General features: G+C 37.3%; 1 protein-coding gene across 2 annotated transcripts; it reads left to right on the top strand.

Moving 5' to 3' along the window:
* The first annotated feature begins 44,334 nt into the window (after positions 1 to 44,334).
* Positions 44,335 to 136,172, top strand: TBC1D32 (TBC1 domain family member 32). Of its 2 annotated transcripts, XM_076333497.1 has the most exons (34): positions 44,335 to 44,402; positions 46,749 to 46,903; positions 50,484 to 50,645; positions 53,486 to 53,663; positions 54,931 to 55,002; positions 56,177 to 56,302; positions 57,164 to 57,242; positions 57,388 to 57,488; positions 57,575 to 57,636; positions 58,143 to 58,287; positions 59,020 to 59,079; positions 60,536 to 60,635; positions 60,908 to 61,045; positions 62,452 to 62,544; positions 62,798 to 62,940; positions 66,750 to 66,877; positions 68,019 to 68,220; positions 71,777 to 71,856; positions 74,844 to 74,982; positions 75,624 to 75,711; positions 77,245 to 77,363; positions 77,989 to 78,105; positions 81,602 to 81,690; positions 93,907 to 94,029; positions 95,279 to 95,387; positions 96,236 to 96,329; positions 106,054 to 106,179; positions 115,860 to 115,943; positions 126,072 to 126,141; positions 126,959 to 127,074; positions 128,048 to 128,202; positions 129,929 to 130,069; positions 131,940 to 132,128; positions 135,445 to 136,172. In XM_076333497.1, the coding sequence occupies exons 2-34, from the start codon at positions 46,749 to 46,751 to the stop codon at positions 135,562 to 135,564; spliced, it is 3,903 nt and encodes a 1,300-aa protein (XP_076189612.1). In that variant the 5' UTR covers positions 44,335 to 44,402; the 3' UTR covers positions 135,565 to 136,172. The 2 variants fall into 2 exon arrangements, with proteins under 2 accessions (XP_076189612.1, XP_076189613.1); XM_076333498.1 differs by lacking the exons at positions 44,335 to 44,402; positions 46,749 to 46,903; positions 50,484 to 50,645; positions 53,486 to 53,663; positions 54,931 to 55,002 and adding an exon at positions 55,080 to 55,095.
* The last annotated feature ends 8,007 nt before the right edge of the window (positions 136,173 to 144,179 follow it).

Genomic DNA, 144,179 nt, shown 5'->3' with positions numbered 1-144,179 from the left:
TCGCTAGGAAAGCACTAGTGAATGTTTCATTTGGAAGGCTCTTCAGTCCTTTGACCATTACAAAATTTCCCATTGATACCAGTGGGATTCATGGTCTACGCCCAGTTAAGGATGTCTGTGATTTATGGAGCTCTTAAGACAAATAGCATGTCTTCACTTGTTTTCAATTTGTTTGCAAAATTCACTTCCTAGTACTCCCATGCACACCACTGTCCTCGTCCTGTGTAATTTGGGAGAGGAGTCCATGGACCAAGTAAACTGAGCTGCATATACAGTAAACTGAGATGAACATACACATGCAATACAGATATTCTTGGGTGCCTTTCAAGGCAGCTGTGCAGTCACCCACATTCCTGGATGGCACGTAAGTTTCGGCATGTTTTCACCGATATCCCTTCTCATACATTTGGCTTTAAAGACAGACTTGTGAATAATGCGTGGCCCTGTTTCATGCCCTATTGAGGTAAAGCTTCTCAGAATGTCCAAGGAACAATAATGCGGTATTTCTTGATTACCTAAGCACATAAATGTGCAGACTAATGATTTTTTTTTTAAAGCAGACAGTGGTTTTTGCTTGTTTAAGGAATTTACATCACGGAGAAATAGAACACAGCTTTGAAGTTGCTGGCCACAGCCTTTGCACGTTCTGGAAGCTCCTGTGCCCAGCACTGTTGGGCCTGCAAAACACAGCCTCCCGCCCCCGAGTTTCAAAGGGTCATCGCTTGTTCAAAGCAAAGGCAACTGTCATCCCTCAAGGCGGTAGCTGTTGCCACTTGGGTGGCACAGCACATAGCATATAAGAGAATATTTTCTGATAATCATAAGGATAGTAATAATAAAAAGTAGGATAACCACAAGACTGTCTCTTAGTGAGCACACTTGCCGTTCCTTGTTGAAACTGGTCTCTCAGATTCATTTGCTACGGGGCTATTAAAGCTAGATATTCCCCAGGGGAAAAGGAGGCTTAGCCAGTGCAAGATAGAGTCTGCTCTTACTGATCTGCCTGGAAAAGAAAAAAGCTCCTATTTTGAAAGAGACCCTGCTGGAAACACATCAAGGCTGAAGCACCTCAGATGAAAATGTGGAGAAGTTCTCAGTAACAGATGCCACCAGATCAGAGCCCAGCCTAGAAATGGTCACTATTTTCTGGAAATATTTTACACTGTTGCACAGTCATCTGTCTAAACTCTCAGAGTGCTTTATAAATATTAACATAGAACAACTTACGTTATATTAACGTCTTTTACAGAGATGGAAAGTTTGTCATGGAGAATATCAGCAGCTTTTCTGAGTCATAGACAGCTCATGGCACAATCAGGATTAGGAGCAAAATTTCTTAATGTCTGGCTCTGTCCTTTAAGCCAAAAATTATTCTGTCCTATTCTCTAGTTGCCTTGTGAAGTATCAGCTAGCAGTGAAAACAGCTAAATGGGTGTTTCTTTTTAAAATTTATGTGGATCGCAGAGAAGGAAAATACAGTGTTCGAAGTTCGGGGTGATTGTCTCCTTTCTGTTCTTTGTGCTGGTCGATGCCTGCCACTTCATACCACTAAGATCTCACCACAGCTTCTTCATGGTGATACTTGGCTTGCTCACTTTCCCATGCTATGTTTAGAAATACCAATTTGTTCCTGGTTCGCTAATGGTCAGAAAGGGAGAAGGGTAATATGTGGAGGCTCAGATGCTCTTCAGCTGTGCCAAGGAACTTCTAAAGCTCATTACAGACAGCTTAAACACCAGAAAAGTTGGTCTTAAAAAGGACTTATCCCAACATTGTAACTGATTCCGATCAATATCTCCTCAGAGCAAGCTGCCCCTCTAGAAAGACAGTAGAAAACCATTCAAACAAAGAATGAAGTATGAGTTCACAGATCCTTATGAATTTGGCTCCACCTTCTGTACACAGTGAAAATAAACATGAATTATATTGGATCTTGAATGTCAATTAAACTTTTTGTTTATTTTATTTTGCATTTCACTTTCAAAAATCCTGCACTGAGATGGTCTCATAGTATTTTGTGAGCTTTTATTTCTCTGTATTGGTGGTGAGGTTTTCCAGTAATTTGGTTGGGAGTTTTTTAAAACAAATATGGCCATTTCAGGTTTTCAAACTGTAGAGTAACATAGTGTGAAAGTAAAGCAGTCTTTGAATTTCTTCAGGACGTCCTGCAATGACCTAATACATTAGCACTGAAATAAAAGAAAATTTCAGAATGTGTATTGACACCGTCTGCTCCTTACTCTCATGGGTAATCTCACTGGATCCAATAAATCTGCACACATTAAGTACTACACAGGAATGTAAATAAAGGCTATACAACCAAACTCCAAAATAGAAACCTACAGAAATAAAAGAAAACCAGAGTAGGTAACTCCTCCAAATGCCTACCCAGCCGAAGATACTTTTGCACCTTTCTTGATGAAAAACATTTTCCTTATTACCAAACAGAAAATCAGGTGTGCAATAATCATTGTGCTTTGGATGTTTAGAAAAAATGAGTGGTTTTGACATAAATTCTAATACTTTTTATTCAGGCTTTACAAACAGCAACTGCCTTTCTGTGGTGGTGGTCTTTGAAATCTTGTAGAGATTGATGAGTTTTCCACATATGGCTGAACTGAGGGACAGAAAGTTTGGCTACTTTGGCCGTGTCAGAAAAGCAAAGGGGAAATGGGTGAGCTCCCTTCCCCTCAAGAAATCTCAGCTTTTCCATCCTGTCCTAAGAATATCCTCAGGTTTTATTTCATTTTGATTTTTGATCTTCTCATTTAAATCATTATAGAGTTTCACTCGGCATTTGAATGAATTTAGTAATGGGAGGCACTGTGTTTTAGTCACGGATCAATATTTTTATGTTTAGTTAGCAATATCATTGGTTACAGTGAATTAAATTGAGCTGCTTCAACACTTAAATAAGCGTTGAAGTCTAACCAAAAGTACTTCTTATCCAGAAGATCAAAATGAACATTTTATTTATGTTGGTCTACAAATTGCTTAATATTCAGAAATAAGTCCCTTTTTTCTACCATTTTTTACATAAAAACAGAACTAGAAGCAATTATTTACAGGCTCTTATTTATTATTCCATACATTTGAATAAGATTTGTTAATCACATTATTCATTTATTTTTTTTTATTCATCACAAGATTAGAGAATGCTTGTGGGCAGCCTTCTCCTGTAGATGCAATAATTCTTAGATTGACTAGTTCATTCACATTTAGCTGAGTGACTGTTCACTCACCTGCAGACAGCCTATGCTGGTCATTTTAAAGTCTTCTCCCCACACCACTGCCATGGAAACACAGAGGATCGGCTGTCCTCTCACTTTATGTTTTTTGGGCTGCAGACAAGAGAAATTTAATGTCGCCTAAGAGAATGGGACTGACATCATACACTATTTCAGAAGATTTCTGAAAGACAGAGGCAGGGTGCGTGAGATGTTCCTGGCTGAAAGGCAGAGGCATGCTCACTGGGTTTCTTGATAGCATCACAGGGGTGTTTGAGGACATGAACATTTCAAGGCTTCCCTCTCATTTTCCCTACACCACTCTGTTTTCATTTGCTGTACAGCTGCATATATGTTGGCCAGAACCATTTGAGGAGCATAATTGCCTCTTTCTTTTGGCATTCTGCAGGATTAACTGTGTTGTAGACATGAAAGGGTCTGCAAAGAACTGAACATCAAGAAATTTTACATAAAAGCAAGTAAAAATTATTAATAGGGTTGACTGCTGGTAGAAACACAAATTTATTAAAAATATACTACTAATTAAGGGGTTCCCATAAGAACAGCTTTGGGAAAACAACTGGAAAATTAATCTACTGGAATTAGCAGTTTCTGTTATAAGATTTTCCCAGAATGGGATCTCCCAGTATAATCCATGAGTCTTTTTCCCAGGCAATAAAGAACATCAACTCCAGTAGTCTGCTTTGAATTTAAATGTATGTACATTCATTTATTTAATTTCTCAGAAATTTTAAAATTAACTAAAAAAAGAAAAGTAGTCAAGTTACGCAGCGTATCAGTAATTTAATGACATGTACAAATGAGGCATAAAGAACATAAAAATCCCTGACTCCACAGTTCAGGCTGGGAACTGCTTGTTAGCTATTGCTAGCACTGTTCAGTAAACATGAATGGCGCATAAGGGAAAACATCACATAAGAGACAACAATATCTTCCAGCTATTAAACTACTTGTATTAAACTATTTAATAGAAACTACTTTATATCAAAAGCATTCTAAGACCATACAAAATAAAATCAGTACAATAAAGTGAGAAAAAATAGTTGTAATGTATTAAGCATTAAACCAAGGGTTAACTTTTACATGTCAACTTTGAATAATAAAACCTAGCAGCTTTACAACTTTCTGAGGCTGCATTCAAAAGAAACAACTTCCGATTACCTGCCCTTAAAACTAACACTGGCATATTATCCATAACCATAGTTCTTGTAAACTTAGAATCATCGAATCATAGAACCATTTAGGTTGGAAAAGACCCTTAAGATCATTGAGTCCAACCGTTAACCTAGCACTGCCAGGTCCACCTCTAAACCATGTCCCTAGGCGCCATATCTACACGTCTTCTAAATATCTCCAGGGATTGGGACTCCACCACTTCCCTGATTACACTTCACTTGATTACAATAAAAACCAAAATGGGTACCAATAATCTCAGACTATTCCATATTTACAGAATACTTTCAGAAGATAGGAATGTAAGAATTAATTCAGTGTTCTCACAGTCAATCAAGGTTATATCTTGCAAATTATTCTGTCTAAAATCTAAGTAAAAATCTGTAGGCAAAGCCAGTAAGATGTTATCTCCTATGAAAAACAAGTGTCCTTATATGAAAGCTTTTTAAGGATGATTTAGTGTAAGCATTGCGGATGAGAATGAATATGGAATTTAGGTCCTAATACAGACAGGTGGAACTGAGGCACACAAGTCCTAATTTCTGGCCCAGCAGCCTTCCCCCAGTGACTACCAAGCTCTGGAAAAGCATGAACCCCTGCAAAGCTCAGGCAGCACCCGCGGTGCTCAGCATGCTCAGAACCACCCCACGTTGTGCTGCCCAGAGCCCACCTCCCATCCTTGCTCTGGCCAGAAACCCCAAGAAACCAGAGGTACCCCCATTGCCCTCCCTACAGAGGCTCTGTTTTGCCATGTATTTTCAGAAGCAGCCCAGGACGGGCTGCCACGTGGGGCTTCCCACGCCACGCACTTCTTCCCAGCTGAAGCCACTTGCGATTCTGCTCCTGCCGCTGCTGAGGCTTTTGCTAATTGTTCAGTGATCAGAACACTTGCCCCCGAAGTGGTAAACTTGCTTGCAAGCCCTGCTGGGACTGTAAGCTTCAAAATGGTATCTTTAGCTTTCCAAGCCACTGCTTTAATTAGCAGGACAGAGGACAACTGAAGGAAAACGGATGCATCTTTTATTCCTGTAGAGAAAGATGTGTTATTTTGCTAAAAGAATTGGAAACTTCATTAACCTGAGAAAAAAATTAAGAAAAAAAAAAAAAAGTGAGAATATTTACAGAATACTAACAGGCTTCTGTTTGAACGAGCGCTTGAGCCCTATACTGTGTAGCTAAACCTCCCCATTTTATTCTGGTTTTCTTTGACCATGCCCAGAAACTCCAGGAGCAGAATGACATCTCTCCCGGGGCAACCTGATCTCCCTCCTTCATGCAGAGAATGACAAGCCAAAGAAACTCTGTCTAATGACTGAGAGATTGTATTGTATTACTGCTGATAGCAGTTTAATGCCACACAGAGAAACAATCCCCCTGGAAGAAACAAGAATCTGGCTTCTCTTCACCCCGCCAAGTGCTCAAACCACTAAGGCAGAAAGTGAGGTTTTTACCGTGCGAGTGTCCTTTTTTCCCATTGTTTTCATTAAGTTGCAATTTCAGGAAGTAAAGATGACATATATATATATATAATCTTTGATACATATTTATATCTCTTTGAGATATGTATATATACACATATTGACGCTCTATGTCAGGAATTGTGTCATCAATACAATATTCATATCCCAACAATTTGCCAATGTAGTTTTATGATCCTGTGAAAATATTGATCTTTTTCAATTTTGTATTTTTGGAACATTAAAAAAAAAAAAGAGGTGTGAAACAGTAAGTTTGGAAGAGAAAAGTTGACTGCCAGTCCTTCTGTTCATACAGAATAACATGCACATTTTCCAAGCAGTAAGCAAGAACTTGTAAGCAAGAACTGTCTTTCTTCATATACTGAATTATCAGAAGTTCATTGTCTCCACTCAATGAAAATTAAAAATATTAAATTAATACTACTTCAAAAATGAAATTTGAGGAAATTTGTATCATCAGTGTAGTATATTTTCTTTGAAGTTTCAGTAACTGCAAGATACAAGGTAGAAATCCAAAGATTTCCACAACACGCTATGTGAGAAAGCTGCTTTTACATTCTTGGAAACTTAGAATCCAGAACACTGATAACTTGCTTTTCTTAACATCTTCTTCAAAAATACTCTTAAAGACGGGGTAAATATTCATAACATGGTGTGGAAGAAAGTATATTTATTTCTGACGATCTCAGATGGGCACAGCACAAGCTGATACAATCTACATGAGCCTGAGAACTCCTTTTGCCACCCATTGCACACTAGTTTATGGAAATTGTGAGTGATTACTACGTTTATCGCTGTTTGTACTCCTCTGGGTAAATTCCTTCTCTGAAACCTGGAAAGTAGTCGCAGGTAAGAAGCCAGTTAAGCTGATAAGTGTAGAAGAAACTGCTGAAAATATTTACTGATAAAGGAAGATCATGCTGATTAGCCAAATGAGCCAGAAAATAAGGGCTAACCTTAGGTACAGGAAAGGGAAACACACACTATAAACTGCAAGTAAAATGCTAAAACGGAAGTAAAATCTCTTTGGATTACTTCATGAAATGATCCACAGATCATTTTACAAATTCATGTAGAGTCAAGTGATACCGATGCACCGGCACAACTTTTTTTTCTTTCCATGGCACATAAATAGATCTTCGTTACTTATTCATCTTTTGTTCCCTGCCCTCAATACCATTTGATTTCAAGAAGGAATTCTACATCAAGAACACATAGGGTCTCTACCGGCCTTTGAAATGGAAATGTGTAAGTCTCAGTGTGAAATTGTAAAAGTCCTTGATATGCAACCTCCTTGACCCGCAGACTACGTCTGAAAGGTGCTGGCATATGTGTTGGAAGCCCTGGTGCTATATACCATCATAAACCATCTCACTTCTACCACTGGTCTCTGCTGTAACAATTCACCATGAGTTTTTAAAAGTGTTTTGCTCTGATGGTGGATACATGTAGATTTAACGTAGGACAGGCAACTGGGAATTGAGTATATATTGCATATAATTATGCTGAATATTCATGAAATCTAGGGAAACACATTTAAGGCAAAACTATGCACTTAAAAATGTGTGAAACTTCTTTTGGCTCCCTTGCAAACTCGCCAGTGCAGGACTGGTAGGCAAAAGCATATTGCTGCTTTTATTCTACAAATTGTCCTGAGGAAGGTTTATTCCCATATACCTACGATTGGTTGCCAGTGTTTTCAACTTAGGGGTGAAAACAAAGGCAATGAAAGAATGAACAAAAAATATAACAACATTGCTTGTCTTATTCTTGAAGATACTAAAAATATTCAGGAAAGGATAACAATAAGCTTTGCGGATCAAATCCGTAAAAGGATCCTAACGCTGCAGTGCTAATCAATGTGGCCACACTGATGATCATGACAAAACCAACCTATTCAAACTCCTGTTCCAGCTTACAAAGATGCTTTCCTTACACAGACTCCGCAGACTGAGGCACCAAGCAGCTCCATGCTCTCAAGACCAGCACGCTCCTACGCAGTCACAGCAGGAAGCAACTAAGGGACTTCTCAGAAAATTAGGGGCCTCCAGACATGGCAATTGCTGACTTGGAGCTTCCAGGCTATTACAGCAGTACAGAAAGACCTAGAACATAATTCAGCACCAGAAGCGTTGTGTGTCTTTCTTTAAGCCAAAATCTTTATCTTAATTCTAAATATTATCCTGAAATGTAATCTTTCTTTATGTCACTGTTAATTACTGGTTTACTACAAGCTCACATTTCTGTGCAGTTCTGCAAACCAAGGTTGCAGATAGATATTAGACACAATTTTCCGATCGTGCCAAGAAGAATAACTACTACTGGGCAAAATGCCCGATGGATTGTTTGACATTCCAATCCTAACCAGGGTTTGAGGTTTTGGTGGCTAGGAAAAAGTGTCATCTGCAAACACGGCAAATTAATCTGGAGGACACTGAAGGACAGAACATATGAATCTCCATATTGTCCTTATTCAGATCTGCACCACATCTAAATATAAAAGAAGCTCTGTACTCAGAAAAAAAAAAATACGTAAGAGCACAGTAAAATGTTCCAAAAATAGATCCTTTTCATTTTAAAAAGTTTTATGGGTGGCTATATTATCATTCTAAATAACTTAAAGCTTGCGGAAGATAAGATAATTTTGATTTTATTCGAGGCTAAGGTTTCACAAGAAAAGCTTTGCCAGAAGACAGGCGTTTGGAAAGGCGGGCAGCCGGGGGCGGCAGGAGGTCCGCGCTTCAGCCGGCTCCCGCTAGGGGGGGATGTGAGACAAAGGAGAGCTCCGCTCAGCGCGGCGCCGGTGCCTGCACCGCTGCAAGGAGGCTTGCCGAGCGATGGGTGAAAGGGGGTCGGATTTAGGGGGGGAAGGGGGGAGGCAGGACACCCGCGAGCGGAAGGAGGATGCAGAGCGGTGGCAGCAGTGCCCGCGGCCCTGCACCCGCTGCGGCTGCAGCAGTGGATCCCCTGTACGGGAACCCGCTTGCTGTCGGAAAGGCGCTCCGCAGCCTTTCTGTTTCATTGATTCCTTATGCCTCCGTCAGCCTATACATAATGCTCATGTATACACGCACAAACACAAACAAGCACTTTTTATAATACCTATTAAAAACGATATACGTTTTTGTGGATCTACCCCCCCCCAAAAAAAAAAAAAAAAAAAAAAAAAGAGGTTCATGAATGCAAGAATTAACTATAAATGTTAAAAAATGTCACCTGGACATCAAGAGTTTTGGTTCATTATGGCCATTCTTCTCTTATTCAGGACTGAATAGCTGAAAATTTGAAACTAGTGAGTTTTGAAGGGTTTCCACCTGAAACAGTAATGATTCTTGAAATATATTTCAAGATCTTTTCTATCATGGTCTATAATATATACTTGCCATAACATTTTCAGACTTTGACAAACTGTTCAACAATTTCGGTTTGGTTTTAGTTTTCCAGTGAAAGCCAAGATAAGTTGCAGGAGTGTTTGCTTCACTATCTATCAGCTTGGAACATCTACAAAATCAATCCGCTTTCACCAAAGGCAAGTACATCTCAGAAGGTCAGTCCTTATTTTTCCTCTTGTACCAGGATTTCTGCATGACATATGAAATACAAAATTTACATAGTGTAGTGGTTTGGCTAGGACGCCAGAGTTTTCAAGGTCTATTAGTACAACTAATTAATTGTCATTATTTGTCTTCTGGGTTCTTTACTATCATTCATACTACTCTATTAAAATGTTCTGCCTCTTCTGGGAGCAATATGTTGTATCCTTTTGTCGATGAACCTAAACACAGACATTTTTCATTAAAGGTGTCAGTCAGCTGTATATGAAATGAGTGGTTACTTATGATTGATTTGGTCAACTCCTTCTGGGCAATATGACAGAGCAGTTGTCTTAACAATTTAAATTTCAGAGAATGTATGTAAAGCCTTAATATTTTTGTCTGGATATTGTGTTTACCTGCAGTAAAACCAGGGACTTAGATCACTTGAGATCTAATTATCTCTAGAAGCATTGAAATTCCTTTACAATAAGGTAATAGAAAAAGTATCAATTAATAATGATACCTAAGGACATCCTGCCACTTGATGTCACTTCCAGAAAAGGCACTGTATGTGTTTGGGGCATAAAAAAAATACCGTGTAAGGTAAATAACCATAGGTAACGTGGAATCACTGGCAGATGCAAGTAGCAGGAATTCAAACCCTTTCTTATTACTATTTATAATATAATCAAATCACAGGCACCTCTCCACTTGTACTGTAGATACAAGTTAATGTTAAAGGAAACAAATTAGCAAAAAGTCAGTCATGCAATGTTGACGGCAATAGCCATACTAAATAGTATGTCTAAATAAATTAGACATTTTCCATCTTTACATGATATTTCCAGGCACAGTTTGATGATTACAAATGTACTCATTGTTCAAAATTATCCATTTAAATGTTTATGTTAATGTATTTCAGGGATGCCTCAGGAATGCTCCTGATACTCATCTTCCAACATGAGTTATTTGTAGGCTAGAGTTTGTGCTGCTATTTTTTCTACTGCTTGATTGATTTAATCTTAAATCCACAAGAGACCTTCCAGAAAATCATGTGTACTCCTCTAGTTCACCCCTAATAAAAAGACATTTACAAAAACACATTCATTTGATTCTAATATTTGATTTTCAGCAAAAATCCCTTATAAGGCTTATCCTGTATGACTGTCCTTAAGAAAGCGTAGAATACAGTGGACGTGTTGTAGCCAAATCTTGAGTTATTTGGCTCAGTACAAAGCTATAAGGATAAAAAAAAAGCATAATAGGTACAGTACTTAGGAGGTCAAAATAATCTAATCTCCTCTCTTGGCCATAAGCTTTATGACTCCATTGATGATAATGACGCAGATACAAATTTTAATTAAAAAGCACACTTTCACAGAATTTCTCCTGCAGAAAGTTTTTGTGTCTATGACAAATCTTCCGATGCTGGCTGCATCTGAATTACATACAGACAAATCAAGACAGTAGGCAGAACAGTATAATTTACAATCCAAGCCAGTAATACATATTGAAACAAAGGATAATGGCAAAGTTTGGGATTTTCCTGTTTGCCTGATTATTTGGTTTTCTGCAGGGAACAATTGAAAATAGGAGGCAGACTGCTAAAGATGCACTCAAATGAAGGAAAATATTTTTCCAACTATCAGGGAATTGAAACGAAAAACTCATTGCTTTTGTTCTCAGTCTTTGTATGGCCTGAGTTGTTTATAACTAACTTGGACAAAAGCCCTTGAAAAGCAGCAATTCTGAAATGGCAAAGCCATAGATGAGAGGACCTAATGAAAGCTATTTTCAGCTCTAAATCTTCTGATTTGGTATTTCAACAATTGAGGTCTACTCCTTCATTGTAGTGGAGAGAGCTGAAATATAGTCATAGGAAAATCAGAGATGTCTGCTTCTTGTGACTTCTCTGAAGGCTGTGGAGATTAATCTCCATGAAGTGAACAGTATAAAGAGATGTTGCCAAAGTCATGAGTGATTTTTAAACATCAAATCAAAGAAGATGAAACAATCTGAAAAAGAAATGTATCACATAGAGATGAAAACCTCTTATTGAAAGCCATGCACTGCATGATGGATGTGCACAAACTTATTCAAAGCACACTTTGCCATGGCAATTTCTAGTAAACTATTACCTCTTTAGAAAAGATGCTGTGATATTTTAGAATTTCCAGTAGCTGGAAAGACCCGTCAACACAGAATTGCACTTAATTGTGGTGCCTCCTACAGAAGCGTGAGAGATTTTCATGGAAGAAAAATGCATGTAGGTCTGCACGAAATATTAATGATACAAAACAGACAGTGATATGATTAATGCTTCAATATGGATTATACTTCTGTAAATGTAATCTGATTTGTTCTTGAAACAACCATATTGAGGTATTTGTTTCATTGTGATCATCATACTGACTTAGATTTTCAGTTTGGGTTTTTTTGTTTGTCTTTTTACTTTGTTCTCTATTTGGTTTCATAATGAGCAGTGTTCCCTGCTCAGTATTAAGAACTTTGCTGGATTAACATAGTTCTCAAAATCAGATGGAGTATCCAAACAACTCGGACTTTGAATCATGGCTCAGTGTGGAGCAGCAGATAAACGTAGGAAACGGGAATTATCTCAGCTGTAAGGACTTACTTTGAAAGATAATTCCTAAAAGTATCTTGTTAAGGTAAGATTTAGTGGTTGGCTATAACCAGTAAGAAGCGTAGCTCCATTATGAATTTTATGCAAAGTCATGGAGTGCGCATATGCAGTGCCATGCCATTAATGGTTTGGGTAGATCTTGCTCTTGCTCATTTGGTTGCCTTTTTTCCCCAGCTTTTGGAAACTATTCTCTTTTTGTCAAGCAGGGTTATATTCTACACGTACCACCTTTGGCAACATATGGAAGGAAGATATAGCTAGAAAAGTGATCGGATTAAATGACAGATTCAAGTTTTTTTAACATAAAATTTCCGTGGAACCAATTGTATCTACTGTATCTGGGACAGATAGCCTGCCTTAAAACTCACAACTAGAAAAATCAGAATAATTAGTATCTATTATCTACAATAAAAAGTAAGCAGGTGCAAACTTTCATCTGGAGGTGAAAAGAGAACAAGAAAGCCATTTGGGGATTGTAATAACTAAACAGGGAAGGACATTTCAAGTCTGCAGAGACCCTATCGGTCTCAGTGCCTTCTTCCAAAGCTGAAGGTCCACCAGTCTTCCAGTTATCCCCTGATCTGATTTCTCCTGTAGATTAGCCCTTCCCATGCTCCAGATTGTTACCCAATAATTGCTTCCAAGGCTGTGCTTTTGCATAGGTGAATGCACTAATGTGATCTGCCAAACGATCAACAAGTCTGTATCTTATTCCCATATCTTAGTACCAACAGTTTAAAATGAAAACTTTTTAACTTTTTCAGAGCAATCGTAAGTAAAACTCCGTTTTCATGAAGACAGGGATTTTCCTTGCAGTGATTCTCTATGTGATTCTAGGAGCTGGTTGCCTTACTCCCAACTTTTCCTCCAGTTGTAAACACAAATAGAGACATATGAATTCCTCTCAGATGGTTTTCAAAATAACTCAGCTATTGAAGGATTAACCTTCAATTTCTGTTCCTTAGTGTTCTTCCCTCCAAAGTATAATTTGCCAAAAGGTAAGACTGTCGAATTTTCTTTCTACCTTGAATTGGGGCATGAGAAAACAGCTGGCTTACACGTGCTTCACTTCGGAGTTTAATTACTACAATTCTCAAGATTGCTATATATTTGAATTTGCTGAATTACGAAATAATGCTGCAGGGTAATGCAGTTGTTCATGGTCTGCCCGTTTAAAAACGTGACGGCAATTTTATCAACGTTTTTAATAGAAATTCACATGGAGACCCCAGTAGCCACCTATTAATCTGAACAATTTCTGTCATACTGAGGCAAGGATATTGATGGCTATGTATTTGTCAGAATGCAGAACAAATAATATGAAACCATTTTAATAAAAGGCAGTTTCCCCTTCAGCAGGGTTTTAGTTGAAGTTTACTTCCATTATTTATTTGAATCATTTAATAATCTGTTGCAGTCCAATTAAAAAGACAGGTTGGACTGAAGCCATATTTGGAAGAACAGGGCATATCACTTTCTCCTGCTGTCAAAATTCTGTTTAATTAGCACTGAAATTTGCAGCACCTACCTTGCCACCTAAATTACTGTAGCCAGTGAAAATGCAATGTTTCCATGCCTGTTAAATGTTCAAAATAATCAGAAAGAAGCAAGTTGTGCCTTAGCTTAGAGTTTTCAGATTCTCCTACATACCTAGCTGAATGCACTCACAAAGAAAATCTTTACTGGTATCAAAGAAGATCACAGACCTGGCAATACATTCAGATTTGTTCCAAGGCAATGAAGCTATTCAATAATTAAGGTGAGTTGAATCCATTACTATCTTGTTCTGAAAGAGAATCTGTTATTTTAATGTTCAGTGCGTTCAGTAGACCCAGGCTGGGGGGTGTGTGTGTATACCTAAGAAAAAGCAAGAGGAAGAATCGCTAACTACAGAAACATTAAGGCCCATATGTTCCCAACAGCTGCACAAGCTGGAAAATTGTCAGAAGCTGGGCAATATCAGTCCAACAACGTCACATGCCTGAGCGCGCAGGGTGCATGGTTTTAATGTCGCAGTCAAATTGCTGCATATGCTGCTGTCTCAGTAATAGTTGTGGAGACATAGCCTACTCCACATGTACACTTCATCTTCTAGATGATTTTAGTGAAATGAACAGCATCTCTCTGCCCAGGAACTCCTACTGAGTTTCAGTGGGACAACTTCCAGGACAAGAGACTGCTCTGCTGAGGAAGGTTGGCAGACTTTGGTATGGAGAATTAATCAGGAGCAAAAAGGTGAGAAAAACTGAGGGATAAGATAATCTTACTTTACAAAGAATGGTTTGTCTTTTCAATTACTTGTCATCACCAGGAGTTAGAATTTCCATCTGGGCACCAGGAATTTTAGTAAGGGGGAACTGCATTGAAGCAATTTGCCACCCGAGCACTACGGTCTCATATCGGAGACACCCATCTCCTTGTCTGATCCTTCTAGCCACCACTAACTCTCCCTGATGACCCTACCTCTTCTGGGGTGGCAGCTGCAGGGCATGGGTTTATTCTTACCGAATACCTCTTGTGGCCCACCCATGACACAGCTGAGGGACCTCAGTGGAAGCAGTATGGTGCCCAGTTTTCAAGCACCAGTCACTCGTTGGTTCACAGTAACAGTCAAATTTATGTAAGTACAACATGGAACAAAATCAGTACTTAATTTGTTGCTAGAATATTATCAGATTGTTTCCACTGACACATCCTAAAGCTCTTGCCCAGGTTTGTCCTTGAGAGGATTCAACTAAGTTCTGTGTTTCCACCATGAAACTCCCACCATTTTGATGTGCATTGAACCAGAGTTCTTCCTAGAGCTGGGTAAAGAGTTCTTCAAGGTGAGTCGAACTGTGCAGCTTTGAAATATGTTTTTGTATTAGGAACCTGACAAGTATCACATTTCTACCTTGTGCATTCATTCTTTGAAATATAACTACAGTCAGCTTCTAATATGCCAAACATCTATGCCTCTTTTTCCTGTCATCTATGAAGGAGTATTTTCTTGATACAGAAAACTAGCTGTCTTTTTTTTGTTTGTTTTTGGCTTCCCTGGAAAACAAAACCCATGGATTCTAATTTGGGTGATAACATCACTTCAGAATGATGAATTGTCACTTTACCTGGGAAAATTCAAAATTGCTAAGAATAACACACTCCAATAGAGACGTAACTTAGAGGAAAAACTTCTGTGACAGCAGGTTTTTTTCTGTGCTAGAAAGCACGTTAAATAAGACACAGCTAAGGCTAAATTGATCCTCCCACAAGAAATCATAAGCTCTTGCATTTTATTTAAAACTTAAAGAAAAGGAGTTGATTGTCTTTAATTTTCATTTGTTTAACTTCTGTGTTCACAGCTCTGATCCCACACTGTAATTCATTTCTGCATGAAGTGCCTCAAAGTTAAGGGGGACGAGCGTATAAGTGAAAAGCAAATAGACTGAACTAACGTGTTAGATTTAAATGACAGGTACTGCTTCATACACAGGATGTAGGAGCCTAAACAGGAATTAAGTAGATGTTAAGGATAAAATTTAGTTGCATGAATTGCAGGTGGTGAAACTCCCTATATTTACACGTGGCTAGTGCCATTTGATGCACTTAGGATATTCAGTACGTATCCATGGGACTGGGAGAAAATCATAGAAATATAGGAGGTGCCCAGCTCTCTGGCAAGACTTTCTTTTAAGTTCACCTTAAGTTAGTTCATCTTAAACCCACCTGCAATTTAAGCTCACCTGAAAGAAACACAAATGGGTTGATTCAGTGGACTAAAGCGGGCACCTAGTGCCATTTGAGATGCCCCAGGGCATTTGAAACACGCGCATGTTTTTGGCAGATGTGACACAGGACAAACAGGATGCCTATACTGTTCTGGAGCAGCTGGATACCACATACTGTGCCCGAGGGCATCTCAAATGACACTAAATGCCATTTTTAGACAACTGAATTTGCCATTTACTGCCCCCCCAAAACTTTCAAAACCATTAGCCACAGTAACGTATTGTAATATAGCAAAAGAAGGCCACACTTAGCCAAGGAATCTTCATGTGAATTGCTCCAGAATAAAAACTGGATTTTGTTAACAGATGGATTATTTTCCCATTGTTATCTTAACATTGTTCCAAAGCATGTTCAGTACATCTGCAGGGTACTTTACAGTCCTCATTGCCAATGACAACTCACAAATACCAAGCAAGATGGTTTTGCATTGCCCGATTCTGCACAGCAGTGTGTTTCACGTAGCCAACAGATTAACACTTGCCCATACTCCATCACTAAGAGCCCAGGTAGGACTGGAAACAATTTTATGAGATTCCTTTGAGTTCACTAAACAGAATGTTTTCATTAATTGTTAATTGTACTTTTATTCTCAGCACTGATGATGTGGAAATTAATGACCCAGATGTAGACAGAGCTGAAGCAAAGGCTAGTGATTGCTGCAAGAGCCTCTGAGCACTTGCACACTTCTGTCACAGACAGGCTGTCAGGGAAAAGGGCTGAGCAGTTATATACGAAAAGAGGTCTAGCAGAAAAGCTATTTAACATGCAGTCTGTGAATACATGTCTTAACATGGACCGCACCCTAGGTAATTCAGTTTGTCTTTTCTTTTGGCTCCTGGTTATGTGATTCATACTTATGGAGATTTTGAAAGTTTATTTCAGCCAGATTCTCCCGTCAGTTAAAATATAAATGAAAGATGACTTCTAATGGACTAATTTACCAGTGTAAAATAAGCAAAAACAAGGAAAGAAATCAAATAATTTTAGATTGCATACATGCCTTCTATCCATTTACCAGTGTGCCACTAATCCCTTCTGAATCTGTTTTGTTTATTCTTCTAGTTAGCAGCTTCTCAATTAAAGAATGTAATTTTGCCTTGTTATTCTTGGACCCCTAGAATCATCTAAAAGAACTGACTTCAGTATTTGATAAACTAGCTGGTTTATACTCCACTTCCACTGAGCAGTTTTCATTAATGTAACTACTTTAAACAAATTAAGGGTTCTGCCTTTATCAGGTCTGAGATTTACAGTTCTAAATGACTTCAGATTTACCTAGCAGGATACTTAATAGTAATACAAGGAGGATGCAAATCAGTGAGTTTACAGAGTTCAAACAGGTAAATTAAAGAACCTTGAAGGTTGAGAAAGTCATGGCAAAATATTAAACTGAAAAAGCTCAGTACAGGCGGTGTGACCCTTTTGAAGAGAGCTGCTAAGTGTATGCAAACATTTAAAGGGTCAAATATCTGCTATGGAGAAAGCTGTTTTATAGCAGTGCCAAGCTGAAAAGCACAGGACAAAGCCTGTGAGAGTATGGGGACAAAGCATTCCTCATAGAAGAGATCCAGCTATGGTAAAAGAAAAAAAAAATCAGAAGATATTATAATCTGATTTTCTTTAGGAAACACAGCAAAACCTTAAACAGTAGAGACTTTCTGCTCCATCTAAGAACCACCCTGCTTTGTACTGAGAAACATTAATCCCGCCAACCCCCAACCTGAATTGCAGGAATCTGGGAAAAAAAAAAATCATCAGCAAACCAAAGTATTAGAATCTCAAAAGTTAAAAATCACACAGCCCAAGCAAAGACCTACACTGAAAAAGAAAAATGCCAAAAAAAAAAAAAAAAGAAAATGCCAGGGACTCTCTGAATTCCTTTAGGAACTTCTTTGTTGTTATTGTTTAGCATGAAAGATGATCAGATATTATGATAATGAATTGGAGTATAAAACTATATTGGGAGTTATTTTCAAGATAGGAGCAGTGAGACTGGGTAAACAAAATGTAACTCTGATTACCTGGACTGTCCCAAAGGTTATTGTTTCTGCCACATCAAAAAGAAAACAAAACAAGACAAGCATGCACTAGAAAAGCCTCCTGGAATATCTTGTAGGAGAAAAATTCTTGACAGACATGAAGACAGAGGATATGACCTTAAAGGCCATTTTTCAAAGGGCTTTCAGCTTTGGCTGTAAATTGAGTACGCTGCCTGCAGGCACAAACAGGATCTATGCTTGCAGATAAGATTCTGCAATGTTCTCAGATCACTGCTGGGTCAGTCACTTACTTGCATGCAGTAGATCTGCAAGAGGCCATTAAGGACTCCTGTAAAGTTGGTATGACAGGTCATTTCCTTCTCTAATTCAAGTGTTTCTGTGACAGCATATGCTAATCTATGAACAGTTTATAGCATAAACATATTCAGGAATGTTCCACGCTCTACATCCAGCAAGACGCACTTCCCATCAGCAAGTGCAGATGGCACGAAGCAATGAGTTTACTCCATCAGTAGGCTCACAGCTTTGCACTACCAGGAAAATTATGCCATTATTTATTTATAATGCCAACTTTAATTTCACTGTGGCCCTGTCTTCAACTTACCTCTTTCTTTGTAGCTCCCCCAAACCTTTTTCTCTTTTTCTCCTGGTCTTTCATTCTGGTCTTTCTCTCTCTTTCTGCCCTCCTACTCCAGCTGAAAGCATCTGTTCCGAGTCTGCAAGAGGCTGCAGGTTTTACTGTGCTTTCTGGCATCCCTAAACTGTGGCTTTACTTTCAAAAATAGTTAAACTGGAAGAATGCAAACTGTTTATTCAGCTTCCTTAAATAGAATTTTCAACTTCCAATTTCCTGCTGTTATGGACAAGCACCACAGGATATACTGGCACACTCACAGAACAGATGCCATTAGTTGGAGAGGAAGGGTGTACAAACAGAAGTTGGAGTGTTTTATTCGCAAAGCATGTTTTTTCTTGTGATGCTGCAATGACTCTTTTTATTAGTTAGTTTCGGAAGGCTTCTCTCATCACCCAGAGCTGATGCCAGTATTAGTGAGAAACAGGACTGCAAGTAGGTAGCCTGGGATTTTCAGCAGTGGTTGTCGGCGATGTGTGCGAAGGAGACACTCGGGGAGCTGCAGGGCATGGATACACAGTGCTTCTTAAAAAGCAGGCCCCAACGAAGTTTCCTGAAAAATGCTTAAGCACCCCAAAAATCAACTATCTTTTTGGAAAACCCTGGTCTTAGCATTTTATTGTCCTCACAGTGTGTCACTCTGAAGGAGCACTCGGAGGGGAGCTCTGAAGGACTGTTCCCCTTCTGCTGCTAGCGGAACCTTCTCCCATACACAGCCTCACTGAAGTTAGTTAAGTCACTTATAAGGTGATCAAAATAAACAGGAGAACTACAGTATGGCTTGTTGCATTAAAGAAGCCACCGCTATCGTGTTAAATAACCAATATCAAGTGGTGTTTTATTTCAAGCCCTCAGTTTCCTCCAGCAACTACTGCAAAATCCACGTGGCAGAAATGACCTCGCCATTCAAGCACAAGCCCAGCCTCCCAGCCTTTCCTCTGTCCTCGATGCAACCACCTCTGTCCTGTCACTCAGGCCATAGACTTTGCTTTCTTTGTATCCAGTCTTGCCATTAAAATGTATTGAGACATCACTGTGTAGCTATAATTCATTTTTTGTTCTCCCTGCCCTCCAAAGACATTCTCAGGGCGCAGTGAGGGCTGGCTGTTCCCTAAGGGTTCCAATTGCACTGAACAATGCCAAAAACTCAGAATTCAGAGGAAATCTTAGCTAGAAGCAACATGCAAAAATGAGGTAAGTGTAGAAAAAACCATCAAGAAGCTGTGTTGGAGAAGACCAACCTGTAACTGCAGTGTCTGTATAGCTTTTTCTTAATTAGCAAAGAAAAAGTATTTTCTCACCTTTCATTTTATTATATGTATCTGTAATACGCTAGTGGTTTTTAAAAGTGAACACACAACCTCATCAATTTTTCATGCTTCCCATTTGTTTGTATCATTACAATGGAAGTTGTACTATGGGACAGAAAAACAGCCTCAGCGGACAGAGGAGAGGATGCTACGACTTTTTACTAAATCCACTACACAGACACAGCGCACATAGCAAGGTGCTGTGTAAGGCATCGGCATGATACCTTAACGTACCTTAGCACCCACAGCAGTATGCAGCACTGGCCAAGCCCTGTCCTCCTTGGTGGGAGAAGTGGGAGCTTTATGGCCAGCTCACGTGTTCTCTGATCTGGCAGAGGTTCATACAGCTCACTGCATCCTGTACGGCCGCCTGCTTGTTTTCTTCAAGGGACCATGGTTTTCTGTTCTTCAAACCAGTCAGGCGCAAGCTGAATGTTTCACGTCAGGGAAGGTTATGCTATTATACATTAATGGTGCAAGCATTATTTCTGATACACACAATGGAAAATTAAAATGTTTGCAGTACACTTGCCTAGTGTGTGACTAGGAATATGGGGCAGTATGGTGCCGTGATGAAAGAAAAACATAAAGTAATGGAAACACCTATTTCTTCCTAAGTATTTCTGCCACCATCACATCATTACACCACTAGATAGAGCAGCTGCTGTTGCTCTTGCTGGTACTCTCCTACTCAGTACATGCATAGTCAGCGTGGGTCTAATGACTACTGTTTGCGCCCAGATCAGCGGCCACAGGTATTGGCATCAATACAGCTGACTGTATGATGTTTGCTGTACTGTGCACATTGTTAGGCAGAGCTCATCATTACCAGGGGAGAAACCCTCCAGCCCTGCCGGGTAGGCAGGGATCCTGCCCCAGGTTCCTGGGACCAGGTTTCCATTGCAGGTACCTTGCGTCTAGAGAACACAGTCAGGATTTAGATTGTGAATGGCTTCATTTCTGTGAATAACCTTCTTTATCCTCTGGGTGAATAATAAAGTTTAGCAGCTTAAGATAGACTCACATTGCTGACTCTTCGGGTGTTTCCCCACAGAAAAAAAAAAAAAAAAAAACCAAGGAAGGGAAGCCGCTGCGCTCAGAGCTGTCTGCTGCACTGAACTGCAGCTCAGCTGCCACCGCAGCACCATCTCCCCAGGCCCATCAGACTTGCTAAGTGCTATCTGCAGGTCTGCTCAGGAGCACTGAGAGGGGAAGCTTTTATTACTAGCTGGTCCCGCTGAAAATAACTGAAGATTTGCAGCCTAGAAAAAAAATGTAGGAATATGAATGAAATTAAGTCTGTCTTGTCTAGTAATCATTTAGTAATTTTTAAGAATAAGAATTTCTCTCAGGATTACCCTCCACTATCCCCCCAAAATCTTAATCAAATATTCATTAGCTAAATAACTGGTTTAGATTTACTGTTTTGTCCTGAAGGTCTAGGCAAATTTAGGCTTTGTTGGTTTTCATTTTTTTTTTCCGCCCACTACTTTGTACAGCCTGATTCAGTTCATATGGAGACAATAATACCACCATCTTCAAAATATATTAAATAACTGTTAATTTGCCACACAGTAAGTTATATTTTCATGTAAAATTAGTTTCATTTTCCTTATTGTTAGTAAAGCCATTTAAAGCATCCTCCAGTAACATAGTGAAAGCAGGTCTACAGAGTGACTCCTCCCATAACACGTTATCTATTGTCACGCATGCGAAGAGGAAAAAAAAAATGCAGTGAAGCAAAATCCCTGTTCAGAGTACACCTATGATTCAACAAGCAGGGTATCACTTTTACAAAGCATGCCCATCCATCATTCTTTATATGACTGTAAAGAATTAATAAACTTTTTTTTTTCAATGCAGTTTCAGCTTTTGAAAAAAAGAGTTAGTCAGTGAGGCACCTTGCCACCACACTGCAACCCTCTTGCTGTTCGGTGCCTGCAGACACATCTGTCTGGCTGATTTCATGCTTCTCTCTTCTCCCTCACTTCAAGCAGACCACCAGACCACAACCACAGGCACAGTGGGGAAATGTTCCTCTAATGTGGTTTCTGAAATTTGGCTCAGTTTTTCTTCACTTGGCAAAGACTTACTCATTTCCATGCTCTGAGCCAATCCTGTTCCCAGTCAATGATATCTGTGTGAATGCATTTGAGTGCTGAATTTGGCTTTTTATGTTCAGCTGGTTTCACAATGACTTTTTCTGACTCAGCGCTCATTCTGGCAAATAAATTCAATTTTTAGTAAGTAGAGTTGCCACTTAGCAGGTTTTTCATTTGTAAATAGATCTATTCCTACTTCACTTTGATTTTTTTCTTCTTTTTTTCTTAAACTAAAAAAATCAAAACCTCATTTCTAGGAAGTGTTCAGAGTCCACACTAGATTAAATTTTTCAGGTGTTACTTTTTCAGCCTTAATGGACCTCAATGATGTCTGGTGCCTCCTGTAAGTAGTTTAAAAGTTACTTATACGATAAAATAGGCTCTCAAAAGCAAAAACCTAGCATCATCTCTAAACATATCCTTTCCAGAATGCAGACATTGCCAGTTGTACAAAGGCTATACCATAAAAATGCGTGGGAGGTCCCCGGTCCAGCCCCGCTGCAGCGGGCTCAGCGCTGAGGTCAGACCGGGCTGCTCTGGTAATGTTAAACAGAACGGGTCCCAAGGCAGACCCCTGTGGTACTCCACTGTCACGAGCCTCCAGATAAGCACGATCTATTAATCACGGTCCTTTCAGCCCAACCATCCAACTACTTTTTAAACAACTAGTTGTCCACCCATCCACACTGTAATGTCCCAACTTAGCTACAAGAATATTGTAGGAGGCACTGTTGAAAGCCTTGCTAAAGTCAAGGTAAATGACATGCACTGCTCTCCCCTGGTCCACAAAACTTGTAATTTTAACATAGAAGTCAATCAGGTTGGTCAGGCATGAGTATTCCCTGGAAAATCCACGCTGGCTGTTACCAATCACTTCCTTCTCTTTCACATGCCCAGAAATGTCTTTCAAGAGGACTTGCTCCACGGTTTTCCCAGGGATCAGAGTGTCCCGGAGACTACTCTGTTGGTGGAAACTGTTCCAACTTCCATGTAAAATAAATTGTATTGCATTTCCTTCTATGCTACTAGATGGATTTGAAATCTTCAAAGTGGATACAACATTTGGTTAATCACTCAACTTCTTTTTAAGCTGGTGTCTTCAGGAATCCCATTCATTAAATTCCACTCCTTTCATGAGATCTTTTGTCCATTGCTTGACAGTGGAATTTAAGGCTTGGGCTATAAAATCCCACCAAAGCTGTTGAAATCTGTGAATATAGCCAAGGGAAGCTTTTTTTCCCAGAAGACAAGTGGTGACCATAATTCATTCATTTGAATTCATTATCAAAACAATGCCTTTAGTTTCACCCATTATTAGAATTGTACATATAAATTTATTTGCATACTTTTAACTGTCTATGTTAAAGAAACCTGAGTTACGGTTTGAAGTGTTAAACACAAAAAAGTTAGGAAATACTACCTTTAACATTGCTTTGTGTATTAAACCTGTGTTTGGGGTATACGCCCAATCCTAGTACACATGAGTGCCTACTGAGATGTCTGAAAGCTGGTTTTGCTGGAAAAGTTCACTTGACATTTCCAAATTTCAACTCGGAAATTTTTTTTTTTTTTTAAGCATAAGGCTTCTCGCTTGCTCCTGTTATTTTTATGCTGTGATTGTAAACTGTGACAGGGACTGTCTTTCTGTTCTGTGTTTAGACAGCACCTGGGGCAATGCAGCCCTGGTGAATGACTGAGGCTCCTAGCAATAGTGAAGGGGAAGGATATGTAACAGATAAACATAGCTGCTAAGTTTTGAGACACTTCTAGATTATGTGTCACTGCCCAAACTGATTTTGCCATCACTTTGTTTTCTTCCTTCCCTTCTCCATACCTATATAGCTTCATGTGATGTAATTACCTAGTCTGCCCATACACGGGCCTGGGAGACAGTTAATAAGAACTTGGATTTTCTTCTCTCCTCCTCCCCCTCTATATCATACTACAGGGAAATAGATGGATTTTGGGGGTGTTCTGCAGCAGATTTGGAGACAGATCTCACTCCACTGTTTTAACAGTATTTTGGCATCACACATGGATTGCATTAGAAAGAAAACTGTTTTCTGCTTTGGTTTCTGAATCAGCCCAGCCACAGACCTTCATGGTTTGTGAATATTTCAGTTTGCTGTCATAGTTTTTTTCTTGTGGTGCATGGGTGAAAGAAGGGAAATGGCAATATGAAGCATTTACATCCCAGCAGAAGTCCGCCAGAATTTAACAGAACTAAGAAATATTTCATTAACTGTAAGTGCTCCTTATTCTCCTCAAAATCCTCCTGCAAATAATATGAAAAGAAAAATATCTTATAGAAAAAGCTGCAAGAATGTTCATAATGGAAGTGTTAAAAAGCCAAGATATACCATCCCCACTTCCCTGGGTCTCCTTCTAGTGATAAGGGTAGGCAGCATCCTAATACTTCGTAGTTAGGAAGATTTAGTTAAGTTTCAATATAGTAAAAGGAGAGTAACTCTTAAATACATTTCTGAAGGCTGCAACTGTGCCATTAGCCAACTCAAATAAGGATGTGCTTCAGCAATATTCAACATCGCATTCCTTAAAGAACAGCCTTTACTTGGCTTAAATTACAACAGGAATTTGATAAAAGATAATTTATGAGCCAACAGGTTAAATTCAATGCCTGGAATAATCTTATTGAATCAAATTAAATGGTGTGGTCTCCAAAGGTGCATTTGCTCAACAACTTTTGAAACAAAACAGACAAAACTGCAAAAGATGCTGTTTTATAGCATTTTATTTAAAATCAATAGTGACTTCTATGAACACAAATAATCTCTGGATCACCAAGTAAGAAGTACGATCAGCAAACAACTCTGCAGAAAATATTTATTTTTTAGCTCCAGACAATAACTTCTTATTTTCCATTCAGTTCACATCTCCATCCCTCCATTTTTCCCCCCATGTAATCTGTTCATCATTCTTCAAGAATATGGTTTTAAACAGGACACAGACAAAAAAATCCTGCATATCCCTTTACCTTCTGCCTATGGTAAACCACCTGGTCTGATCATTCAGGTTGTTTAGCTTTTGAATATCTCCCGGCTTTCATAGCCTTGAAACAATTTTTATCATCTCCCTTGCATATTTCAGTAGTGTCTCCTTTTCTCCCTTATAAAAACTGCTGCAGGCCACTACACACATATTGTCAGAACATTTGGACTCCAAGGAAGATGGTAATTTAGCTTCCCAGTTTTAAAGCCTTATATTTAGTAGGGACCTTTTCTCCAAATGTTGGTTCTCAGAGCCATATCCAAACCCAAGGCTACTACTGAAAAGATATCCAGCAGGGATCTTGATGAGCAGATTAAACAAACAAAACTCCTCACTAAAATAGTAAGAGACTGCTAAGTAGGCTCCTTACTCTCAAATGAATTTCATAAATGAAGTTGCCCTAAATTAAGGAAGGCAAATTGCTGATGAGGAAAAGAAAGAAGGAACCTTCCTCCACCTACATCAGGCAAGATCTAGCACTTCATGTTCTACCCACTATTCTTAAGCTATCGCAGAAAGCTTGGGGACACCGCAAGAAGATATATCAAAGAAAAATCGGAGATGTCAATTGCTAAAAAATTTTAAACCAGTAATAGGGTAGAGTGACAGAGAACGATTTTAGGGAATCTGTTCTTACCCTGATAATCTGATGATCTATGAATAACCTGGTGATCAATGGTTTTTACTCAGGCTGGCAGCCTGTCACAAATGGGGTCCCCCAGGGATCAATACCGGGTCTCACGCTGTTCAACACACCATAAATGGGATTGAAAATACCTTCACCAAGTTTGCTGATGACACTAAACTGGGTGGTGAGGTGGACATGTCAGAAGGGCAAGCCATCTTACAGAGAGACCTGGACAGGCTGGAAGAGCGGGCAAGCAAGAACTGTATGGAGTTTAACAAAGACAAGTGCAAGGTCCTGCACGTGGGACAACATAACCAAAGAGTCCAGTATAAGCTAGGATCTGTGTGGCTGGGGAGCAGCCTTGCTGAAAGGGACCTGGGGGTCCTGGTGGACAACAAGCTGGACCTGAGTCAGCAGTGTGTTGCTGTAACAACAAAGGCAAATTGGATCCTGGGCTGCATCCACAAGGACATTATTAGCAGAGATAGGATGTGATCATCCCACTCTACTCAGCACTTGTCAGGCCACACCTGGAGTATTGTGTCCAGTTTTGGTCCCCACAATTCAAAAAGGACACGCACAGACTAGAGAGGGTCCAAAGGAGGGCCATGAAGATGATTCAAGGGCTGGAGAACCTGCCCTATGAGGAAAGACTGAAGGAGTTACGTCTTTTCTCCCTGGAGAAGAGAAGGCTCAGGGGGGACCTCATCACAGTTTTCCAGTACTTAAAGAGTGGCTACAAAGAGGATGGAGGCTCTCTTTTCACAAGAAGCCACATGGAGAGGACAAGGGGCAACGGGTACAAGTTGTACTGGGAGAGGTTTCATCTTGGTATAAGAAAGAAATTACCCACCACTGGAGGTTTTCAAGACATGACTGGAGAGGGTGCTAGATAATCTCATCTAGGCTCCCTTTTCCATAAAAGGTTGGACCAGATGATCTTTTGAGATCTTTTCCAACTTGGGCTGTTCTATTATTCTATGATCCAAACTACACTAAGGTTTTTGCCAACATTTGGACATGCATTTTTGATTAAGAAAATATCTACACAATCTTGTTATTAACACACAGCATCCTCCAGAAAGCATCACATTAGCAGCTTCTCCTCATGAGAAGAAGAAAAGAGGCCAAATTCATCCCCAGACAAACTTAGGTGGAAATGGTGGGCCAAGTGTTCTCCTTTCTGTTAGGCTCCATAGTGTTGCCTTCTTACCCAGTGTAAGGCAACAATGGCAGAGGTTGTTTGGTGTCATTTCTCAACTTCCAATGATAGGTCTCAGCATGTCTTAAAAAAAGACAGGTGGGTTTGTTTGTTTGTTTGTTTGAAAATGTAAGACCTGCAGGAATCCCATCCAAGCCTGAAACTGAGAAGCAGATGGGACAGTTCACCATTTGCTTGCCTGAACGAGATAACATCAGAGATCTCTCCAAAATGTTTATCATCTCCTTTGTCTCATCCTCTTTACAATTCTCTTGGAATCTAAATCAGATATGATAAATTATTTGAGGATTTGGTTTTGACAGGAATGATTGTGTCTTCTGTCCTGGCTCCAATTCATAGTCAGCACTGAACAAACGGCTTATCTGCCGCACATGACCATTCTTTGACTGTGTGACTTCTGGCTGTCTAAAATAGCAAAATTATCATTGTTGCAGCCACCCCTTTTCTCCTTGATGAAGGATCATGCTGATTTTTTTTCTAAACTAAATAACTTTGAACATATAAGTTGGCAGAGATACAGAAGAAGAAAAATTCCACAGTTGAGAAATCGTAATAAAATGAGAGGAAAGGATTATAAATATCAACCAATAAAACATAATTTGTGGGTCAACTTGCATAGATTTTGTACTATCTTCATTTGACATAACTTTAAAGCACAGATCCAGCACATGACACACAAGTATTTAAAACCATACGAGATTCTAGTTATTAGGAAGAAATAAAAGACCCTAGAGGATATTCTGATTTAGTCTTAAAGGCTGGAAAAATTGCAAAATTGCATCTCGAGGTCAGAAGTAACTGGCAAAAAACATTTACAGAGGAAAGATCTTGTTGTGAAAGTTACGCCAAGAACTCGTGTGCATAGTTAGGAGATACATGCCAAGCAGAAAATTAGGAGCTCCAAGCTTTGCAAAGTAATTTCTTCAATAGTTCATTAAAAACATTAATGTAAGATGCTCACCTTGTTGCACCGATTTACCGGTCAAATGTTGAAATTTGAATGGGACAACTTGGCTAATAGGTTGAAAGTTTTAAAATTAATTTCAATAAGCACAAAAACATTGCTAAATGAAGAAGAGGTTCAGTGAAGTGTAACAGAAATGGTCAGAAGGCTGGGACTAATTATAAGCTACAATTAAAAGTGCTAAATACATCAAACTTAGCAAAGGGTTGACTGAGGGGTAATGTAACATTAGTCACAGATACTTTTTTAAAAATGTTAACCTCAATATCATAAGGATAAAGTAATGCTGGAAAAATTTGGCTAAATATCAGTAAAAAAGTAAGAATGAGTGTTTTCCTTTATTTTTCATCAAGAAAACCAGAAGTTGTATAGCCTGGGAATATTTGGTACATGAGGCATCATTGTAAAAGTGCAGATGGATTGTATGAATCAGCTGGCCAATGCCTTTATGGAAAAAAAAAAAGCGGGTGGGTGGGTGAAAATGGAGCAAAAACTCCTAATATTACCATCACTGAAAAGGTAATTACACTTCAAATAGCTCAAGACATGAGTCAAGAAAGAGCTCCTCACTGTTGCTGTAGTTACCACTGACTCTAACAGCAAGCAAGTGTTCTGGGGAATTAGGGTGAGCCATGGCATTCCTCTGACTTGCTGGATAAGGTTGCTACAGAAGGAAATTCTGACCAACACAACCCATTCTGTGGTCTCACGGCCATTATCCAAACCTCCCCGAAATCATCGGGAGTCTTTTCACTGACTTAAATAGACTCTGACGTTCTCTCATAATGAAATGAACTTATGGCTAGCATTCAAAGTTCAGGAAAGCTCAGAGGACAAGGTCCTGACCTTTCTATGCCTAACAAGGGGAAAAAAAATAAAAAATAGTAAGGGAGGAGGCCAGGCAGGCCTTGTAAAGAAGAATAGCAACTTTGGGGCTTTCTCCCCTGAGGCACGTCTAAGGTAATCATACATGCTGGGGCTCTGCTCCAAACCTATAGGGAAGGGAAGAGGGATCGTAGGAAGCTGAGTCAAGGAAGAGGGAGAAAGAAGAGCCCGGCACAGCAGACGGGAATGAAGACCGCAGCTGGCAGCTCTTCCACAGAGCTCTGATAAGAGCTACAAGGATTTAAGATCCACCAAGTACCTTATGAATCTCTCCCACTTTCCTATTTCCATTACAAATTCAAGCAAAACTGAAAGCAAAAAAGCAGAGGAGGCAAAGAAGAAAGGCTTTGCTTTGGTGGGAAGAGGAAGGAAGTAGGCCAATTATGAGGGGAAAAAAAAATGCAAATCACAGACATATAAAATGCAGTGTCTTGTATTCTGCTACTACAGTAGCATATACAATAATACTGTGAACTTCAAGGCTGTTAGGAACCCAAAGCTTCTCTGAACTACATAGAGACTGGAAAGGTTGGGAAATGTATATGACATAATAAATGAGGGGGAAGAAAAATACGTTCTCATGTTTTATCTTTTTCAGTAGATAATGACATTTGGTTCTTTTTCTCATCCAAGCACGGAAAGCAGTAACCAGTAGGTATCAAGGAGAGATGTATCCCTGAATCTGACGTAATACTGAATCAGAACATGGAGAATGAGAAATGGTGTGGTGGCAAGTGCTGTGCCGCTTGCAGTCAAAAAGAGGACAGCCCTCTCCCTCCCTTTGTTGCTATCTCAGGTCACACACACTCAGCAGCACACAATCAACCACCCAGGAGGGTCCCACCTCACACTGGCTGCTTTATTTGTCCCCAACACATGCCACCGACTTCAAGTGGTGGAAATGAAAATTTGGAGCACGTCACACACATTCTTTCCTCTTATTCAGTTTTAGGGATTTTAGTGGCGTTCCTTGTCATGGGGCTTGTGCCTCACAGAGGTGGAGATACAAGCCTGCAACAGATTCTGCCACTGAAAAATCGCATATGACACGCCACAGGCCCTCAAACATATTGTACTATTGAAGGCACAGAGCAACCACAGACTACAAGCATTTCCAGTTAGTTCAGTAAAATTTATTCTTCCTCTTCAGTGGGATACAGAGGTTTAAGTTAAATTTCTTTTCCCCAGATGTATCTATCTACCTACTTGCCTGTTATATTAGATGAGAGACAAAGGTAAACAGAGGGACAGCTTCCATTCCTAAACCAAGCAAAATGAATCAAATGGAAAGTGGAAAGCAAAAAGTGACCTGAGTTATTAATGAAGACCAATTTTGTTAATTTGATGAAATCAGGAAATACTGTTATAATTATGACTAGCTATTCTACACAGCCATAGGTATACCTGTATATATTGATAAGTTAACACTGAAGAGAAGGTTTTTGCTCAGAAAAAACTTTCTGGTTAAAGTGAAGGATCCATAGTCAGAACAGATGATTAAATATGGGCATGGAATAAATGGTCCTGTTTTACTCGGGAGATTCCACCTGCATGGATGAAGCAGAATGGGTGGCCTTAGAAAGGGATTATGAGAAGAGATTGGAAGAAACAGAACATCCATGTCAGAAAACTGGTGACCTCCATAATAATAATAAGCTTCCACTAACAAAGTTCTAACCTAAGACTGCACAGAGAGCGCCTTAAAATTTGTCTTCCTGGGAGGTGGTGAGCCTTGGCAGTCACAGGCCAACTCTGTAACTACTGCTGAGGGGACAGTCCCTCACCCGGGCATGTGCCATGTTCCATGTGGCAGGTGCTGCTCAGGGCTTTCACCAGCAGTAACTTCAGTGGAAGGGTTTTACCTCCCTCCCCCTGCCAGCCAGTCCAAGCACAAATATTTATTCAAATGGGATAAACAGCAGAAACAATTTTTGGAAGAAATAGAAATTCAGTTTACTAGGACTGTTGAAACACAGTGCCAGACATTTAGAAGTATAATCAAGCCACTTAAGTCCAGCCATAACATTTAGATTCTATTTAATCCTAATGTATTTTTGTAACTGATTTTTGATGAATCAGCCTTTTAAAAATCTTTACGTAAACTGTTCTTTGGATTTATATGCAAATACTACCCTTCGTAAACCTAAATGTTGGCATATATTCCTACCACAGTTTACAAGTAACCCAACTATTTACCTTTCAGATTATTCCTAGATCTTTTGATGGTAAATAGCATCCAAAGAAAGGAAAGTGCTACCTTTTGGTACATCACTAAAATAAACAGGTTGGGGACCACAAAAGTCCCTCTGCTAACATGCTGGCAAGAAGGCTAATCTGAACAAGATGGGTTAGCTCGATTTTGTTCAGATTATTTGCTTAGCATACGGAAGAAGAACAGTTTGGGAAGTTACCTGTATTATAAGTGAGCTACTTCAAAGACTGCTAGAGTGTGTCAAAAGTCCTTTCACCTTTTGATGATCCTAGTTGACCAAAATGGTACACTTGACTGGAACGTAAGTGAGATACCTGAATAGCACCAAATTCAAAACAAGCAACAAAGCAATCTTGTAAAGACCTGCTAAGCTTCCCTACCAGGTCAAGTACATTCAGGAAGACGTAAGACTGGGAAGGGGACTGTGGACATCCTTCTGCTTATGAAAGAAGGATTTCCTATTCTCTTCTGCGAAAAGGGAAAGAACCTTTCATCTTCTTATTTGCCACGTGTTGCTCCTACAGTAATGGATGCTTCTTAAACTCTGGTCATATTAAAAGGCTTGCTTCTACCTACTCTCATGGAAGTTTCCACACTTACATAATTTTTCTTGCACTACAGATATCTTCATCCCTGTCCAGTAGCCTGGAGTGCTCAAAAAGTCAGTAAGACTACAGAAAACAAAAGTCATGGTCTGAGTCAACAGTGAGCAATGAGATAAAGATTGGGCATAGCTATAGCCTTACATACTGTAAAGAGCCCAGAGATGGCCAGTTAGAGCAAAAAGTCCCTAACCTCACCTTTTAAGAGGAACAGAGATTCAAACTTCAGCTTGCGTCACCTCAGACTTCTAAGAGATCTTCCCACACCCTATATTGCAGGTGACAGTCAAAGCTATCATTTCACTGAAATGTCTGTAATATTCATACTGCATTTTGGTGCAGTCTATAATTAAGTGCTCATATGGAGGCTGTCAGGTCCACTCAACTTCATTTATGTATTTCTTATTGTAAAGATTCACAAAACACTCCGAGTAAAACTTTCTGCTTAACACACCGAAACATACAAAACCCCTCCAACACCACACTGCTACATTATACACAGTATATATACAGCCCTAACATCAACTCACACCATTTTCAGTTAGTACATCCTATACAAAAACTCTCAAACAATGCATTTGAAATGCAAACATACAGGATAAGACATAAATAGTGTGGCCAGTAGGAGTAGGGAAGTGATTGTGCCCCTGGACTCGGCCCTGGTGAGGCCGCACCTCGAATACTGTGTTCAGTTTTGGGCCCCTCACTACAAGAAGGACGTTGAGGTGCTGGAGCGTGTCCAGAGAAGGGCAACGAGGCTGGTGAGGGGTCTGGAGAACAAGTCTTATGAAGAGCGGCTGAGGGAACTGGGGTTGTTCAGCCTGGAAAAAAGGAGGCTGAGGGGAGACCTCATCGCTCTCTACAACTACCTGCAAGGAGGTTGTAGCGAGGTGGGTGTTGGTCTTTTCTCCGAAGTAACTAGCGATAGGACGAGAGGAAATGGCCTCAAGTTGCGGCAGGGGAGGTTTAGATTGGATGTAAGGAAAAATGTCTTTACTGAAAGAGTGGTGAAACATTGGAACAGGCTGCCCAGGGAAGTGGTGGAGTCCCCATCCCTGGAGGTATTTAAAAGACGTGTAGATGAGGCGCTTAGGGACATGGTTTAGTGGGCATGGTGGTGTTGGGTTGACGGTTGGACTCGATGATCTTAGAGGTCTTTTCCAACCTCAATGATTCTATGATTCTATGATTCTATAATGAAATCATATACTATATACCTATATAGTATAATATAACATAAAGACAAAGCACTATTTTCTCTTTCTCATCAGCAAATTAAGTCTTGTTTAAATAGGCACTAAAACTATTTAGGATTTAAGGAGTCAGACATTTTAAAGAGTTAAGACAAAGCTCTATACAATCCTAAAAAAGGTAGCAAATGTAACAAGGTTTACCTGGGGAGACTTTTAGCCCATTTCCACATATGTTCTTTAAAACTACTTTGTCCCTTGGTGGTGCAGAAGCAAATTAGCAATATGGGAAAAGTACTAGGGAAAACAGAAGGTGTACATTAATTTCACACCTAATTATTAATTAATTTGCTCAGGCTCTGCTGGAATAATCAGCACTTGAACAGCTTCACTTGTTCCCAATGAGCTGCTGCAGCATCTCTGTTTAAAATTCCAGGGGGTCACAGCTGCTGCAGGCTGAATAGCAATGATTGCAGTGAGCCTGAGCCTGAGCCTGAGCCTGAGCCTGAGCCTGAGCCTGAGCCTGAGCCTGAGCCTGAGCCTGAGCCTGAGCCTGAGCCTGAGCCTGAGCCTGAGCCTGAGCCTGAGCCTGAGCCTCCTTCATGGGACCTGCACCACATGCTTTTAAGAGTACCAAGTATGAGTAGGTCACTAATGCTAAGGTAGATAGACATGATTTCTTTCTGATAGTTGAGTTACGCTAGCATAAAACTGAAGAAAAGGAAGATTCAAGTGAAGTAGCTCCATTGATCTTGTATTGCTGTAAGACTATTAAGACAAAGCTAGTGTTATTGACATTGGAAAAATTATCCAGGACAAATTAATTAGAGCACTTTGGTGGTTTGGTGCTCTGATACGAGCAATGTGTAGTGTTGGGAGATGACAGGTTCTGCTAAGTTATTAAATAACGCACAAATCATCGTTGACAGACAGATAATGTGAAAGGCTGGCTGAAATTTTCCTACATGCTGCCTCTCTTCCAGATAACACTTCTAAAATACAGCATATATAAGCACTTCCTTGTACATTTGATCTAGATTGCCTTTCACTCCCTTCTGTACCCCATGTAGGTTGTAATTTGCTACAACATCTGTCTGATAAAAAGCCTTTCACTTATACAAAATAAGTGACAATGTGAAAAAGAGCGTTATGCTTATATAAAGATATGACACATCTTCTACATCCTATCTATCCTTATTATGTTATCCTAGGTATCAGAAATTGGTATAAGAACTGTCATTGACCTAGAGAGAATTGAGTAGAGGAAGAGGCACATGTGAAACAAGAAAAACATTTAGGACAAGATTCAGAAGGAACTCTGGTATAAACAGGACTTGGTAAACTTTATACCCCAAACTGAAAATTAGGATGCAGCCTCCTGTTTGGCTCTGAAGATCCCAAATGCCTGCACACCTCTTTCCGCTTCAGTCTCACAGTGCTCACTGACGCTATCTAGCTCAGCCCTAGAAACTGGGAATTCAATACAGACCCGCTCCTAGGAGAGTTTTATAACTGGTGAGGAGTAGGCTAGGCTGAGCAGGACTTTCCTCTTCTCCTGCTGAGGATTTGCAAAGGAGGTCAGGATCTGCCAAAGAGGGAGAGAAAGCCAACGAGGGGGAGCTTGGCTCTGCAGAGCCACTAGGACACTTGGGTAGGAGTGAGATGATGGGACTGTCTCTACTGTCAGGACTGATCATGCATTTTATATTAAACAGTTACTGGACTTGAGAGTAATAAAAGGAAAAGTACTGACACCCCCACAACGCTACAGTCAAGCTCCATCCCTGTATGCGCTTTTCAGCTACAGGAATTTAGCACTGCTTTGGGAAACCTCCTTCCCCTCCCTGCGGTGCTCACATTACGGACTGCTGATAGGGATTTTGCTGAGAGAGGAAGGTTTGGGGTCCCTCAGGCTGGAGGATGCCTAATATGCAGATCTACCACTGCTCATCTCTCCTCAGACAGAGCTAGAGCACACTCTGAAAAGACACTAGGAGCCTTGCCTAGCTTATTCAAGCAGTCTTGATGGGCTCTTACTCTCAGGAGAGAATATGGACTCTGGATACCAAAAGTAGAGAGTGGCACGTACCTGCAGCCCTGAATAAGTCACCTAAGCTCCAGAGCACGTTTTGAGGGACAGTCCCTCATTTTTATATTTTCTACCTCCATCTTCCTTGTTCAGTATGTTGGGGGAAGGCAGAAAAATGAGTAAGAATGAGCTGAGGGCCTTGGGACACTGAACCTTCCCATGCACTGCCTAAAAAATGCTATTTCAATGGTCCCTTTTGGATATCAGCTCCCATTCTGGAATCAAGTCCACAAAATGAGAGCCCTGCAGTATATTTCTGTAAGTAATTACAGTCATCTGCAGAGGACAGCTCATCTCAGTAAGCTTAGCTAAGAATTTCAGTCTCTGATGGATAGGAATTGGAGCGTCCTGGTTAAAATGCAAAAAATTCTACATATTGGTGAATAAGAGAAAGAATAAATGGTTCAGTTCTGCAAAGTGAGATTCTTGGCATCCATTGCCTCCAGAAACAACTGAGAATGTGCAATAACTCTCAGGACTGATCTTCAAGTAACCTCTGAGGCAAAGCATTACAAACATGAGCTAATTTTAAAAATCAGGTGTAAAAACCATAAAATTCTAGCAGAGCTTATTTACTGTTTTATACCAAGATCTATGTTTGTATAAAATTTCATGAAAATTGCACCTAATTTACCATGGGTTATTTCTTGAATAACAAGTAGGAAGAAAGAGAATAATAATTTTGCTATATTTTTATATTATTTTCATCACAGTAGGTAACCTACCTGTAATAAAAAAAATGCAGCAACTCTGTTTTGTAATGCTATGTTTATTGCATTGAGTTATATGCAATATAATACACATCAATACCATATGGTCCATAAGCAGTAAAATAAAGAGTATGAAACACAATGGCATTACACTTATTTAGTGCTATAAACACTATAAAGCATCAGAGTAGCTAGCAAAATTATGCTGAAAACTAAGCAGGAATGTATTTTTAAAGTTTTTTGAGAACTTTGCCAAGAACTACTCAGCTGTGAGTATATCCTCCTTAAAACTGGGACTGAATCCTCCACTGGTGTAATTTAACATAGATCCATCAGCATAAATCAAGTTAATCAACACACACCCGCTTAGAGTCTACATCCACATGGATTCTTCCCTTCAGCTATCGCATTATTCTCCAGTGCAAGGCCAGAAACCCGAGTTAAGCAGAGAGCGCCAAAAGGGAAACAGACTTTAAAATAGTAATTAACACATTATTAGCATACTTTGCATTGCTACAGGAGTGCTCCAAGGATTCCAAGCAGAATAATCAGTCTTCAATCAAGTCGTTACAAGTTCACAAAACCCATCTTCCAGATGAGATATTCATTATGTGAAAGCACTGAAGATTACACGCCCGACCCCCATCACTAGCTGACTTCTCCCACCCCAGAATCACAGCCCTTTTCCCCCTCAGCAGCACTGACTTGTACACCTCAGGTCTGGTGCAGTAAACAAGCCCGCTCACAAGTCTGGAAAAAAAGTACCTCCTGAATCAAGGGACCCGAGTCCCACCTTGTGGATTTAAATAAACTGCTGACCCAGGAGAACAGGGAGTCGGTGTATGTTTTTTCCAGTAGTTGCCCCAAGCAGGTATGCATAAGTACAATTGCCTGGATGGAGGAGGTGGTCCCCTTAAAAAAGATTTGAAGAGATGAGTTTTCTGAACTGAAGAAGAAGGGGGATATATTTTTTGCAGGCTGTCCAATTTTCTTCCGAGATTAAAAAAATCAGGACATTTCATGTCAAACAGGCTGTAACATTCGAAGTCCTGGTTGGCGGGAGGAAAGACCTGTCCAACTGAATGTTACTTTGCACTTTTACATCCTAAAGCACTGGCAGAGAGCCCTAATAATTTCTGTTATGCCTGGCCTGTGGATAGATTTCTTCATTTTGCTGCAAGCCATATGGCTTTCATGAAAACTACTTTTTTTCTCAAAATACTAAAATAAAGCAATATATGGCTAATACTGTATTTACTTGCCAGTATCTTTTGGGGACAATGATTTAGTCTGGGATAAAATACGCATTACAAAATTTGTAACAGTTACTGTGGGGGTGTATCAAGATATAGAAGTATTTGTCTTATTCCTCGCTGAAATGAGTTTGACTGACAAAACCATGTCTCTATCGGAATTTTACTCATGCCATGAGAGCACTAAAATAAATGTCAATGAAAATATTAAGTATTCTGTTTGTTACTTAGAGATTATTATTCATGTCAGAGAAATGTATTTGCAGACTTACTGAATCAAATTCATCCTTAACACTAAAATTCACTGGATTTATATGAGATGAGTGTGGCATATTGACTTCAATAATACAAAACTATAACACATATTTTTTTACTTCTCCAAAGAAATGAGATTCATTATCTTAAGGGATGTCTGTGTGTTACCAGATTCCATTGCACAACAGATTCTGTTACACAACAATCTTAAAATTGGTTTTCATTAGAAGACCATTTTCTTTGTGTGTTGGTCTCTTCTCCCAAGTAACTAGTGACAGGACGAGAGGAAATGGCCTCAAGTTGCGCCAGGGGAGGTTTAGATTGGATGTGAGGAAAAATGTCTTTACTGAAAGAGTGGTTAAACATTGGAACAGGCTGCCCAGGGAAGTGGTGGAGTCCCCATCCCTGGAAGCATTTAAAAGACGAGTAGATGAGGCGCTTAGGGACATGGTTTAGTGGGCATGGTGGTGTTGGGTCGACGGTTGGACTCGATGATCTTAGAGGTCTTTTCCAACCTCAATGATTCTATGATTCTATGATTCTATGACATTCAGGACTGGTGTTTTGCTTCATCCATCTTTCTTTACTCCAGACACGGTATTTGCTCAGAGAAGCTCCAAAACCTTTTCTCAGATGTAAAATTCTGTTAGGATCCCAGATATTATCTAACTGAAATAAAAGAAAAAGTTAAAAAAGTGCTTTCTGGAATTTAAATAAACAGTGTTGTTACCAAGCAATGCTTTTACTATTTCTTTAAAACATCACTTTGATGTTTGAGGAGGTCACAGTTTGCTAGGACACAAAATATTTGAAAAACAAAGCACACATCTCATGTTGCTGAAAGTACACAGAGGAATAAAGCACGGCAAGGTACGGGCCAAATTCCGTCCTCCTAGGCAAGTCTTACAAAAGAGTATAGCTTCAAATAAGCAGCAAAGAGCACGACTTGCTTACTTCTCAAGCATTTTACAGCATTCCAAAAATGAAGAGAACAAAGTTTTCTGTGCGTCATATCTGGCTAGATTAATCTGTACTTCTAGAAGAAACCCTTAAAAACAAGACTATAACTTATATTAACAAAAGAATATAAAACAACAGCTTACATAGCAAATGTCTCAAGTATTTGTCTCCGTGCAAATATTAAGATTACAGAGAGCACTTGGTGTGACGGTGCAGGGAGGAAATTGTATTGTGTTTGACAGTGGTATTCAGAACTACAGCAGGATAAGCCATTGGGTAAGGAGAGCTGTAGTTTATCTGGACAGATACAATTTTCAGAAGACAGATGGAAAACACAGTATAGGGAAGGTGTGGTGGCTCAACAGAAAACCACTTATTCAGGCTTTATAGTACAGATGGTATAATAAAGGAAGTGATAGCAATGACACATTTTAGGGAAATCTAAGACAGCTAGAAATCCAAAAAGGAACAGCAGTCAGTGTCTGCAGCAGAATACCACATCAGCAGCTCAGAAGAGCTGATGAATGAATTCTGAAATGTCAGTGTGACGGGTGCAGGAATTAATGCTAATCTTGGGAGGAAATCTGAAGGAAGTTACTTCAGCAATACTGCACAAAAGATGAGCATAAAATCAAGCAATTATAAAAATATTCAACTTCAGGATATCAAAGTACCGTTTTGCAAGGTAGCACAGACAGTAATTGGGGAGGCCAAGAAGAAAGACAGACAATTCTAAGGCACAGCAGTCCTCATGTACAACTACAAAAAAGGCCAACCAGGTTTGCTGAGCAGACTCCTTAGGAAGCACAGTGTAATAAACTCTGTTAGCATAATTTAAAATTGTAGCTTTTGTGTTCCATGCACATTTAGGTGGGGAGATTACATTTAAAACAAATGCAGTTTCTTCCTTACTTTTCTCTCAGGATGAGACATTCAGCTCTGAAAGTATAAAAGGATTTGGGAAGTCCATTTGAACCAGTGAAGAGTCACAGGAAGCCTCTGCCTCCGTTTTGCACCTCCTTTGGCAGCACAACCACCGGCAGCTATGCAATTCCTTTCCTCAATAGTGGCCTTTCTGGTACAGCAGTACCAGAACTTGGACTCCTGGATGCGTTGTGAGAGCAGACCTGGAGCTGACAAAAGACTTGCAGGCATGAGAGTCACCTAACATTATGCAGTCCTGGTGTAAAAGACAAAAGGGAGGAGAGCTCTCTGCTGCAGAGATGTCTTTGCTGGCTTCCATGATTCTCCACTCAGACTACAGCTGGGATCTGCAAGTCCCGGACCAGGCAACTGCTAGCAATATGAAAGAAGAGAGTTCTCTAAATTGTTTCCTATTTCTAACGTTGATGTTACTGCCTCTCCTCAGTAGCAAAAACATTTCACGAAGTGTATTGAGTCTAAGGCAAAAGGAGACGTGTTAAAGATCCTTTTTGAATTAAAACCCTGCGATGCTGGTGTGAGATACAGTTGGCCTAAGTGACTCTAGCAGTGATTAGAAATGATTAAGATCAAATGGAGGAATGGAACTGAAAGGAACCCTATAGACAGGCTATAATCTTCCCTCAGTGATCACAGATAATATTTGTAGTGTTTTGAAGTGCTAATGTAGTGCCCACAAATGAGCTAACAGTTCACTTCAGAAAATGAACATGATCCAGACTTCACTGAAGTGAAATGGATAACTTTAACTGCAAGCAACAGTAAAATGTTAATTCAAAATATTTAATATTTTAAGAAGATTCCTCTAGCTTTTGAATTTTTTACCAGACAAAAGAATAAGCAATCTCATCACCCCACGTCAACATTTTCTTCATATTCTGTGGTGATATTGTGCATCATATGTCCACAGCTACAATAACTATGCCATCAAAGTTTTATTTTAGCATATTATAAATAGCCATAAATACAAATACATCTACATTGTGCTGTATTCCAGGTCAATAGGTTCAAAAGTCAACTATGCAACTCTTGAATATTGCTGCCACCTTCAGGAAACACATGATAAAAAAAGACCAAAATATTAATTCGAAAACTAATGGCAAATAAATCAGAGATTTATGATGCCATTTAGTTATTATATTGTACTTCTGTGAAATTAATTTTCATAATGGCATATAAAGATAATTTTATTTTCCTCAATTTCCAATAAAGAAGTAAGTCCAATGTTAAGAGATTTGCCTAAGGCCAATCAGAGCCAGTGACACGTATGTCCTTAGCTCCCTGAAGTTTCACCAAGAAGGATTTGTGGATCAGAAAATCATTTTATTGGCATTTGGGTATTTAAATTGTCATTGACGCTTATTTTGTCTATGATTCATTGAGGCAGTTACTTTGCATTGCAGTGTAGATTTTATCGCCTGTACTGAACCTCAGTTCCAGTAGTTACTTTTACAACCTCACGCAGAGTTTCTGTTGAAAACTGCATCGTAAAATATAGATGGAAAAATCAGTCTATATATTCATTAAGTTAAATTTTTAATCAATAACACTCCTGATTGTTATCGGGCAGGATAGTTCCGAGTTGGTGCTTTACAACGTTATGCGAAAGTCCTATTGATTTCCTGACAGTTTCTCACTTCTTTTTTTCAGACGGAAGAAATCAGGAATAGCAGTGCAAGAGCATTAGTCTTTATGAAATATTAGCATAACTGAAGTTTAATTACCAATTAAGTAAATGGACCCAATTTTATGTTTTGATTCTTGTAAGAGCTTACATGTGGTTTATATTGGCTTAGCTCTCAGTAGTAAGGTACAAACTCATCTGATGTAACTTTAGACTAAAGTCATGACAGTTTACTTCCTTTTTTTGTCATGGAACCAATGTAAATTCTGTATAGGTATGTTTTAACACAGGCCTTCCAAGTGGAGCTGATAGTATGAAGTGATCCAGCCTGTGACCCTCATGCCCATTTACCCACCAATTCCTTATTGTTTCTTTTAACGGAAACATCTAGGAATGGGTTAGTATTTCCCCAGAGTGCACAGGGAGGAAAGGACAGATGGTCTCTAAAATAGAAAATTTCCTCTGGAGATTTTTTAAAAAGACTTTCCCATCAGCAGTAATATTTTAAGCAGTTTCCTTTCTTATATTTATGATTAGATTATGATCTAATGAACTCTCAAAACATGCTCATTGTTCCTCCAAATTTGGGAAACTCCCACGATTAGTGATGTGAGAGGGCAACACATGCCACAGTGGTCATAAAAGGGTTGATGAAGTGTCTTCATCTTTTATCTGGGGGCTCAAGAACTGCTTAAGGGATGTCAGAGTATTCAGAAACGTGGGGTAGGCTTCTTATGTTATCTCTAGAGCCAGATCTAACACTTAGTTCTCCTTTCCTGACATCTATCTTAGTCCCAGATTGGGAAACTCTAAAGTGGGGATATCCTGGCTCCTCCTGGTCTTGATTTAGCTCTGTAATGGAGTATAGAAAGTTGGTTTTGTTTTGTATCAAATGTTGTTTCCCCTCCCCTTTAGTTCCTTGATATATACTCCTTTGAAAATCGTATCAGCCAAAGAAAAGCATGAAGTGAGATATCAATACATACTGGTTATGGTAAGTTATTCTATCAGATACTAAAAAACCAACTCCTTTAGTTTGCTAAAACAAAGGTCCTACCTACTGAGTTGCTGAAAGTCTTAGTTAAACATTCTTGGTGACACTAATGCTGTGTATCAACTACATAAAATCAAAATCTCTCCAGACCTTTGTGTTCCATCCACAAAACGGTGGTCCTGTGGGCAGTTACAATGAAGGAAAAGAGAAGAGGGCAGGGCAGAACAGAGCAGAAAGGGAGGAAAGGAGAGAAATTATGTCCCCGGTGTAATGACATCAGCACTAAGACCAGTTGTTCCCACTACTACCATTAGTTGTAAAGATTTCTTTGTTGCCCATGGTTTCCTCCTTTCTGAACTGCCACATTGGAGACACTGCAGGAACATTTTAAATTTACAGAAATTTGGAATAAACTAGTAATTCAAATTCTGGGATATGTTCAAGGTATGGGGAGAGAATCTGCTTATTAATCGTCAGGTATGAAAATCAAACTTCTCTGTAACAGTTAAATGACTCACGTCCCTATAACATTTCACAATTTGAAACTGCTTACCTTATATGCGACACATTCTAATAACTGGTGCATTTGCTGTTTCCTCCAAGTTTCTAAAATTATAGAAGTCAGCACTGTGACTTTCTACAAACGTTGAAATCCTAAAAAGACTTGTTTGTATCTCACATCTTCCTGAGCTAGGGTTAGGAGCCAGCGGCTTTCCTGTTTGTACAACTGGGAGAGAACATCTGGAATATTTTTGCCCTTGAAAAGGATGCCTTTGTCTAAGAGACAGTGGAATTTCACCAATGTGAAATCTGCATGAGCAACTTCACAGTGATTACAACCGCTCTCATGTGACTGACATCCATCCGTGTAAACATAATGCACTTCAGAATAGTGTTGGTCACTCTAGAGTATCACCCTCAGAAGGTATCTGCTTGGATGCATCCTAATGATCATGCCAAATGGCACTCAAGATCTGCCAGATCGGCTCAGGAGAAAGGGCTCCAGGTTCCAATTGCTGCAAAACATGTGGCAAAAGAAGCTGGATGAAACACAGAAGGTGAAAGAGAGTAGAAAGGAATGGAAGAATTTCAGAAGCACCACAGGTACCATGAGAACCTCTTCCTGTGATGCCACTACAACCGCAATTTGCCTTATAAGGTGTTTTATAAGATAGGAAAGGCATGCTAAAATGGAGGCTTTTTCAATAAGGGCTAGGAATGCTGAATGTTATGTATATTGGATTTCTTTATTTCATACCAGCCATGAAATTGAGATGCTGGCATGTGAATCAGTGCTTGTGAAGTGTCAGAGGAATTAGAAGTGTTGTACCACAGCACAGCACTTCTCAGTTGGGATGGGGACAGAAAAGAAGCAAACCTCTGTACTGCCTGTGAAAGAGGAGCCGGACTTGGACCAAGAAAAAGCTGCTGTCACTTGTAGCCCATTCCAAACAGTGTACTTAGAAGATGCGGAGAGTGCATGGCCGAGCTAACAGGACTCTGGTGAGTCTACCCAGGATCCTTTGCAAGCAGCAGTCAGCAGACAATTGTTCCAGTTTTTATTTTGTGGGTACCTGAGGGCACTGGCCACTTCAAAGCACTGAAGAGAACAGCGTGAAATGTACCCCAGGCTCCATTGCTACTAATCAAAATCTTGTTTCTGAAGAACTAACAGTAAGATGGATTTCTGTTTCAATTCCTGAATCATCGTTTTTCAATAGAAATACTGTATTCTACATGCTTGGCCCCAACATGCTAGTAGTTCTACTGTGAGAGAGTGGATCCCTACCTTTAGGTAGAGCTCTATTAATTGAAGGGGCCACAGATCCACTTACAGGAACATTTCGTCGTGGAAGATTAGCATTACTGACATAAAGAGTAAAGGATAAAAATGTACAATGTGCCACCCTACATGCTAGCACTGGCAAACATCATTATGAGTGTTTATTATAACTCATTTCTGCTTGTTATAGCTAAGCTAATGGAAAATGATTTCAAATCAAAATGGTTTTGCTGTTTTCTGTTGCGCCTTTATTTGTTGAATAGAAAAGAATCCTATTTGCTCTTTTTGTAATATTTCTTCCATCCCAGGAGGGGATGGAGAGTGAAAGAGCACTGGAAGATATCTTGCCATTCATATTTTTATTTATTGAGACAATCTGCTCCTTTGCTGATGTAAATCGGGAGTAACAGCAGTGTATTCCTTTGATTTCAGTGGAAAACCTACACCCCACAGAAGGCTGGGGGCCACCGGGGGCTGGGCAGAGGTGAGCCCTGACACACCAACCTGAAGACTGGGAGAGCCAAGTTAGCTGCGGCCGAATGTTTCATGAGTTGTGGTGGGGGGGACTCTTACTGATAAATCTGTCCCAGTTACCCAAGCCATGCGTCTTCCCCTGCCTTCGCCTGGGTGCAGGGTACTTCATCACAGCGCGGAAAAAAGAGGGGAGAGTGCAGATCAATCTTTTCCCAGGTCAGTGCTGTTCCCCGGCACCTTCGTTTTACATAGTTTGGCCGACAACGCAGAGACCACCAAGACGCGCTGTAAAGAAGGACGCCGAGAGCCGAACAGCCTCCGTGCGGCACAGGAGGCCGTTTCATGCTTGAAACCGCTACCCGAGCACCTCTGGGGCTGCCGGCCTCCCGCCCTTCCCACCTCCGCGCTGGCCACCCCCGTGGCCGGGGAAGCCTGCGGCGACGGAGGGCGCTGGCGGGGTGTCGGGGCCCGGAGCCAGCGAGAGCCGAGACCCCCGCCTCGGGGCGGGCTGTGACAGCGAAAGCCGCTTCCCCGCCCGGGCAGGGGTAGCAGGCGGCGGGCTGAGGCGGCCCGGCCCTCCCGCGTCCCGCCGGCCTCTCGCGATGTTCCTAAGGGCCCTGCGAGACTCGGCAGCGGGCGCCGCCGGTTGCTAAGGGCCGCCGCCCGGGGAAACGCGCGGCCGCCGCGACGAGGAGGGCAGCCGCCGCCTTAAGGTGATTCTCGCCGGCCCGGGGGGCTCGGTGCGGGGCGGGGGCAGAAAGCCGGCGCGGGCCGCGCACGGCGACACCCCTCTCCACAACCCGCGGGGCCTGGCGGGACCCGACCGGGCCCCCGGAGCCTGGGACTGGGCGGAACCGGGAGTGCGGGGCCGCGCCTCGGAGACCTCCTGGGGCGGGGGGAGACCGGCGCGGGCGGCTGCAGCCGCCGCGGTGCTGAACCGGTGCCTGAGGCGAGCTTGTCCAGGGTGCCCTGGCAAAGCCCCTCTGTGCTGTTAGCGGTAGCGTGAGAGAAGGACCTGGTCAGGTTTAGCCTCTTCTGACGCTTTTAAAAAGACAAGCTGCTTTCATACACCAGTTGTCATTAGAAATCTGGTTACTGCCAAAAACTGATACGCAGTTGAATGACTTGACGATAAAAATCGAGAGGGGGTAGGAATTCTCGCACTACTCGTATTTCTGTTAACTGCTGTCGTTGGTTTGTTGCTAAAATTACCACTTTTTTGTTGTTCAAAGCATTGCTCAAGCCAAGGCTTGTGTAAGGATAAATGCTGGCTACAGCAGGCCGCTTCTGAATCCCGTGGGTTTGGGGGCAGGTTTTGTAGCTGTGGGACAGTGCCGGGAAAATGAATTTGAACTTGAAAAGACTGCACAAACTGGGCTTGGGGTAAGGTTTTTTAGGGAGAAAACCATCATTTAAATTTTGCCCGGAAACTGGGGGATATGCCTGCTGGGAAAAAAAAAAAAACAAAACCCCAAAAAACCAATCACAACAAACCACAAACCTTTACAAATTAATTTTAAGATAAATATCTCTGTTTGTGATTACATAAGTCAAATAAGACTTTTCAAAGCAAACTGGAGGTGAAACTACAATATTCTCATGATTAGTCTTTAGGAATAATTTGAGTGGGGCTTTGCACTGATTGCCAACCAGTATCCAGATACGTGCACTTTTAAAAATGCCTAGTTACAGCAAAATACTAAGTGAAGTTTTTTTCAGGGGATTGGGATATTATCCAATGTTAAGGTCAAAATATCAGACTTAGGAGAGTGGTTTATATAGACCTAAAAATACATTGACTTTGATTAAATATCTTGAGACTTTAATTTATAAGAAAGAGGACTGCAAATCAGGGAGTTAAGATTATTACAAGGGATTTGTGTTTTTTTTGGTTTTTCTGTGTTTTTAATTTTATTTTAATGCTATGTCTGGTAAGGTGATTGAGTTAATGTTGAATTATGTTTGATCAAAGTAAAATATTTAGCAACTGTGCTACTTACCACAGAGAGCTGCTAACTCAAGGAACTGTTACCTTTCATAAAGGGTAATTCCTCCAGCTGGTGCTATATGGCTTTGATTTTTCTGTTAGTTAATAGTGTTTAAGTCTGAAGAAATGATTTATTATATTCTCTCTTCCAAGTGTGTATATTGTTTATTCACAGGTGCTTAAAGAGTCTGTGATTGACTTTTTTTTTAATAAAAATAAGTCAAAGGTCTCTAAGTCATTCTTTGTCAAATAGACTAGAAATACATAAGCTAGAACTGCCACTGGGGGTTGGCAGTATTCCTTGGCATATAAAGAAGTTTAAGCCGTGAATTTAGGTTAATTAATTAATCAAGATAGAAATGAAGCTTTTGGGTTTTTTTGCAACCCTTGAAAATTAAAGTGATAAGACGCTGTCTTCTGGACTTGACAGTCCAGTTTCTCACTGCTGCTGCTCCTCCTCCCAGCTTTTCCCAGTAGCTGTAGGGTTAAAATGACAGGACTGTCAGGTCACTGCAGTTGATTACCGCAGGGAAATTAAACGGTTCTGATAATTCCACCTGGCCCTTGCAAAAGCTGACAGCACCTTCGATCATGGGCATGGCAACAGCTCTGAGTAGAGGGATCCAAAAATCAGAACTGGGTAGTAATAGTGGATGAGAAGCAGCTGAGAGACTTGTAGAGGTTTCTTTTCAAGATAGTCATTACATCTGTAAAACCCCCCTTTTTTCTAAATTACGGTGTAGTCTTGTGCCTATTTCATGGGCAATCCTCAAGCAACTACAAACAGGAATATTCAGGCTTTTCTTAATGCAATATCTCATTTAAGAATGTTGTACTAAGATAACAGGAGGTTTATTAAAACTGATTTGATTATTTTGTTTCCAATTTGTCTGAAGATAAGCTCTATCAAATATTTCCTGTCTGTGATCATGTCTTTTGATAGAAAGTCTTATGTTGTTGATAACAGGAAAAAAGTGGCAATTTAAGGGATTTATGCTTTTCTTAGCATCTTGAGGGAAGGAAAAAACCTCAAACTATGAGAGCTTGTTATTCTTATATTTGCTTTATACAGATGTCTCACTTTACAAGTGAAGATGAAGCTCTGTTACAGTCTATGCTTAGACAGTTGCTGCAGAGTGTGAAGGAAAAAATCACTGGAGCCCCATCTGTAGAATGTGCAGAAGAGATTCTCTTGCATTTGGAGGAAACAGATGAGAATTTTCACAAGTAAAAATATTTTTTCTCTTTTTAATATTTTGAAGGAGGTGAAATGTGTTGGACTATATTATTCCTGGGAAATGTTTACAATTTATATTGCTGTGTGAATGTGTATGTATTTATATATATAGATATCCTGTCACTAATCAACTCTCAAAAGATGCTAATTTAGAGAATAAAATTAATTTTGCCATTTTTCTGTTTTGTTTTTTTTCTTTTTGCTTTTCATTCTTGATAATAAATTTTTACTGTAATAGTAATTGGTGAGCTGTTTGTGAGAGAGGAGCTGACAAAGCTACCTAACTTAGCCAACTCTGATGCATGTGTACATGTACTGTAGTAAATGCACACATGAACAGAAGCTAGAAGAAATCCTCACTGAAGGCTGTCAGGCAGTATTTTTGACACTTGCTAGCCAATATAATTTTGTTTTTCAAAATAAGGTAAATTTTCAGAAGGCTACTTGGCTTCCATATTTGATTGTTCTGTCTGGCTTATATTACTGAACCCTTGTATATCTTATCAGGTAGTCATTCTTTTAATTTATGTTTTGAATAAAGCAGAAATGTATCCCCATCACACCTCTGTTAAATAAGACTTGACAGTGTGACCTCACTTACATGCAATCTAGATTTCTGGAGCCCACGGTCCTCTTTCCATGGTATTCTAACGTTTATTTTTTTACTACATGGGAGATTTTTAGAACGTATTTATGAAAGTCAAGAGAATATCAAGCTGAAATCACCTTGAATACATTTTAATAAGGGCCAGAGTTCTGTGACCTGACTTCTTCTGAGAAAGCTGGTTCCCTGCCAGTTTTTTCAGAAGTGGCACAATCTACATTCTCTTAAATTTGTCTAGTTTTTAGCATTGCTTTGTCGATAGAAGTTAGGTAAAAGTAAATAAGTGAAATAGAACTAGGGTTTATCTAAAATTTCACTGTAATTTTAAAACTTTAATGCTTTTGTATCTTCTGAAGATGCTAAATGCTTTAGAATGTATTTTAGCTCAATTTTAATTTGTATTACAAATTGTATCAGATAACACTTTTGTTGGCAGTCTTGTGAATTTTGAGCACCAGGTTACTGGGTGACAAGCATGAGAGTAAAAAAGTTGGTTATAAACATACCAAAGTTGAAAATGACATGTAATTTTGAAAGAAAAACATTTTTATTTAAAGGAAGATATATACAGTAAAAAACCCCCAAACACTCAAAAACCTATGAAATTACTTCTGTCAATATTTCTTCTGAGTACTTATTAGGAGAATACCCAGGATGAGGGAGTAAAGTCTACAGCTGGCGGAAACAATGCATACGTAGCTTTCCCCTTTAGAACAGTGAAACCATGGCATCCATTACTCTTTCTGGTATGTTAAAAAATGGGTGATCCTAAAGATACTTTCTTTTAATGAGAAAAGTTTTAACTTATTATTTAATGGAAAATCAAGTGATGCTTTAAAGACAGAATGTGAGCATTACTCTCTGGCACTGGAATATTTCTGGAGGTATTCTAGTCTTGTTCATGACCCACGGCAGTATAGGTTGGTTTTCATGGAAGGTCAGAGAGGTCATATGGCGATTTATTAGTGAGACCATTAAGAAGCTTTCTCCTTGACCCTTACCTCATCCATCCAGACTGCAAGCTCCTTTATTAGTAGTGTGTGCTTTTGGATTGTCCAATATGCTAGTTCAGCTCAGCATTTTGATCAGCACTGTTTCTGCCTCATGGTTATTTTGCCTCAGTAATTTTATCAGATTTTGAGGCCTTGCTTTGTCCTTTGTTCCCACTTCGATGCAGAAAAGACAGAAACACAGGATCCTCAGAAAGCTAATAAAAAGGAAAATTGAATCAAGTTCAAAATTTATGTGCAGTAGTAGAAATCGGGATTGTTAACTATATAAGTAGCAAGTTTTCTGTTGTATTTTTTCCTTAAATTAAAGTCCTAGAGGTTTTTTTAACACTTTTTTTTCCCTGGTGCTTCCTTTGTAAGCCCAACCAGATCAGTCTGACTTGATTCTGCATGTGAAGAAGTAGTTCTATCATTGCTGAAACACTTACTTGTTACAAAACGTTTTTGAGGTGGAAGAATGAAACAGAAGATCAAGGCTAGGACATCAAGCAGACATAAACTTAGTGGCATGAATAATGATGTGATTGCTGTGTATGTCAGAGCAAAGCAGTGACTGCAAAAAGGTATACCCTGGAAATGTTACTGTCATAAAACAAATGGGAGAAAGTTTTATGAAAGCTTTCATTCAGTGGAGAGTGGTGTGCAGTTTCATTATTGCGGAAGTGAAAAGCCAGCCTTGAAGACAAATGAAAATGCAAATAAACATGTTTGCATCTTTCTTGAGATGTATTTCTGTTACTTTCATTGAACAAAAGTGATGTAGGAATGGAAATAAGTGGGAAATGAAAAAAACAAAGGACTGTTATACCTGATGGAACTTGAGGTAGGCAGTGTAGTGAGGAAGTATGTATCATGATACAAGACACAATTTTCTGTGTGTATTTCTTTTAATGTATCTTGAATGTAGTCTGATTTTTTTATTTTTTTTTTTTTTTTAATATCCAAGAAAGGCAAAACCTGCTGCCTGTTGTAACAGTTGCTTTTAATTACATTTGCATTTTATAGGTGTGGAGTCTGTACCTACATGGTGAACTGACTTTTTTATTTGAATTTTTCTCACTCTGTATTTATCCAAATTAACACAAAGTAGTTGCACATCTGCATTCGATATACAGAAAATACAATGATGCATCTACTGTTTATGTATGATTACTTTTTTGTGTGTTTGTTTGCCTTGTCCTTTATACAAATCAGAAGACTAACAAAAAAAAATGTTTATATATTCTGAGCACTACTTTTTAGCAATTTCTATAGCTAATAGAGAGTCTGAGGACCCAGCGAGAGTATTTTGTTTGAAATCCCCCTCTGATTGTTCTTTTGTTTAAACAAGTTTCTGTGAGTATCTAATAATAAGAGCGCAAAGTGCCAATTTCCTTATGTTTAACATGTACAATCACAGACAACTAGTTTGTCAGTTTGAGTGAGATCTTCTGCATACTGTCATGACACACAGACTTTTGTAAGCCTTAGACATGCTCATATGCTAGAATTTATAAATTGTGTTTTCTGTGTTTCTTCTCATTTTGTATGTATACTGCATAAATAATAATACCAGATGGATATACTATAAGACAGTGCTATGTTCAGGATGCTCCAAGTAATGTTTCTTTTGGAATTTTAAATTTGAGATTTCTTGATATTCTATGATTTTTGTCTACAAAACCTTAATCTTTTGTCTGAGTAGATTTTTACATTTAGAAGAAGCACAAAAGGAAATTAGAAACTATTTGGTATTGTTTCTTCCTGGAATATGCTGATAATGACCATATTGAAGAAAGTCAAACTTACTGTGTTTTTTTATACCACTGAAGTTATTTTTCTGCAAGTCATAAACCCTTACCTTGAAGTAACAGGTTTGCTGGGAGAGAAGATAGCGAATGTTAATATAATGTTGAAAATGTTTGACGGTGAGCTCAAGTAAATCTGTTACATTTTAATTTTGTATATTTGTTGCAGCTATGAGTTTGTGAAATACCTTCGACAATATATAAATAATACTGTGGGATCTGTGATTGAAGAAGAAACAGAAAAATGTACTTCTGCTCAAAATCAGGGTGAAGTATCTGGCTATGACACGCTTGTCCAACATGTTACTAAGAAGACCCGTGAATCAAAAGAGTGAGTATATACATGTAATTCACATTTTTGTTTCTTCTTGTCTTTGTCTTCCTTTCTTTTTCCCAGAACTTGTTTTGAAAAAATAAATTCTGAACCAATGGGTAACAAAAGTGATTCCTTGCCTTTCAAAAATTAGTGCTAAGCAATTAGATGTTCCCACCTTACATTGCAATTTGTCATGCTTCGTCTCACTCTGGAATTAAGATTATGAACTACTGCACAAAAAGATCGGTAGCACATCTATGAAGTTTTTGAGGTATCTAGGACTGGAGTTGGGCAGGGGTAAGATTTGAGAGAGGAATCACTACTTCATATACAAATTAAATTCAGTTGTGATATGGAAGTTGGCCTAAAGGAAAAATTTGTTTTATCAGGTATTAAAGTTTGATAATTTCCTTAGATATAAATAGAGAATCTGCATGACAATGTTGTTTTCTAAAAAAAGTAACATAAATCAGAATACGTGTGTATTTTTTTTAAGATTGCTTCCTTGGGATCTAGCCAGGTGTCCCATGAGAGTAGTATGTTTAGTCAGATCTGCTTTTGTTGACTAGTTTAAAAATTGAAGTTTGAGCTATCTTGCTTTCTATTTTAGTGTACATGCAAAGATACTCCTGCAGTGCAGTCCATGTAATGTAGAATTGGTATGTGGACCAACTGAGTATAGCTATCCAAGATTCTTTGACTCAGACTGTCAGCTGGCCAGAAATCAGTAGGTGTGCAAAACCGTGTATCGGCATATTACAGGATCTATTGTCCAGATTAATTGGCTTTGACCATCGTATTTAGTAAAGAAGCCTTAAATAGAAAAACCTCTGTGAGTACCAGTTAAATTCTTTTCTTTTTCATCTCTTCCCTACTAACTTTGTTCACCTTCCTATGGACATTAAAATAACTTTTCTTTGGAATACAGGGGCTGGTAACTGTCTTGCTGAATTTTCATGCTTTGGATTTTGAAGGATTTGCATAGGCAGATAATTGCCATGATTCTTTAAAGCAGTGGTCAGTAGTACCTATAAAATGGATTTTAGTATATACAGCTGTTACTTCCAGAAAATATGTAAAACTTCAAAAGTTTAGTGTATGCATCACATCATTTTTGGAATTCCTGTACAAAATCTAACTGCATCATAATGCTTAAAGCAGTTCTAAAAGTTTTGTTTCTTTAATTAAAACAAACAGTATACTTTTGTCATCATAGTGAATCAGGTCCTTGCCTCTCTATTTTTAATTGTCATGGAGAGCCATGATGAGGGATTTACTGAGGTTGAACCATTACAATGTGAAAAAAATGAAATTAAAGTGAGCACCTGAAATGGTGAATGCTGAAAAATGAAAAACAACCAATCACCCACCCACTATTTTAGCATCAGTGGTCATTTTTATGTGTTGCAGAGGAAGCAAACAAAAAAAGACAATTTTTGACTCATTTTAGCCACTGAAATGTTTTTACACACTACTTCAGCTGAACTATTTTTTTCACTCATTTTTATTGGACAATCTTAACTTACCTCCATCTCTCTTTTTAGTGGAACTAGGATTTTACTGTGATGCCTATTGTTTACTATGTGTTCTCAATAAGAAAGGAATTAAAAAATAGTGTATGTTTCTGTTCTAGAAGATTTTATTTTCTGTTTGTTATCAGAAGGTTTCTCATCTAGAAGTACACAGAAATATGTTTTATGAACCATGCTTTTATAGGGTCCTTTTCGTGTCATCTGTCTGCATGCATTCTGAACTCTGATCAAGCATTATTGGGTGTCACTGTGATGGTCTTGATATAATTTCAGGATCATTCAAAGTCCCAGTTTTGTTCATTGCAATTACTCATTTTCTGTGGTAGGTAGTATGCTTAAAGGTATTTATGGAGAAAAAAGTGTTAAGGAATTTAACTCCTTAGTGATACATTCTGTTTTTTCATAGTACAGTCATTTATGTTAGAAGGCAGTTCTTGATCAACTACGCTTGGCTTTTATTTTCACCTAGAAAATAGATGTTAGGATGACTGTTTTTCACATTATGCTGTTTGTGTCTTTTTGTTTCGAGGATCAGGACCTTAGGCTTTGTGTGCTCATTAAAGTTTGTAGAAGAAGCTCCAGTTAACTAAATATGTCTGTATCTTATATTTTTAATTTGAGAGGTAGGAGGATATTAAAGCACAATGGTAATTTATATCTTTGGTGACTGTAAAATAAGTAATATTAGCCTTAAAGTAAAAAATAATTTGAAATAAAATATCAACATTTTACAATAAGATGTTTTTCTGAAGCAGCTTTTATTTTTAATTGCTTGCTTGTGGATATTATTATTCAATTTATGTAACTTAGAAAAACCCTGGTTTTGTTGAAAGAAAATTATTTTGTGTGTACGACCTGTACTCAAGATCTTGAATCAGGATGATGTGTTCTCTTCTATTGGTTCTGCTTGAGGCTTATAGCAGAAGAAAAACTGGATGTCGAACTTGAAGAAACATAAACAGTAACAAGGATGAGAACTGGCCTGTTTTCTCAGGGGCAGATTCTCCCTTCTGGTGGATTCACATTGTTCTTTCTTAAGAACCTTCCAGAACAGGATTATGTTAGTGGTATTTCATTGAATGGTTTTAGACGGGCAAAAAGGAATTCTATTATAATTTTAAAATAACGTTACCTGCAACATTTAAGGTACATACATGGTTTACTCATTTTGGATTTGCATTTGTTTTTCATTCATTTCTGTAAATTCAGTGAGTTCGGGTCTAAGTAGCATTATGCCATATTCAGTTATTGAAGATGTAGTGATTTTTTTTTTAATTAGTGATTTTTATGCTCTTTAATATTAAAATCATCTTTACTTTGAAGATACAGGGAAATGATGCATGCCTTGAAGAATGTCATGATGGTTGTGGTAGAATCTTTGATTAACAAGTTTGAAGAAGATCGGATACGTAATAAGGAGCTGGATAGTAAAACAAAGAAAGAACGTCAGAGTGGCTATTATACAGACAACTGTTCTGACAGTGACTCCTCGTTCAACCAAGTACAATGTGTTTTCTCTCTATGTTCATGAAATAAGCATGATACTGCAAAATTGTTAAGTTTCTGTCAGTGGAGGTTGAGAAGCAGCCCTAGAAAAAGATTCATTCTTCCTATCTTTGATATATCCTTAAACAAATTAATTGCCTTTCTTTCACTCTCAAGTACTAAGCTTATACTAGCTGTCTAACCTTTAGACAGCATATGCTGGATGAGATGGATATGATGCCCATATGCTCTAAAATACCTATGCAAGTACTGCATAGAAAAAATAATGGTAAAAGCAATACATCATCTAACTTACTGTGATTTTACTTTAGGAGCCAAGTAATGTGCAGTTCATTTGCAGACTACTGCATTATGCTATATTACTTACTGAATGAATTATTATAAGGGGTTTTATGAAGATACAGGAAACTTTTAAGTAAAGCAAAGCAAAATATGTAACGAGAATTTTGTTGCCGTAAACTTAACTTTGGGCAAATGGCAGAAAACATTTAGAATGTTGACTTTAATGTTAAATTAGTTGTCGTGGTTTAACCCCAGTTGGGAACTAAGCACCACACAGCCGCTCGCTCATTCCCCCCCTGCCCTGCCCCCTGGTGGGATGGGGGAGAGAAGTGGAAGAGCAAAAATAAGAAAACTTGTGGGTTGAGATAAGAACAGTTAAATAATTGAAATAATAATAATAGTAATAACAGTAATAAATTGTAATGGAAAGTAAAACAACAAGAGAGAGAGGAACAAAACCCAGGAAGGGAAAAAAAAAACAAACCACAAAATACAAGAGGTGATGCAACTGCTCACTGCCTGCCAACCGATGCCCAGTCAGTCCCTAAGCAACGATCACTGTCCCCCAGCCAACTCCCCCCAGCTTATATACTGAGCATGACGTCATATGGTATGGAATATCCCTTTGGCCAGTTTGGGTCAGCTGTCCTGGCTATGCTCCCTCCCAGCTTCTTGTGCACCTCCTTGCTGGCAGAGTATGGGAAGCTGAAAAGTCCTTGACTTAGTATAAATGCTGCGTAGCAACAGCTAAAACATCAGTGTATTATCACATTATTCTCATGCCAAATCCAAAACCCAGCACTGTACCAGCTACTAGGAAGAAAATTAACTCTATCCCAGCCGAAAGCAGGGCATTAGTATAAATGCTGAAGTCCTAATTATTAAAAGTAAGTTAGATATCAGAAAGACTGATGATTTTAATCTTCTGCTGTTCAGTTTAATAATATATTCTAATGGTAATTTTATAATGTGTATTACAGAGTTATACGTTCATGAGTCAAGAACAGTTGCAGCTGCTTGTAGAAAGGCTTGACCCTATTCAGCCTAAGGAAGTAAGTTTCAAAGGAGCAATAAAATGTTAATACAAGTGAATGTTTATGGCATATTGGAAAACAGACTGTATGTACATAAGAGTTCATATGTACGTAAGTGGAATCTTGTCTTTGTTGGTTCATATATCTTGGCTTCAGTGCAGCAACTGCTCTGCAGTGCAGTATTTCATTGTTCATAACCATCTGGTTCAAAAGCTAGTGTTGCAGCAAGTATCTTATTTTTTTTGTTAGGAGTTTATTGCTATAGATGGGCATTTTTAGTTTGGAAAAAGTTGTTCGGTGAGAAATAAAATTACTGAATCTTATATTTCTGTATACGTGCCCCTTGCCCTTCTTGGTAACTTCCGTGTTGTCCTTTGTGTTACCCGTATCAGAAGGGAGAGATGCCTGCTGATTTGCCAACAAGCTACTGCCAGATGGAATATATAAAGTCCAAGTTAGGTTTACCTTCCTGTCAGTGGCAGTACTAATTTGGGTCTCTAACCACCAATCAGCACCAGCTGCTGGTATTTTTGAAGCTTGGAGAAACATCATTTTGAGAGTGCTGTCTCAGTAAGATTTGTTTAGGATTGTCTGGTAGTTAAAAAAGCATGGTAGCTGGGAACTGGTATAAACATTGTGATTGAGTTTTCTTAGAAAACCAGGTAAAAAGTCTGATGCTATTAAATATTGTATCAGTTTGTTTCAGTAATATGAAATAAATTACTAGAGATTGTCTACAAATAGAACCAAAAAAAGTTATTTGAAATTATTTAGATTATAATGCCGATGAAAATTCAGCAGTAAAACAGTGTCTAGTAACTCTCTCTCCACTTTCCCTTACTGACTTTTTAGAGAGCTGCTAGGCACATTTGTAGTATTTGGTGATAATTTCCTATATTCCCTGATAAAAAAATATTTGATTACAAGCAGAAAGTAGAACATAAACCTTGCATCCAGTATTAAAAACCTATATAAAATGGTTTTGTTGCTGCTTCAAATATATGTTTGGGGTTTTTTTTCTCAGTGATGTAGTATTTTGTCTAAATCACCAGTAGCAGAAGATAAGTATTCTGGAATTCCTTATCCGTTCTACAGCCAGGTCCTGTTCCTTCCTTCAAATTATATTGTAAATTACATATTTGAGAGGTTGTTGTGAATGGATTTGTGGTGTTTATCTTTTTGACCACTTCAGGTTCGCCAAGAAGCATTGCAGACACTGTGTTTTGCCCCTCCCTCTGATATACTGAACTCTGAGAGTTGGCCAAATCTGCGTAAGCATCTAACAATGTCTCTGTCAGATCCTGATGCAACATTCAGTGTAAGCTAATGTTCTGCATTTAATTATCAGATGTGTACCCTTAGTAGAGAGTACTGCAGAGGAATAAGAAGTTACATATGTATTATGAATAGTCCAGCAGGGTCCTAAGACATTTTATTATTTGTGTATGTATCAGATAAACTCTTTTTGAAGTAGAAGAACTATATGATTCCAATAGGTCTTGATTTAAAGGATTACAACAGGATTTCAATAGGATTTTTAGACTGGAGTACTCGTTTACATATCTTTTAATGGCAATGAAGAGATTTGAATGTCTTTTAGCAAACAGACGTAAAAAAAATTGACAAAACTCTTCCGTAAAACTTGTTATGTTAATATTTCCTATTTAAGTCAGGTATATGCTCCATGATGATAAGAAAATGATACATAGTAATATTACACAGGCACTGATGAGGAAAAAAAAAGGCAGCTGCTTAAACTGCTTTTAGATTATTTATTATGCCAATTAAAGTTGCCCCAGCTGCTGTCATGTATTTCTCTTTCAGCTTAGAAGGTCTACGATTTCTTTTGAAACACTGCTAGTTATAAGTCATTGGTACCTTTAATGACATAAAAACATTAATGTTAATGGAAAAGTACAGTAATATTCCCTGGTCTGCTTCTTTGTATCTCAGTGAGGCTTTGCATTGGTGCTGTCAGTTAAAGTATCTGAATAAAATTTCCTTCGAACTGTAGGTTTCTGTGGTCCCAAACTGTATATTTTTGTAAAATATGCTTCATATCTGTAAGATATCTGAGCAATATGTAATATTAAGAGTAATGCCACTACATATTGATTATTGTGCAATAATAATACATAGTTACATGACTCTAATACATTGCTTGCTTTTTCTCCCTTAGGAGAAAATTCTTAGGTTCTATGCAAAAACCTTTTCTTCTTCTCCATTTAATATGACAAGAGAAGTCTATACAAGTTTAGGTATGTGCATTTAACGACATTTAAGACTTCATGAGTCATGTACTTCCTGAAAATCAGTTAACTTTTATAATGAAGCTGTATAATACAGTCTGTTTTGCCACTATTGTCATGGAGGTGAGGCTTTTTTTTTTTTTCCCTTCTTTAGCAAGGCACTTGGAGTTGTACTTTCTTTCTGGAGAATACTCTCTTCGTATTTCAGCTGGTCTGGATGTATCTAACACAGACATAAATTGTTTACTTAAAAAGGTATAAATGAATTTTCCGTACCTTTTTTGTCATTACTGAAACATCATGCATTATTTATTTTTTAATTTTAATAATTATGTTTTCAGGTCCGCCTTTTAAATGAGTACCAAAAGGAAGCTCCCTCTTCCTGGATTCGTCATCCAGAAAAGTATGTCACCTTCAAAAACCTGTCACTGTTTCTTAATTTAATGATTTTTGACATATCATTAGATGCATATAATTTTAGCAAAAGGTTGATTACAGGATGTACAGATGACTGGTCAGTGATAAAGGAGGGAATATAAACAGAGGGTGGGAAAAGTGAAATAGGGAAGTTGCATAGGAGTAGTCATGGGTCATATTAAGCTGCTTACTTAGCTTTTGAAGTGTTCTAAGTGCTTTTTAACAAAAATAATTTGGGTGTTTTACAAAGTAACAAGTGTAATAAAATATGTAATCATGTAGGAGAATACACATGTATGTTGTTACTAGTTTTATTCATCGTAATACAAAGAGTTAATATCCTTACGAGATCAAGTTAAAGATAATGTTGTTGATATTTATGATTTATCTGAACAATGAGGTTTTACCAGAAATTTGTTCCTGAGTATTACTGGTGGAAAGATTTAAGTGATTTTTGTTTTATGTTCATTTTTTTCCTATTTGTGTCATAAGGTACATGGAAGAAGTAGTGGAGAGTACCTTGTCACTTTTGTCACTAAAACACGAGCCTAATCATCCTGCCTCTCCAGATTTTTTGAGTCCAGTCTACTTCTTAGCTCTGCTAGATATCAAAGCAGTATGGTTTAAAAAGTGGACGGTAAGCAAAAAAAACCCAACCCAACAACCCGTAACTTGTTCATGTCTGACATGTATTTTGAAAAGTTTGATTATGACTATTTTTATCACAGACCTATTGTGACCTGATAACAACCTATAATGAGTACTGTAATTAAGGAAGTCGGGGGTGTGTTTTTAGGCATTTATGTCCTTTGCCCTTTAACACTACTCTCTCCCTCCATTTCTATTCAGTTACTGGTTTTCATAAAATTTCTGAGAATGGTGCTTTGGGACTTTAGTCCCTTTGTCATAATTGACTGACAGCCATCAAAGATGCAAATATTTTTCTGGAAGAAGTGATGAGCATGAAAGTACAGTTATGTATATGATATGCTGCACACAACTTGCTAATCTCCAGTGGACATTACAGCTTTTTGCAGCCTACCATGTATAAACTTATAATTTAGGATTTACATGGCAATGTCAAAACACGTAGTCTAACATTTCAGCATAGTTATTGTTTTTCTGTTTATTGCATGTTCTGCTACACATTTTTCTAATGACATAATTTTTTTTGTCATCTTAAATGTACTGCAAACAAAAGGCTCAGTTTAGTATAATGCTGGTTTACACAAGCTGGAGTTCAATGCATTGAATATGTACTGTGCACAGGATCCCTAATAAAACAGAATCGGGGATAATTTCTACTTTTTAATTAAAAAATAAAACTTACATGTTTGAAGTTGACATTAGGTCTTCTTTGTCATTTTAGCATGCATATTACAGCAGAACAGTGGTACTTAGGCTTTTGGAAAAGAAATATAAATCTTTGGTAAGTATTTCCCAAGACAAATTACTTGGAACTTGTTCTTGCTTTGCACATTGTGGTTTGAGCATTTTTTTTTCCTTTTTTCCCTTTTGTCAGAGCTGTTCCATGTTGTTTAGCTAGATAAGCCTTTTTGATTTTAATGTTTTTTTTAAATTTCTCTTTGCTTAAATGAATCATTGTTAAATGCAAGGAAGGGTATGTGACCAGCTCTGAGTAAGGGGAAATTTGGATGTTTTATAGCAGGTGTTTAATTAGGATTATTAATTCCTTATGTTGCATTCGTATTTAGAATTATTTCTGACAATGTATAAAAATAGCAAATGGTGCATGAAAAAATATCATAAAAACTCTGTGCTGAATTTGGATTTTTGATGGAAAGAGACTAAAAAACCACCATTGTGTTCTTTTGTGATATGAAGCATTAAGGATTCAAAGTGTCAGCAAAATAAATCAAACTGGGAAAACATCTTTAGTAATGTAGGTGTTAATCCTATCACATACTCTGTATGGGCAGATCTCTTCACTGAGATGGAAGTTGCATTGTTTTCAGTAAGACCAATGTAGATGTGAGATCCATTCATATAGACAGGACTTTGGCTATGTTTTGTAAAATCTTGTAATACAAGTGAAATGTAATGTAAAATATATGTGACTGATAAAACCTTAAGATGGGCGACAAGGATCCAGACAACTATAAAAGAAGTTTGTCTTGTTTTTGTGTATGCATAGAACAGAGCATAGAATAAAGCATGTTCCATGCAACAAAAAGTTCATAATAGGAAGTCCATGAGCAGGGTAGTCTAATCTAATTTATAAGCATAGAGTAAACATCTGATTAAGTATTTTTTTTTATTATGTATGTCTGTATGTTTTACTTACACTTGTGAATAAATCTTAGCAGCTGCAAATTGTAATAAATCTTAGTGTACATCTTTGTTGATATGCTATATTTGTGATTCATTTCTAAATCCATGCTGATAATTTTTAAACTTTTATATACATTGATTAGATGATAATGCTATGATAATGATACAACACTTCTGCAAAGAACAGTAATAGCACTGACAGCACCCAACAACCAAACTTACAGTATAGTAAGTGTATTCAAGACAGTTTTGCACGTGTGGAAAATGAAAATCTTCCATAGTAATGACAATACGGCAATCACCGATTGCCATTAACTTCTCAACTTGCATGTTCTCTGTACTCTTCTTCATAGATTGTCTTAATGCTTATAGAGCTGGTAGTGTGATTATGTAATAGTAATGGCAATGTGTATTAATAGCCCTGTAAAATTTTGCCTCCTGTTGGTTAGCCCATCCAAAGCACTGAAACATGAGGTAATTGCAGTGAAGTGGATATTTAGGTTCTTGTGTTAAAGGACAGTACTTTGATATAAGAGAAAATGACTTTATTGTAAAATACCAGGTATTTTATTATTTTCTGCTTTTTTCCACAGGTTAATGCAGCTGTCCAGCAATGTCTTGATTACTTTGAATTTTGCAAGGCAGCAGTTAATAAAAATTCCAGAGCCAATGACTTCTCCCAGCAGCATTGTAGTGAGTATCTTTGCATGTCTTGCATTATATCCACATACATCCACATTCTCTAGGTCTTTGAGCATGCTACCTAAAGAGGAAGACATTCTATCTGTTCTTTTTCTTCCCAAAATATTGTATGGCTATCTTTTGAGAGAACACTAATAGCAGTGGTTAGTTACTTAAGCTGTCTGTCTTTATATACAAAATGATCCACGTACGTTGCAGGTAGTAGCTAGGTACTGTAAACTAAAATAGAGTCAAGTTCTAATTTTTTGGTTTTATTGTTAAAGGTGATAAGCAGAACTTGTCTTACACTGGACGAGAATTGCAGTACGTCTATTTTGTTCATTCACTGTGCCTTTTAGGAAGATTGTTGATCTATAAGCAAGGCCGAAATCTCTTTCCAGTGCAGCTGAAAAATAAAAAAGGTAAGGCGAAGGCTGAGGAAAATGGAACCTGTTGAGCAACACTCTCTCCATACTTGATATATGTTTCCACTGCAATATTGTGGACGTTATAGGACAACACTCTGTTCAGCAATTCTGTGCTTGGAAGCCTGTCTTAAAAGATGGTAGAGGTAATTTTGAGCATCAACACAGTTTTTTAATCTTTGATGGATGTGGTTGAATAGATTGCTTTTATCCTTACTTTTAATATATTGATTTCATGTTGAAGGAGAGTTGGATTAGTGTGTAAGTGATTCAGTCTTTCTATGTATGAGTAGTATCTTTTGTCAAACCAATTGATACAATTGGTTGAAAGAGAGAAATGTCCAGGGACCAAAAGTGTTTTTCAGGTGTGAAACAAAGTCAGTATTTCAAGCTAATTGCAAATTGAAAACAATTGCTCTGAGCTTAACCTATTAATAGAAGATAAAACAATGGTAGAGGAAAAAGTCGGTACCTGTGGAACAGAGGTGTTAATAAGGACAGAAGATAGGAAATGGAAAAGCCCTTGGACATCCAGAGGAATCTGCGTATGGTGATACATTGTGCAGGGTTGGCAAATGCAAGTGTGTGAGAACAATTGTAGTGTTCCATTACATTAATATCTTTATTAATTCAGTGTAGAATTCAAAACATTACTAGATACTAATTCCGAGACTTGTATTTTGAAGTTATTTTGTCCCTCTGGTTTGAGGATCAGGACTTAATAGATCCGATGTAGAGCAGTTGTGAGGAAGAAACATCTACTAATCGAGTGCTTTTGTCATTTACGGATTATCTGTATAACACCATTCAAGCAGTGATCCATTGGTGATGGTTGCTTTTTTCTCTCCCCTACAAAAGTAACAATTTCACTATCTGTCTTCTTAATAGCGTCCTTCTCAGCTTCATAGATAACAACCCTTTCCTCACAAATTGTCTGATTTATTAACATAATTACATTAAACTTGAAGCAATAGTTCCCAACCTGCATTTAGCTACTTGTTTGTTGTTTTTGCTTCAGACCTGAGGAAGAATTGTCTGACAGCTTGTCTCTTTTTCCAGTTGTTTCACTTAATTGAATAGCAAGGTAATGCTTTTTCCTATAGCTGTGTATATTCAGTATTCTCAAACTTTGGCTGCCATTTGTTTCAGTGGAAGACATGATAAAATTGCAATTGGCTAAATTGGGAGCAAGATCAAGCCTTATAAGTTGATCATGAACTACCTTGGTAGAGTCCCAGAGACATGCATGTCCTTTGCTTTATCGGTTGTACATATGTTGATTTCCTTAATAAAGCAAAGCATTGTTCACATATATTTACAAAATCCATTTTATTTGTAAAATTAAATTTACACTTTATTTGCAGAGTACTTTCCTCTTTTTTTTCTTTTTTTTTTTTTTTTAGATAGTGTATCCATAACCGAGCTCTTGGTATTATTTACTCAGCTTATTTATTACTCTCCAAGTTACCCAAAGTCAGCTTTGGCAGTGCATACAGGTAAATGTCTGTTTTTATTATATGCTAATATATATAATTATAATGAGGCATGCGGTAACTTCTTTTGCAGTTTTAATGTGGGTCTGTTATTTGTGCAGATTTTTCTCTTCCCTTCCTCCCTTACCTTTCCTTCTTCCCTCTAACTGTGTTAAATCAGTGCTTAACAAAATTATAATTCAGAAACATCTACATAAGCTCTATAGATATGTTTGTGTAAGTTAAAATATAAACAAATACTTCTTGTGTTCACCAGATAATTATTCTCCAGCAAGTCTTGTTATGGAGATTCTGCAAGTTTTTTGTGATCAAACAGGATGTGCTGCTGAATGTTTATATACGGATGCAGTGATAGATGCCCTACTTCATCCTGTTCAAAGTTTCCTGAGTGGCACAGAGGTTTGTAGTAATCTTCCAAATAATTTTTAAATCTATAGAATATTATCATTTTTCTGTATTTTCTATGTAGAAGATTTATTTAGTCACATGGTAACTTCTGTAGTATTTTTCTACATTAGCTATTACAGTATGCCTTACATAGCGTAGGCCGTCATTATGATGGGTCTGATGAACTTGGTTTTCTTGAAATCTTGTGAATAGTAGCAAAAATTGTGCTGTAGTGAGACCATTCCCTTGGGAAAATCACATCGCTTAATTTTTTTTTTTCCCCTCCCAACATTTTTGTGTGTCTCTTGGATATTTCTTGGATGCTTATCTGCTCTACCTGCTATTTAAAAGGCAACCTACTTTTATTCCTTTTTAAATTCAGCTGGCAACTTGAAGTTAAGTGTTCTCAATAATTAGTACAGGTAAAATATGTAATTCTTCATGGAAAATTATTATTTTCTGGATTGGTAAAAGGAAGAGGTTGGTTTTTTGGTTTTTTTTTTATACATTTCTATAAGAATTGTAAAAATCTTGGGAAACATTATCTACCTCTAGGTACTTGGAAGTCTAGTTATAGTTTCAGCCTGTCCTGTTTTTGTTTTGACTGAGATGATTTAATTGATCTAGGTGACTGTAAGTCTCAAGACAGAGAGGCCGAGGGTCTGAAATGCCCATGGAGGAGCCTGAACTGTCTTACATAAAGAGACTTTGAGAGAAATTAATGGCTGAGAAGTTTTGAATTTACTTCCTGAGACTCATGCTTGCAAAGACAGTCTGGGTTCCTAACTTAAATACCTCATCTAGGTTCTTAAACCTGAATTTTGTCAGTATCCTTCTGATTATTTTTTCAGTGCAGTTTGTTTATTTTTCAGAAAAGACTCTTCATGTTAATTCCTGAAAATATTTTTACCTATACAAAAATACTCCAATACTATTTCAAAAGTGTGAACAGTTTCCAAGTAAATATTTTAAAGTATGTATTTCTGTAAAGCTTAAAACCATAGTCCTGCAAAAACTTGATCATGTCAATAATTTAGCTCTTCTGTAGGTATCTGTAGGTATCTGTACTGAGTACAGTGGCATTACTTACACATTTTATTATAAGGCTATCTATGGATGCTTTTGCAAGATTAACACTTTAAGTTGTCTTGTTTTTACTGTACATTGCAAAAATCTAGTGCAAATTTTTTCAAGTACAAAAAATGACTGAGCCTGCTTATGCTTTGAACACTGACAGTTAAATTTAAAAACAGTACTAAGGCAATACTTCATTGATTTGCTGTGATAGAGGCCTCTGTAATGCCCCAGGCAATCTCTATGGTCACATGGTATCTAAAGCATATACAACTGTCTCTCTTCTTTATTATACATTAGTAGTTAAAAAATAAATTATCTCAACGTTTAGCAGTTCTTCCCTATCTTTTTTTGTTTCTGCCGTGCTCAGCTGTCTCTCGCAGGTAGCTGAACTCTTAACAAATTGCAAAGCCTCCTGTGACTTAGTAACTGGTCTGTTTAAAAAAACAGGTCATGTTCAGGAGTATTTAATGCACAGTAGCTGTAGTAGGTTGGTTATGCGTTATGAATCTGGAATATGTCATATTTGTTCTAACGAAGGTGCAAATTGTTTTGTATTGCATCTGGCAAACCAATAGCTAGAAAAGGTAGGCCAGGTCAGAGTGATCCTCTTCCTCTTTTACAAGAATTTGAACTGATTTTGCTTCCCAACCAAACCATGGCACTTCTTAGACATCCAGGAATCCTAATGCTGGACTCTAATACTGGACCATGCCTATCTCAAAAGGAAGGCTATGGCCACGCATGCATCTTTCTTCAGCTGGGGTTGGCGGGTGGGTAGCACTGGAGCTGCATATGGGGCTCCTTGGTTGTACAGTGGGCCTGATGAGCAAACACAATGCTGTTATTTTACATTTGAGCTCTGAATTCACTCAGGTAAGTGCAAGCCTTACTTGCCTTTTAAGCAGAGTATTATTGTGTATCTGTAATAGAGAGGGAAGGAGAAACTCGGTGGCTATAAGCAGGAGTTGTCAGAATGATCAGTTTGTGGGCAGCAGTATTGACCTTTTGGGCTCTGTAGCCTCTGAGTTGCTGCTGAAGCATAGCTGGTGCGGAACATTGCATTCACATTTTAAATAAACAAAGTACCATGTTTTTGGGTTTTTCCTGGTGTTGCACAGGAAAGCAAAATAATAACGCACTTGAAGAAACAGTGACAGTACAGTACGTTCCTTTCTTAGAATCCTGCACAATGATACCCAGTAACCTAAAAATAAAAGGTCAGGGAGATTTTTAACCCTCTGTATCACTGAAAATTTTAACTAAAAAAACAAAGTCGAAATCGGTTTTTCTCTTGGGTTACTTTGACCACCGGCATTAATAGTAAATTCCTTAAATTTAAAAGTAGGAAGAGTATTTTCCTCTGTGCACTATATAAAATATAGAGCTACCTGTATATAAAATATAGAGCTAGAGAAGAAGCAGGAGCTGGATTGCATAGCATTTTTAAAATAATTTCTCTTGTGAGTCCAGCTGTCCTTGATGAATAACAGAAGAGTGGAAAAGTTTTAAGCAGTGGACTTCAGCTTCAGGAGAGTGGTGCTTTATTCCCCATTCTGACATAATAGATATTTAACAAGTGTTACTGGGAACAGTAATCCCCCCTAGCTCATCTCACTGTTGACTGCACTCTGTTGTCCCGAGCACGGATAGGGGGAAGCTTCCAAAGAGGGCTTCTCACTTTGAAAACTGTCCTTCTTTCTAAGTACGTTTGTGTATAAGTCCTAGGAATTTGCAGTGTTTCTCAGTCCCTGGGTGAGAAGGTACGCTCTGATTATCTCATGACCAAATTATTGAGACATACGGACAGGAACAGAGTTTTGGTGAGCATCTTTAGGACACTGCATAAGTGCTGTAGAATTACAGCTGTTGTCTACTGTCAGGCCGTCAGCACATCTCCCCATTACTTTCCCTCCCCTGGGCTTGGCAGCCTGGGCTCAGGGCCAGCAGAGGTAATAGTGTTGGTGTACAGCCTTGAAGAGAGCTCTTTGAGAAAGCTCTGCTAGGAAGCTTCAGCAGAGATCCCCCCAGCGATGACTCTACTAGTAAGCCTCAGTGTGGACTCACTCCACATTCCACTCAGGAGTGTTTTTTAAGCTCAGATTCTTGTCCTCATTCCCTGCCTGTACTATGTTGTAGCAGTATGGAAGCCTAGTGTCCCATTGATCTGAACCCCGACCCACAGACATGACTTCTTCACTTGCTTTGCCTCAGACCTGCTTTGTCACTATAGATCGAGTTGCATGGCGATCATTGGACTGTGTCTGACCTTGGCTACTGTATCTGGAGCTGACCCTGACTCACTCGCTGGCCTTCCTGGCTTAACCTTGGACCTCCCTCATCACTGTGGAGGGGATCTGGACTGTTGGGTGAACCTAGTTACTCTCACTGGACCTCATCTGCTCACCTTGCTTGGGTATGGTGGGACTGCCTGCCTATCCAATGGCAAGCCACTGCCTCTGCCTGCCTCGTTACCACACTCAGTTCCTGGCTTCTTGTCCCTTGCAGAACATCCTGCCCTTGCTGCTGCCTGACAGGTTCTTCATGGAGCACCCATGTTCTGCTTGTCTACTATTGAAATATTGACTTCATTTATTAATGAGCAATGGCCAATTTAGCATTAACCTTTCCTTAAGCAGTCATCAGAAAGGTGACCTTCAGGTTCTGCATACATAAGCCAGACTTGAATAAACAGCTTTCACAAAAGCATTGAATTGAAAACTTTTTTTTTTCTTTCTTCCAAATAGGTGTATATAAATTGTCTTGAAACCACTTTAATTGATGTAGCTGATATTTTGGCAAGGATTGCTGCTGTAGAAGATGGTCTTTCTCTTCTTCTTTATGGAGAAAATGAAAAAACTGCCAAAGAAGATAGGTAAGAGTGCATTAATGAACAGCATTAGTGAGTAATTTAATGAATTACATTGGTTTTATGAGACTCATTTCTCTTTTTTCTTTTATCTATAATGTGATATGTTTTGTTCATGTTTGGAGTAAAATACCTGATTATCCAGTAAAGTAGTGAGTGTTTTAGAGAATGTATTAGGGAGACATTTATGTGTATAACCAGGTGAAATGACAATTTAAAGAAATACTTTTATTAAGGGAGATTTCCATGGTTTACTTGTTCTTCTTATTCATGTGAGAGCTTTCCTTTCTCTGAATGTAGTTCCATTATATTCATAGTGCTGCTGTTCAGGCCAAAGGCTTCTTTTCTCTGTTTTTGTTTGTTTGTTTTTAGAATAAATATTAAAAATCAACCTAATTTATTGAAAGAATAGATTTAATGTAGCATTCACTTTTCAATACATCTAGTAGAGACAGGTCTTGTATCAGAAGCTGACATTCGTAACACCGTACCTAACTTAGGATTTGGGTGATCCTCTGGGTAGTATATTGTTAGCTGATGCTAAAACTTGAAACAAGGAGGTAAAATTGAGACTAGCCTTTAAAAATATCTAAACTGCAGGTCATGAAAATGTATGGAATGTATGTCTTCGAGGTGGAGAAATCTCAGAAGTTGCATATGTTTTTAAGGGGGGTTGGAAGTAAAAGTATTTTAGAGAAAGAGTTGTCCTTTGCATTGCAAGCCTAGAAGACTTCAGAAGGAGATCTCAGTTAGGAAAAAGGAAGAAGGACAAATTTTGCCTTGTAGTGATGTCCTTAACACTGATTAAGCGGAAGCTAAAATGATTGTCTTGTTACTCTTCCCAACTGGTCTCCTGTAAAACACACAGTCTGTGTAGCTGATGGCTATGTGGGCTGGATGGAAGACAATGGATGCATTTTTGCTTTATGTAGACCTGTAGCCAAAGTAAAATCCCTTGCTGTACATTTCTCTTCTTCTGACTGATGTTACAAGTTATAATATGGTTGGCCTCTCCACAGTGGGTCATAGTTTCTTTCCATATTTTCTTTTCCCCTAGAAAAAATTAAATAAGTTTAGTCAGAAGATTTGTTTCAAGGCTTATTTATGACTACAAAACAACATTTTAAAAGTGTTACTTTATTTCTAGTCCTACAGCTGTTCATGTAATTGTTCAGTTTACAAAGAAACTTCTTCATGACGACATTTCTCTTTTATCTGGATCCGAGATTTTGCCAGTTGTTAAAGGAGCTTTCATTTTTGTATGTCGTCAGATGTACAGAACTTGTGAAGGCCTGCAGATGGTAATTCCTTATGGCTTGCATGAATCTATCGGAGAGGCCTGGAAAAAGGTAAATCTTATTTTGGATTGGGAAGATTGGAAAAAATCTTACTGTAAGAGGTTCAGCTTATATAATAATTGTTCTTTGCTTCAGGTTGCTTATATTTAAGTAGTGAGACAATGCTTGGAATTGTTCTAAAAATGAAGTTCTACTTCTCAACCTTTCCTTCTGTATGTGAACCTAGCAGAAGCTTAGTTTGAGACTTCGGTGCCTTAGGATTAAAGCAGGAACTCTCAAGATGCATTGATAGACCTATCATTCATAGATCAACTGCTTGCTAAACATTGTCCTTGATGCTAGAGGTCACCTGATGTTATGATAGCAAGTGTCCGCCACAGATCTGGTCTTCACTCTTGGTTTGGGATATTTTGAAAGGAAAAACTTCTGAGATATGGTCTTAGTAAATTTTAGGTTAAATTAGTTCATTTCGTCGGGAGATGCGGAGGAAAAAAGGGGATTCCAAATATTTGACTTAAATAGTTAGATGCCATTGAAATATTCTCAAGAGACCATAATGAGAAGTACCAGGCAGGAGTTCTTGTCTTGCCTGTGTACTTGGTGTCATGGTTTAACCTCAGTCGGCAACTGAGCACCACACAGCCGCTCGCTCATGCCCACCCACCCCACCAGCCCCCCTGGTGGGATGGGGTAGAGAATCAGAAGAGTGAAAGTAAGAAAACTCGTGGGTTGGGATAAAAACAGTTTAATAATTGAAATAAAATAAAATACTACTACTGCTACTACTAATAGCAATAATAATAATAATAATAATATACAAAGCAAGTGATGCACAGTGCAATTGCTCACCATCCGCCGACCGATGCCCAGCCAGTCCCCGAGCAGTGGCCCCCCCGGCCAGCTTTCCCCCAGTTTATGTACTGAGCATGACGTCACATGGTATGGAATGTCCCTTTGGCCAGTTTGGGTCAGCTGTCCTGGCTGGGCCCCCTCCCAGCTTCTTGTGCACCTCCAGCCTTCTCAGTCGGTAGAGCATGGGAAGCTGAAGAGTCCTTGACTAGTGTAAGCACTACTCAGCAACAACTAAAACATCGGTGTGTTATCAACATTATTCTCATCCTAAATCCAAAACCCAGCACTGTACCAGCTACTGGGAAGAAAATTAACTCTATCCCAGCCGAAACCAGGACACTTGGATATCTTATCAAGTGTAGAGTCTGTACTTCAACTTCAGTTTGATAGCTAGTCTAATGCTTTTCCTGCATGAAAGAGCTTGGGTCCAACAGTTCTGTGTGTTCTGCTTTCTATTATAAATTTACTGAACAAGGTATATGGATCTCTGCTTTATTCACTAAACTTTCCTATTTCCATTGTTCTGATAGCCATATGCAGTGTGAAAATTCTTACCTATTACTATAAAAATTTAGTTAAGATGGAAAAAAGACAGCAGATGCCGCAAGAGCAGTTTTCAAAAAGTTCACAGTGAAGTAAAATTCAAACAAATGTTTGAATCATTAAAATAACGTTGGCAGCATTTAGGTAAGGGTAGCATACAAAGCTTCAGTTTTGGCTTCCAGCTAAACTGAAAGCATATGTAAACTATAGGTATTAGAACTCTTAGTGGAAAACCAAAATTTAGCTGTGTTGTTTCACTTTATACTGAAAACTGGAACCATGTCTTTTTTTTTCCTCCAGTGATCATAAAATATTTTTTTAGAGAAGGATCAGACCAAGCTGGAAGAAAAAATTGGCTAAAACCCTAAAGATTCTTGTTGGAAGCGAGTAAACAGGAGAGAGATTGAATGCAAGGGAAAAAGAATGGAACAGCTATTCTTCCTGTCAAATGCTGTATGCTTTTGTTATGATCAGAAGTTTTAAAAATATAGTCACAATGTAAACTGAAGCAGAAAATATTGGAAAGATAGGACATGAATAGAAGAGAGACTTAAATCACCAGCTTGTGGGTATTTCTCACTGCTTTTATATATGAATATTATCATGAGAGCATACATTTTGATTGAAAATAAATTATAGTATTACTTACAATCATAATTATATCACAATAAACTCTGTTTCTCATCAAAGACTGTTGGTTTTGAAACTTACGGTCTTCCTTCATTGAGAACTTCAGGATTTTATTGGATTAAAGAGTTTAGTTCACTTGAATCATGCTGTAATTTACATAACTCAACAATCTGTCTGTCTTTATGTGCTTTCCTATTGTGTAACTAGTCAGTCTTGAACTAACCTGTTACTCTATTTAATGTTTATCACAGGCAGACTGTTATGCTTTTGATGGGCATTTCCAGTTATTTGCTCTAAAGCACCACAGCGTTTGCACATGCACAAAAGACTTCTTTGCACATTAAAATCCTTTATTATGGTATAGAACATCACTTAGACAAATTGTTTTGACAAATACAAGATAAGTAGGCTGAATGTGTGAAGTTTAAAAAAAATCATGAAACATTTAACTGACAAAATGCCATTTCTTCACATCACTTTGGAGGTCATTTTGAGACTGAAGTGGAATCTACACATTCAGGACTTCAGGAATCGACAAGTTAGTACAGGAAAGTCACATTTTTAACTCTGCCATCTTGATTACTTTTTAAATTATTTTCTGTCATTGTTCAGTTTTAAAACATCTGCTGTTTATAAAACATTGTACCATTTATAGTGTAGCAAAAATGGTGGACTTTAGTGGACTGTATCCAAGCAGTAGTGACAATTTTTTAATGGATAGACTGGTAATTCGTTTCTTCCTATTTTACACATCTCCTGGGGTTTTAAGACTGATGGAGAAACAATTTTTTTCTTGGCACATTCTGCTGGAATTCTGGGACAGAATTTGTACAGATGATAATAAAAGGGGAACTTAATAGAGCCAGGACAACTGACTAGTTTAATAGAGGAATCTTTTATGGATTTATTAGATCATGTTTATAAGAGAGTGAATTAATGACTGCTCACTTTCATTTGGATGGTGCAATATGCTTTTTATCCCTAGAAACATAAAACAGCCTAAATCATTCATCTTAAATATGCAGTGTTGTTCACACCAATTATTTTCAAATATTTAAATTAGAAACTCCATCAAATGTAAAAATGTATATATATATTTATCTATGTCTGTAGCTCTAATTATATCCATACTGATATAAATAAGTTTATATAATTTATAAATAAATAAAATAAAAATTGGCAGAATTACTTAATAAATTTGGTATTGAGTTGTTGACTCCAGAGGCTGTTATTTCAGGTACCTGTGACAGAAGTTTTTAAATTTTTTTTTATTGCCGATTTTTTGCTTTGGGAGTCTCCAGTTAAAAAATAAGAAGAAAGACGTTTTTATTTTAAGAATTTTAATAAAAATTTTAAAAATGTACTAGCTTTAAAATGGTTTATACCCAAGGAAAAAATAAAAAATAAGCTTTTCTGGAATAAAAAATGTAGTGGAATAGTGTATTCTGTGCCAAAGGCTAGACTACAACCTGATCACTGTTATTTTTTTAATATATAACAAAAGAATGAGCAAGATCTGGAGTTTAAAAATGGTGTAAACAAACAGTAAGGAGGTATTTATTTATTTATTTTTATTTCACAGATGAGTTTGCTTTCAGAAAGAGTACCCACTCCTGTAACTGCAGACTTGACTTCATCAATAAGTCTAGAGTCAAAAAACATGTAAGTTGATGCTTAATTTATGCACATGCACAAGTATGAACACATACTGCTACTTTATCCACAACTGAGGCATCATATAACCCTGTGTTTTTTTGCCAAAAGCATAGGGGTAGGTAGAGGGAGTGAAGTCATCCTAGCATAGGTCTCAGTAGAATTAAAAAATTGTTCTTGCGGGTCAACCAGGGGATCAGGCCCAGCCAGCACGGGTTCATGAAAGGCAGGTCCTGCTTGACCAACCTGATCTCCTTCTATGACCAGGTGACCTGCCTAGTGGATGAGGGAGAGGCTGTGGATGTGGTCTACCTGGACTTCAGTAAGGCCTTTGACACCGTCTCCCACAGCATTCTCCTAGGGAAGCTGGTGGCTCACGGCTTACACAAGTGTACTCTTTGCTGGGTCAAAAACTGGCTGGACGGCCGGGCCCAGAGAGTTGTGGTGAATGGAGTTAAATCCAGTTGGCGGCCAGTCATGAGCGGTGTTCCCCAGGGCTCAGTTTTGGGGCCAGTTCTGTTTAATATCTTTATCAATGATCTGGATGAGGGGATCGAGTGCACCCTCAGTAAGTTTGCAGACAACACCAAGCTGGGCGGGAGTGTTGATCTGCTCGAGGGTAGGAAGGCTCTGCAGAGGGACCTGGACAGGCTGGATCGATGGGCCCAGACCAACTGTATGAGGTTCAACAAGGCCAAGTGCCGGGTCCTGCACTTCGGCCACAACAACCCCATGCAGCGCTACAGGCTTGGGGAAGAGTGGCTGGAAAGCTGCCCAGCAGAGAAGGACCTGGGGGTGTTGGTCGACAGCCGGCTGAACATGAGCCGGCAGTGTGCCCAGGTGGCCAAGAAGGCCAATGGCATCCTGGCCTGTATCAGAAATAGTGTGGCCAGCAGGAGTAGGGGAGTGATTGTCCCCCTGTACTCGGCCCTGGTGAGGCCGCACCTCGAATACTGTGTTCAGTTTTGGGCCCCTCACTACAAGAAGGACGTTGAGGTGCTGGAGCGTGTCCAGAGAAGGGCAACGAGGCTGGTGAGGGGTCTGGAGAACAAGTCTTCTGAGGAGCGGCTGAGGGAAGTGGGGTTGTTTAGCCTGGAGAACAGGAGGCTGAGGGGAGACCTCATCGCTCTCTACAACTACCTGAAAGGAGGTTGTAGCGAGGTGGGTGTCGGTCTCTTCTCCCAAGTAACTAGTGATAGGACGAGAGGAAACGGCCTCAAGTTGTGCCAGGGGAGGTTTAGGTTGGATGTAAGGAAAAATGTCTTTACTGAAAGAGTGGTGAAACATTGGAAGAGGCTGCCCAGGGAAGTGGTGGAGTCCCCATCCCTGGAGGTATTTAAAAGACGTGTAGATGAGGCGCTTAGGGACATGGTTTAGTGGGCGTGGTGGTGTTGGGTTGCCGGTTGGACTCGATGATCTTAGAGGTCTTTTCCAACCTTAATGATTCTATGATTCTATCCTATGATTCTTGACCTTTCAGGACTTTCTTGGCTTAGAGAGTTGTGTCTAGTCTATGTAAAATTGTCTTATAGTTGATTCTAACTACAGAAATTGGTTTGAGGAAAATGTGAATGAGAAAGCATAAAACAAAATAGCTATCAGAGTTTATCTTACGGCTTTGATGTTGTGTTAATTTAAAATGCTGTTCTGCTGAATGGTATCTACACCTTCAAAATACTATGTAGCAAGATTGGCAGCATTCTGTCTGAAAGCCTGATACATATTGAGTGAAAGGCATCCTTCCTTTTATACTAAAACTTGATGTCCCTTTATAGATGTTTGTATGCATTAAGATGAGAAATATACAAATATTTGTGAGCCTGAAAATTCAGGGTGATGTTGGTGTTAGTGCAGAACCTAGATAATTAAGTAGATTCTTGTTTACACTTTACCATAGATTTCATGTATAATTTGCAAAGATACCTCAACAGTTATTACTCTGGTCTTTCACGTGGTGGCACGTGAACTGGTTATAGCAATTCAAGTCTAGTGGTAAAAAGAAATCTAGGGATGTAGAGCTCTGACTGATGAGGCTGTCACTAATCACTACCATTGACATAAGCTACAATTTCCTCCTAGCATCTAGATTTTTCATTTAACTATGGAACGAGACATGCTGATATATTTATGGGTGAAATTTTTGCTTCTGAACATGACATGGCAGGGATTCTGCAGGAGAAGTGATTAAAATTTGAGGTAATGGTTGACTGCTACGAGAAAAGCTGCATGCTGCTTGCTGGTGATAGGAGTCAAAAATGGGAAATGAGAACTAGAGATGAGAATCCAGTAAGCAAATGCTTTTAGAGAAGCAGAATCACAGAAGTCTAGTAATACCTGCAGGGATGGTACCTAGTCAAAGGCGATGTAATTGCTTCACTTTTCTTTTTAGGCCACAGAATGTTTTGCAGGGCAGAGGATATCATCATACTTTATTCTTGCAATTGGTGTTCCTCCTGCCATGTCTATAGAAAATATTTTCTCTTTACTGCTGTTAGTACGTGAAGCTGTTGTGTATATATAGCACCTTATTTTCATAATTCTGTACTAATTTCTAGCAGGACCCTTTATCTCCTCAAACATGAGTTTTTATTAGTTCCTCCTAGTGTTTTTACATTGGTGAGAAGTTCTGTGCCTGCTTTGCCAATTTGTAACTGCCACATTAATACCTTAAAAGACTTGTCAGATAGTAAGTTGTAAGTACATTTAAGGATGACATGGCTCTTTTGGGTTCCCCATTACATCCTCTTTCTGTTCTGTGTTCCTATCTAACCTTAGTTTTGCCAGGATGAGTTTGAACTTTGTACAAAATACAGTCTAATACATATTATAACTTTCTCAAATGCTTTTTTTGAACTAACATACAGTAAACATCTAGAGTAAACACAGAGTCCAGTGAATGAAGTGTTGTTGTTTTTCAAAGTTAGAAACTGTAGATTTTCTTTTTTCCCATGCTTTTTTACATCTCTCTTTTAATTATTGTTTTGCTACTCTTGCAGTTTGTTATGGGAAGAGACTTTGTTAGATGCCTTGCTAAATTTTTCTGCCACGCCCAAAGGACTATTTCTGCTTCATAGTACAGGTGCCATGAATGACTGTGTGAACTTTATGTTCAGCAGTTTATCAAAAAAACTCCAGGTAAGCATTACAGAGTCTGTACAGTTTTTCTTTCTTTTAATGATTATAATAAAAATGAATTTAAAATGTAGCTTATCATCTTTGATATTGGTGCCACACTGATTTAAGTTTGTTGGATGTTACTCATCTTCAGAATGTCAGGCATATATTTAGTTTTTCTGACTTTTTACAGTAAAAAGTTTGAAATGCTAAGCAAAATATTTTTCCTTTTTTTCTTCTAAGTGCAAATTTTTCTAGACCAAGTTGGTAGGTGGTGTTGAAGTCTAGATACGCTAGACAATACTTGAAATCTAACCAAAAATTGGATAATATGCATTTTAGGAGAAAAAACATAATGTTACAGACGTCCTACTGAATGTGTGCAAAAAACATAACACCACTAATGTTTTTATTCTTTGCTGACGTTGCATGCCTCAACCATAGTATTTTGCATTTAAATTTTGATGAGATGCTTGACAAAAATGTTTGGTTTGGAATCTGACCCTCGCAAGAGGATAATATCTATGAACTGTTCAAGAGTAACCATACAGTGGATTAAATTCTGTAAACAAGTGTAGGAAAGATCAATATTTAAGAGATCATTTGAGAGTTTCATGCCCTCTGAATAACTAACACTATGCTTTTACATTTGTTACTAACAGACAAATGAGTATGAAGAGTTTGGTAATAGAGTGATTGTTACACAAATGGCAACAACACCAACAGGTGCAGTAGCTCTACAGAGTTCAGGTAAATTGAAGAATGATGTTATTATGAAGAGTTACATGCTGTAGTCTTGCACATTAGAAAAAGACGGTGAGAAAGATGTTAAAAAAGATCAGCTGAGTGGAATAATTAATCAGTATTAGCAAAGACTGCTTAAATGTCTATTGATTTCTTCTTGATAGAAATTTATTCTTTCCAATTTTTAAGTCATTCACTTATCTTGATGCAGTGTTGTTTGGGGGTTTTTTTTCTTACGTTATGCAAAATCTTTACTTCATTGGTTTAGGTTTCCAGCAATTTCCTGTATGTGCATGAAGACATTTATGTCTGTTAAAAAATAAGTTGCTAACAATTTGCAAGTGCTTCTTATTGATCTACAGATCAGAATTAATAACTGTTGATTTCTGTAATTTATATGTACTTTTCCATGGTTACTGACTGCTCAAAGAGTGAGAAACTGCAAAGGCCTGAATGTCATTGGTGCTCTTATGCTATAGTGAGATGGAATTGAGATTGTCTGAATTGATGATTCTTCTCATATGTCAACCCATACCACAAAGTCCCTTCAGATTCATTCTCAGATAACTCAACTGTTGCCACACCACCCAGCGGTCTAGGTAGTCATTATGCTAAAACTAGAGTCTTATCAATAAAGTAAAGCTACCGTCTTAAGTTGCTAAGGAAGTCCATGAGGTACAAAAGTTACAAATACTCTCTCTGAGTATCTAGAAGTGGCTGGTGTGTAATAAAAATGACTTAATTGGAAGACTGTCAGAAAGGCAGGAAAATTCTGCCGGTCAAGGAAACTAATTGTTAGTTGCTTATTATTTATGCTTCTGGGATCTTTCAGAAAGCAGGGAGCAGATCTATTTGAGGAGTAACCCATCTGTCCTGTTTAAGGTTCTCAGCCAAGTTCCTTCTTATGGCCCTTGGCGTCAAAGACAAATGGTAGACCAAAGATAATCAGCATTGATTTTTCAACCCTGAGAGGAGGTTGTGTAACATATGTGAAGTTGGTATTAAGCCTGTAACTTACATTTGGAGATTTCAGAGTTAGATGGCTATCTTTCTCCTTTAATATTTAACATTTTAAATTCAGCTAGTAGTGTTTCTCTTACAAAGATTTTTTCAGTCCTTTTCATTGTGGTACGTTTTCATTTATTAATGAGTTATAGTAAATCTGTATTTTTAAAACCACAGAGCCAATGCTAGCTAAGCCTTGATCTGTAGCAGATAACTTGTTAAAGAAGGTCAGCAGCTCATTTACATGGAAGATACATAAAATATGATCCTACTCTAGTATAATAGTCTTTGCAAACTGTTGCTGTAGATTTTAGATTGAATATAAGCAGACCGCTGTAGAAAGGTAGTTTGACTAAAGGATTGATAATAGCAAGGAGAGTAACCCTCAGGCAGTCTGTCTTGTGAAATTTCAGCCACAGTGTAGAGAATTTTGAGAATCTGAGTTACAATTGTAGTGTAAAATGTTTTTTAATATGAAAATTGTTTTTCTGGTATTCTTGCCATTCTCATTATTAGAACAAAAATTTGTTTTAGGCTTTATAAAGGCACTTGTAACTGAATTATGGGCTCTTTTGGAGTGTGGAAAAGATGATTTGAGGATAACCCAACCCAAATCTACTCCAGTTGACCCTATTGACCAAAGCTGTCAGAAGGTGAGAAATTACTTAATCTTCTGTACTGACATGCAAAAAAAACCAGTGGTGTATTTCAGATAGGATGATACATACGTTTCTGTAAATTTTTATTGTGACTATGCCTACTTCTTGGCACGTGGGGCAAAATTAGTACAATACACCAGTCAGATGATGACTGATTGAAAGGATTCTTGTGTTGCATGGCAGGTCACAATGCCAAGAATCCATTAAAGTCAATATAAAATAATAAATAACAATCATGACAAAAGTGAAAGTCTTAAAGTACTGGCCATCAGTTCATGTCTCTGATTACTGTAGTAAGATCAGAGAGAGTGACGTGTGTTAGAGTATGCTGTGTCTCTGGATTTTAGAATTATGTGATAATGAAAATATAATTTTCAAAATTGCTTGTACAATTTGATAGATAATAAATATTTCACAGACACTACTGCCCTTTTAGATTATATAGACACCTGCCAGGGTTTGCAGTCTTATTTTGGGCAGCTGTATTTATGTCAAGTTCAGCCTACAAAGAAGGATAAGAACAAACTTAAAGTAAATGGCAAATAATTGTTAACGCTTACCTGATTATACTTAACTGATTAACATTCCCTTTTGTCCCCCCCTTTTTTTCTTTCTCTAGTCTTTTCTGTCTCTGATAAACTTGCTCACTTACCCTGCAGTTTTTGAACTCCTGAGTAAACAAGATATACCAAATAAACCAATGTATTCACTCCGCGAAGTACCTACAGATATTATTGTAAGTATAGTTTTTATTTTGAAAGAAAAATAAATAGTTCTGTGAAGACATTTTTCCTGAGAAAATGTTACTGTAATAATAGAATAAGTGTTTTGTTCTTACTGAAAGATTTTGAAATTTTCTGCATTTTATATTATATACAGCATGAGGGCAGTATATGCACATATCACTTCACGTTAACCTAAATTTTCATTTTGAAATCCTAAAGATAATACAAAATTTGATGCCTAATTTAAAGATCATCTTTTCTGGCTTGTGTTAGAATTGTTTTTCCATGGAAAAAAAAGTGACATACATAAACACCTCAGTGCATGTGGTTACATGCTGGAAAATGCTGGAAAATATCTATACTTGTATAGATATCTATATATATAGATATAGATATACTTTTTATAATATTGCTCTATCACACTATCTGTGGATTTAAACAAAAATTAAAAAAAAAACAAACCCAAACAAAAACCCTCAGGCTTTCTTAATAGCACAGATGTTTCACACACAGAAAAAATCACTAATTAGAAAGTTACTGATTAAGGCATATTTCAGTCCTAAGAAAAATAGTATTACCATTTCTGTATTCAGTATTATTTTGTATTAGTTCATCCAACTGCAATCCATTATTTTTTTTTCTCATCTATAAAGCACAGACAAATTTAATCTGTGACCTTGAGTGGCAGTTAAAATCAGATTTTTTTTTCTAATGAGCTAGCACTTTGAATTGCTGTTGTGTTAAAGTGTTTGTTTAGCACAAGCTCTGGATTGGTGGTAGTTCAAGTTGTTTAGATACAGTATATCATAATAGTGTATGTTATGTGTGGAAGGGTTTTTTGTAGTTCTTTTTTGTAATACTGTTTTGATGATTTCAGGAGGAAATGGGATGATAAATTTCATTTTTCCAATCCACTCAATGTTGGTGTGTCCACCAATGGATAGTTCTGTTCAGTCATCAAGTTTTCTGAGGCACTGAGAGCAGGGGAGATAGATGTATGTTGAAGGTGATACATATTTGAGAGCTTTCAGATTGGGGTAGATCTTAAGTAATGATTTTTGTGAATTTTGGAAGCCTATGTTGTTTTGGCTTTTGAGGCACTTCAATGTTTTGATGGAATTCTCTAGATTTCCAGAAATAGCAATACTGATACAATTGTTCAAAGTTCCCTGAACAGTTACAGATGTTTTGAGTGGGATTTGTCTCACTTAACTAATGTGCAACAGTGGGTTTTGTAAGCTTAAACTAGGCATACGATATTATGTAGTTAACAGAAGGGAAATAGTCACTTCATCTAATGTTACTTTAATATATAATGGCTAAGTCTAAGTACTCAGAAAACTTCTGGGGTTAAGCAGACATACAGATTTGTCATAACCAAGTTTTTGGGCAGTGATTGCAGAAAGTAAAAGATTTGACCAGATGTAACTATGGTTAGAAAGCAAAGTAAAAGCAGTTTAGGTGCCACTAGAAGATTTGGTTAGAAGACCTAATTGCTTTGTGTGCTTCGATTTTTCTATATTTCTGAATCATGTCACATTGCCACAGAATCTGACCTGTAATATTTATGCTGAACTATATTTGATAATGCATAGCACTTAATCATTTTTGTATGCCCTTTATTTCTTAAATACACAAGATTTAAATATTTTTTCCTCCTTTGTATTTTTGGCTAACTAGTTGCATCGTTGGCTGAACAAATTATCAGTTGGGCTTTTACTACTTTTAACTGTTGACTAGTCAGGTTTTTATTTTGTGCCCTCAGGAAAATTTTTCTTAATACATGCCAGATTTTTTTTTTAACTCTGTTTGCCATATAAAAATATTTTAGAAAATGGAGCAGATGAATCAGGGTCCTTCTGTCTGCTTCCACTCTTCCTTTGAGAGGTTCTACAGTACACATATGCAAGGGACTCTAGCTTGGAAGGTACCCTCCAGATCTGTAGCTTTGAAAGACATGTTAAAGCAGGTGAAATTCTTTTTTTTTTCTTTTGCAGTGATTATGGAGAATCTCATATTCAGATGGTGTATCTTAGGGTATACAAAGTAGGTGACATCCTACCTGTAATATTTAAGCTATGCTCTGTAGTTGAGCAGTGCAGATCTATCTGCACATTTTTCTGATCAGAGCTTGTATTGGACCTTGTTCATCATCTTCCTTCCTGATATCCCAAATCAGAGCTTGGTCTGCATTCTCAACAGTCCTTTCTCTGTGCCTGCTCTTTCTACTCTTTCACAGGCTCCAAGCTTTGATGTATAGATGAGAGAAGGAGGTTGTTGCCAGAGAAATACCTCTTGGCATTTAACTCTTCATATGTGCAAATACCTAAAAAGCCTTAAACCCCAAACAAATCAATTGCTTGCATTACCGATTGTATGAACAGCCTTGAGGTCTGACTTGAATTGTTTTATTGTGAATTTTATTGTGAACATAATATGTGGAAAAAGTGCATTCTTCATGGCTCTCTCCCCTACCACCCAAAAAAATCTAATAGGGAAAATACAGTTTCACTGTATTTTAAATAAGAATGCATTTTATGAAGACAGTTTACTTCAACAAGTTCTAGATTTTTTTCTACTACTAGGAGTTTTACTTGTGGTGTTTACTTTTCTCTCTGTGGAAAACCAGGGCTTTGGTTGATTTCATGAAAGTATGGATCCTAACTTTTCTCTCATATCATATTGAAATGACTCATTGGTCTAACCAGTTGAATAATAACTCTGCTGTCTCTGAGACTATCCTTCTTAAATGTGGAGAAAATAAAAGTTTGGATTTAATCCAGATTAAATAAAGCCTATAAGGACTTTGTAGTTTGTTTCTTCTGACCATAGCACAGCAATCTGTCTCTGAGATGATAACATCAGTGAATGCTTTTATGCATTTCTTAGTCTTTTTATGAAATTATTTCTTCAGAAGCAGTTTGGATATGCAGTGAACCAGAGGGGAAGATAATTAGGTTGGATTTGTGGAAGAAGTGGGAAGCAGCCACAGGTCGTTGTCTATTGCATGAGATGCTATAGGATGAAAGATGTAAGCCTCAACATCCAAGCCAAGCCTTGCTACACTGAGAATAAATGGCCGTGTTTTGAAGCATGTAGTACTAACCAGTGTTAGAAGGAGTATTATACTAAAGGATTTGCTGTTCTTTTCATTAAAATCGATGTATACACATTTCAAACATACAAAAACCAGTTTAACATTTTTGTTGTGGTTTAATACTAAATAAGAACTAGGATACTTGATACATTAGGATCTTTTTATATGTTTACTGATTTTTTTTTTTTTTAAACTGAGGTTCCCCCCACCCCCACCCCCACCCCCACCCTTCTGTATGGTTTCTTTTTGCCATTGACTTTTATGGTGGAAAGCACCTCTTCTTACAGAAATAATTTCAATGTGCGTTTTAATAATAGGTTTCATTTTATAGTAAACATCCCTATGAAACTACTATGTGCATAAAATACAAAATCATACATGAGTTTTTTACATTTGTCTTCCTTTGGCAGGATATCATTGACAGGCTTATAATTTTGAATACAGAAGCTAAAATTCATTCTTTATTCAGTTATGAACAATCACATATCTTTGGTCTGAGGTAAGATGCTCATTTTTTATTTTCTGGTCACATTAACTAAATAGGATATAACATGCTTGGATGTGTTGCTTCTGATAAGATAACTTTGGTTTTTATTATGCATGAAGGTGAAATTCCCCCTTTTTTTTAACATAAGATTAAATGAAAAATGGCCTACAAAATGAGAATTGCAATAAACCTAATGTTACTGCCTGTAAATGGATATATTGTAATATGATAAGCAGTAATAGAAATTGCATGTTATTTTGGCTAGTTGATTGAAAAGAACACGTGGTACATCCATTGTAGTGCATAAAACAAAAATCATACTGAAATACTAAAATAAACAAAGTATTTTTTACCATGTTCATATCAGTTTGGTTTATCTAGTCTCCCTGTACTTAATATTTTTTTTTAAATGTATTGGTTTAATTATCACCAATTTCACCAGAACTTACTTTGAGAAGGAGAGTACCATTTGATCCCAAATATTTCTAGAACCTGAAGGAACATTTAAAATATGCTCACACTCATGCTCATGTTTTGTAATATTAAGTGCTTTATAACATTTTAACATAGAAATTAGTTTCTGCATTTTTTTCCGTTCTCCAAATTTGAATACATAAATCCTTGAATTCACATTTTTGTTATGAACATATCGTGTGCAATTGAAATAAAAGATCTGTTGGATTGTACTTCATAGTATGGAAAACTTCGATAACCTTGCTTGGGCAAGATATAGCCCAATTGATTAAGTACTGCAACGTTAGCTTTCTGCAGCTGTATTTCTACTTTGATATCACAGTAAAATTATTTCATACTATGAATAACCATAAGATACAGTATAATTTGCTGATAAGGATGAGCATGGAGGAGATGAACAGTGGCAGAATTTGGAGTTGGGAGATACATGATTTTGCCGTATAAATCAGAAGTTATAAATGCTGTTTTGGAGGAAATCACTAGTTGGATAGGAATGAGAAGTCCTAAGATGAAATATGAAAGATAAAATGATATTCTTCATTTAGGATTATACTGACTCCATAAGAAGCTTGACAGAACTCCCATTGATTTAATAAGGGATAAGGGAGAGTGAGATGTTTTACAGTTTAAAATAATAGTTTGTTTTTAGATTGTGTTCTACTTTTATAAGGTAAAAGAGCAGATTTCTCCTACAATGATGTTAGGAACCCTTGTAAGGTATAGGCAAAAATGAATTATTCAATCTGATTGCATAAGTGGTTGACTCCCATGTTGTAAGACAGAGACTGGTACACAAATATATGGGTCGTGTTGAAGCTGTGTTGAATGCTTACAATATTTTTAGCAAGGCCTATACCCTGTGAAGCAACAGAACTACCCATAACTACACATAGAAGCAACGTAACAAGCTCATCTGTAATCACGTAAAAGAAGCTATACTGTTACACAGATAAGATGAGCTTCAGAGTTCACTGTGGCAATGACATTTTTTGCTGGACACTGACAAAGTTAAAAACCAAGTGAAAATCCAGTCAAACTGCCAGATTTCAAGAAAAGTTTAAGTAGTATTTTCAGTGTGGAAACCTACTCATAAAAGTGGTAGATATCTTAATAATTAAGTAGTCATCAGATAAAGGAAATTTTTTTAAAACATATAAATATAATTTTCAATAGAGACTTCGTGTTCTGCAGGGACTTTTGGAATCTCAGTGATACCTAGGACCTCATGTTTAACTTCATTTTTAAAAGATTCAGTCTTTTTTTTAATTGTTCAAAAGCCCTATTCCCTTCCCCCCTGCCTTTCATTGCCTTTCCTGTAAAAGAAAGGAAGATACAGTTCTAGGGATTTTAATATGGGCCTGTGTATACCACAGATAATGTAAGACTGTGTTTTCTTATTGATTAAATGGCTTTTCATGAGCATGTGGGGCTTGCTGTACAAATGTTTTCTGCAAATAGTAGAGAATTGTCACATATAAGCCTTTTATTATGACTAATTCAGCTGCCTGCGCAAAGAGAATTTTTATTATTGCATAGTTATTCAAAGTTCCCTATTAAAATGATACCAAAACTCTGGATCATTCTGGGATTTGTCATGGTTACTGTATTGTTTACAGTATTAAGGCTTGCAAGAAACCCTAGGCTATATTTTCTGAATATGAGAGTTACACAGTTCATTTTAAATACCTTTTGAAACCAAGTTCCATGAGCTTTTCTGTGAGCGCTGCTGACTGCAGACATGTGTTCTGTAAAGTGAACCTTGCCTTGTGTAGTTGGTTTGCTCCTTGACCAAATTCCAGCAAGAATACCAAATTCAGCAGCAGTTAGATCAAAAAATACCAGATGCTTAACAGATCTGAAAATTTAGAAAGTTAATTAGAAGAGCAAAAGATCTACATTTCTCTTCGCTGCTATGTAGAAATAAAATATTTAAGTGTTTATGCTAACTGCAACATTGAAAAACTGAACAGTTATGTGACCAAATGATTTTGGTGAAACATTTGTCTAGAAACATTTCTTTCTGCTAGACTTAATACCAATAGTACAGCCAAACCCACGTTCTTTAATCTTTCACAGATTACACAGCCATATACTTTGTTATTTGGTCAGGTATCATTGTACATGTGGCTCACCCAGAGCTGAGTGCTGAAGTTCAGATCTGTTCAACTTATAGGTTGTACTCTGAGGTCCTGTAACCCACTTTTATTGTTCAAAAGAGTTACAGATTTGCTTACTTGAATGTTAAGCAACTTCTGCAATTCAGAACTACATTTTTCTTCATGTGTATACTGCGCCTCAGTGACTTAAAATTATTTTTGTTACTAGCTGTGTAACTACATATAAAACTTAAAATATGTAGGTATTTCCACAGTCTGTTTAATCCAAAAAGCACAGGTGTATCTGTTTGGTTTTAATGTTAATATTGCATTTTCTGGTGGATAATTGTTTTCATTTTGAATAAGTATGAATTCTGAACTATTATTTTGAAGGACAGTCCTGCAGAAGCTCTGCTGTCAACTTTCCTTTTCAAGCTTGCCCACTCTGAAAAGCGGTGTGCATGCAGTAGAAATCAAAGGGAAAACATAGGGAAGCTAGTTATGGTTTTGCATAGCCAATATCTCTCAGTCTATAAAGAATGCTCCCTAGAGTGCATTCATACAGACTAGGTCCTGTGTGATCAAGGTAAAATATTCAGTTCCACAGCAAGCTATAGCCTACTGCGAATCTGTTTTTTTTGTAATTCTTAACTTGGAAGTATCTTAGCCTAGGATTCTTCTTCAGTAGTTTCACAGACACTGATCTGGTATTCCTTTAATTGCAGCTATTGTGTGCTTCTAGGACGAGATTTATTCACTTTAAGGTCCTTTTCAACTCATTTTTTTAAAAAATTATTGTTATTAAAGGGAAACTTCAGGCAAGAAGTTGGAGATAGGAATAGAAAAGTGGAAGTATATAAACAGTTCCTAACTTGTGTATAGAAAGATTTTTCAAACTGTCAGTTCAACTTTCAACTTCAAAGCAGATTTGTACTTATTTAGAAGCAGGAAGTCTCTCCATCAGCCAATATTGGTTGATAAAAGAACACTGAAGGCTGTCTCAACCACTCTTTTGTACAGCCTGAAAATCTGGGTGTGCAGGAATCGATGCAAATATTCTCAATAGTCTTTCTATTTTGGAAGATTCTGAATTTAAATTGCCATCAGAGCACAAATCCTTGAGAAAGGGACTTCACAGCAGTAATCAAAGTAATAAATTTTTAACATACTAAACACGGAGCATTTTCTTAATTTAATGATTAGCTTTATTTCTCTGATACAAGTGTACCCATTGATCTTATCTTACAAGTTATTGGATGTGAGAAAGACCAATTTTCATAAAGGTGTGTGTACCCATTGATCTTATCTTACAAGTTATTGGATGTGAGAAAGACCAGTTTTCATAAAGGTGTGACACTGGAGATCTTAACCACCTCCCTTTCAAGGCCAAGCTCTTTGAATCTCTGTAATTTATATTAACAAAGGAATTAAGTAAACAGCGTTAACATACTTTTTCTTTCAGACTGATGAATTACATGGCATCAAAGCAACTTATCTAGTATTTCAGTACAGTAAATACAGCCACAAGTTGTGAGTTTTTACAGCCTGCCAAGAAAATATATGCATAATATATATTTTCAAAGCGTCTGCCTAAAGCATTATTCAAGCATTTACATGTGGCTGTTCTCTCTATGCAGAAACTGAGTTTTCTGTGAATGTTAGTGACACTGTGTTGTTAGCTGGATTAAAGTGTGGCAAAATAGCAAATTTTTAGCTTCGATAACCAACCCCTCGTCCATAAAAAGTATCAGTACTCCAAAATAAATTCAAAGATATTCAGTCAGTGTTGGCTTGTGTAAAAAACGGAAGGAGAAACAGCATTACTGGGAATAGAAATAGTCTGTGAGCAGTGGGAGAGGGGCTCAGAGTTGGTCTACAGGCAGCTTTGCAAAAATTCCCCTCATTTAACGGAGTATGTTTATAACATATACTGGTCCTGGAAAAATGTTTTTTCCTTTTTTTTTTTGGTGGATATATGATAATATGGCAGTAGTAAGCGTCTGAATATTTTAAAGAAGGAAAAAAAACCTCTTTCTTTGGCTATCATATATATATGCTACTACAGATTTTTTTTGTTTTTCCCTTTTTTTCCTCAGTGGCTTATTTTGGCCATAAGTCAATAAAACTCCTAAATACTGTGAGGTCAAAAGATCTTTTGTATGTACATTCCGAATCAGAAGAATCTTTGTTAGCCCCACACTTGTTCACTGAAACGCCTCACGCTAATGGGCGTCAAGCAACAAGGACAGCACTCTGTTCAAGAGTTTGGCTTTCTGCAGGAAAATACCTGGAAAACTCTGAGATTAAAATACTTTTCCTTTAGATGTGCAAATTGGGACCATTTAATTTTAAAGACAAAATGTGCTTGCTTAGCATTAGAGATAATCTGAAGATAACCTATTTTGTAGAATCGTAATTTGAACTGCAATGAAAAACAGATTTATTTTAGGCCTGTGTAAGGTAAGGCTGAAAAAGGAGTATTTATTATAGTGCTCTGTGTGAATCTTCTAAATGCATTTATGTTTCTGTGGAATTATAGAAAATGGTAAATACTAGTCTAAGTCACATGTTCATCAATATCAGCCTCAGGATTGCAGAGCTACAGAGCCTGCTACAGATAGAAAAAGAATATTGGCTTGTTATTTTCAGATTTGTATAATAAATATTTTGACATTGTTAAGTAACTTTTTTTTTGGTCATATAAAATATCATGGTGAACATGTTTTTTCTTATAATACTTTCTTACTTGCTGAATGGGTGCAGAAGATGATAGAAATACATTGTATCTATTTCTGTTGGCCTACAAAACTAGGAAGAGAAAGATTTAGGAAACAATTTAAATGGCTTATACTATATTGACATCAAAATCAATCAGCATCTTGAAATTTGCCTCAAAGCAGCATGTATTAGTCAAAATTTCATCTAGTGCACTCCACTGAAATCCAGGTGAATGACTTAAATCCTACAGGAGCTGGGAGATGAACAAACATGTGATAGGCAAGAGACAACTTTGTGGGTTTAGGAAATACAGATAATAAACACTCGTGCATTCTTTTCCATTGTGTTTTCATCTGCATTGTAAACACACCCTCTTATATATAATTGCATTTTAATAATGAGGTAGCTTCAGCATATGAAATAATTTGTTCCTTTAATTGTACTTACATTATGTGTATTGTTAATTAAGAGAATGTGTGATTTTAATGATTGCAACACAATGGAAAGAGCATTAATTATCTTGTTTTCTAAAGGTAGAAGATATGAATCCTGATCATTCTTTTTCCTCAGGTCAACATGCTATTTAGATTTATCCCCTCTTTCTCTTTCTCTTTATTAAAAAGCATTATCAATAGCAGAAGCTTTTTGAAAATATTTGTGTATAATTCTTTAAAATCTCATTCATTATAAATTGAAGCAAGACTTCTTATTTAAAACTGGTTTTAAGCAAATTCAGTTTCCCCTTTAGAAAACATGGCATTCTTTTACTAGTTTCATGTTTTCTTTTCCGTCTTCCTTGCAGAGCCAGAAACAAGGCTGTACCTCTTGCTTTCCGCATATCTTTGTTTTAAATATACTGTCATAGCCCGTGAACACTGTTGTCTGACGTCACTGATGAATCTTTTTGATCACTAACATTTGAGTGACTGGCTGGTACATCTACTCTTGCAAAAACATTTATGGTGCTGTTGGCTGGATGTACTGAAGAAACCCTTCTCATGCCACATCCTGTGGCATTCAACATCCTTATGTCTTTGTGAGCGGATGAAAGCCACGTTCACAGAGTTCCTCCTCTCCAGGGGAGGGAGGAGTATGGTGAGAGAGGGGAGGAATTGAGCCTGACGGTATTTCTTTCTTTCTCCGAATCTACCAGATTTGAATTCTTTTGATGGAAGCATGAAAGACTATGTAGTCCTCCAGTTATTTCCTACCAAACCTTTTTCAATAAATAAGGAGAATTGATTGAGTTAATAATGAATTAATGACCCATTTTCTATTCTTTTAAGTGTGTTTTGTATTTAGTAAGTGATACACAGTTCTTTGGAAACAAACCTCTTCCTTCCAAGTGTGCATGCTGGATGTGTGTGAGGGAAAAGACTTCTGCAGTAGTGGTCACTGGAGAGTGCATGTGTCCTGTAAATCTTTGAGCCCTGTTTAATAATCCAAAGGTAAAAGAGGACAGAGTCTACATTAGTAGCGATGGGGATCTGCAACAGGATTATGTTGGCATGCTTCCACATCATGTAGTTATACAGTTAATTCAGTTTTTTGTTAGTTTATGTGTTAATAGAAGTTTGTTAGGTTTATTAATTTAAAACAATTTATAAATAATAAAATAGGAAGAGCAGATTCTGTAATAGGATTATGTCACTTATTTGTTTGGTTTTTTTCTCTTTACTTCACTGAGGGAAATTAAAACGCTTCACTTCCTGCAATTTAAAATCTGCTTCACTTCTGAGTCCTCTAGGCTGGCAAGTGATGCTCATGAAAAGCATTTTTATTTAGCTAGGGAAACTCTTTTACCATTAGCAATCACATTACATGTGATTTGTAAGTACATTGGGTAGCTAAAGTGCTGTAGATGCTCTTTTGAAAATCTTTTCATGTGGAAAACATCATAAGGAATACATCAGTCCCTTAGCTTTCTTACTGGGAGAAACATGGCTGCCCTGAGGTAGTAGCTTCCAGTGCCCCACCCCAGGCATCAGAAGTGTAACTCAGGGTATTGATAAATACTCTGTATCCAGCAGATCTCATATTTTTCAAAACCACTATGAGCATTGCCTTCAGTGGGACAATTAAAAGCCTTGATTCTTTAGAAAGACCACATGCAGAAGCACATTCTCCCTGCCTATTACTAATGCCCTTTGTTCATCTGCAAAGGCAGCGTGCAAAGCTTTGCGTGGCTGAAGCTTCCAAGTGCCCCTTGTGTTCCAATGCTGACTAGGTAGCTTTTGGCTTCTTTTTTTTTTTTTTTGCTAGCCATTTGCCTTTGTCTACTGGTCTGGCACACTTCATAGTAGTTGCCACTCGCTGTTTGGATCAGTGTTCTCATTGGAGCTCAGGCCATTACTCAAAGCATAATAAAGAATAAATCAAATTGGTAATGTAGGCTCTGATGTTAAATGTTTTGAGGCTGTCCCCCATGATGACGACACTGGAATTATTTAATGAAATTTTGCTTTGGGTTTCTCTGTTGCTATACATATTCATTTAGCAAGAAGGAGGTCCTGCTACTGCAAAGAGGTTCCAGTCCTTGTTTTTTTCGACTTACGTTTTTAATATTGATTCCTGGGAAAGAAAGACAGACCTTGCCTTGTCCCATAGCTGAGCTCTCTACAAATGTCGTGCTGTTTATTTTGCACCGGCCTGAATCAGCCATGCCTGTATCTATAGAAAGCAGTAACTGCAAGCCAGAAGAAAACCTTTTACTAAAGACCAGTTTAGCGCACCATTTCGGGGTGACATCACTGGAACACCTTATAGACAGCATAGGCGCAAGCATTTCAGGTTTGGTTAGCCATTGCACACTGCCTGAACACGTATATTACTGAAATAATTTGGAGAAGATCCTGCTTGCTGGTGCTTGATATCAGGTCATTGTGGTGAAGGTCTGCAGCATCTCTCCCTCTTGCAGCTGTGATGACTTTTCTGCTTTGTTGAGTAGGAGAGGGGTGATGTTTCTAATTAAAAAGAAAAAAAAAAAAAGTCTTGTACTTCTCCCCTTCTTTGTTTGTTTGCGTTTTCTCTTTTTTTCTGGACAAATGTCCCTGCCCATGGCAGTGGGGTTGGACTAGATGACCTTTAGAGGTCCTTTCCAACCCAAACTATTCTATGATTCTATGAGATTGCAGTAGAGGTTACTTTGGGTGTGTCGGTTTCTTTTTTCCCTATGGTGGATGAACTTCTGCTTATAGCATGAAATTTCATCTTCTTTTGCTAGGACTATGTACTCGTTGGGACGGAGTTAATTTTCTTCATAGCAGCCCACATGGTGCTGTGTTTTGGATTTGGAACTAAAATGGTGTTGACAACACACAGGTGTTTTGGCTGACACTGTGCAAGCACTGCTCAGCAACAGGGCTTTCTTCTTTTCCCCCCTCCCCAGCAAGTAGGCTAGGGGCGTGCAAGAGGCTGGGAATGAACGGAGCTGGGACAGCTGACCCGAATTGCCCGGAGGGCTGTTCCATACCATATAATATCACAGTCAGCAATAAAAACTGTGGGGGTGGGGGGTTGGTCTTGCAGGTAGCCATTGCTCGGAGACTGGCTAGGCATTGGTCTGCGTGTGGGAGGTGGGGAGTGAGTGAGCAACTGGGTGAGTGCTTAGTTGCTGGCTGGTGTCAACCCACCACAGACTATTACAGCTACTGTATCCAAGAACAGTATCTTGCATCTTTCACTGCCAGCTGAGCATTTGCAGGCATCCCTGAAGTGAGGACAGAGCATCAGACTGGCTTTGGAAAGAACACATGTTATGAAAGTAAGGAAGAATAGTCTATGGGAGTGTAGTGGGAACTGCAGAAAACTAGAATTGGGTTTACCATAATAAAGGTGGTGTTTGAGGGATGTATGATTTGAAGTTGGGAAAAAAAAAGACAACTGAGAAAATGGGAGTACGGGGAACATCATATTATTTTGTGTTCTTAAAAGGAACTCATAGGAAAAATATTGAGAAATATGATAATGAGCTATCCTCTCAATGGGTATTTTTAGCAGCACGGAGAAATTCATAAGTGGTTTAATTATAGTATTTTCAGGTGAAAAAATTTAGAGAGGCAACATAAAAATTAACAAGGTTTTTTTAGCAGCTAGAATTATTTACTAGCTGTTTTATATCCCATGAAGGACCTTCTGTTCTGCTGTAACTAAAGAAGTCGTCATGATTCCACCTACCAAAACCAAGGAAATAGTCAGTTTACATAGGTACACAAGTACTAGTTAGCATGCCTTCTTTCAGACTAGAGATTTCTACAGTGAAGTATTAGTTGTGACATTATAGTTGAAGGGGGAGAATCCAGGGAGCACCCTCCAAGAAAGACAGGGATGACATAGAAGAGGAAATGCAGAATTCAGAAACAAAATTACTTATTACTACCATATTTTCACAACTATGATATGTATTTTGATTTTTCTGAATTTCTTTAAAATTACCGTTCTATAAAAGACTGCCTTCAGATAACCTTTTATTTTATCTGTATTGCAGTTTGTTCCTGGGAATATGGTATATCTTAGTAGTAGTTTTCACAGAATTATAGAATTGGGATTGAAAGAGATATTGAAGATTGTGTAGTCCAGCTGCTCTGCTCAAAGTGGGTTCGACTAGAGAGCATTACTCAGGGCTGTGTCCAGTCTGGTTTAGAATATCTCCAAGGCTGGTGATCCTGCAACATATCTGGGCAACCTGTTCCACTGTTTCACCACCATCACAGTATGTTAAAATGGAATTTCCTGTGTTTCAATTCATGCCCATTGCCTCTTGTCCTTTCACTGGGTACCACTGGGAAGAGTCTGCCTCCATCTTCTTCAAACCCTCCTGTCAGGTATTTCTACACGTGGACAAGATCTCCCCTGAGCTTTCTCTTCTCCAGGCTGTGCAGTCCCAGCTCTCTCAGCTTCTTTCCCTATGTCAGATGGCCCAAGCCCTTAATCATCTTCGTGGCCTTTTGCTGGACCTGCTCCAGTGCGTCCATGTCATTCTTTTACTGGGGAGCCCAGAACTGGACCCAGCACTCCAGGTATGACCTCACCAGTACCGAGAGAGGGGAAGGGTCACCTCCCTCACATGACCACCTGGCAGCGCTCTTCCTTGCAGCCCAGGATGCTGTTGGCCTTCAAGGGCATGTTGCTGTCTCATATTCAACCTATTGTCCACCAGGACCCCCAGGTCTTTGCCTGCAAAGCTGCTTTCTAACTGGTCAGTCTCCAGCCTGTACTGATGCATGGGGTTATTCCTTCTCAGGTACAAGACCTTGCATCAAGGCATATCTTCCAATTTTCAGCAACATTTAGGTTGGGAATTCTATCTTCTCCTTTAAAAACAAAATTTTTAAATATATCTCAAAAAGATATGCTTTGATTTTATTGTATTATATCTGTCTAGGTTTTATACCTTTTCATAAGCATGCACTCCTTATAGATAGGATATTGAGCTGGGTAGTCTGATCCGATTCTTATGTTCCAAACGCAATTAAAAACAAACAAAAAAGAAAAACTCCACAACCATATTCAAGCATGCTCACAAGTATGCACACTATAAAATGTGATTATTTTTTTTTTTTTTTTTTTTTTTTTAGTTTCAAACTTTAGTCTCTACATTTATGACTTTGGAAAGTAAAGCAATGGAGTATTACCTTTAACCAAGTATCTGTACTTCAGTGACGGCATTTTAAAATGGATTTTTCCATGTAGATGAAAATTTCATTTGAATGCCCCAGCAGAGGCTGCTCATGTTATTTTGTCATTTATCCTACCACTATCCCTTCTACCTAATTTTATTTGCTTACGGTTTGTCTTTTTTTTTTTATTTATTTTTTTCCTCTGCCTTGTGTGTCAGAGGAGGTGTTTATAAGCATTCTCAGCCATCAGTCTTCTCCCAAGTGGCTTTTAACTGTTAGAAACAGGTTCTTTTGCCATTTAAAGTCATCATACTTAACAGAAGAAATGGTCCATCTTCATAATGGTTTCAGTGCTCTTTTTGTGGATTTTTCTTCTATATAATAATGAAAAAATTTATAGTTGAACTGTCATTTCTTCTTCTGTGATTTAGAAGAGTACGGAGAACAAATCAGTGTCAGGAAATAGTTAACGTAAAATAAATAAAACTTGAAGAGGACTGAAACTGAACAGATCAAGTTATATTAAAAAAGCAACAGGGGAAAAAAAAAAAGGAAGAAGACATGTTATCATCTTGACTATTTAATCCTTGGCCGCAATTGTGTGAATTTGCAGGTGTTAAATTATCCAGAGAATGGTTTGCAAATTTTTGCTATTGTCAGTAGAAGCATATTGGGAATTACATGGAAGAAAATAAGCATTGACTAACAGACTGCAAATTTCAAACAATATGTATTCTCTAGTTCATGTCAAGTCTTATGTGAATGCAAAATATAAAGCTGATCAGACTTAATTTGTTGGTTTTGTTACATGTTAAATCTTTTATTGCTTTTGAACTGTGTTAAATTTGATTGTACAGAAGTGCTTAAAAGCCTATTTTCTAAAGGAAAGATGTATTTTTATCTCCCTCCCTTCCCTCCCCCCCTTCCTTTGTACAACCTGATTCTGAGTTGCCTTACCAGCCTATTGTATAATTTCTTAACATTTCACATGGAACGTCTTATTAAGTCTTCTGTGATACAAACTCAAAAGCAGACTGAGCTGACCAGTGAATATTTTCTTTGGTTGTTCAGTGCACATGAAAAATCTGTTGGGAGCCATTCCTGTTTGCTCAAGGCTGTGCCATTTGAGCGGCTAAAAAGGATATAAAAGAGTGTTCCTGACCCAGTTCTGTCTGGGTATTTTTCAGGCACTTCAAGTTGTTTTTTTGTTTGTTTTTTTTTTTTTTCATTTTGAGATCTCATAAACACGTTCGCCTTTGTCTTACTCCTGCGTTACTGGATTCCTGACTGATGTGCTATCATTTCAATGTGTTCTTCTGCAGGTTGTTAAATGTGCTGTGCTGTGAGCTCAATACCCTTTTACTCTTGGAGACTCAGTATAAGGTGTCACAAGTTTTACTAACTGCTCAGCAGGAAAATGTCACAGAAACTTCAGAAGGACCAGGGTAAGAAGTGACTGATGTAAATGTTATTTTAACTATCAAACTTTTCTCCTGAGAACAAATACATGAATACCTTAGTGGCTTTAAACATACAAATGCTCTCACTCAAGTTGGCTTCTAATGTGCATAAGTTTATTTACATGCAGGTTTGTCATCAATCTTAAATTATGAAAAGATACAAAAGTCTTGTTCTTTCTCCCATGTCCACCTCAAAGTGTAAGAAATAAAAAAGCAAATAGTTTCTTCATTTCTATTTGTGTTAATCTTAAGTTACTTCTTAAAAAAAGAGTGCAAAATTTGTGGCTGTAAATATGCCTTTTTATTTTTATTTTATATTATTCTTTTATGTTATGTATAGAATACCAAATTAGGATATTGTTTTAATATCTATGAATTAAAGGCATCATCAATACTTTGGGTTTTTGGGTTTTTTTTAAATTTATTTATAACTTGGTCGACTCTCCAACTTCTGTGACTTTCCATTGCTGACTTTTAAATAAAATCGCACAATGCATCCTTTCAAAAGGAAAAGGGTATTTTTGGGACAGAAGTGGACAGTCATTTAGTCACAGACATTTTGTCCTTTCTCTCAGCATGCTGAATTTTGAGAACTTTCCTCTTACTGTTTGCTATATGGGACCAGTACAGAGTCTAAATCAAACAGTATGGGTGAAATCTCAGCAGATATAGGTGGTTGTTATATACCATTTGAGGATGAAACCTACTATTTCTTTACTAAGGAAAAAGTTGTAAGAAACTTGGTGTATAAAAACTGATTTTTATTCCTTTTAAAAAATTTTGTACCTTGGGCTACACAGTGACTTCAGACAGCAAGTTGGCTGTGTGTTAACTTATGAATAACTCTGCTTATTTGTGACAGCAGAAATTTGCTGGTAGGCCAAATAAGGAGCAAATTTTGATGGTCTGTTAACTGTCTCTGCCCTAATTACTGAGCATGTGGGCATAACAAAGCTTGCCAAGTTTTCTACTCTTTTGTGTCCGGTAATTGCTCAGATGTTTCCAATCAGCAGTAGGTAGGGAAGTACGAAGTCAGGATAATGCTTGCAGACATCTCAAAATACTTAACGTTTCTGTTTGTTTATTTATGCCTATGTGTTTTCCAGATTGTGTTTTAACTCTGGTATGTCTCTCAAGGTACCTTTGCTCATTAAAGTTTTCTGAATTAAACAGTGGGTAAATCAAAGTGATTCTGATTTTTGGAGTTTTTTGGTTTTTGTTTGTTTTTCCCCAGAGATTTTATAATTGATGGACTATCAGTGGAGAGAAACCATGTTCTTGTAAGGATAAATCTGATTGGAGGACCACTGGAAAGGATTTTGCCTTTGAGAGTACTAGATGAGGTTAGAATCTAAAGTTTAACAGTTTCTCTTTCCATAACTCCTGCCTTCATTAACTGAACATTTTTGCTGATAATTTAGCATGTGGAAAATTATTCAACATTAAGAAATACCAGTCCACCTTTAGCTTTATAAAGGGCTAAAATTTTTAAGAAGCGATACACTGAAAAATTATTCCCACTGTCTGGCGATTGGCACGTGCCTAGGATCTGTCACGTTCAGATGAAATGTTTATATTGCTCCATTTTAGTGATACTTTTCCTACTATAAAAGTGAATGCTATTTGTCTATTTTTTACTTACATATTTCTGTGTTTTCTTTATTAGCTTTCCATTTGTTATATCTTCCTTTTATTTGATTTTTTTTCTGTGCTTGGGTTTTCATATGCAGTATCTAATACCTGGAGCTTTCATCGAAGTTCTAACAATACAGTGTTTGTTAAGCAGCTCCTTTAAATGTCCTGCTTCTCACTGGCTGTGAGTCTCATAAACGTGAAATGCAAATTACTGTCAGCACAGCAAAGACAGCTAGATCAATGTATAGAATTGGAAATACAGTTTTGTGGTTATTTTATTTTTATAAAATCTGCAATTTCCTTTTTGGTGGAAAAAAAGAACTGTAAAATCAAAACTGTCAGTGGTATATACTGGAAAAAATTATGGCTCAAACGCTTTTTGGATTTTGTATCCTTTAACTTTTTTTTTTCGTTATGGAGTATCTTATTGCAAATTGTATTATTAAGCATAATTTTGGTGCATAGGCAATAATTCTGGGAACTTTACCCATGTGTTAATCAAGCAAATGCTATTAATTCTTCTCCTAAATTAATTTCTTTCTGGTCCTGGTTCTAGGGCAGTGATCCATATCCTTGGCCAATGTTTTCATCGTTCCCTTTGCCAAAGTGCTACCTTGCAGAAATTCCTAGGAAAGCTGAATTCAGACAAGGTACGTACAAAGCATGCAAGCAGTGTAGATGTCAAACAAGCATCTCTGTCGATTTTTTTTTTTTTTTAATTTTTTTTTCCTTCCTCCCCGCCCTCCACCCCCCCATCCCCCAGATTATAATCTCATAAGTACTTAAGGATTTTTTTATTGTTGACTGCATTTGTAACTAAATAAGTTCATTTGGTTTTGCTTGTCTGGCTTTGTGCAACTGTCAATCTGCAAAGCTCTGTTTAGTAATCTAATTCTTATGCAAACTTCAAGATTAACCTTTTGGCTCGTCTCAGGTGGGTGACTCGTGAGATGTATTTGTATCATCTCTCTAGTAACTGAAGCAAGACAGTATGGTTAAGCTACAAATTTTTTGTACACTATTTTCATGATTCAGATCCCTGTGTTTACAAAGCTTGGTGGTGTGTGAAATAGACAGTGTTTAGGGTAGTTGGTTTCCACACTGAACATCAATTTGGAATGTGGGCAGACTGAAGAATCCTTTGACGAACTATCTAGGCAAAGCGGTTTAATTCATACAGAGAAACCGTTTTAAGGTTTCAATTTGCATAGACAATGCAAAAGAATCTGATGAATGGTTATAGTAAATAAATCATTCTTTGTATTTGTTCATGTTTACTGTATCCTTGAGATGTATTTATTAGAAATTATTTGTGAATTTCCTTAGCAGATACAGATTTTCAAAAGTGATAGAAATTCTACATTAACTGTAGAATACAAAATAGTTTGTCTATAAATATCTAGAAAAAAATTAAATAAAAGGTGGTTCCCTTCTCTGACAAGAGGAAAGGCCGTGTAGTTATAAAAGAAGGGAGTGTTCTGTATCTTAACTTCGGTAATACCGTTCCAGGCTTCCCAAGGCAATTTTTGTAAGACAAAATCAAATCACCGTAAAGTGGGTGCCCAGTTGTTTTAAATATGTCTTCAAGGAGGCAGGTAGTACTGGTCTTGGATTGGAAAAGCGTATTTTTTTGTATCCCACAGAACCTCTCTGTTCTCTTGTTCAGAGCAATTCTGTTGCTCATCATTAACAAGTGGGATAATGGAGTGGAGATTGTACTTGTCACTTTTGTGGATGACAACCGGCTAGGAAAGCTAGGGTAAAACTTTTTGACTAACAGTAAATTTGCTGAAATGAAGTTTCAAAGGTTTGCAAATGGGTCTGATGAAGCATTGAAATATTTTTATTTGAAATGGCATTTTGATATTGAAGGTAACTGAAGTAGGACTATATAACTGAAAAATGAACAGAACATTTAGTTTCATAGTCAAACAAAATATTTTGTGTTTGCTGTTTGAAAAAAAAGGAAAACAAAAACATTGAAAGTGTTCAATTTCAGTTCTCATTTTAAAAAAAAGAAGATTCTTCCACCAAACTGTGAATATCTGATTTGCCAGACTAATGCTTTCAGGACATGTAAGTTATTTTGAAAGAAAGTGTCCGAATAAATAGATCAAAAATGAAAAGAATGAAATTCATAAATTGCTATTTCCAGTGCTTGGGAAAAAAGAAATCAAGAGCATGAGTTAGAAGATGGGGAATATCTGAACTGTATTCTTCAGTACTACAGTATGGCAGGGATAGGAGTGCTCTTTCACAAGAGAGGTTAAAAATATGATTATGAGAAAAATCTGTGAGTTACATTTATACAAGACAGATGATCTTTGTCAGCTGAAGGTAGTGAGTCCGTGGGTGGAGTACCTGTAGCATGGGCACTGCAGCCTAAGGAAAATAGATACGTTTGAGGGATTCTAGAGCACAGCTATAGATCGTGACTTTGAAACGTGATATGCGAGTATAGATTGAAATAATTGGAACTGGCTGATGCTGAAAAGACAGAGGTTATGTAAGTCTCTTGGTATGTTAAAAGGAGTTATAAGGAGCGCAGATTGATTGATTGTTTTCTATGTCCCTGTGCAGAAAAAGGAATAGTTGGCTTACTTGGCAATACAGATTTGTTACAAATGAATTAAAAAAAAAATAAATCTAGTAGGATACATTTGGAAGCTGTGAAATGACATTGGAGGTTTTAAGACCATCTTCTTTGATGTTGTGAATATTCAGAATTCATCTTGTGTGTTACTTACACAACTTTCTCAGAGGTTTTAAAAACAGTTTAGACAAATACTTGTTACATTTTAATTCTGCTTCAGTGCAAGGGGATGGACAGGGTTCACACCGACTTCTGAATGGCAAGAGTTCTGCAGCCATGCAAACACTTGTACATCGTATGAGGGGGAATGCGTGACTGCTTTGTTATACCTGTCACCAGGGATCGAAGGCCAGCACAATGTTTCTGCGATTCCCTGAAGCTGTCTGCGTCCAGATTTCATGCTGCAGTGTTTCATTGTGTAACCTGTGCAGTATCATTCCTGTCCTCTTTTTGGGGTGTTTCTATTACGTGAATAATTAAGACTACTAGATTCTTAGCACTGTTAAAGGACATACAGTGTCTTTGGCTGAAAAGACTGTAACTGTAGGTTTTATTCTGTGTGTCTTGACCTCTTATTTACCTCCTCTCTTACTACCCAGGTGACATGGACACCTGAAGAGAAGCTTACCTTTTCTTTCTCCTTTGAAAATTGGTCCTGTGTCCATCACGTAATTGTGATGTCAGCTGTAAAAACATAACCTGAGTTGATTTTTTTTTTTTTTAAATATATCTATAGAACAGATAGTGGAGATGGCTGGGGGGGGGAAGGCTTTGCACTCAGATATGATACTGCTGTCTCTGAACATGTTTCTCTTCTGACCCTCCCTTTAGATGGAGTTGAAGGACAGATGCAATAACAGAACCTTTGTTTCCCAGGGGTGTGTCTTAACTAATGGAAGTTGCCTTTCTGAGTGCAAGCTGAAATTACTCACTGAATAATATTTTGGAACTAGTGTGGCTGTTGCTCACTGAAAAGATTATGTACTACTGAGGTCAGGGAACAGGAAGCTTCATTTCCACAGCCCTAGACCTCATGTAGCCTGCAAATCTATCTAGTGTAATGGAAACCATAGATAAATCTTAAAGTAGCATATGAGGGGTGGTCACTGAAAAGGACTTATTCACACTGAGTTTTCTATGAAGAAAACCCAAGAAATAGTTTTTTATTTCCTTCCCTTTTAAATTCTTTTGAAGGGCAGTGCTAAACATGCAGCACTGGCACCTTTTTGGTTGTTCAATTTGGAGGGGAAAGGGGGGAGGACTAATTAGCTGTAAGAAAAAGCAGAGCAGTGCTAACTCTGCACAGTGTCTGGAACGTGTTTCCCAGCACCAAGGCCTGAAGGCTGCATCTTAGAGAACTTTTTTTTTATACTCTTGCTGTTATTCTGTGCTGATGTAGTGCTCACAAACACTGTCAACTGGATATTTTGCCTTTCTGGATCGAAATGAAGCTATCGTAATTTATGCTGGTAAAATTAGTAACTACATTGGAGTAGTGGAGTAATTCCTCCATGTCGCAATGACACTTTGAATGGGTAGACTCATCCAAAAAGTATATTTGTATTTGAGGAAAATCTGTAGTGCATCAGTCTTTACAAATATCTGCCCTGGTTTTGTGGATGTTAGGCATTTGCCTGTACGGTATATGTGTTTGTAGGAAAGGATATATGGAAAAATAAACTTGCTGGGCTGTGTATTAATATGCATTATAATATAATTTCAGCCAGTATTTAGAGTTGGAAAACTATTGGATAGCAGTATATTAATGGTTCACTTCTGTCAAAGATAATTTGTAGTGAAGCTTCAAATGATTTATGTGGATCATTATTTACATGTGGAAATTAATTATGCCATTTCCACCTGTTTACACTGCAGCAAGATACCCTGTTGCTTTTCTTTTGTCTTAATTGTTCAATTATTATTTCAGTAAGATAATTTGAGGAAGACCTATTAAGTGTTTTTCAAAGAGTGATGTAGTCCTTTGTTATTCAGGATACAACTATTAAAAATAATGATTTTTTTACTTGTAATATTAACTACACTGTAGGTTATTAAATGTTAAACTTTTTAGAACTGTGTTAAGCTGTAATATTCACTCTTCTATTTGCACAGAAGATTTATTTTTCTTTTCTTCTCCTAGCTCTGCAGTTGTGACAGTTGGTGATGAGTGTGACTGAAGAATAGTGTCCGTAATTGTCCTGCAGTGACGCATTCACTGCTTAGCATTTCCATATACATAGGCACCCCATCGTTCATTAATCTTACTCTCTTCCTGACTCGCACAGTCCAGAATTGCTACCAAAAATCTTTTGTGATAATGTTCTTAAAGTCTTTTGATGTTTTATCTCAGCCACTGTTCTCCGAGTTCTTTGCTTTGTACTCTAACTTGAATGGGAACATGCTGCCATGTTTCTGTTTTGTGTGATGTTTTTTTTAATCAGATTTATTTTCAGCATGGTTTTTTGATATCTGCCTGAAACTAGCAGTTTCTCTTTTTTACGTTTTTTTAAACTTTCTCTGTCAAAGAAACAGCTATATTAGCTTTCCTGTTATCCCTTATAATTTCACATAAATGTCTTCATCACCTGCACTTCTTTTACTTGTCCTCCTTTTTATTTTTTGCTCAGTATTCATGTATGAGCCTGTTGTCTTCCACTTTTTTAAAAGTCCACTCGATGAAAGAGAAATAAGTGGACAGGTCTATCAGAAATGTACATGGGCTTTCCTAAAATATATATCCTTATATGGATTTCTTTTCATGTGATAGTCAAATATAATACAGTCAGGTTATTCATTATCTCTAAATCTAGATTTTGAGTAAGATACACATGGATTTACAGATCTTGGTTTCTTAGTCACAGAAAAACACTTTTATCACAAAATACAATCAGATGAGAAAGGGCTTGTGGCATTTCTGATGTTTTCTAAAACATTTATGAATTTTCCTAGGTCTTACCTGCTTTAGACACAAAAGCTAGCTGAAGAATTATTTGAAGAATTATAAAGCAGCATCTTTTAGGGAATGAGATCAGTTTATGCATGCAGAAAGTTATGGTGTGGTGGTTCAGATTTCATACATGCAGGTAACTGTAGGTTATTTACAGTGCCGTTCCAAAGCTTCATAAACTAGTAAACATGGGGGTTTTTTTGTTTTTTGTTTTTTTTTTACAAGGCTACACAAAGCAATCAGTGCTAGCACAAAGGAGGGGATGGGATGACAAAATATAACCACATATGAGGAAGAAGGCAGGACTGCAGCAGATTAATTAAATTGACATAAGCTTCTCTTTAGTCACACTGTTAGGGTATGATTTCTTGTTATGGTTGAGCATATTTAAAAGCTCACTATCATCAGAAGAGGAGGGTCTTACTCATTTCCTTCCTCGCTTTTTCTTTTCTTTCTATTGCTTTTATTTTTTTTTTCTTCCTCTGTTTCCTCACCTTCTGTCCTTCACCTCCTTCAGCAGCTCTGGCATTTCTTCCAGAAAAAAAATAATTCAGGTCATTAATCTAGGATAACTAGTGAACCCATTTAGTGACGTACCGGAAAAGAGAAGAAAGAAGAGCAGGACTTCTCTCTTTTGGCATTGGCATGTGTTTAGAACACCTCTAGCGATAGTGTGAAAGCCCACTCTCAATAATAAGCAATATGCATAGCCCAGGACTGTGTGGTAGTTGGAGTTCCAGCTACATGGTAATACTGTCGGGCAAGTTATAGTTGCCTACTAACTTGTGAAAGTGAACTGGCATTTATTTGGTATCATGAGTTTTTTGGAAACAATTTTCATTCAACGCCCCCCCCCCCAAGGTTCTCTTTTTTTGTACTGTCATGACCTGCTGGAGGAAGTGATAGTCCATGTTTAATGACAAGCTGTTAAGAGAAGTGAATGGTTTAGCTGGAAGAAAATAAGATACTGTGAGTTGCCACAATATGATACCAGTTACAGTATGTAATGGATATATTAAATATCTGGTTATGCTATAGTATCTTGGTTGCATGGATCTTAAGCTTGTTTCTCTGTCATATGAGTTTGAACATTCCTGTGAGCTCTCTGAGGATCCTAAGTCTTGTATCCTCCTTGACTAGGGGAAAAAAATCCATTGGTTATATAAAACGAGTTCTTGTTTTCAGTAGGTTGCTTGCCTGTCTATATTCTGATGACAGAAATGGAAATTAAGTGTTGATTTGGCAGTTGTGACAGGTAGGTAGTTCATATTTTACTGAGAGTATTTACTCTTGGATTTTGTCTCTTCTCTAGACTTTTTGCAGACTCGCATACACATATATATGTTAGTTATATTTGGTATATATTTGAAGTTGCTGAAGTTCCTTTTTTGTTAAAGACTACCTTCCCAGAGGAACCTTAAGGCAAATACAGTGGTCCATAGTCTTTAGCAAAATTTCACAAAAGACTCTAATATCGTAATCTTTATTTCCTTGTCCTATTGTTGGAGCATAAATTAACGTTGTAAAAGGTTATATGTTTAAACAGTACAATTTTGGATGCATTGACACTGCTAGATACTAGCATGTGCACATTTCAGTAATCACAAAATAAAGATTTAATTTTGTAAAACCTGCAGGAGAGGAAGAATATTAGAGAGACAAACTGTGCAAGGAAAAATAGGGGTCAAATCAAGAAGCCAGGAGGAGGCAGCAGAGATGGATGGGCCATGGTCTTGAAGTCCTACTTTCTTCAAATAGTTGGGGGAATTTTTTAGTAGTTTTATTTCTTTCAGAGGAATCAAAATTTCACCCTGGTCTCTGTTCGGTAAATTGACTGATAAATCTCAGCTTGTAGTCTCTGATCCTCATCTGCCAAACTGAATTACTACAGTCCTTTAGGAAGTAAAATAACTATTTAACTTGTAGAGGAGTGTTGCTTTGCAGTTCTAAGATTTTCTTCAACCTTCACCTGTTATAGAAATAGCAGAAAAGGGCAGGGAAAGAACTAGAAATCCTACTGATACTACTCTAAGGGTAAATCCTTCTTCACATTAAATTTTCATACCACGTAAGCTGTTCTAAGCATCAGTGCATGTTATTTGGAAAGATACTAACTGACAATTTAGTTATTTGAGGATGACAAAAGAATTTCATGTTAATTAATTTGGAATAACTATTAATTATAATAATGAAGTTACTATAATCAGCTTTTTTGGAAATAATATGTATCATATAATAAATTCCAGTGACAGGGGTACAATTTACTAATTATAAATCATTAAGGTCTTTACACCAGCTTAAAATAAATTATATGCAATATCGTAATTCTGTTGAAAATATTCTAATCATCTTAAAAGAATAAGTTAATTTGAAAATAGTATTTTGTTTGTGGAAACAATTAAGTTTTATTGGAAAACCATACTGAAATATTCTAAAGAAGTAAAAGTAACAGCAAGTATTCTAAGTAGCTGTAGACTGGCTCAAATCTATTGAATCTTTAATCAGAAGTCTCTTTTCATGACAGTATTCATTTCTATAGTGGTTTTTTTTTTCCCCACATGTAGAAACAGAAAAAAGGAGAGTTTGCAAGGTAGGATGAACCTTCATCACCTTAGTGAATAGTTAGTAGTAGTAGTATAGGCTACGATCCTTTCATAATGATGGCAACTGCATGGTCCCGTAGCAAAGGGATTGTGCACAGCTGGAGTGAGTGCATGTGCATTTACCTTATTAATGATACCACCTTTATTTTTTCCCCTGAAGTTGACCAGAAAATATTTCACAGCAGCATCAAGTACTCTGGGAACCAAGTTGCCTGAGGAGAGGCAGTCTAATTGATTGTTGTAGGGTCAGGATTTTCTGTTGGAAAACTGAGTTTGATCAGTTTTCTCTTACATAAAATTACTTTATAAAACGATTTGGCATTTGAACTTTAAATTTGTTCTGCCTTCAGAAAGATAAAATTTGAACAGCCAGCCCTTCCCAATATGTTAGCATTTTTTAACAAATCTTGCATATGGGAAGAAATTATTTCCCTTTAGATTTGCCGAAGCATATGTATGCATTCTTTTAATTGCTACCTTGCATATATTATTCAGTGTGCTGTGTCATCATGCGTCATGGTAGCTTGCTAATATTCATTGTTCAGTGTGAATTCCAAGATAGGCATTTTGGTTGCAGATGATGTTTGATTTAAAGAAAAAATTCTTAAGGCTTTAAGTACAGACATCATGTTGTTGAAAGCCAACTTAACATTTTGATGTATGATTACACATGCTGGTTCTGCATTTGTCGGTATGGTTCTTCTGTTTTCAAACCTCTGTGGGACTCAGCTAGTTGTGAAATTTACTGCCTCAGCCTGTGTTATTTTATTCTAGAAAATTGGTAAAGTATGTGTAATTTCCTCTATCTTAGTAGAAAATAGAGGAAAAAAAAAATCACTTTAGCCAAGAGAGAAGAGAACATGCTTACTGTCCTTTTGTCATTGCATCAATGGCAATTCTGATTTTGAAGGCATGTCTCCCTATCGTAAAGGGAGACTGTGTCTTTAGTAACAAGGTAAAAGTAACACTAAGGAGCAATCTTTGAAATTCTTTCTTTGCATTTAAAAGGAATCTTTCATAAAGATCTTTTTGTAAACTGTTCCGCAAATTTGTTTTATAAGCAAGCTGAACATATAATGAAAAACGTTATCTGATACATTTGTGCCTCATGTATAACAATTGTACCAAAAGACTGTGTTTTAATAGTGCTCAGCTAAAAAGTCAAGCATTTAGAAGTTAGAAAATGCCTGAATTATATTGTTGCAGCCTCTGACAGCACCAGCAAGGAGCCTGTGGCCCTGAGCTGAAGCATGTTGGGTGCACCTAGATTCTTCAGAAAACTCAATTTAAAATTCTAAGTTTCTCTAAGTATTAACGCAAAACTTGCCAGGTGACATTTCAGCGACAGCAAAAGTATCCTTTTAGTGTAACCTTTTGTCCCAATTTTAAGTCCTTGTGCTAAAGTTGTGCTGGAGGTTGTCAGCAAAGCTGCTATAAGAATTCTCATAGCATGGGCAGCCCAATGTATTTTCGCAAAATTTACTCGACAGGTATGCCTAGCAACCTGAAAGCATACACGTATATGCCATAATATCTGTCCATAGTAGAAGCATCTGAAGGAAACCTGCTAACAGAAAGAAGCAGACATTTCCTATGGAACACTTATGTTGTTGTCTTATCATGCTTCATTTCATGTTCTACAAAAGAGGGCGGCCACCTCACGGTTTTATTATTAAACCAATGATATTTGGTGGAGGATCTTTGCCTATCGTTTCTATTTTAGATTCTCAGAGTGGTGAAATTACATGGCAATAACAAACTACTTTCTTTAAAATGTCTTTCCAATTCTTACCATTTCAAGACAGGGGAGTAATAACTTCAAGGGAGTTATAAAATGTGCCTCAGTAATGTCTTAAATGTTCAAAACCCAGCAGTAAGTAGAAGGACTTTTTCTGTTGTGTATAAAGCAGAATGTCATCAGCTTTAGGACTGCTTCTCCATTTTAATTGTCATAGGATAAGGGATATTTATCTAGTCTTTTCTTCCTAAGGTATGAGGTCTGCCAAAAATACCAGGCAATGACAGGGCTCTCAGCTGCGTCTGACTTTCCTGTTCTTCTTTGAAATGGTTTCTAGTTTCTGAATGCATCTAGTTGTCTCTGTGGTACTCTGGAACTAATAGCTTCTTATTACTTACGTAGTAAGTTTAAAAGAAAGAAAAAAAAATAAAGGAAAAAAAAAATGAGCCAAGATTATCATTACAGAATAACACTTATTTTTCATGTCTTCTAGATAAAGATCTTGACAAGCTTTTATCACTCTTAAAAAGTCCGGAGAAGCAAACTGGGTGGACAGAAATTTGTAGAAAACAGTTCTGCAAAGTCATGAAAGCCAGACCGGATATCATCAGTGGAACAAGTGAGTATGACTTGCTGAGTTAAACAAAGCAAGCAAACAGAAGGCCACTAGTAAGCAACCATTCTTTAAAGTTTCATTGAGGATTACATTATCTATACAAGTAGTCAATAATTTTGTGTTGATTATGAAAACAATTTCAACGGGGTTTTCCTGAGAGGGCAAGGCTTATACCTCATGTCCTATTTTTCTCTTTATGGCCATCATCCCTTTGTGTTGGCTGTTTTCAGTGAAATTTGACACAGAAAGAGGGCTCAAATATAAGTCTTTGTTTCAGATCTCTAAAGGGTCCATTACTGAGATGCTGAGAAAATGGAAAAGAGAGCCTGAGAGAAAACAAACATTTCCCGGAGATCAGTGAATGACTTTCAGGCGGGTTGGGAAATTATATTAATGGCCAATTTCAGTAAAAATTTTCAGAATTAAGCCATACTAAACATCAAAGAACCCACTCATTCAGGTTTTTCTTGATTTTCACATGTATTTTCTAGTGAAGAGTGTGTTCATGCAGGAGCATTGGTATAGATCAGTTAAAACAACAAACCAGCCAAAACAAAAACAGCGATCACTGATACGACATAAATAATCAGAAATCAGATGTAATAATTTACTTTTAGTATCACGTAAACTTGTGTAGCAATAAAGAAGGTAGGTGTTTTCAGAAATTGCTGGCTTTCATTTCTGTAAGAATTCTGATTATGGTCAGATGGTCAGTACATAGTCTAACTTTTTGTTTACAGATGCCAAAGGTTTCCCTTCAAATTCCTTAGGTAAGCAATTAATACAACTGATAGTGAAGACAGATAAAATATCTTCTATATGGGATCAAAGTAACCCAGCATGTGTGTTTTACATGAGAGACCTGAATTTTATGATGAATTATATAGCAATATAAAAGTTATAGGGTGGTTTCAGAAGCCTTAAGGAAGTCATTTATATAGGAACTGATTTAATATTAAAATAGTTAATAAGAAATTTGTCATTTGTGTAATGTGGTTAAAGTCAATAATTATTGAATGTTTCTAAATTCTCAGAGCTTTCTGTTCTTAATGCTTGTTTGAAACAAGCTTGAGTCTATAGTCTTAGATGATTGTAAATTAGAGCTTTCACCTTCCATTTGGAAGAATGTGTGTGTGGACAGAATACATATGTATTTGTATATAATGCATATATGCACTTACAATGTACATTATATTGTACACATCCACAAATGCATGTATTCAGACAACTTTGTGAAACAGGTGAACAAATAGAGATACATAACCATTCAGAAACAACTGAATGTATTTTATATGCACTTCTGCTAGTATAAGAAAAATAAATTGAAGAGTAGCAACTAAAAAAACCCCTAGATTTTTCTAGCAAAATGGTATGTTTACTTTTCTTGCGTGACTCTGATCTAGTAGGTCAGTGAGGGGTTTTTTGGATGTTATATATTGTGAAGCTAAAATAATTTAGTCTTTGTAAAACCAATTTTTTTTGAATGCAGCATATTTTCTCGACTGATCTCTTCTTGGATTATATGAAATTTTTGTTGAAAATCGTTAGTCTGTCTTCCTGCATCTAAAATAAATTATTTGTTGAAAAAACATAGTTTTACAAAAAACAGAACATGCATTTAAAGTAGGTGGCTTACAAAGAAAAAGAAAAGTCTTTCCTTTTGTGCTTTATAGTTATCTACACACAACCTCAAAATCTGTGTAGGTTGTTTTCTGTAACTTTGTTGGAAGTACCAGAAGCTAGAATGAGGAATTATAGAGAGCCATTAAGATTTGTTAACCCAAAGCAAAAAATTATGCTTGCTTCTGAATAACTGTTTCCAGCTGAGATGTCAGCAAGGAAGTATCCATGGAATTGTTAAGCCTCACAGGGACTTCTGCAAGTGCTTTCACAAACCACACAAAAAATAAAGTATGAAAATAGAAACAGAATAGCATAATGAAACACTAAACAAATAAATAAAAACACCCTGCAAAAGAATAGTAATATTATAAACTAAGTGTAAGTACTGGTAATTTAAGGTGGATGCAAAACTGTTCAAATGATGCATATCTGCTTGGACATATTTCAGAAGCAGCAGAATACCTGCTAGCTGTGTGGTTTGAGACAACATCATGTTAATTGAAACTATTTTATGAGAGACAGCTGTGCTGCTATGTATCTTTTGCAGCATGTGAAGCTCTCCCAAATTTCAGAGGACTGAGAAGCTTCAGTCCAGATCGCAAGAAATCAAGACTTTCTCTTTAGTTACAGATAGGGCAAACTCCAAGGATTACAGAACAAAGACGCATACTTATGCTTCCTGTACTGGGCCCTTTCTAAGGGAGACTAACATTAACAGCAGTTGAAACAGAACATAATCAGCAAAGACGACACTGGATTCAATGACTGTATAGTGTAGAGTGTATTGATTTTTAAAATATTTTGTGATCTGGTGTCAGGATTACCAGATGCTGAATCTATAGAACCTGCTTGAACTCCATCAGAAAATTCTTGAGCAAACTGTATCATATCAATATCTCTAATTCACTCTTCTGGTGTTGAGTACCACCACATTGACTTGGTCAATGTTTTTGTGCTAAATGCTATGGTATCACATTACTTTTGGAAATGTCCATCTTCATCCCCAGATTGGCATTTTCTCTACTAAAGCATCACCTCTGACTGTAGCTTTTAAATCATTTCTGTGGTCAAACATCAAGATCCAGTTTTGAATGGCTTTACTGAACCACTAAAAGGAGATACAAACCTTCATAGAATCATAGAATCATAGAATCATTGAGGTTGGAAAAGACCTCTAAGATCATCGAGTCCAACCGGCAACCCAACACCACCATGTCCACTAAACCATGTCCCTAAGTGCCTCATCTACTCGTCTTTTAAATACCTCCAGGGATGGGGACTCCACCACTTCCCTGGGCAGCCTCTTCCAATGTTTCACCACTCTTTCAGTAAAGAAATTTTTCCTTACATCCAATCTAAACCTCCCCTGGCGCAACTTGAGGCCATTTCCTTTCGTCCTATCGCTAGTTACTTGGGAAAAGAGACCGACACCCACCTCGCTACAACCTCCTTTCAGGTAGTTGTAGAGAGCGATGAGGTCTCCCCTCAGCCTCCTGTTCTCCAGGCTAAACAACCCCAGTTCCCTCAGCTGCTCCTCATAAGACTTGTTCTCCAGACCCCTCACCAGCCTCGTTGCCCTTCTCTGGACACGCTCCAGCACCTCAACGTCCTTCTTGTAGTGAGGGGCCCAAAACTGAACACAGTATTCGAGGTGCGGCCTCACCAGGGCCGAGTACAGGGGCAGCATCACTTCCCTACTCCTGCTGGCCACACTATTTCTGATACAGGCCAGGATGCCATTGGCCTTCTTGGCCACCTGGGCACACTGCCGGCTCATGTTCAGCCGGCTGTCGACCAGCACCCCCAGGTCCTTCTCTGCTGGGCAGCTTTCCAGCCACTCTTCCCCAAGCCTGTAGCGCTGCATGGGGTTGTTGTGGCCGAAGTGCAGGACCCGGCACTTGGCCTTGTTGAACCTCATACAGTTGGCCTGGGCCCATCGATCCAGCCTGTCCAGGTCCCTCTGCAGAGCCTTCCTACCCTCGAGCAGATCAACGCTCCTCAGGCTTGTATGTCTTTTAGTGTGGCAGGACTGAAAGTGTGGGATTTTTCTTGGTCATCTAAAACAAATCATATTGTAGACAACCAGCTTCTACATTCTATTGCTCTAAGCACAATAAGCTAAGACAAAGGCATTCTTCTAGTCATTCCTTCTATAAAGGTGCCACAGAATTTTGGATGCTAGGGATATAGCTCCTTGTTGTTGAGTGTCTTTGCATATGTCTTTGCGTCACTTTGATCAGCTAGAGAACCACGGATAGAGCCCTTGGTCAGGTTAAGTCTTGGCCTCTTTTGGATTACTCTTTGCAATGCTTGTGGCCTCCCTGAAGCATCTTTAGTACATCTAGATAAGAGCTTTCTGTGTGTTGGCATCTAGGCTTTGGCAGGAAGAGAAACAGGCAAATCAACTCCTCTGAGAAATAGCTTAGGTTTATGTAGAAAATTATTGGGCTTTGTTGATCTAGGCTTAGTATATTGCATGTTGAAATCATGCACATGAATGAGAGGTATTTTTTTTGAACCAGTGATCTTGGCTTGACTGTTTCATCCATGCCTTTTTCCGTTGTTTCCTCCTTCTCATCCTTCAGGTTTTGCAGAAGGCATTTCTGTTGTTTTCAGACCCAGCAACTCCTTTTTTATCTGTTCCTAGTTAGTGTTGTGTCAGCAGCTGATCTCTTTCCTGTCTGGGCAGATTCAATGCCTTTAATCCTCTCCTCTTTTAGGAGACTTTAAACTCTAAGTAACAGAAATTGAGGGTGTTGCAGAGATCATATAATCATATGCTAACATTCTTCCCTTCATAATTGAGAGGTAATCAGTCCCCAAATCCTAATCGTTCTCTTCAAGCTTTATATCCATCTGTGGATATGGATAGGAGTAGTAAACTCAGCTAAAGCGACTTGTTCCATGGAGTCATTCAGAGTTTCCATGGCATATCTCTCTCAGGAATCTGCACTTAGATTACCAATATTCTTTCGGGCCTATTAATTTACCTCCAAAATGTTCTCTCTTAAACAAACAAACAAATACATGTGGGAGACATATTTCTTTTTTAAGGTAATTTTCATCTTCAGGCAGTTACTCTTTTTGTCTCAGCAACTATTGATGACTTCAAAGATATGAAAAACATCGCAGCTCTTGAAATTGCTCATGAGATCTTACTGGAAAACACAGGATTTTTCTTCATTTTTTACAAGCGGAATGGTTGATGAAAGCACAACGGTTATGATCAACAGAGTGTTCTGCGATCTATTAGTGCTTTGTGAGCTCTGCATCATCTGAGGTAGCTCTGTCAAAACATGCTGACGAAAAATACTACGATCCTTTGAGGCAACGTCATTGTGACGTTTGGGTGCTACAGCCTTTAGCAATTGCTGCAAAAAGTTGAAAGTAATTGCAGAACTTTCCCCATGGGATGAAGAACCAAAAAGATGGCTATTTTCAGTAGGTATGACTGTTGTGTGTGGTTGTGGGTTTTTTTTATTCAGGACACCAAAATGCTAAACTTTGGCAGTTTATCAAAATAGCCTAATAAGGCATTGTAAATGTATCTTATATCAAGGTATACATTACAGCTACTAGAATCTCAACAAGGAGGGTATCTCAGTTGTCACCACTCTGCTTGTATACAGAAGTATAGATAATAGGGACTTTAGTTTTTATTGAAAAGGCTCTTCTGGATTCAAAGACAATGAAATACTACATTTTTAGAGCTGTTACTGGCATGTTGTTCCTTCTTTTAAGGAGAAAATTATTTAAATTTCAGTCTCCATTAGGTCCAGCTAAAGAAGGTTTGACTAACTTTAGTCTTGCGTAGTAGTCTTCCATAGGCTCTCTTGTTAAGTGTGTGAGAGAGAATTCTCTAGGCTGTGATTTCAGAAAGACAAATCAGGGTAACTGCGTTAGATTTCCATTCTGAATTGATCCTCAGAGGAGCCTATTCTTCTCTGCAAGAAGAACATAGATTCTCTAAGCTCAATTTGATCTTTTTAAATGTGGACCAAATCTTCTGCCTCAAAGATCACTCAATTAGATCTAGATTCTGCATGTGGTCTGCTCTCATTTTTTAGTATGACCAATTTAAAAATACTTCATTTGCGAAAGAGGTTTTTAGAATAATACAAAAAAGATGTTTACCTTTTTATGTCCTTACTTAATTTTTTGAGGAGGCTTGTTTCAGAACTAGAGTGGAACAGTGGGTCTTTTGTGTTACGCAGGAAGAACAATTGCAGATCAAAACTTTTAATCTATCCCCCAAACCAGTTTGCAGCAACTTCCAAAGGAATATCCTGTAAGCAGTGTGAGTGCATGAGAACGTGCATGCATGTGTGTGAAGATTAGGACATTTGATTAGGGTTTGAAAGGCATTAATAAAGAAGATACTTGTATATTGGTATAAATAAGTAACCTTCATCTCTAATGGAAGCACTGTCCAATTTTTATTATCTTGTTTTTTTCTTTTCAAAGAAAATGCAGGTTGTTCCTTTGCCATTTCAATGTACAATAATTGAAAGTCTCTCCCAGTATCTTAGGAATTCAAAAAAGTCCTCCTTATTGTTGCCATTAAGAAGGGAATTGCCAACTGTGTTTTTCATAGATTATTAAACTGAAATATGGTTGATGAAGTTGAAAATTTTTGACACTACTCTTACAAAGAAGTCGGCTGTCCCACGTTTTCACTCTTGAATTTTTAACCTCTAACACAAGGCAAGTAGGACTACTCTTAAGAAAGTTCTTTTTCTTTTAAACTCCTCTGAAGCATCTGTGAGTTGGTATAGAATATGATCCAGTAACACTAGTTATATTAGAGGATCTAAAAAAATCTGATGCTTTTCACCGTTTTTGACCTTTTCGACTTAAACCTTTCAGAGTAGGAATTAGATAACCTCTCATGGTGGTTACCTATTAAAACAGTTTTAATCACATGAATTTTTTTAATCAGTGTTCTTATGCAGTTTAGAAGCCATTTCAATTACTTTCCTTTTGTACATTAGTTCTTCAAGGAAAAAACCCCAAAAAGTCCTGCAGGAATTCAGCTGTTTTATGAGCATACCGCAATCGTTTAGGGAATTTTAAAACCCTTTCATTTACTTTGTATATGTTTACACACTCCTAAATTAAAATTCTCTTTATTTTGGATGTGTGGATTAAATTTGCATGAGGTAATTGCCAGTCTCTTAAAAACTTCAATGTTAATACAGCCAAGCTACCATTATTTAAGAAAATCAACATTTTCACTGAGTTGGTAGGCCACAACACTAATCTCTATCTCTGAACATAACCTCTGCATGAGAATGTGGGCTTTCGCAACAATACCGGCTGTGCTATGCAATGAAATTTCCTAAATTTCTTTTGTCCACTTTTCCAGTTAAAGGAAAAATCACTGAGCCAGTTTCCACTTTTATAAAGATTTTCAGGGAGTGTCCACATGGCAGCTAAATGATTTAGTATTAAAAGACAAAATTTAAAATAACTACTTGTCATTTCACATGGACATTCTTTTGGAAGAGACAACATCCTGTGAAAACCCTCTATTTGTGTATTAACCAAATTTGTGTTGATAAACTCTTATGTATGTCTTCCTCTCTCAAACTTGATTAAAAACTTTCAAAGATCCTGATAGGCACTTAGATAAATACTTTCAAATGGTGGAAATCAATTTAGTGCTTGAGTTTCAAAAAATTGCTTAGCAGTTGAGCTGTCATTTCTCCCATTAACTCAAGCACTGAACTGAAATATTCGACTGCTAGATCAAGCATGTGGATGCCTTCCAACAAAAAGGAAAGAAATGTACAATGTTCTGACTTGGTTTTAAATTTTCTGAATTATGTGGTATTTTAGTCTTTTTAACATAGTTCCTGTTTGTTATTACAGCATGGCATATTTCAGTAATCACAATATTAATAATAGTAGTCATACAGTAAACATCTAGCTAGTAACAAATTTTAAGTTTAATTTCTGCTTTTTGCTATCTACAGCTCCAGGTATAGACACCTTTTCTCATTTTACACAAATATTTCTTATATTGTTTGTGGACCAAATTCCACTAAGCATATTAGAGAAGATTAGTGAGATTGTTTATTCTGTTTATTCTCACAAAATGAATAAACTGTTACTCTTCTATAAAATAAATTGCTTTTTGCTAGCCCCATGTGGTTTATTAACCATGATTAAAAATAGCTGTATTATGTTTAATTAGCAGTTTCTTCTCTCCATAAAAATGCATAAGAATATAAATTACACATGTAATTTTTTTGTTTTGATTTAGTAGTCCTTTGCAATATAAAATTAATTTTGTTACTGTTAGAGTTGGCTACTCTAACTGTAAATCCATGTTTAGCTGTTGTAGTGAAACTTCTTTTCCCTTTTGCCCTACCCATCAACATAGTATTACCAAAACTCAACCTTTTAAAAACTTCTTCTGGACTCATTCAGTGTAAATGAATTTCTGTAAATGTTCTAGACAACTAATCAAGAAAAAAAAAAAATCATTATGTAATGTCAGTATATTAGCTTAAAAGGTTGGAAGAAGAGTTAATTGTCTTTATGGTATCTTTTTCTTCATTATTTTTCTGGCATAACAAGCACCAGACTGTGGGTGGAGGTTCTGACTTCCTCCTCCTCCTCACGCACGAAAGAGCTTGCACTGCCGTCTCCTGTGTTAGTTTTCCTGTCAGCAAGGCCGGTTCAAGAGTTTTCTAGCTTTCTCCATTGCCACCTCCACCACAGATGATTATGCCTTACTTGTGCTGCTACAACTGTTCGTACAGCTACCCGCGAAAGTGGTGGAGTGGAATTATTTGGTCTAAAACCAGCAAAACCACCTGTGGGTGCATGGAGTTCTGTGCAGGAATGGGGGACCAGGGCCTGAAGCTTTAGTGTTATTAAATCGAGGTGCTGCCAAGGAAATGGTAACATGCAGCCTTAAAACAGGAAATCCCATGGGTAGCAGCACTTGTTACTCTCTAAATACAATCCCTTGCTTTGTGTTATTGTGAAAAGAAGGTTATATCACTGTTCTTTAAATCCTGTTTATCATGACAACAGCAGCTGTTTTGGGATAGCATTTACTTCTAAAAAATGTTCATTGTTGCTATCTTAAATTCTTAATATGGCTCATCTCAATATGGGCTTACTCTGTGCAGCATGCGTAAAGGCTTCCTTGTATCCTTTGTTTAAACCTGTAAGGTGGCAGTGTGCTCAGTTGCAGTAGCCTCAAACTTGCAGAATTGAGGAATCGGTAACAGTTTTTGCTAACGATTTGTCATTGAGAGTTCTCGCTAACTTCCTGGCTAACATCCTGTTAAGGTGGGAGATACAATTCTCTACATAGTGACCAGATGTCAGCATCTGATTTATCTGTGCAGTGTCTGCAGACTCAAAGTTCCGTGGCAAGAACTGAATAAGAACATTATGGTCATCATAAAATACAGAATTTCCCAAAGGAAATGCTCCTAATCATAAAATACAGAATTTCCCAAAGGAAATGGTTCTATTGCTTAATTTAAAGTGAATAATTTTTATCTTGTGATGGCATAGGTGGTTTTATATCCTTTTTTTTTTTTTTTTGAAACAGCACTTAAAACTTCATTTACTTTTGTTAGCATCATTTTGGGTGGTGTGGGTTTTTTGTTGTGTGTGGGTTGTTGGTTTTTGTTTTGTTTTGTTTTTTGTTTTTTTTTTTTTTTTTCTTTCCTGTCTACATACACAGACAAATGTGGTAAGGTATTGTAGTTTAATGGTAGTTAATTTTCATTTCATATTGAAACCATGTAACGAATTCTGAAGTAATCCTTGGAGGATATAAAGATAATACGGGATTCTCTTTCCGTTTACACTGAATCTATTCTCAGTAAAGCTATTAAAATTTAATTTAAGTTAGGAATGGTGTTAGGAATGCAAAAGCGCAATGCACGCTTTGAATTGTTCCCCCATAAAACCATGAATAAACGTGCAGGAATTCAAATAGCTTTAGTTTCTCACATATTGTCATTTTGTTAGGTAATGTAGTTCCACATTTTATTATTGCCTCTAATGTTTTAATGGCTTTTTACTTTTTGCAGTTTTGGCAGAATTAATGGAAAAGTTCGTGTCACATCTTTCTGAAAGCCGATTGGATTGTTACTTCAGCACAGGAAACTATAAAGGTCAGTTTCCTAATAATTTATTGCCATGCAGCCTCCTCATATTTAAATTACTTTCCTTTTGAATGTATCTGTAGCATTTTGGGGGTTGTTTAAAATGTTCTTTAACAGCTCAGAAATTCATTACTTAACTGGTGGGAAATACCTCACTTTGGAGCAAAAGATGATGTGCTTGAGTAAACAGTACAGATAATTATTAGTGATGGACTTTCACCTTTCTGTACGTGTAATGGAAAGATGGAGATGCAGAACAGGTGAGGGTATGATTCAAAGTATTTGTTGACACCTATTATAGAATGATTTGCAAAGGTGGTGGCATGAACATTTAAGATGGTGTAAGCAATCTGGCTCACCATCTGAAAGCCCCATAATATATAATCAACGCAAAGGTATGCAATTTATATTGCATTAAAGGATATGTATTAAAGAACTGCTATTGTTGGCAGAGTAATCTGAGTGTTATTTTTATACAGATGTCATGCTTACAGCCAAGAATAAAGGATGAATGATAAAGTTAATTTATTCTGAGTGTAAAGTAATACATTTTAATATTTTGAAGCACTTGCAAAATTAGAAGATTTAGAAGCATTGTTAATATCTGCCGGAAAATGCACTTTCATTCTTTACTATCTGTCTAGGACTTTTCTCAGGTTGTAGTTCACTCATTTAGAGCACTTATTATGCCACTAACTCTGGAGAACCAAGCCTGCTTTGGGGAGAGTCTGTTATTTATATTGATACTTTATTCTCACACCCATAGGATGCAAATATAGTGTCCTTGGAGACTTCAGACTTGCCTTTGAAGTTTCAAAGCATAAAACCCCTTTAGTAATTTTGAGGACCTCTTTCTTTTATGTAGTGGCCTTTACCTTCTGAAAGCTTGCTAATGGAATACTCTTAATTTTATTTGAGAATCTCTCTCTTTGCTTAACGAACAGTTGCTGAAGTGACAGTTCTTTCTGTCACTATTTTATTTTTCCTTAAAAGATCCCTAAAGGGTTTTTTGTTGTCCTGCATTAGTTTGTCATTTACTTTTCAACTTCTCAGGAGGCATAATGAGCAATAAAAATCTTTTCATGGACTCCTAAGACTTGCTATTTACATATTTCTGACACTTCCCAATTCAAGTTAGGATTTTGATGGTTCCTTTAAAAGCCCACATAATGCCTTTATGATGTAAATGATTTATTTGACAACTAGACTGCCCCTCTTGCTCCTCTCTGTACATCCCTCTTTTTAGGTTGCAGTTCCAAGTATCACACATTCTCCAATGATATGGGAGGCCCAGGTGTAGTTTTCTTTTCTGTCTTGGGGAATGCCTATCTCGCATTTCTTTGGAGAACAGTATAGCCCGCAGACCTAACTTTTCAAGGTTATCTTAGTGTTTTCTGTTAGAAAAACAGGAAAACCCCCTTGGTCTGAATAAGGCAAAAACTAACTAGTGGAGGAACAGACATCTAACTGTGCAACCTCCAAGCGGATGCCTTGCCCAGCAATGACAGCATCCTGCTGTGTCTTAATCATAACAGCTAAGTGCTTCCATCTAGTGTGGAAGAACTGTAATGAAGGAAAGCAGTTGTCCATACTCTGTTCACTTAGATGTTGAATACCTTAGTTTCAATCCACTCTTCTCGATGTTTTGTTCAAAGCTAGGATTTAAAACAACTTCAGGAAGGTTGAACCTGGATCTTCTACTTCATTGATTCCACCATGGACTATTGATTAGGTGGAGGTGTGTCCTGGTTTCGGCAGGGATAGAGTTAATTTCCTTCTTAGTAGCTGGTACAGTGCTGGGTTTTGGATTTAGGACCAGAACAATGTTGATAACACACCGATGTTTTAGTTGTTGCTAAGCAGTGCTTACACTAGTCAAGGACTTTTTAGTTTTCCATGCTCTACCGACTGAGAAGGCTGGAGGTGCACAAGAAGCTGGGAGGGGGCACAGCCAAACTGGCCAAAGGAACATTCCATACCATGTGATGTCATGCTCAGTACATAAACTGGGAAAAGAAACAAGGCTACATTAATTATCTAAAATTTAATCCCAACTGTGAAGAAACACCAGTTTTGAAAATCCTGTGACAATTGCATACATTAAATTATTTTTTTAGAGTGGAAAATCCCAAAGAATAGGTACAGAAACAAAACAAAGATAACATAGTAAAAGCCTCAATTCTTGATTTTCTTGAGCTTGACAGATTTTCTTTCCATGATAAACCAACCCAGTCTGTATGACATTCCTTTTTGTATTTTCTGAATGTTTTTTTCATTCAGTCTTATACAGGCACTATTGGACGTTAATTCTGGATAAGTTTGCCTGTTCAATTCTCAAATAAAAGCTCCAAAATTTAAAGGGTTGGCTGATGAACATTTTTCATTTGCAAATGCTTTTGCTATTCCATGTGCTTTAATGAAGACAAGCTTGGAAATGGGAGAGTGAGAAGCCTTCTCAGGGACAGTCAGTAGTCTGGTGGTAAGAAACTGATGTGAAAAGTAGGCAAAGGGCTGGTGGTGTCTTAATGCTTTCTTTCCCTGTCAGCAGTACCATTATCACAGAGAGGAAAGAGTGTTGCTCAGGCGAACAGCATACGTTTCATCAAGGGTTTCTTTTAAGTTTTATAGGAAAAGTTACTAAAATTTCATAGCACCTTTTTCAGACAGGTGTAGCAATGAGTGTTGTTCAGGGAAACTAGTTTAGACCAATAAATTCATCGTGATTGACATGAAACTGAAAAATCTGGCTCTAAAATTGAATCTATGATCATACTTCACTCTGGAACAGTAAAAGGGCTTGACTGTAAGAATCAGTCATATAGCTAAATTTACACTCATTTCAGGTTCTTTTTTACATCATAAAACATACAGTGTGGCATGCCTATGAAGATAGAAAATGCGCTTTGAGAACCCAAGTCTGTATTACACTTCCTATGTTTGTAAGAAGGGACAAACAAAACACACTCAAATCTTTATCAGACCGTATTTACTTAAAATTAGGTTTCTCACAGATTGAATAATGATTGATCAGATTTGTATACATTTCCCAGGGTTTTCTGCTGATGAGTGCGAAGGGTTGGAATTTCTCCAAGGAGAACAATTACTTACTGAATGCCATGTTATTTCACAGTATCTTTTCCATATACGTATGTTTAAGTGCTATCTAAGCTAAATCCTAAAACTGCTGTTACAGTAGAGACATTTTTCTGAATTAGGTAAAGCTAATGAGTTGTTAGAAGGTAAACTATATTCCAGATGCATCTTTCTAGCTGCACATCTAAGTAAGCCAAACTTGCACTTGGCAATTGCGTGTGTCCACCATTCTCTTGAATAAATTCAGGTCTGAGGAACTGAAAAACAGTTTCTAATAGTTGTTTAATTTTAATGAAGAGAAGCCACAATTTTCATGAGAGTGGATTCAGTACAATACATAGATACTCAGTGTTTATCATGTTTCTTGAAATGAGAAATTGATTATCTTAAAAAATGACAGCTTTCTAAACCCGTAGGTAGTTGTAATCAGAATAACACAGTCATCCATCTGCTGTAGAATCCCTCAGGATTTCAGTCTATTATAAAATTTGCAACTATGAAAAAATCAAATTAGTTTGGGCTGTTACCATTTTCAAGATAAGAGAAAAGGAAAAATATCTGATAAACCACTATGCAGTTGCAGTGTTTAATTACATACAGAAACACAACTCTTACTTGAAGTTTACTTTCTGCTAGCAGCAATGCTACTGCTGTGATGTGGATTCAGATGAGTAAAATGACATACAATATGTATGCTAAATGATAATGAACTCTGTCTGTCCCCTTTCCCAGAATTAATACTTTCTAGTTTGCTTTTATTTTTCTTTCTTCTTAAAAAAATCCAAAACACTGAAAACCAAATCATTGATGTCTAGCTGTAATAGGCAATAGGATGGCAAGAAACTGAAATTTGCTGTAGTAGTAAAATAGTCATAACGCATTAGGGATATGAAGTTCCTAAAATAGCCACTTGCTCTTCCTGTTAGCAAATTCCAGTTCACTGCAACATAAATGCTTTGTGGAAATGTATTAGTTTTCTCAAGGTTCCAACAAACCCATTTCTCAAAGAATTCCACTTGCAGAGTCATCTAATATGTTGGTGTCTGGATTGATCTCCGCCATGTGTTGCAGATTGCCCAAACTTGGGAATGCTACGACCTTTCAGGATCAGCTGGTTTTTTTGGTGGGTCTGGCTGTGCAGATGACCTTGCAGTTGAGTTCTCTCTTTCCACTGGACTTTGTCTCTGAAACAGCTCTGCCGTGTACTGTCAAAGGGGCAGAACCTCAGGGATTTCAGGTCTTAGCCGTAAAAGTCAAATGTCACGGTGTTTTCCTTCTCTAGATGAGGCTTAGTTCTCCAGCTGAACAAAATCTCATAGGAACTTTCTACCATTTAATGAGCTCTTAATCTTCTAAGGGTCAGGTGGATCGGGTAATGGACTGAGAAACTTTAAAAACACCAATGGGAAGCTATCAGTATAGAGCTGATCAGAAGGAGTAGCAAATGAGAAATACAGGACTACAACCCCAAATTGAGCTGAAAGGGAAGGAGAATGAAGGGCATTTGATGAACGCACCTCTTTAAAAATGGGTGCCCACTTTAAAGATGCTGTTAGCAAAAAGCATTTTGCCCTTTGCCAGTTTATATGTAACTGGACTGAAAATGTGGTTCATTCTTAATGATGTTGCTGCCGAAAATAGCTTGAGTATTTGTGATGACCAATACATAAAGAAGTTCTGGATATGAATATTTTGATCTTGTATTGTTATGACAAGCATACTGATGACATAACAGATACTTTGAATAGTCAAGGTGGAATTGCACATGAGATTACCTAGCTCTGATGAGAAACCAACAACATTCTCCAGCAATTGTTCTTGGATCTTGTTTACATTGTCTCCATTCACAGTTCAAATCCAACAATAATAATGCTTTTCTTTGAAATGGGATTTTTTTTATAGACAGTTCTAACAACGAATATGAGATTCAGACTGTCAGAAGTGCTCTAGATGAGTAGCCTGGTGGAGGAGATGACACCACCAAAAAATGGTAGCAAAATGGCAGAAGAGAATATAGTGAGAAATGTATGACTTCTGCTCTGCCCCAACTCTAAATAGTGTTTTAAAATAGAAAACTTTCATAAGGACATCAGAAGGAGAGAGGATAGGTAGTGACAAAACATAAAGTTCTATACTGACTGCTTGGGCACCTGCCCACTGACAGTGTCAATGTTTAGGTACCTGTTGAAGAGTAAGTAAAAAACCTACTTTTTTTTGGGGGGGGGGGGGGGAGATAGATTTGTGAGTTCCACAATTTCAGTTTAAAGACAAAGCCAAGGACTAGAGATCTGATAGTGAACATAACTATATACTTTAAAGATTTTTGAAGCATCTGCAGGAATTATGCAGGTGGCTCTGGCCATCATGGGATTTTCAACTGTTTGCAGTGTTGTTACTTATGTGGTTCCTTTGAATCAAAAGTATTTTCCATCCATACAAAGAAAACTAATCTTTCCTACCATCACTGAAGTTAAAATTTAACATTCATTAACATTCTGCAAAGATTATTTATATAGCTATGAAAACATTTGGCCTGGGCACCAGGAAGTGAAAAAGCTAAATCAGTAATGTGAGCAACAGCTTTAGTCATTTTCTTCACTTAACACAAAAGGGAAGCCAGTAGTTTCTTTGGGGTAACAGCAGTTAAACAGGGAAACAAATTAATTATTATCTAAAGACCATACAAGCTGTAGGAAATATGCCATAAAGCTGTTTCAGCTTGGTATCCTGTCATTTCAGTATGAATGCGATGTAGCCCATTTTCTGACTTAAAGACATAAAAGCTTCTTCATGGTAAGAGGGAAAATGAATAAGAAAGCAATCTTTCATGAGAGTTGTAAAGTTGATTGAAGTCTAGTCTGATCAGGAAGAATACTACTGGACTGTGCGTGCCGGTTAACTTACTCTGAAGTGTTTGTAGCTGTAGATTGACTTTAATAATAATATGTAATTGCCTTTGCAAATCATGCCTTATGGGATGTCTGTTTTTGTGCTCCTGAACACTGCAGAACATTTTGAGAAGTACTGCCCATTGAGATGCTTGAAATGAGCACGATCAGAGTTAGTACAAATGATCAGTCATGACCTCGAAGCAAGGAAATGCTAAGATTGCTTAAAGAATTGCTCCCTGTCTTCCCTTCATCCTGTTCTTCCCATTCCCCCTAACCCCTTTTGACATTTATGATTGCTCAGAGTTTTGCAGGAAGACCTGGAAGGTACAAACCACAGAAGACAATCAGACCATCTTTTCCTATTGACACAAGATGAAAACCTCCAAATTCCCTTCCATCACTAGGCTTTGTCTGCAATCAATCAATAAACAAACAAACAAACAAATAAATAAATAAGGAAAGGGCTTGTAAGCAGAAGTTAATCCCCACCTCTCCCCAGGTTCACCTGATTTGCATCTGGAACTATCCAGGATGCACAGGATTGCTTCTCTTCAAAGATGAGGACTAGGTAGGCAATGGCAGTGAAGCATGCCTTACCTAGGAATCCCAGATTTAGGCTCACTGAACCAGGTGGGACAAGTTGCTCAGTGAGCCCTCTTTGCCTTTTTTTGCCCTGCTCCCTATGCTTGCTGCTCCCCCCCTCAAGCAGCAGAGGTCCTAATTCTCTCTTTCTGGTTCTCAGTGGAATGCTGAATTTGGTTTAGAGATAGAAGGGTTGGAAACCAGAGGAAGATTACCAAGTCATATGAAGAAATACTTCTTGATTGTAGAAAAAGATAATAATCTACAATTTTTCAAGTGTAGTGGTTTTTTTTTTTCGTTTAAAGTTATCACTGACAATTAATAGTTTACAGTCCTTGGTGTTTCAAAGGAAGCATTTTCTCTTTTGAATGAACAAGATTGTGTTAAATAGTGGATTTAAAAAAAGATTTCAGAGCAGGCATACCAATATTTCTTATGATTAGCTTACCTGAAGTGTGTATGGTAGGTTGCTAATATAAAGAGCAGTTGCATGGCTAAAAAAGGCTAAAAAAAAAAATAGGTGTCATTTACACTTAAAAATGGTCCATACTTACTGCTGTGGGTTTTTTTATGCATTTTAGAATGACAGATAAAGTCAACTTTCTATTATAATTTTTTTTTTTTAAATTGTAAATAAACTCCTAGAGAAATCTGATATCCTTTAAGTCACTAGTTTAATTTTGGCTTAATTTCTATTTTACAGTGTTTTACATTTTTAAAGAAGTAAGTGTAAAATACATGTTCAACATAGAATTTTTGTTTTATTAGATAAATAGAAAGGAAGCTGCCAAAGCATGTTGTTCATTCCATTTAATAATAGCCACAGTGCTGTATCATGTTGTTACCTAATTCACAGTTCAGAGAGGTGTTCTGTCCTTTGAGGATAAACGGCATTCTTATTTAGAAAATTGGTCTGTCGATGCCTTCTGTTATGAAACCCATTGTGTTTTAAGACAGTTAGTTATATCAGGTGTATTGATAAATATCTGTCAAATGAGTTTTGTAGAAAGTTAAATTCAGTGTATTAAATCAGAGATATGAGCATCATTACAATAGTACAGTCACAACATACTCCTGCAAGCTTACTAGTCAACTTTTTATCCATGGATTGCAATATGCAGTATTTCAATATTCCACTTCTTGTTAATAACAATTTTCTAAGCTTAATGGAGCATTTAAGGTTTCTAGGTCCAGTTTTTAATCAGTGGGAAGTGGTCCTTTGTGTATTCTAAATGACTTTATAGTTTTCTAAAGCCTAGTCTTCCCAGTCTATTAATTGGTTAACAAAATGGAAAATCAAAACTTTTGACCGAGGACAGAGAACCACAGTTTGTGCGTTCCCATTGTGAGTTGTGGATTGGCAGCAACTTGACTGCCTAGTGTACGGAGCTATGATTACATCAATTACACTGGTGTACAAAAGCAAGAGTTTTTGCCTTGATGAGGTACTGTGTAATATAGAATTATTATTCATTCCAAACTTGATGTTAATTTTATCTTCTTTCACAATACAGAGGAAAATATCAAAAGGAAAACTGATAAGGAGAAAACCCTTTTCAGCAACTAAGAAATTTATTACAACAGTGAAGAAAAGACAATGAGAATCAATGAAATCAGTTATGTTCCTTTAATGTTAATGGGAGATAAGCATTCAGTACTTGCTGTAAACTGTTACAGAATGGAAACTGGGCTCAGATTGTGGGTTGTGGTAGAGCTGTTCCTCATGACACCCTTGCTGGACTTGGATACCAGCTCCTGCATTGCACCCACAGAAGGATCCACCTCAAAAGGGAGACAGGGCTTCCTTGTGGCTTAGAGGTTGTTATAGCGCTTGCCTCTCTCCTGCCGTTAAATATGGTCGTGTCAGGACTGAATTAGCCGTTAGTCATAGCCAACTCATGCAAATTCCCCCTGGTTTCTAGGATATAAGTATGCCTCTTGCCTTCACAGTTGCACACAGGAACCTGAAAATGAATTGACTTAGTATGGTAATTGCAGCCTGAGTAAACAGGTAACTTGGAATAGGAGCTGTAAAAAGATATGAACTGTTTCACTCATCTCTGTGGGTTTTTAACTGAAATGCCCTGTGATTTTATATGTACTCTTCCAAATATTGTGTTGCTGGTATGCTATGCAAAAGGTATTTGAACTTCTGTTCTTGGGGTGTAAAAAAACCTCTCTGATGTGGGTTTGCTATTTCAATCCCATCAGATTACTGAATAAATTATTTTTACTCAAAGACCAGTTGATTTTTCTTATGTATAAAAGTATTTGTCAAAAGTACAAGGTTAATTTCTCATGACCCTAACACTTAGATCATTGTCCTCTATTAAAGGTCTAATACAGAGTGGTTTTTTTTTTTCTTACCATACTTCCTCTGCTGAATTTTATTGCTTCTTTGTCGAGTGTAATTTTGCTGTATTGTTTTCTTCATAAAAATTTCAACCTACTTCATCTCATTTGAGCAGAGTGCTTCTTACTTTTTCTTTAACTTCCTAACCAGAGGCATTTCCTCCCTTAACCTGTAAATACTTTGTCTTTAATACCTTAGTCCCTGTTTGCTTACCAGGAACATAGAGTGTTTAGCTGAATGGGTAGCCAGGGAATCCTTCAGTTTGATTTCTCTGTCTGCCTGCGAAGGATCTAGAAAAAATACATATCAAGTTACTGTGTGATCTGCTTAATCAGATTTTTACATTTATCACTTACATGAATATATTTTAACTTCTGCTGCCATATGTTATTTACATTTTTAACAAATTATGTCAGTTGTTAGGGGTTTTTTTAATTTGTTTCGTTTCTTGTTCCTTTTAAGTAGCATTTTGAAAGAAGTATATTAAAGGTTTAAGCCCTCAGCTTTGTAACGCATAATATTATTGGACTGTAATTTTTTTCTGAGGTATAGTTATCTTAGATGATATATGTACACGAGAGAAACAATGCCCCATTTTTAATTGCATTTAGAATTCAAAATTTTGAGAAACTATTACAACAGAGGTTGCTTTAATTTATGATTTATTAATTTGTCTAACTTGGATTTTTAATTTAAACAAATGCAGAAAATGGGGTATATATTACTTTGTGAAAGAACAATACATAGAAATACAGGATTTTTTTAAATCCATCAGTGTTAAAGTTTTCTGTGATTTGTATCAAAATAGATTTTTTGTTAATAAAGTTGGTTTTACAGCTAGGAGACTTAAGGCCACCGGAATGGAAGAAAGTAGATCAGAAAATTCTGCTTTGTCTGATTTCTTGGCCAGAAAGGATAAAGCTCTAATAAGAAATGGGACTGAAAAAGATGTTGTTTGTTTACATCGTCCTGTAAAGCTAATGCTAACTGTACTAACAGTGAAGATTACCTTATAAAGAAGGTGATTTTAATCAAAAAAATACACGTATATGAAGAATGCAGGTTCTTGATGCATCCTTTGCAAACACTACTGAACTCATTTCAAATAAGAAACAGTTCTCCAGAATTGGCATTCATACATAAAAGAAGCTTTACGTTAGTATTCAGTTAAAATCATATTTATCATAATACTTTACTATATTTTTTCTTTTGTTTTAGCCATGGATGCAGATGTGAAGAATGAAAGCCTTTCATCTGTGCAGCAGCTTGGTGTTGAAATGACAGTCAGGTACATGGTATTAAAATAATTCCCTAGTGTGTTTCTAGGTTTTGTTTGATTTTCATGGAATGACTTTAATGATATTTAATCCATCAACTCAATGCTTGACACCATTTAAATCTAAAGAACATCTTTAAGAAAATGAATTCTAACTTTGAAAATGAAAAAGGTATTAGTACATAATTAAATTATCTTTACAGATTATATAGGTTATTATCCTTTATTGTTGTAAAGGCTAATTGTATCTTGTTAGTAAGATTTACCATAAAATTACATTACCCTGAGTTATGTGTCTTTTTTTCCCCTCACATTACTTCTCTAAATAGCTCTGTTTAGCTCAGCTTAGTTATATGCCATTTAAACATTTTATTTGGCTGGTAATTTGCAGAGCCGTGATGAAGGAAAAGCTAATGTTTCTGTACTTCCACAGATTGTTATGTTTAGTATTAATATTTGAATTCTCATGCTAATAATTACACATACAATACACTTCATGGCATTCTAAATAATGTATGTGAAGAAGATGAGTTGTGTGTGTTAGAGTACTTGCTCCTCCCCACCACAGTCTCTAAAACTGAACTAAAAGGAATTTAGGTGAGGAATTGTAACACTGAGTAGCAGATGTTTGGTGTGCATCCTTCCTAGATAAAGCATAATATCTTCTATTAAACCATTTATGTGTATATCTACAACATAGTGTTTGTGATGAACAACGCTATGACAGCTTAACTTTCACAGGCCTATTAAATATGAGTTCTTGCTTTTTAGGAATTAAAAAAAAATATTTAACCTTTAAACAGTTTTGGTTTTTAACTTTTTGTGCTAGATATGGAAAATATCTAAACTTGCTAAAAGAACATGCTGAAAATGGGCTGTGCTTCGTGTTAATGAATTGTGAGAAATTTCTGAAACAACAGCAAAGAACTGTGGTATCCTCACTTCGTATCCTTTCTTGATGGCATAAATTATATTGCCTAAAAATGCCAGTGGAATTTGAACTCTCAGTTTGGGCTTTTGATGGTGATGCAGATGTGTAAAATGTACTGAAAGGAAAAAAAAAAAAAGCAGCACTTTTACTTTGAAATTTTGTTGAGTTAAAATGCACACCCAATGCACTCAAGAAAATTTTCACCCGTTTGTTCCCATACTTTGTTAAAATTGTAAGTCTCATTCATTTTTGTCATAAGCTGTTTTGGAGTAGGATCACATCTTTCTGTATGTGATAAAGAGTCTGCAGCAATGCACCTTTTGAGCATTAATGAGTATTTGTGGTACTCCCACAATACCAACAGTGTTAATGGTATTACCCATGTAATGATAGGTGGCTGTAATCTGATCAACAGAAATGTTTTGACTTCTGACTGTTTTATATCTACTGTGGAACTTTTTTTTTTTTAAATAAAACATACCCCTTTCCAACAAGCTTTGCTATATTCTTCAGGTATTAGACTTACATATCACTATTAAAATACACTTCAGGTGTATTAGTCAGAATATGCTTAATCTCTTTTTTAAAGCTTTTCTTTTACTGTGGTTTTTTTCCATAATCTTCGCAACTCCTGTTTTCCTCCTCCACCATTCTCCTTTCTTGTACTATAAGCACACTTGTTTTGGTGTGGGTTTTTTTGCATTTACTTGTTTTTTGTTCACTTTTGTTGATTTTGGCTTGACTACTTATGGACTGGGAAAAAAGTAGCGTATAGGGAAAATAGCTGAAATTGTTTCTCTTAACTCAGTTTGAGAGGCAGCCGTGCCTCAAGAAGCTGCCTTCTGTGCAGCTATATTCCCCTTGTCCCACCTCTAACAAACCAGCTCTTGCCTCTGTGTGCCTGGGCCTGGGGAGGAGGAGGGCTGCAGTTCCTGCAGGGCAGCGGGGAGGAGATCTCTGCCCCAGTTCCTTAACCTTCTCACGCAGGCTGCTTGCAGGAGCGCTATGCTGGCTACGACTGGTTTGCATCTTCTGTCTTCCTCATCATGTCAGGGGACGGGGAGAAGACACTGACGTTTCTTCAGCGATTTTCACGTCTCCTTGTTTCAGCATTTCTCTGGCTACCAAGACTGCATATATCTGTAAGAAATTAAAAGCTGTTTCTTTCTGAAAGGCAACTTTGAAAGTTTCTAAAGGAGACTTTATCAATTTCCTTAGTTTTGGTGGGTTTTTTTAATGCATTAAGTTTTCATTAAAGCCCTCTAACTGAATACGTGACCCTGAAAATTTCTCTCAGAAAAATATAGATTTGACATTTGCTCAAATGGTTGTTAAAAGTAGTGAAATAACAGGTGGACTGATAGTAAAGGCAATGTTATTGAATTTTAAAGCTGGCAGTAAAATAAACTTTGTTAGTGGCATTAGATTCTGTGTGAAGGCTGCAATACTGTTGAATGACCTTTTTTTTTTATTATTACAGTATGCAAGTCCATCCTTTTGATTTTTTTTTTTTTTTTAGTAAAACTATCAGTTTTAAAATTTACTAAATACACTAGAATGTATTTAGTAAATTTTAAAAATTATTACTGCCCATATATTGAATGCTTGACAATTTTAAATTATCAGTATTTTGGATCAAGTTTGTAGTATAGGAAACATAATTTCCATCTTTCGTTAGGGGTGATTCCATCTATTTAAAATAAAACCCTTCCAGTTTGACTTTGTACATTGTCACGTTGTCTCAAATGTTTTGAACATAAACTATAAAACAACTGTAGTCTTTACGAGAGAATTCTGGGGTATAAGAAGCACGGATTAGATTCCGTACCTCTTCTGCAGGCAGTCTTCTGTATTAATACGAATTGGTCTGTCTTGTCACCAGAAGTGACCGTGTTGGTCCACTCACAGCACTGAGTCCAGCCCTGAGGTTGTTCCAACACAATGAAATTTTGCTCCATTGTGTGAATACAATTGTGCTGAACACCGTCCGTGCTGAGAACTTCAGAGTCGTCTTCCATACAAGAACTAGCCAGCACTGCAGGCAGGTTGCTGCAGTGCTAACGTTCATTCTCAACACCTAAATGATTTCTTTTTCATAATATATCTTGAAAACACAAAGAGAAAATTCAATAATTAACCTATTTGCGTAACGACCGCAATGTAAACTGAAATAACATGTCAAAACATGCATGAGGAATTACCCAGCCATTGGATTGTGATGCTGCCTACCGCAGGAAGGAGGAAAATTCCAAAGGATGTACCTTGACCTTCTAGCACGAAGCCAAGGATTCATTACCTAGAAACCAGGCACTGATATCCAGAGCTTTCCAGACTGATAAAACCTCTGTTCCTTTTGCTGCACAACATAGAAATTCACTCGTACTAGCTGCACATACTGCAAAGAAACGTGCACTCAGAAAAGAACTTCAAATACCATAGAAGTTCCACTCTATCCACCAGTAAATGGGAAAAAAAAATCCAACAGAAATTAGTCTTTTTTTCCCTTCTGTTCTTTTGTTTAAAATATAACAACAGTTTCTCCATCCCTGCTTTGACAATTAAAGCTTACATGCAATGAACAACTAGATTTCTAATGAAAAGGAATAGTCAGGATATATTTAATAACAGTTTCTAACTTTTAATTTTCTTTAGTTTAACTACATGTTTTTCCTGATGGTTACCAGCTTTTTTGTTTATTCTATTTCCTGTCTCTAAAATAACTGGGATGGCTTATCTTACAAGTAAATGTGTATATTTTTATATATTGTTCTCAGGAAGGTATTTTAAAATAACACATTTTTGTAGTCTGTAATCCTTTTCCTCAATTTTATTGTTGTTGATGATGATGATGATGTTGTTGTTAATCAGATGCACCTGCCTATTACCACAGTGGAATCTGGCATCCATCCAGTCTATTTTTGCAGTGCTCACCACATCGAAATGTTGCTGAAAGCTGAGTTGCCACTTGTCTTTTCAGCCTTCCACATGTCTGGTTTCACTCCATCCCAGGTAACTGATGAAAGTGTATCAAAGTATCATCAACTTTTTGACTTAAATCCACAAAGTCAAGGACGTTCAGGAACTACTGTGGTTTTTCTATACAGCACTTGTGTGGTGGTTATGAAACTGGGGGTAAAAGATAGTATTGAATGCATAGTGTCTTAGAGCATCTGAAAATAGAAAGCAACTGACTGTGGTAGAATAATGACAGTGTACTGCAGCTGATGACCTTCCATTACATGTTCATGCAGAAAACTTGATAAAAGTAATATATACTAAAACCTCAGATTTATCATTAAAAATAAATAGAATATCTTATTCCCCGGAATAATTTTCTAAATTTTCCATAAGAGGGAAATGAGTAAATTGGGATAGGTGTATAATAGGAAGCAATTCAGGTGATATTAGAGGAAAATGAATTTTATGTGAGCTACCATAACTATTACAATCAGGTTACACACTATTCTTTTATATTAAAGAGATGTTACTAAAGAAGAATATTTATCCATAATGTTAGCTTTCATTTTACCTATTTACTACAATTCTTTGGTAATATGGAATGCTAGGTATGGAGCTTTACTTGTAAAGACTACAGTCATGATGAAGCATAAACCGCTTAATGCAATAATGAGTTAGATTGCCAATGCAAAAGGCCTCTTACCACAGTAAGAAAGCTTATTGCTGTTCCAAGGCAAGAAAAATATTTTTCATCTTATGCCTTCAAAATTCCTTTTTGCCACCAGATTTGCAGCTTAAGAGACTTCTTAATGGGGGGCAGATGCCAGTGTGGTACAGATACTGCTTAAAATAGTCAGCTTGGGATTTGGTCTTTGAGGAGAGAAGGTTGGCAGATGAGGGACTTTATCTCAGCATAGGAATGAGGTGCTTATAATAAGGTTCCTGTTTTGGAGTGGGAAAACACACGGGGACAGTCACTCCTTCCTCAACTATTCTTGTGTAAGTTATACCGAATGCTTTTTTTATTGTTTGCACTCAATTAATAATAGACTAGTTATTGTTCTAAACTGCTGACAAGATTTTTTGTTTGGGGATTTTGTTTTTTTTTATTTAACGTGTTACTGAAATGCCACTGGTGGGTGCCACTGTATCCTCTGTGTGATTTTGCAGTTGTACTGCAGGATTAAAACCAAACAAACCCTGAACTGTCAAAACAACGCTGATGTATTTAAGTGCTTGTGTGCATCAATAAATACCCGAAAACAGATTTAATGCCAGAGTATGGCTGCTGTCATCTAATTATAATCTTGGTACTTCTGCTGCTGTGTATTTTTAAACACTTTAAGGACTGATTAGCAGAAGATTTGTGGTCTAGAACTAAATGAAATGTGCTGTACACATCTTAATACATTGTGATTCAGAACTGGAAAAAGGAGTCACTAAGTGTGTTCCATACCCATTTCATTAAATGAAAACGTGTCTTAGGGAAGGGCCTAACATTCATTTATAAGGCAAAGAACTACTTTAATTTAAAGGAAAATCCACATTAAAGGCACCTTCATCACCCTCATTACCCTTTAGGCCACATTTTAAAATAACTTGAAAAAATCACCTCCGCTTTCATTGGACTTTGAGTTTTATGTCTCAACCTCAGCAGCTGCCAGAATATACTCAGATAAGTGAGATGCATGGATGCAGGGTGTTATGTTTAGCAGAACTCACTGGAAGTCTATTCAGAGGCTGCGATGTAAAAAACGGTGATTCTTGGCTTCATTTGTACTTCATCTGTTTTATTTTCATAAATAGGGTAATCTTATAGGAAAAAGGGTTTGTAGTATAGAAAAGTTTAAGAGGTAAACCTGATCAATTATGACTGAATGTCTACAGCAACTTAATTATATATAATTTCATTCTCATCTAGATTTGTCTGCAATGGATAACTCAGTGTTTCTGGAATTACATGGACTGGAGTGAGATCTGTCACTACATTGCTATATGTATTTTCCTTGGTCCCGATTATCAAATATATATGTGTATTTCTGTGTTCAGACACCTACAGCAAGACATCCTACAGCACACTGAAGCCCAAGATCTCCAGGTTTTTCTTAAAGTAAGGGTTTCTTTTTTAATTTTTCAATTGCTGAAGGGAATCAAAGCTCTCAATACTGAAAATATATGTGTTACTTAATCTGAAGCTTTTACTGGATTTCACTTATTAATTTTAAATGAGTGAAATAATACTTTAATTTTATTTACTTCCTGGCAGGAAATTGTGGTATAGTGTTTTCCAGAGAATAGCTTTCCTGCATTTTGTCCTGATCAGTTCCCTTTGTAAGCAAAGTAAATAGCCACATTAAGTCACGAGGGCATTTGATTCAGTTCTCTCTATGTGGCCTCAATCTCATTAAACTAGATGTTCTCCAGGAAGGTGGGTTTGCACAGTGGTCTCCTACTGAAGCTTGAAGATAGGCGACACAAAGCTCAGTGAGCTGTTACTTTGAACAGATGCCAATTACTGTACAACTACCCTCACAATTTCATATTCTTTGCCATATTATAAATTACGTTTGGTTATTGGATTCTTTTTGCAGGGTACTGCTTATCTATAGATGCAGTCATGAGTAGATACAAATATTTGACTCTTCTTCCCAAAGACATTTTTGCTTTTTTCTCTGGTCTTTTTTTTCTTTTTCTCCAGTCAGAATTCTTTTGAGGGCTATATATCTGCATCTTAGTCTGTCCTAACAACAGTTTTCTGACTAGTTTGCATCCAACTTACTTATCTTTAATATGAATAATATGTCAGCTCAGTCATTTGCCTTGAAAATGTTTGGTACGCAGTCTAATGAGGGAATTGTTTTGTTTGATCTGGTTTTGGTCAATGTGGCTTAAAAACTACTTCATCTTGATGGCATTATTGGGATAGTTTATGTAAATTATAGAAGAGAGAATTTGTATGTTGTCACCTACAGTATAAACAGGCCAAAGATTTGACATATTAGTATTAAATTAACGAGAAATACTCTATATTAATGCACTATGGGAGTATTTACAATTCATTGTAAATGAATTTCTGCAGTGACTACTGCAGAAAAAGAGGAGTTAATAGCATACTTAAACTGTACTCTTGTTTTGATAGCTCTTAATTCATCTAAAGAGAAAAAAATATTCTGTCATTGTATTCATTCAATTTCAGCTATATTACGGGCTTCATGTGAGGTTACTAACGCAAAGGCGTTAGTCAGCTGCCGTTTTATTGGAATAACCAAAATCAGTTTCAAGTTTTAGCCTATTTCTCAGCACAACATTCACAAATTTGGATTACTGTAGTGGAGCAATTCTCTTAAAAGTGGAAGTGTGAACTATTCTGAGAACATAATCCAAGTTAAGAAAAAAATCCAACACACCTATAACCTTTGAATATTCTTTTTTTTTTTTTTTAATGTAATGTCACAGCTTGAACTTCATACTAGCAATGGTCATTTGCTATACGAACAAGTCCTGCTGCCTATTTTCCTTCCAAGAACTGATAGTACTTTCTGTTTTTAAGCTTCTAACATGCTTCATATCTGTAATGAAAAGATGATGATTTGACAGCAATACACCTTTGTTGGTGTTATCTAATAAGTAGTTCCAGCTATCTATTAAAATTAAAAACAAATATTTTCTTCTTAAAATAAAAATATACTTTCATTTGCACATGAAAAAAGAAGTTGGAGACAACTTTGCTGTCAATTCAGATTACATTATGCCTAGCACTTAAAATAAGTAAAACATTCACCCTTTCAATGTGTCCTTATCACTAGAAAGTGATAAGAAACAGATGACCACCTATGAAAGAGATCATCTTCTATTACTCTATAATTTGCCTTTCCTCTGCACCAAGAGGAAAGTAGAAGTAACAAATTGTCCATGAACATTTTTTCCCTTTTCCTGGTTCTTTCTGTTGGCTGAGATGGGTTACTAACAGTTATGATCCCTTCTTGAAGTTTCAGCATTAACTGAATTTTAAATTTATTGCTTGGTCTTTTATTAATGCTTTGATGGAAGGATGAAGGTGCATAGCTTTGTAATTTCCACATGTGAACCAAGAATACTGTAACCTGCCACCTCAGGAAACCCATTTTGACTATTTGGTTTCATTTGGATAAAATAGAGAAACTGAGGCTACAGGGTTTGTGACTTGTTGTCATAGCACATGTAGGCCAGTATGTCAGTCTCTTCTAGGAGTAATTTAGCTACTCTTCACTTTATTTTCTGTGAGTATGGGCCATATTATTGACAACTAAGTTGCTGACCGATGCTTTAATATGTGTGCACATTTAATCAATAGAGGATTTGACTGCTTAAAAAAAAAAAAAAAAAAGAGTTTGATACCTACTACAGTTCTCTATTGGAGTCAGTTTTCTTTTCCACTGTAGTCAACCTTCTCACACTGCATGAAGAGCAACTTGGAAGGTAAAATCATGCCTTTGCTTTCACTTGTGAGTAGGGGAGGAGAACTATAAAGACCGTCTCGAATTCCTGTTCAGATGCCTAAGTGCAGCCTTCCAAGCCTGAGTAGATGTTCTCAGGAGAATTCTGCTTCACAGAGATGCACAGTCAATACACCAGCAGATACATGTGTCCACAAGGACTGTCTGGCTCCAGAGAGCTTTTTGCAGCACATGCTGCCAACAGCGGTAATACTGCTTAGTAGATGGTGGGCACACAAGTTGTTCCAGTTCAAAGCAGCAACAAATTCACCCATTTTACCCAGACTGTTCTTCAGGATCCTGCTTTCTGCAGTGCATCCTCCCTCTCCCACTAATATAGTAGCCACGAGAAGGAACATGGCCTGTTCGTTTCTTTGTCCTGAGGGCACCTTCTTTTACTCTGTGTTTTGGAATTAGTAAGAATTAATCGTTTGTGGTGATGCAGAAGTGTTTATTCTGTTTTTACTTAAGCACTTCATAAAGATCTCTCTTTATCATTGACTTTAAAAATAAGTATCTACTGTTACTCTCCTGGTTTTATTGAGAATCTAGTTGGATATAAAAGCCACATTAACAAACTTTTAGCATGCCATGTGCTGGTATAGAAATCTTTTAAAAGAATATTTTAGTACCTGGCTTTGCCTTCTTAAAGCTTCCTGTGTTTTCCTTAAGAATCTTCATATGGCATGTTCTCCAAAAATGAGAGGAACAACGTCCACCTGAAAAAACTATTTGTTACCAAGACTTGTAATTAGAAAGAACTGTTTGGAAGCAGATATTACGAATTCTTTATTTCTAAATGAAATGTAATAAAATATGTGTATTTTAAACACCCAGGCTGTGACAAGCAGAACAAAATAAGCTGTCTTTAGAAGCTTGGAATTCATTAAATTTGAGTTGTACATCTTTTTTTTCCTAGCTAATAAATGTTTTCTGTGTGTATTTGTGCAGGAAGAAGCACTCCATGGATTTCGAGTGAGTGATTATTTAGAATACATGGAAAGCTTGGAGGCAACCTACAGACCTATGCTGCTGAAAGACATGAGAAACATAAGAGTACAGAATACATAGATGAAGCAAACGAGCACTTTATTTTCCAGCTTTGGTTACATCCTTTAAAAGGATGCTGATTGATTGATATATCAATCTCACCTAAAACAAGTCAGGCTGTGTAAATGTACATACTGTAAAATAAATAAGGAGGATTTTCAGAATATAGTTTTTGCAAAAGGACTTAATCTAAGTTTGATGACCTAAAATACCACATTTTCCCAGCCAGGCTATATGCGCAGCCTCATTTTCGGTTAGCAGAAGGCAGCTTCAGAACCCACCTGGGTTCTGAAGTAGGACGCTGAAGTGTCTTCCTTAGAACATAAGTCTTCCTTATAAAGCCTTGAACCTGTTCCCAACTCATTGCATTATCGTCATCTCCTTGTAGCACAGTCCTAAAACCTTCATATTTCGCTAGGGTCTGACAAAGTGATTTTTCTTAGAAACAACTGCTAGTATGTATTCATATGCATGAAAAGTCAACAAATGAAAAACAAATTCCCTGTACACAGCTGTTCTGACTTTGTGGATAAGGTTGAGAAAATGAGGTGTTCAAATGCATGCAATGAAAAAAGACTGATATTCCTGTCTTTTTTTTAAAATAAAATAAATCATTTTATGTCATAAAACATCTATTTGTAACATACACTCTCTGTCTGCATAAGTGAATGAGAAGTCCTTGAGCAGCCTGCTTTTCATATCTCTGGAAAATGATCATTTTTAAAGATTCTGGTTTCATTCAGACAGGAAAACTAATAAGAAGCTTTATCTGTGCTTGCCTTTCATCATCAGTGAAAAGCAAGAATTAAGGCTGCTAGATATTTTCTAACAGCAGTGCAGTGTAGGTAAAATTTCAACATTGTTGAAGTTGACTGAAATTCCCAATTTCAAAAGAAACATGGTTTTCTTGAGGAGCGCTGCATCCATTTGCTGTAAGGATAGGGTTTAGGTAATGGTCAGTGGGCAGCTGAGGAAACATTCTAGCAGCTTTCTTTTCCATATTATATTATATTGTTAAATTTTATTTAAGAAAGCAATATATATTTGTGCACCAATTAATAGTTGGGGTTTTTAATCCAAATTTCAAAGCACTGGGCATGATGTTGAGTCAATAAATAATACTCAGTTAGATGACAACATATTCCTAAAATTAATACTACAGTTGGCTTGTCAAGAATTAATAAATGCCTTTGTATTTGATTGAAATTATGGCCAATAAAATGATAGTTATTGGCAAGCAGGAGGACTTCCTTCAGTATTTGCAAGTAATCAAAGGATGTAGATGGAAAATAACAAGGTATTATCCTGTGGCCATTTAATATTTTTCATACAGTCAATCAGATCTGCATCAAAATTTCCAAAAAAGAAAATATCAAGTAGAAATGTAACCTTTACAATGCCCACATGAGGTTAGATGAAAAGTAGACATTTAAGATGGTAGTTTACTAACTGCAGAAATTCGTAGTCACATGGAAAGAAAAATCTAAAATTAGAATAGTTATTAAAATTTATTCTCAAATTTGTTATACTAATGTCTTGAAATGGAAGAGGAGAAAAAGCGTGGTCTGTTTGGTACATCCTACCCATCACCAGCCAAGCTTCCTCTCCTGTCTGCCTCACCCCCCTCCGCCCAAAGTATTTGCAGATTGCTTGTTCTTTTCATTTTGCAAGACTTTTTTTTTCCCCTCACTTCTGTATTTTGTTGGCCTCTTCTGTTCAGGGCTTTTCATCTGTGCTTAAAGGTATTCTCTCAGTAGATGCACTAATTCCCATTTCTCACAACCTCTATTCTGCCCTGTTTTTTTCGTTCTCCGCTACAAGACGCATTATAGTGATGTGGACTTTCATCTGTTTCTTATATACTACCTCACGAGTAGAACTTTATGGTTTGAAGCTCTGCCTCGTGAGTTGCCCAAGTTCACTGTCTGAGTATTGGGAAGGTTGAAAGAGTTCACACAGTGGGATTAGCTCAGCCTACAAGGTTGGAGCAAAACTTTCAGGAGCGTTTCAAGCAGTAGCATCCACCCATGAAGTGACACACGCTTGCCTGCTTTTTCTCCTTTGCTATACGAGGTGCAGAACTGGCATTTGTTGCATGCTGGCCCACAGCCCACCCCTCAGAGTAACAGTATTGATGTTTTATAATATTCATTCATCTATACAGGTAGTTTTGAATTACGATCTCTGACTTTGGTCTGAAGGCTGGGTTTGTCTTTTTGTAATTATTTCACAGATGTTGTCTTTTTCTAGGTTATCTATTAAGAATTTTATGGTGCATGATAAAGTTTTACATTAAAAGGCCCAAGGAACCTCTGGATAGGTTCTAAAACTGGTGCATAGCTCCGTTTGGGTGCTGTGAAGAAACTCACCAAGAAATCCTGCTCGTGTATTGTGAGTTGGCTCACTAGCAGCTGCTTAGGCAGTGACTGCCATTTTCTCTTCCTGTCTTAGAGGTGGGAAGCAGTCTGTTTTCAGAAGTATTGCAGTCAGTAGGCAAATCTTAGGTGAAAATTGACTTAATGGAAGAAAGGAAGTAATGGTTTTAGTGGAGATTTTGCTTAGAAGGCTTAATCTCTAGACACCCTCCCCCCTTCTCTCCCTTACACACACCCTTTATTAATGCATTTTTTCAAACTGTGTTCTTTGAAAAGTAACTTTCAAAAACTCAGACTTAACACAACCATGTTCTCATCTAGCCCAGCTTTGGTCAAGATTTATCCAGCACCTGGATTTACAAAGTCTTTCCACGAAACTGCCTTAACTTTCATTTAAGGTCTTAAGATCCTGTGTTGGAACCTAGTGTCACTCGCTAATGGCATGTTCAGTGATAGCATCTAAATAGGCTTTGGAATTGGATGAAGTAAAAGTTCTACTCCATAGAAAACAGCAAATACTAGGTTATTACTTACTTTCAGAGTAGAAGAGATTCTCTAGTGTCAACAGTTTCAAGTTCCTAAACAGCTTTTTGAAAACAAGGTTATTTTTGGCTTAGTCTTGGAAAATAAACCTCTTCTCACCCTGAGATACTCATTTTCCCTGAGTAAATTTGCATCAATAATTCTGAAGTTTCTTGAAATTTGTGCTTCCTCCTTCAACCACCCAGAGTTTCTAAAAGGCAAATACTGAATGTATCTTTTTATTAGATCTGTCCTTTCTTAGGATTTCAGTTTCGTTTCAGCCAAAGTAGTAGCTGCACTACTTCAATTTAGAGTGAAATGCCCTGTTCCTGAAGTTACCTTTAAAGAGATTTTTGGTCTTGGTAATTATTTTGCATAGAAAGTTGGTAAATTGCCCTGTACCTTGTAATATCAGACCCTTAGTGCCTTGACGTTTCCAATGACACTACTTCTTTATCAAATGAAACAAGATTCAGCTTCTCTAGCAAAAAGTTACTTATCATCTGTATTCTTAGAGGAAGAAGTCTTTACACTGTGAAGTGTAAGTAGGCAGTATATTGGTCAAGTCCCTGCTGTAGCTAGTTTAGTAACTAAGCAGTATAAGTTCCCCAAATGCATCCTAGTTATGTAGGCAACATTACCAGATGATGTTACATAGTGAAAGATAAGCATTAAGTAGTTCTTTATTTGGTTACAGAAGTAGGGAAAATACTATCTTTTATCAACACCTGCCATAACATTTTCTTTACAGAATGTCTGCAATCTCAAAATATTTTGATTAGAATTTGTGATGTAATAAATGTTTTAAAAGTCCAACAGAAACCACAAATGTTGAATTTAGACTTACCCAATATCATTGCCACATTCCTGTGAGATGAACTAAACATTACTGCAAAGTTCTTGAAAAACAACTTCACTAGATAAAATGAATGTGTGAGCACATACACAAATTCAAATTATGAAATACATTAGAACCTGCAGTGAAATTTCTGTAATTATATGCAACCTAAGAGTGAACGCTGTCAAAGGTTTTGCCGCTAATTTCTATTTTCCTGACTCTGCACTTCATAAGTTCATGGGTTTAGCTTTTTTCCCTGTGTAGAAAAAAAATGTTTTAAATATTTTTGGACTTTTGTGAACTGTGTTGGCTCACCTACACTAATAAAAGAGGCTGGCAAGTATGAGGAACGAATTATGACAACGACTGATGGAACCAAGTATTTGCCTGACACCAGGGTCAAAGAATGCTGACTCCCATAAAATCTGTTCTTTTAACCTTAACAGCAGCCTCTTTTTTTAAAATAATTTTTTTGGTGTACATCTCAAAATAACCAAATGACAAAACATCCAGATGGTGAATAACACTAGAACGCTAATATATATGTGTTTCTAGAAATTCTATACATTTTTAAAGAGACCATGGTTGATTAAGCTACCAATTATGAAGTCATCAGTTCCTTTATCAGCAGCAGATATTTGTCAGGAAAATTAGCTCTTGTGCTAGGCATTTGAATAACCCAGGGACTCTTGCCATCTAAATAGCTGCCACTTTGTATTCCTCATCCCCCAACAAAGAAGAGAGGGGCACTGCAGGGCTGACCCTTAATATCAACGACTTTCATCAATATTGCATCAAATCAATGCAAAGAGGTACAGTACACAATAATCAGGAAGATGAGTCGAATACAAATATAAAGCAAACAGCCTGAGTACCAAGTGCTGCTACTGACAAAATCATTTTTTGCATTGCCTCCAGCAATTCAGTCAGCTACAGTTTCCCCATGTGCAAAACAGCTACAATTTCATACAGTCCGTATAGGTGCTGAGATGATTAATTAGAGAATATTTGTAAAACATTTAGTGCATGAAAATTCTATCTAAATGCTAAATCTTAATACCTGATAATAATGTAAAATTCCATTGTGCCCCATGACAGAAACAGGACATTTCTATCTCTAAATCTATTTGTATTTTTCTGGTTGCCTCTTCCAGCTTCTTTTTCCCTGCTTTCCATCTTGATGGTATTTACCTCTCTCAGGTTTTTTCTCTCTCTTATTTTCAGCTGTGTCATTGTTCCCAATCCCCAGTGACAGTCCAAGCACTAAAGGATAAGTGTTTCCTTGCTTGTACCTAAAATGTATAACTAAACGATTTAAAATAAACACAATGGGGGAAAAAAAAAAAAACCAAAACACTAAATAAAACCCTGACTTGGAAAAATTGAGAAACCAATTGTAGGAAGACAAGACCCCCCAAATAAGCTGTCAGCCGTCCTGACCCAGTCTCCTGCTGGAGGGAGCTAAGCACTCCTGCCTGTGCCTGTCTGTCACATCCCCCTAACCATCAGCTGGGATGCCATGCTGAATAGAAACATCTGTGTTATCCCTCAAAGACATGCAGTTTCCAGGCCACCTCTTTCAGCAGCCTCTGCAGCATGACTCAGCCTTTTGGGATAAAACCAGTAATCTATAAAAATATTTTTCACCTGTTCATGTCTGCCATGTTGCCTTTTGCCAAGTTCTTTTACTTCTGAAAACTTAGAGTACCTATCTAAAAAAATAACAAGTAATGCCTACTTGCCTTTGTTAAAATGACAGTTCTGCAGGTGGAGACGGTTTCCTCATTACCATATATAGTGCTCATGCAACAAGAGAAATACTGGCAGTGGAAGCAACTAGAAATTTAAAAAAAAAAATCCTTTAGATCTGGTAGGAAAAAAATAAAGTTAAATAGTTACACTCTAAACCCTGTTTTCCACTGTTTTAAGATGTCCAGCTCCAACAATTACTAGGTCAACAGATAAACAGTCTCAGCTTCTCTAAACCATTTTGTGTTGTCTTCAAGTAACTTCCAGCTAGTCCATAGCAATATTCCATAGATTTCAAAAGGAGCTAAGTTTGAGTAACATTAAAAGATCCCGGTAAACAGACTGAATTTCAGTGTAACATGTTGTCATTAATGACAAGAGATCACAATACAGAATAAAAGCAGAAACACTGCTGAGTTGACATTCAGAAGGAAGTTAGAAAATGCCGGACTACGGGCAAAGCTGTGGTGTCATATAGTGTGTGGTAGTGACACAATGCTTCATTGCCAATCTCTTTGCATTTCATCACCTCTGGCATGAGAATCGTCCTTTATTGCTTGTCCAGGTAGTAGTAGTGAACACGTACTCGGTTCAAACATTTGCATTTTTGATACAGGGATGATGCTTCAAGGATGGCGAGAAATTTGGCAAGAAGAATGGAGTTAGCACTGGTAGAGTTTCAGGATACGTGTGTTCTCTGTCCCTACCAAGAGCAATGCTCAGATTACAGCAGGTCCCTCACTCACCAGTGAGTTACAGCAGCAGCTTCCCAGGGAAGGAAACTGGGAGTCTGTCAACATCTGAGAAAAAAGGTACATTATCAGCCATCGTTATTGAAAACCAACCACTGAAAGCAATTACTTTAGGCTGCATTTCCTAAGGAAACGGGCAGGTTCATCAGGCTTATGGACACACCAGGGCAAGGGCAAACTATTCTATGATTCTATGATTCTATGTAACAGGAATTGCACCAGCAGAAACTGCAACAAAGGCAGTGATGTGGGAGAAATTATAATACCCTCTCTCAGAACATTTCCAGATGACCGCAAAACTGATTGAGAGGTAAAGACTGAGATAAGTAAGCGATGGAGATTGATCTGGGTCAGTTGGTGAAGCAGGCTAGTTAGAGTGCATGCATTTTAATACCGCCAACTGCCAGGTCGTGTATCTCAACAGAGGCCAAACATCATGTTTACAACATGAAGGACTTTGTTATGAAAGGACGGTGACAAAGATGAGAGTAAATTTGCTATCCAAAAGAATCCCATGCTGTTGCAATAGAGACATTTATGAGTTGTGGCTGAGAAAGAAATCCTAATTTGTAAATGAAGAGACTATTTTCCTCTATTTTTAACATCAGGGACTATTAAAGAAATAATGTCCTATTCCATTCCTAACACTTCCAGGAAGCATGTGTAAAAATTAGAAGGCTGAGATAAGAGCTACAGTAAGTGTCATACTAAATAACTGTCATACAGTTAAGAACCTATGAGGCATAGTCTAATTAGTCCGTTCAAGAGAAGATTGTTAGGTTAGATTGTTAGAAGATGATTTGCTCACTGTCTGTGATTGCCTACGTGGAGAAGAGATTTCTGGTAACATCTTTTTAATCTAGCCAAACTTCTCCCCCCCCCCCCCCCCCCCAAACAAGAAAAGCACGTCGCCAACAAGAATGTGTGAGATCTAGGAATGAGGAGCTATGGAAACAGACTGGAAGAGGTTGTCATTTTACAATGAAGATAACTATCCAGTGGAACAAGGTTACTTTTAAGATAATAAATCATCAGATCAATATTTTCAGTCATGATCTGATTTTTTGAGATACATGCTATTCTAGAACACTTGCCATTCTAAAATATGTAATTTATTCCAAGTTCCACAGTCCAAGTTATACAGTGAGTTAACTCTCTGATATCTGGCCTTTCTGTCCCTAAAATATATTTTAAAAAAATAATTCAGTTAGTATCAATGGGATATGATCTCTTCCAGTTATCTTTGATGCATTTTAGGCAAATCATAACAAAAAAACCTGAACAAAACCAATACAAGGAGTTAGAGATGGACAAATCTGAGGTAGAACAGCAAAAAATTTATATAAAGAATTTAAGAATAGATGGTAATGACAGCACACATTTCCCCTTTCAAATTATAATATATACCTATATACCACATTGGCCTAGAACTGAAGATACAATTTTAACTCGTTTGAGCAGATAGAAAACCAAAACTTTTTTGAAACATAACATTATATTTGTATCAGAAGAAGTAACTAGCATTTATTTCCTGTGAGGAAGCATTTGGAGAGCTGCAATATTTGTACCGTTTCTGCAAATCAGTGGAGTATATTCATGATACCTCTTCTGGCATTTTGTTTATTAACTGATCACACGTAAGTAGACAGAGGTATGAATCTTACTTCAAAGCTAGACTATTCAACCTAGTTTCCAATCATTTAAAATGCTATTTCCAGATACACAGACCATGTGCTTTCAGATTTCACTTTTGTTCAAAATCTAAGCTGAAGCAGAACAAATGTTTTAATTTCAGATCATCAGTGAGGTACCAGTTTTATTCCATCTAACAAGAACTGGTTAAAAAAGTTTTGTATAGTCAGCAGAGTATCAGGGAAAAAACACCTTCCCTGTTCCTCTGATACCAAACCACCAGTAAATTAAAAAAGCCCCACAGCTCCAGAGCATAATGCTGTTTGATTCTGTTTCCTCACAAAAAAAAAGGTCTTAAGGCTTAACATACAAATGCAGTGGTGCATAAGGAGGTATCGACATGGTTTGAAAAATCAGTTTGTATGGGGTTAAATTGGGAACTGACACTTGACTAATATTTCATCAGGTCAGTTTCCTGCTCAGAAATAGAATGAGACAAGAAGAATACATGAAATTTGCTTAGAATGATGAATGGGGAAAGTAGGCTTTTTTGTGGTAGATTTTTAAAGAAACAAACACAACAAAAATAAAAACTCCAAGGGAAATTAACCATTTGAAAGAATCAATGGTTACTCTCTCAAAAGATTTCACCTGCTCTTGGTATTTCCTGTGCTCTAACTCAAAGCCTATCGTGGTATCAGATTCATCCATGATGTGGGAATCAGCAGCTTTTAAAATGGACTCACCTTTTAAAATGTTGCTTTAAAT

The sequence above is a fragment of the Aptenodytes patagonicus genome, chromosome 3 (assembly GCF_965638725.1).
Source record: "Aptenodytes patagonicus chromosome 3, bAptPat1.pri.cur, whole genome shotgun sequence".
NCBI classification, from domain to species: Eukaryota; Metazoa; Chordata; class Aves; order Sphenisciformes; family Spheniscidae; genus Aptenodytes; species Aptenodytes patagonicus.
This window is presented reverse-complemented; position numbering and strand designations above follow the sequence as displayed.

Coding starts and splice junctions, on each gene's coding strand:
- TBC1D32 (XM_076333497.1), top strand. CDS start 46,749: ATGTCTCACTTTACAAGTGAAGATGAAGCTCTGTTACAGTCTATGCTT. Junction 56,303..57,163: donor ATCCTGATGCAACATTCAGT/GTAAGCTAATGT, acceptor TTTCTCCCTTAG/GAGAAAATTCTTAGGTTCTA. Junction 106,180..115,859: donor GGATATCATCAGTGGAACAA/GTGAGTATGACT, acceptor TACTTTTTGCAG/TTTTGGCAGAATTAATGGAA.